The sequence below is a fragment of the Bolinopsis microptera genome, chromosome 7 (genome assembly GCF_026151205.1).
Source record: "Bolinopsis microptera isolate Bmic1 chromosome 7, MBARI_Bmic_1.0, whole genome shotgun sequence".
Lineage (NCBI taxonomy): Eukaryota > Metazoa > Ctenophora > Tentaculata > Lobata > Bolinopsidae > Bolinopsis > Bolinopsis microptera.
Window position 1 is genome coordinate 10,878,623 of NC_087078.1, and position 124,982 is coordinate 11,003,604.

The 124,982-nt window shown below is 39.2% G+C and overlaps 10 protein-coding genes and 4 long non-coding RNA genes across 16 annotated transcripts; 9 read left to right on the forward strand and 5 right to left on the reverse strand.

Annotated features, from left to right (window-relative positions):
• Positions 1 to 4,494: 4,494 nt before the first annotated feature.
• On the reverse strand, positions 4,495 to 7,419 carry LOC134818569 (uncharacterized). The gene is made up of 8 exons (XM_063828186.1): positions 7,414 to 7,419; positions 7,153 to 7,252; positions 6,882 to 6,965; positions 6,477 to 6,644; positions 6,096 to 6,179; positions 5,662 to 5,757; positions 5,011 to 5,075; positions 4,495 to 4,795 (listed from the first exon to the last, which is right to left on the reverse strand). The coding sequence occupies exons 3-8, from the start codon at positions 6,937 to 6,939 to the stop codon at positions 4,781 to 4,783; spliced, it is 486 nt and encodes a 161-aa protein (XP_063684256.1). The 5' UTR covers positions 6,940 to 6,965; positions 7,153 to 7,252; positions 7,414 to 7,419; the 3' UTR covers positions 4,495 to 4,780.
• A 379-nt stretch (positions 7,420 to 7,798) lies between these two features.
• LOC134818175 (uncharacterized) lies at positions 7,799 to 8,752 on the reverse strand. The gene is made up of 3 exons (XR_010160611.1): positions 8,687 to 8,752; positions 8,451 to 8,512; positions 7,799 to 7,889 (listed from the first exon to the last, which is right to left on the reverse strand). It is a non-coding gene; the product is annotated as an uncharacterized LOC134818175 (long non-coding RNA).
• Positions 8,753 to 15,732: 6,980 nt separating this feature from the next.
• Positions 15,733 to 20,623, forward strand: LOC134818303 (uncharacterized). Its single transcript, XM_063827804.1, has 10 exons — positions 15,733 to 15,913; positions 16,051 to 16,149; positions 17,390 to 17,521; positions 17,781 to 17,865; positions 17,987 to 18,107; positions 18,669 to 18,786; positions 19,122 to 19,269; positions 19,585 to 19,712; positions 19,938 to 20,096; positions 20,323 to 20,623. The coding sequence occupies exons 1-10, from the start codon at positions 15,801 to 15,803 to the stop codon at positions 20,474 to 20,476; spliced, it is 1,257 nt and encodes a 418-aa protein (XP_063683874.1). The 5' UTR covers positions 15,733 to 15,800; the 3' UTR covers positions 20,477 to 20,623.
• A 7,358-nt stretch (positions 20,624 to 27,981) lies between these two features.
• Positions 27,982 to 34,460, reverse strand: LOC134818119 (galactosylceramide sulfotransferase-like). 2 transcript variants are annotated; one of them, XM_063827548.1, is made up of 4 exons: positions 34,038 to 34,460; positions 30,838 to 31,024; positions 28,949 to 29,088; positions 27,982 to 28,707 (listed from the first exon to the last, which is right to left on the reverse strand). In XM_063827548.1, the coding sequence occupies exons 1-4, from the start codon at positions 34,382 to 34,384 to the stop codon at positions 28,098 to 28,100; spliced, it is 1,284 nt and encodes a 427-aa protein (XP_063683618.1). In that variant the 5' UTR covers positions 34,385 to 34,460; the 3' UTR covers positions 27,982 to 28,097. The 2 variants fall into 2 exon arrangements, with proteins under 2 accessions (XP_063683618.1, XP_063683617.1); XM_063827547.1 differs by lacking the exon at positions 34,038 to 34,460 and adding an exon at positions 32,347 to 32,944.
• Positions 34,461 to 51,065: 16,605 nt separating this feature from the next.
• LOC134818876 (uncharacterized) lies at positions 51,066 to 53,338 on the forward strand. The gene is made up of 2 exons (XM_063828574.1): positions 51,066 to 52,213; positions 52,670 to 53,338. The coding sequence occupies exons 1-2, from the start codon at positions 51,082 to 51,084 to the stop codon at positions 52,876 to 52,878; spliced, it is 1,341 nt and encodes a 446-aa protein (XP_063684644.1). The 5' UTR covers positions 51,066 to 51,081; the 3' UTR covers positions 52,879 to 53,338.
• A 1,957-nt stretch (positions 53,339 to 55,295) lies between these two features.
• LOC134818875 (galactosylceramide sulfotransferase-like) lies at positions 55,296 to 58,708 on the forward strand. Of its 2 annotated transcripts, none has more exons than XM_063828572.1 (4): positions 55,296 to 55,721; positions 57,257 to 57,443; positions 57,544 to 57,686; positions 57,895 to 58,707. In XM_063828572.1, the coding sequence occupies exons 1-4, from the start codon at positions 55,297 to 55,299 to the stop codon at positions 58,493 to 58,495; spliced, it is 1,356 nt and encodes a 451-aa protein (XP_063684642.1). In that variant the 5' UTR covers position 55,296; the 3' UTR covers positions 58,496 to 58,707. The 2 variants fall into 2 exon arrangements, with proteins under 2 accessions (XP_063684642.1, XP_063684643.1); XM_063828573.1 differs by lacking the exon at positions 55,296 to 55,721 and adding an exon at positions 56,611 to 57,095 and having other exon boundaries at positions 57,895 to 58,708.
• Positions 58,709 to 63,115: 4,407 nt separating this feature from the next.
• Positions 63,116 to 64,192, forward strand: LOC134818688 (carboxylesterase NlhH-like). Its single transcript, XM_063828328.1, has one exon. The coding sequence runs from the start codon at positions 63,116 to 63,118 to the stop codon at positions 64,190 to 64,192; it is 1,077 nt and encodes a 358-aa protein (XP_063684398.1).
• A 70-nt stretch (positions 64,193 to 64,262) lies between these two features.
• LOC134818689 (uncharacterized) lies at positions 64,263 to 65,177 on the reverse strand. Its single transcript, XM_063828329.1, has one exon. The coding sequence runs from the start codon at positions 65,175 to 65,177 to the stop codon at positions 64,263 to 64,265; it is 915 nt and encodes a 304-aa protein (XP_063684399.1).
• Positions 65,178 to 66,358: 1,181 nt separating this feature from the next.
• Positions 66,359 to 67,225, reverse strand: LOC134818690 (salivary glue protein Sgs-3-like). Its single transcript, XM_063828330.1, has one exon. It carries the CDS (start codon positions 67,223 to 67,225, stop codon positions 66,359 to 66,361), a length of 867 nt encoding a protein of 288 aa, XP_063684400.1.
• A 5,059-nt stretch (positions 67,226 to 72,284) lies between these two features.
• LOC134818873 (coronin-7-like) lies at positions 72,285 to 96,443 on the forward strand. Its single transcript, XM_063828569.1, has 16 exons — positions 72,285 to 72,551; positions 73,377 to 73,470; positions 74,036 to 74,215; positions 76,159 to 76,416; positions 76,574 to 76,708; positions 76,951 to 77,078; positions 81,576 to 81,694; positions 81,908 to 82,100; positions 92,296 to 92,480; positions 92,942 to 93,112; positions 93,245 to 93,338; positions 93,468 to 93,537; positions 94,754 to 94,953; positions 95,064 to 95,284; positions 95,465 to 95,641; positions 95,804 to 96,443. Exons 6-16 carry the CDS (start codon positions 77,033 to 77,035, stop codon positions 95,936 to 95,938), a joined length of 1,611 nt encoding a protein of 536 aa, XP_063684639.1. The 5' UTR covers positions 72,285 to 72,551; positions 73,377 to 73,470; positions 74,036 to 74,215; positions 76,159 to 76,416; positions 76,574 to 76,708; positions 76,951 to 77,032; the 3' UTR covers positions 95,939 to 96,443.
• On the forward strand, positions 72,295 to 76,714 carry LOC134818691 (coronin-B-like). The gene is made up of 4 exons (XM_063828331.1): positions 72,295 to 72,474; positions 74,036 to 74,215; positions 76,159 to 76,416; positions 76,574 to 76,714. Exons 1-4 carry the CDS (start codon positions 72,295 to 72,297, stop codon positions 76,712 to 76,714), a joined length of 759 nt encoding a protein of 252 aa, XP_063684401.1.
• A 12,789-nt stretch (positions 96,444 to 109,232) lies between the features above and the next one.
• Positions 109,233 to 110,864, forward strand: LOC134818912 (uncharacterized). Its single transcript, XR_010160702.1, has 2 exons — positions 109,233 to 109,310; positions 110,357 to 110,864. It is a non-coding gene; the product is annotated as an uncharacterized LOC134818912 (long non-coding RNA).
• Positions 110,865 to 112,800: 1,936 nt separating this feature from the next.
• Positions 112,801 to 116,141, forward strand: LOC134818048 (uncharacterized). Its single transcript, XR_010160595.1, has 4 exons — positions 112,801 to 112,892; positions 113,140 to 113,366; positions 113,545 to 113,650; positions 115,496 to 116,141. It is a non-coding gene; the product is annotated as an uncharacterized LOC134818048 (long non-coding RNA).
• A 1,542-nt stretch (positions 116,142 to 117,683) lies between these two features.
• LOC134818049 (uncharacterized) lies at positions 117,684 to 118,816 on the forward strand. The gene is made up of 3 exons (XR_010160597.1): positions 117,684 to 117,769; positions 118,014 to 118,232; positions 118,359 to 118,816. It is a non-coding gene; the product is annotated as an uncharacterized LOC134818049 (long non-coding RNA).
• The last annotated feature ends 6,166 nt before the right edge of the window (positions 118,817 to 124,982 follow it).

The window sequence follows — 124,982 nt, forward strand, 5'->3', positions numbered from 1 at the left end:
TATGAAGATGTACGCATATTCACCCAAGATGCGGAGATGCCTCAGTTTAGCGAGTTGAGATACAACAGCAAACTCACAGGAGCATGGATCAAAATCATCAGTTACCAACCTGACACCGTTTCGGGGCTTTAATCGCAATACGGTTTCCTGTCAGGCGCCCCAGCAGTCCACCCTTGAACCACCATCTGATCCGAGAGTCACTTGAGGAGACCCGTTAGAGCTCGCAATTGGCGACGAGATAACGTTTATGGTACCTCTAGATGTTATAGTGAACTCTCAAGCTCCAACCTTCCTGAACTCCCACTCCCTCTTTCTCGATAACAAGTAAATCCATCTGGAACAGTGGGCTGCCTCTTTCCCACTGTCCCGTACCAGCTTCTTCAGCTCTCTTCCCCTAAAACCAATCCTCCTCGCAGCTCTCTCCAAACTCTGCGCAACCACTCCCCTAGCTCCAACTTCGACTGCGGCATTATAACAGCACCAACCTTTCGCCTGAATCTCAGCCTGCAGACCACTGTATCGGTCGAGTTTGTACTCGTGCGATTCAGCGATCCGCTCTTCAGATGGTACTGTTAGCTCCCACCAAATAACTGTCTTTGCTGACCTTGAGAATATCACAAGGTCCGGCCTCAGCCGTGTTTCCACAATCTCACTGGGAAACTTAAGCTGCCCCTCAAGGTCTGACTGCACTATCCAATCCCGATACCGACTCAGGATCCCGAAACCACGACTCTCCTTCCGGTCGTCTTTACCTGCTTTTCTCCTCCCAGCAGGAACAAAATCAATGAACTGTCTTCCATCGCCGGCCTTGTTCTTATAAGTGTTCACTCGGCGATCACAATGGAAGACAACCTGTTCAGATATCTGCTTCAGAACCTTGTCGTGCCGCCATCTATACCTTCCTTGACTAAGGGCCACCTTACATCCAGAACAGCGTTAGCCAGGTCAAGCCATACTACACTCAGATCCTTCTTCTTGACCTTTGCCTCCTTCAGTACCTCCCACATGGCACCAAAATGCTCCGTGCACCCACGGACGCCTGGCACACCACCCTTCTGTATAGAGAGGTCTACATATCCATTCGAGACAACAAAGCTGGTCAACCTTTTCGCCAGGATCGCCAAATAGATCTTCCCTTGAATGTTACCCAGGGAAATAGGCCGTCCCGAACTTGGTGAAAAGTCGCCATCCGCCTTTGGGATGTAGACACCCTCGAAATACCTACAATTGTCAGGATATTCTTCTAACTTATATCCAGTTCTTAACAGGTCCCAGAGATTCTTGGCAATACCAGGACATCTCTTGTACACTGTGTATGGGATCCCGTTGTTACCCGGGGCACTCTTGCTCCTTGCCTTCTTTACAACCTCCTCAAACTCCTTCTTGGATACCGTTGTGAGGTCAAAGGCAACAGAGGGTTCAGGAGCACACTCAGGCAGACCCTCAAGTATACCAAGGGGCTGCTGCCGAGCTGGATCTCCGTACGTTCTGGCCAAGTGATCATCTAGCTCCTCCTTTGAACACTTAAGCTCCCCCACTGGACTTGGATTTAGCACTCCCTTGACTGTCTTGAAAGGGTCGCGTCCAAAATCCCCTCTAACTCTCCTTATCTCTTTCTGCTTCTGTCTCCTTTTCTCAGCCCTCCTCAACTTCATCAAACGAGCAGCCAACACTCAATAATGCCTCATAACCATCCTTCTCTATCTCACTCCTTGCCTTCCTTTTCTTCCTCCTCAACTGCTTCCTCTTTTCAATCAGGCTGTCAATCTCCTCCTTTCGCCTGTTCTTAAAGCTCATGGACTTCTTTCCACTACCAGCACCTACTTCAACAATACCAAACAACTTGGCACCCTCGTCGTACACTACATCACAATGACTCACCATCTTCTCTTGAAATGGTTTCCGCTTGAGAACCACTGCAAACTTCTCTACCACACTCTCATCAAACTCCGTCTACTCGAACTCCCTAGTGACTGTTTTAGTGCTTCATGAATATCCTCAGACTTCCTATCAGTCCTACAAGTTCTGCCATGTATTATTGTACAGAGCATATTCTTAAAGTTTGTACCTGTATCCCTTTCTCCTTTCTTCGACATCTTGTCCAGTGAGAGGTATCTGCTTGCCTCCCGTCTCGACCAGTAGAAATGATCCCAGCATACAAAGGACCGAGATAAAAGCTAGACCGCCAAGAGGCACTGCTTTGTGAGTGATGGGTGCCAAATTGTTGAATATAAACGGACCTATGAAGGAGCCAAGTCTAGAAATGCCACAACAACTGCTCAACACAATACCCCTATGTGTTGTTGGTGCTATTTCTCCTGTCCAAAGAAACAAACCTGAGTAGGCTCCGTTCACAAACATGACCCCGATTAAACTCATGAGGCTTTGCAGTGTCCAGCCACCTCCAAATGCAACGTTTAGTATCGCTATAAGATAACTAAGAGTGGCCCCTAGAAACATGGCTATCATGGTCCTTCTCCTTCCCAACAAGCCTATTAAAGAGACAGTCATAAAATAAGACACTATTCTTCCAACACCAGCCATAATGTACCCAGAGTATCTATCTGGTAGTATTTTTCCCCAACTAAAGCTAAAGCCAGTATAAAACATAGCAGTGGATGGCCAAAGGGTCACGAGGATAATCGTCTCAAGTCGAAGACTTGGGTACCTAATAAATTCGATCAGTTGCTGTCTGGCATCATGGTTTCTATCTTTAGTGTTTCTGACGTCCGTTATTTGGATGTTTTCTAGATCCAGGTCCATGTTGTTTAATTTCGCCAAACCCTTAAAGGCTTTTTTAGCTGCCTCCACGTCATTTTTTATCAAAAAGAATCTGGGCGATTGGAGGTTGCTAAAAACAGGGGTTTGCTAAAAACATGTTGTTCCAGCTATACATGAAGTAGCCGATTCCTACTGCAATGGGGTAACCAAATGAACTCAAACACCCTGCCCAACAATTCATGATGTTCCTATGTTTTGATGGAAGAAGTTCGGCAGTGAGAAGGTACATGCCATTGGACGTTAAAATGTTAGCAAGACCAATGAAATACCTAATTGCTAGGAGTAAGGTGTAATAATGACAAAATTTCCCCATTAAAAGTGAAGAAATCCCGATGACCATGCCAATCATTGCTGTTTTCTTTCCCCCAATTTTATCCAACAAGTAACCACCTAGAATTAATCCTGACAATCCTCCAGCATACATAATAGAAGTTAACAAGGTTTTTTGTGCCTTTCGGGATCCGACATCACAATACAAATCAAACTCTGCAGAAAATGAGGTATGTTCAAGATTCCATTCTATGTCAGAAGATCCAACGGTCAGTTCTTTTTTGCCATCTACTTCTTCGGTGATTTCGCAAGGAAATTTTTGCAGTAATGATGGATTGGCTCTTGTCAAATTAAAGCACTTTTCAGATTTGCATTTCCAAGTGTCGTCGGGAGTTGGGTCAATACCTGGATCGAAATAGGAATTAGTAATTTGCTAAAATAAATACAGATTTTTGATCCTTTTCATTAAAAGTGGTGCATATAGGTATACGCAACAAACTTTAAATTTCTTCCTGGCCGTATGTACTGACTAATGTTACACTGGTGTGCCCACCTACGAGTGAAATTGAAACGTAGCGCGCCTGAAACGTCGCGCGCCTGAAACGTCGCGCGCCTGAAAGCATGACAATGTCAGCCGCGCCGAAAGCTTTCATAAGGTTTCAGTAATCGCGTCTGCGGCAAATTAGAAAATTTTAAAAATTTGCCAGTATTTGTCACAATTTGGCGGGACTGGAATATGATGCATTGGTTCGGTTAAAAAACCACCAGATATAATGATAACAAGATTAACGGTGACTGAAATATGGCGAAAACTTGTTTAGCCCACAGCTATTGAAAATGTCGAGTTTACGAAGCTTGATGACTTAATGATAACACAATTCTTTTAGGCAGATAAAGATATTAAATCAAATACGTGAAAACATAGCACAGTATGATAAATAAATGAACATTATTCTTAGTTTATTCCTTTTGTGTGAATAAGATCACCGTAGCAGACAGCAGTTCACGCAACATTGGCCGTGTGGACTGCTTGTCACTTGCGGAGGACATTTAAAAAACACGTTCTAGAAAAGTACACGTGTTAGTCAAAACAATACATGCACGTATTACAAAAATAATTACAAGTGTTAAATTACCAATTCTTAAAAATACACGTGTTACAAATACAAATACACGTGTAACAAAATACTGAGCACATATCAGGCCATATATTTGCTTAAATTTGAAGTGAGTTAAGTTTTAGAACCCTTTAAAAGCAACTCTAAAACTCAAATTCTTACCATTCTGAAAGGATTGGATGCTAAACGATGAGTATCGTTGATCAGGAGCTCTATTTATCAGGTTTTATAAAAACGCCAATAGAAAAATGCGAAGATTTTTTATAGGGTCTCCCAGGAGATTCTATGTACTTCCAAAAGTATACATCCATTTTTTTTCCAGGTGTATTCGAGGAAATGTCTAAGCTTGTTATGTATGCAGTTTCATTGACCTAATACAAATGATGGAATTTAAGTGAATTTAATCTGGCGGGTGGTGTTTCTTTTATGCAGATAAAGAGCTGAGTTGTGGTCTAAGATGGGAAGCCATAACTTATCTCTGGATCTCAATCGGGTTGACATAATTAAAATAATAATGCAATCTTGTCCTTGTCCTCTCCCCAGAATCCACAAGATGGTTAGGAGAATCGTCGAGGGACAAGCTGCGTCCGAAGAGCTCCGAAGGAGGCTTTTCAATCAGTTCCAGCCTGAAATGAACAGTTTTCACAGACTCTGCATAATATACAATTAATAATAAAGCTGGACCTGTTCTTATGATAAAATTAATTAAAAATAAACCATGTTCCCCACTTGGAAACGATGTCACAGACAACACAGCCACACAATTTAACGGTAAAAATTTTTCATTAAATAACTGACCCAACAAATTCGAGTAATGAGGAGGAGACTGAATCTTACTTACTGTCTTCGCGTCTGCCGCGATCTTGAGTAGGATCTTTCCTGCGTGCTCCATGAGCTCCAGTTCGTCTGAAAGAGTTCTAAACATTAGTGGGGGGGGGGGTCAATTTCATTTTACCTCATTCGGGCAGCCAAAATTGGGATGAGGTAAAATGAGGTAAAGTGAGGTAAATGAATCTAGTTTTCTGAGCCTTTTTAGAGACAAATGTTTTTGCCGAAATTTACTTTATTTTACCTAATTCGGGCAGCCAAAAAAGGGAAAAATGAGGCAAAATGAGTCAAAATAGGGTTTACCCCCCCCCCCCCCCACATTAGTCGCCAAAGATTCAATGATCCTACATTTCTTGTTGTTGTACGGATAGTATTATATGGAGACAGGTTGCTTTGACCACACATCATATCAACAAAACGAATTCAGTTTTTTTCCTGTGCAAACTTATTGGATTGGAAAGCAGATTGTGGCAGATTGTTTTGTCTAGGTAGTTAAATCTCGCGGCTTTCGACCGGTGCAAGATTTTGTTGGGGAGACCCTAGTATTTGGACGTGATCAAGGATTTTTTGTTGCAAAAAAAGAGTAGCAAATATTTTGGCTGGGCCGCGCCGGTGAGCCAATTTTTTCCGGGACTGTTTGATCGAATACCTATAAATAAGTTACCTTGATATGCGACAGCCGACAGCTGGGCAATACTCTTGCCGAACACATCCCATCTATCCTCCTGGAGGATCTGTCTCGCCTGTTCGGCCACGGCTCCTGATAAAAGACTGAGGTTCAAACAGACATGAAATTTGCTAAAAGTAAAGAGATGGATTTCTGAGATAACCTGCAGAAGTGGGTTAGTTTTAACTTTAGAACTGAGTTATATACACATACCAAGTGAAACGTGACTTATAGTGACCTAAAACTGTAGTGGTTTCGATTGCATATCTACTAACCCCCATTTCGACCGTGAATGGGTATTATATCGCTTAAAATAGACTTGATGTGCGTCAAACCAGCTACCTTTGTGTGGAAACGGCGATGCAATCTTCGACTTGAAGAAAATTAATGTCCGAAAGTTTAAAAACGATATGTTGCACTTGAATTATTACCTATCACCGGATTGATCTTCAAAGCCTCCTCAACCATTGTCGCCGAAGTATCTCGGAGGCCCTTGGGGTGAAGATGTCGTCTCTCTGAAATGATAAAGGCGTGACTAAGTTATTTTCGACGTTGCACAGAGGGAAACCTTACGCCTTAAGGTTAGGGAGTTTTGTATTATGGCGAACGCGTCAGTTATCACACAAAAGTCTGATTAAATAATGCGGTTTCCAATTTTTACTCGTCACAAAGATCGTACAAAAAAATGGTCAAAGATGAAAGTATCAACTTTAATTGACCAAAGATGAATTCTTCCTGCGCCTGGTGAGTGGTGACCCATCCATATTACAGGCGATAATTCTAAATGATGTTTAGAAATAGCTGTAACTCACTCAGGCGACTCTCGGACTCTTTCTGAAGTCTGGATATGTGGTCTTTTCGGACCTTGCCGGTTGGAGGCGCAGGCCCGGCTGCTGGTGTGGTGTCCGGTTGAACGGGGGGTTTTGCGACGGGGGCCCGGGGCTCGCTCCGGATGGCCAAAGCTATTCTCTGAACAGCACCTGGAAACGTCACAGCGGATTAGTGTATGAAAACGAAGTTATTGCAGGATGTTCCTACTTGAAGAATCGTATTGTAAACCATAAAATTTCAAACTGGGAGTCCGCTCTGACGATGACACAAAACTGTTTCTACGATCAGTAGATAGTACAAAAAATGACTAAACAAATATTAGCATATTCAGCACAGGTAGCGCCTAGTGACCCATCCGGATGACTTTTAAAATAGCTATAACTCACTCTGTTCACTCTCGGGGGCTGTCAATGATCCAGGTTTCGTGACGGGAACCGGGGGCATCTTCTTTATCACTCTCTGAATAGCACCTGGGAATCGCCTACGATTAACCATAATGCAGCAATTCATTTTAAAGCCCAAGATAGGCTATACTGATACAGACGATCAGAGAAGGTAGGGCAAATTTATCGTCGGTCATGAGTTACAGCGAAATTCTCATACAGTGATATGAGTGAGCTTCACTATGGTATAATTATAATGTAACAATATGTATACCTATGTCGCATCTCTCGAAAATATTAGAGACCCTGATCGGAGCCTCGTTAACAGTTGTTGCCAATTGTTCTCCTCCATCAACACTGTCTTCTCCGGGTTGCTAAAGGTCAATGGTAGGTAAAATTAATAGCTAATGTAATATCTAATACACCACGTGAAAGCGATTCATAATCAATACCTATCAGGACTCAGGGGGGAATGATCAATTTATGTTCAATCAGTGAGAATATTAACTGTTAAGTTGAAGAACTATATTCAAACCTTGTCGTCTTTAAGCTGTAAAGAAGTTCCAAAAAACTTTCTTGATGTCTTCGTCTAACTTTGTCAGACTTCCACTCTGTCCATCACCACTCCTACCTCCCTGTTCAGGAAATGTTTATACTGTATGCCACAGCATGTTTTTGAAGCATAGGCAATTATAAACACTGCAAACATTCCACCCGACTGAACTAAGGTGATGTTGCAGTCGGTAATTATCAACTGGAACCTAGTAAAGTAAAAAACGGGAAACTTGTTTAAACTTGTACAAAGCAAAATGCCTGCTTATCATGTACAGCTCAATCTGATTACGGATGTTCTCATTGATCCCACTGCCAGGACCTTATTTCGGAAGATCTGTGACATCAAGTATAATTACTTACCCTTTATCTTTTTGAGGGCGGTGATCAGCTCACAGATTGTAGATATTAGCAACTTCCTATTTGCCGAAGTCTTGTCTTTTTTCTCATCAATGTGCACTGTAATTACAGCCGAATGAGTAAGTGGAGTAGATACCTGATCAGTGATCACATAGTACCTTACCCATACGTCGACCATACATTGGTCGATAAAAGAGTGGTCGAAAGGAAGCATAGTCATCAATAAGATGCGGATTTTCTCTCCTGGTATATTAATGACTTAAAACGTATCTACATATATCTACCACGTCTTAGAGGAGAATCATTAACTTTCAACGATCAAGTACGGTCTTTTAAATCGTCCTTTCGACCACTTTTTTAAACAATCATCACATGGAATTAAACGGGTTTTCACCCCTCGACATTTCACCTCACGATCGTTGGCCCCCTGGTTTTAATCTCAAACGTTGTCTTACACCTAAACCTGGCCTAGCTCCGAGCTATGATAGCTCGATCCCCGACTCTAACCCTTACCGTTACACAACATTAACCCAGACCACAACCCAAGCCCTTTAAACTACCGTTTTGCGCAACCACTTGTTCAAAGAATCCATGACAATGCTTCCAATTTATGAACAAATAAAAAGAAGTGTGGAGGAGAGGCTAACAGAGGATACTTACAATCTAGATCGCACTGCAGGCTTTTTACCAACTTGTCAATGTTCGTAGGTGTGAACGTCTTTCTGAAAATATGAACAGTTGAAAATCTTCTAATCATTGTAGGCTATTATTCTTATTCTGCAAGGCTGATAGTGTAGTTTCAGCTCATCATATAATTTATGTATCAGTAAAAATTGTCTTGGCAGCTGCGCTATGGTTGTTAGCTCTCAAAACGTGATCGTTACACATCTACTAACATGTGGAGAAAGTCCAGCTTATCCTTCACTTCGGTTAGCAAAAAAAATATTAAGGTACTTCAACATGTTCTCTTCTTGTCATCATTTTGAATCTTGGTAACCGACGTTTCCCTTTCGAACATGTTTCCTACAATAAGTAAGTCGAGATAACAGAATTATTGCAGTTAGCAGTAGATACATTATGCAGTACATTATACGAAAAGGAAAATCAACCAAAATATTGACCTACAATGCTATATATCTACTTGATGAAGGTTTCAAAAAAAACAATGCAAAACCCAGTATGACAACGCAGTGAAACACACCATATTACTGTGGCTGTTAGGTAATAAAAGCTGTTCTGAAATAGAAAGAAACCTTTACAGAACGGATTCCATTCCAGCATAAAATTATTAGTTTGGTGAAGAATTCCTTCGTGAAAATACAAAGTAAACCCGGCATATCAAAATCTGCACACAGAACCATATTAGTTATTACTACTATAATAAACAATTTATTAACAATTTTTATATCAATATGATGAGAAGAGTAATACCAGCAACAAAATCAGGGTTTGATACTCTTGATAATAAACTTTCCTAACAATCTCGATCAAATATGATGTAATTAAAATATCAAGGCTGAAGGCTGGGACGGAAGCAGTGGCTGTTAGGAAATAAAAGCTGTTTCTGAAATATAAAGAAACCTTTACACTTTTACAGAACGGATTCCATTCCAGCATAAAATTATTAGTTTGGTGAAGAATTCCTTCGTGAACATACAAAGTAAACCCGGCATATCAAAATCTGCACACAGAACCATATTAGACAGTTCATCTAAATTTGTATGTACAATTGATACAATTGCTTTGTAGTGGTTATTGGCTGATCAAATCTCCAGATAAAATTTAAATAAGATCATGATATTATTGCTGTACACAACAAACATGAGACCATTTTTTAAAAACCTCAGCTCTACCCTCATCAACGGAATGAAATGCAGACCGGCAGTTGAACTCATCACAGGTCAAATACTGCATCTACGAACATATGTCTGTCAATGACGCTCATCTCAGGGATGTTGGTGTATCATTAGTCCCTGAGGGATTATTATGTAAACTGCACCAAACGCTTCATTGAACCCAAACACCTGGATGACTTAGGAGTCACCTAACTCCTCCTGCTGGTGCATCATTAGTCCCTGAGGTGAGCGTCATTGACGCTCAGCTAAGGGACTCCGTCGGGTCTATGCAGCCTCCTTAGTGTATGAGAAACCACATGCAAGGGTTAAATGAGTGACCCTATTAAAGATCTAGAATCTTGTAAGGGTCCCCTTTAAAAGATAAAGAGAAAGAGAGAACTCCTGGCTTCTGTACAGTCTATTTTCCATCCCAGGGCTCAAGTCACCTCCACCCTCCTTTATTTTACCCCTTTCATCCCTTATCCCTAGGGCAACTGTCTCCTTTCATTGTCCACCCCTCCCCCATTTCCATTTCGATATCACCAGCCATATATATTCGAAATATTCATATTTACCCTTCTGTACTGACTGAAGGGGACCCTTACAAGATTCTAGATCTTTTAGCAGGGTCGCTTGCAGTGGCGTAACGTTGCCTGTTGGCGCCCCCAGCCGAAAAAAGCGCCCCCCCTATTGGCGCCCCCTCCCCTTTTGGTGCCCCTCCTTAAAATTGAACAAGGCGATTTAAGAGGATACACCGGTAAAATCTCTAAAAAAGTGTGTGTATCTAGAGCAAAACGCGCAGTTTTGCTAGTACTTAAGTTAAGTTTTCAAAATTGTCCCACATTCAAACGACGATTTGGAAAACTCAAATCCTGCCCATACACCACCAAGCCTAAAATAAGTGTGTATTTATTTCAGCATATATGTGTTTTGTCAAAAAAGGAGTGTTTAAGCATGAAAATTACTGAACCAAATGTCCCCAGGCCAATCCATTTAGCCAATGTGCAGCAGCATCACATCTGATAAAGTAAAAGTAAAGTAAAAAGTCGGTTGAGCTGAGGGCAAACCAGTTAATAACCCATCTTAAAATCTGCCCAAACAGTAGTCAGGAATGACTTGCTGGGGAAAACATTTTATAATTCTGCAAATACATGTGAAGAGAAGGACTCAGCATGTCATATTTTTTCTGGCGCTGGTAAAGTAATGTACAAAATTATGACATAACATCATCACACATATCTCCAAAATGTCAAAAACTCTATATAATAGAAAAAATAATAATACTGGTGGTTACAAGACGAACAATTTTGTACATATATAAATGACCGGAAACCCTACTAAACATAGAAACACTAGTGCATGGTTTCAGGACATAACATTGTTGTGCCTGATATAGGAGAAACACATTTTTGTTGAGTGTAGAAAGTCAGGAAACAGCGATTAATTGATATATAATATCAAAAAACATATTATATATGTTCAAAACCATACGTGCTATTTTGTAGCCAAAGGAGCTAATTTCCTTATGAGAACCGCATTCCAAGCTTGTGCAATTTCATTTAGCTACACACAATTTATAGTCTTACTTCAAAGCTGTAGCTGTTTGGCCGACGTCCGTCATCCAACCAAACATCATCCACCAATACATATGAAAGTAAGAAATTAGTCCAAATACATGCAAACGTCGCTCAAGGGGCATTGAACAACAAAGCACCACTTTTTATATTAGCAAATGGTGTTTTTTCACCATGAAGTAAAGTAATAAATCTGCTAAGTCAATTTTGAAGAAATTCGACAAATGTTGTCAAAGCGTTCGATTTTTATAGTTCGAGGTAAAACGTCTTTAAATGCGCGGCTCAATTTTTTTTCTTCCTTAATTTTGTTCAGTACCAGTTTTTGATGTAACAAATCTACATGAATTTTTGAAAGATTGAAATACATATTTAAACACATGTTTTTTGTTTTAAGTTTATGTATGTGGTGTAAACATTTTTTCCTTTATATTTTTCAATTTAAACAATTTTTAATAATGCATTTTTTACATTTTGAACATTAGATATATTTTTAAAATCTTTTATAATCAAAATTCAATATTAGATTAAAGTTCATTTTGTAGCGCGATGCACTACTGGGTCGCGCCGCGCATCAAATAATTCTTCTCGCAACCTTAGGTAGATCGGCAAACTGCACTTTTGTGCCTCACCAAGCGGCGAAGGTTTGACATCGAGATAAGAATCAAAGTTCATTTAAAGTTTTTAATTCAAGTTTTCAACCGAAGTTTTCAATTAAAGTTTTCAATTAAAGTTTCATTTAAATATAATAAACTTAACAGCCACGCTGAAAATACATAAAAGCGAAAATCAGAGGCGCGCCGCGCACATTCGCTCCATCATATATCCTAATTCAAAAATCGAGCGCTTACTCAAAATTTCTCAGATTTGCACATTAGTGAGTTAGTAGCTTACTGAAGTTACTGCATGACGACAAACGATTCTACGGTGTCGTTTTCTTGATAAATGCAAATCAAACAATATTTGCACAAATTTCAAGCATCGCTGCTCAATCTGCCATCTATTGTTGTTTCCTGAGGTTTTGATATATTTTTCATAATAGCATAAATAAAACTCAAGAAAACAACAATTTTTTCAAGAAAACAACAATTTTATTTAGTATCAGTTAAAGCAGACAAAAACATATTTTATAAATATAACTAGCGCAAACTTTAGACCATATATCTTCTAAAGGGGACTTGGAGTAGCAAGAGAGTGACCAGAAAGTATATATACTTTTACCAAAAATACGTCGAAATGAATCCAGGGTGATACAGGATCTGAGAGTGCAGACCATAAAGTTTACGCACCCACCCTTGCCTCCTGAATTCTTGGTTAGATAGACAATTATGCAAAATTGGTCGTTTATACTCCAAGTCCCTTTGTTAATAGAAGTAGTATTATTTATGTCTGGAGTTAGCTTCATTCAATAATAAAAATATCAATATAATCAATATTAATATCAATATCAGACTAAACTATCAAATAAATAAATTATCAAATATCAATTATTAATTCACTCTGATTAAAAGTTATAAATTAGGATATCTAATATTTAAGAATTTCAACTACAAGTGGTCGAAAACGCCCAAAGTCGATCTGAGATATTTTCAGCTAAAGACTCTGTTGGGTATGTGCACCCAACGGAATTTTGAAAGATTAAATTGCAGGTCTTTGGTGGTGTAGGGGCGGGAGTTAGATTTCACGATCGAAAGGCTATTGGTTCGGTTCCCCGCTGGTGCATCATTAGTCCCTGAGGTGAGCGTCATTGACGCTCAGCTAAGGACTCTATCGGGTCTATGCAGCTTCCCGGTCTGATCAGCCGAATGGAAACCATGTGTGAGGGTTAAATGAGTGTAAAAGGGTCCCCTTCAGTATACGACGGAGTCCGTAGTTTCGTATCCCCCCAGGCTGCTGACATCATGTGTGAACGATCCCTTAGGGCAGGTTTTTAGGTGAAACATTGGTAAAAACACACATGTTGCATCAGTTGTGGTGCTGCAGTGGCTAAAAAATTGGCCTGGGGATATTCGGTTCAGTCATTTTCATGCATTAACATTCCTTTGGTGTAGGGGCGGTATTCAGATTTCACTATCGAAAGATTAGTGGTTAGACTCCCCGCTGGTGCATGATTAGTCCCTGAGGTGAGCGACAGTGACACTCAGCTAAGGACTCTGTCGGGTCTATGCAGCCTCTCGGTCTGCTCAGCCGAATGTTTGGAAACCATATGCGAGGGTTAAATGAGTGACCCTGCCAAGGGTCCCCTTCAGTACAGAAGGGTAAATATGAATATTTTTGAATATTTCCTTGTAAATAATTTAGTAGTACAAATAAGTGAATTGTTGGGACTGAGTGGGCCCGAGATAACTTAAAGCATCCAAGCGTTCATTGGGAGATTGTGGATTCAAGTCAGTGGCGTAACGTCGCCTGTTGGCGCCCCCCTGCCGAAAAGGTGCCCCCCTGTTGGCGCCCCCTCTCCTTTTGGTGCCCCTCCCTAAAATTGAACAAATTAGGCAATATAAGAGGATACGCCGGTAATTCAAAATTTTTTCAAAATTGTCCCACATTCAAACGACGATTTGGCGCCCCCCCCCCCCCCCCCCCCCCATAAGACAGCGCCCCCCTGCACAGCAGGGTCAGCAGGGCCCTTCGTTACGCCACTGGTTCAAGTCCTGTTCTCAGCCCCAGGTCAATATCATTAAAAATATGTCGTATATTATTATATCTGGGTGAAATATGTCATGGTTTTTATCACCCGATGGGGCATTTTTGGGCCCCACAATGATCCAAATTGGCAGAGTCCGATCCAGGGGGACAAAGCCTGCTACAGGCGAGTCCTAGAAAAATTTATTAAAAAATTCTTAACTTTTTTGATATAATTTTTCAAACACAAGGATATTTTTTATATGATATCCCCCGTCAGATATTTAGATCCACGTCAAATATGCGCTCATCTTATCAAATATGCGGGGACGTTTTTCATGTCAAGTTTTGCCTGTAAAATACAGGTAAAAATATGCGTGAACTTTCTCAGATATTTGTAAATCATGACATGATGTCAAGATTTCGGATGTCATGATTTCGGATGTCATGAAAATATCAAAATATTTTTTTTAAAGGAATTCTGTGATCAACTATTTCTGAAATTAAATTAATTTGTAACAAAATTTAACAATAATTTTTTTATGTCGTGGTTTTCCTTCGAAATATGTCGTATATTAATATGCGAAATATGTAATGATATTGACCTGGGTCATGAATACCCTCAAAATCCTCTCCTTTGTCTCGCCAATTACTCCACTGTGTACATGTGATGATAAAACTATATATTACGAGGATCTAAGTTAGGATTTAAATAGTTACGATAATACTAAGCACTGTTCAATCGATTACCTTCCTGTTTGTAATGATAATGCTTGCAGTGTAATATCAAGCTGCACACTGTCCACACACTGTACGTCGTACAGTTATAATGTTGACCTGCTAAACTATAACTACCGTTAGTTTTACTTGCGTAATCGTTATTTCGTTAGTATTATCTTGATAACCTCTTTTGACTGTCTCTAGAGATCTCCAATATATGGACCGTAGTATTCCAACTGCTGGGGAAACACAGATAATGTGTTATCCCAGACTGCTACAGTGCACTCTCCACACAACACAATAACAACTGCTAAGTTCTCTATCACCCAGGTCAATATCATTAAAAATATGTCGTATATTATTATATCTGGGTGAAATATGTCATGGTTTTTATCACCCGATGGGGCATTTTTGGGCCCCACAATGATCCAAATTGGCAGAGTCCGATCCAGGGGGACAAAGCCTGCTACAGGCGAGTCCTAGAAAAATTTATTAAAAAATTCTTAACTTTTTTGATATAATTTTTCAAACACAAGGATATTTTTTATATGATATCCCCCGTCAGATATTTAGATCCACGTCAAATATGCGCTCATCTTATCAAATATGCGGGGACGTTTTTCATGTCAAGTTTTGCCTGTAAAATACAGGTAAAAATATGCGTGAACTTTCTCAGATATTTGTAAATCATGACATGATGTCAAGATTTCGGATGTCATGATTTCGGATGTCATGAAAATATCAAAATATTTTTTTTAAAGGAATTCTGTGATCAACTATTTCTGAAATTAAATTAATTTGTAACAAAATTTAACAATAATTTTTTTATGTCGTGGTTTTCCTTCGAAATATGTCGTATATTAATATGCGAAATATGTAATGATATTGACCTGGGTTCTCAGCAACTAACTTTTCATGGAATGTACTACGCTTACTGCTGTTAATTCAGTGCAGCTGCAGGATTCTTACTTCGAAACGACCACCTACCTTATTTTGATATTCATATCTCAGTCATAATGATTTAAAATTTAACTTGATGCTAGGCATCTTTTTACCTCAGTTTCAATTTATGTTGGAACAGCTTCGGACTACTAAAATGCTTTTTGTAGCCAGTATGTTTAAAAGATTTTCATCATAATCTAATCTAATAATTATCATGTTCTATGTATTCACATCGAAAATTTTGACTTTAGGATGTTGATGACGAAAAGGAGATTTTGACTTTAGGATGGTAATGACGAAAAGGAGATTTTGACGTTAGGATGGTGATGACGAAAAGGAGATGTGGGCTGCTGCTTGGGAAGCTGATTCATCTAGCTCGGTTAATATCAAGAAAAGCAGTTTACAGTACAATAAGTTATCGCTGTGCAAAAAGGCGAGTATTGTGATTTACAAACTTTTTATTTTGAATTGTCTGACTTTTCCATAATTTAAAGGGCCAAGGTTCGCTTGATCGTGTTTCCTTGTGACAATTTTTAAAAAAAGCTGTTGACATTCTATATTGTATTATAGAGCACCTGTAAAGTACTACTACCAAGGACGTAAGGAATTCGGAGCCTATAATACTCAGATCAACCGTCTCTTAAAATATGGGACAACAGAAATGTACAAGTAAGTAAATTCTGGCAATATATATTATATTCAATTCAATTTAATTCAATATTTTGTTTAAAGGGTTTAAATAACTAAATAATTAAATTAAGTCCAATTTTACACAGCAGACTTACACAATATTTAGGCAACATTACCGGTAACCTACATGATTAGCAACGCTCTCATGCTTAAGAAATGAGTTGTGTATTTGCGGATTAATTTACCATCTTACAATACGAAATGCCTAGTCGAAATGAGTTTATGCCACATCATGTTTTCATCGCTCAACCTAGTATGATTGGGGGTGTCCTGTCCATTTTCGAATCCATGAGCTATTGGAATATTAGTGGACATAGTTTTTGGAAAATTAGTGGCAAGGAGAAGACATGCCTTATTATATATATATCTATGATATTAGCGAGCCTTAATATTTACATAATTCTTGGAGATATCTAGAGAAATACAAATTGTGGAATAATGATTGTGCCACCACGTCATAGTTAGGGTAAAATATTATTCTTAAAAATTTTAAAATTAAGAAGATTGCTCTATGACTTAAAATTTAAAATTAAGCTAAAGATAACTAATTTTTAATAGTTGGTTACAGTTTATGACAGTACTGGCATGACCAATGTTATTGTGGCTGGTAAAAGGACCCAGGTCCCAGTTGCCTGTTACCGAACCCCTGGGGACTACAATGTGATAGGATCAGGCCAGAATAACCAGATGTTTCTATGTAGAGCAATTTATTTCTTTCGGAGCTATGGTTACGTGGTATAGCTGGTGGTCATGTTTATCCTTGTGTGCTAATAATCCATCCAGATGCTTAGTGATGTGAGTAAATCATGCCCTTCTACGATATATAACGTTTAACTATAAATTTGTTTTTACCACAGAAACTGTGGCACTAAGGTCAAGAATTAAAAATGTTTACTCTCATTGATCATAGTTAAAGCGTGTTTTTTCCCCAGCACTACTACACAACAAAAACCTGTCGGCCCACCAAGGAAACACGGTCGCAGAACAAAGAGCCCAATTGTGCTCCTCTATTCTGCGATCGTGTGTATTTACTATAAACTAGCTAAATGCAGTTAGTAAAATTTATACTATGTATAATGTAGTATAATGATATTATACAAGGATCAGTGATCTCATAACTTGATTTAATAGTAATATCCGCTAATTTCCTTGTCCATTTTTAAATCGATAAGCCAGAGATTTTGATCCATCGATAGATTTTAATGATGATGCCCGGCAGGAGTCAATTTGGTATGACGAGATCAGAGTATCATTCACTTTTCATGAAAGTTCGACCGCTTCTAGAACCAAAGAAGTTCAACCGGAAAAGTACGTCAATCTCAGCTAGAGAGCAGCTCATTTTAACCCTAAGGTTGGACAGGACAATATAGGGTAGAATCTTGGATGAATATTTATAAATGACGGAATTATCTCTGTCGTCAATCGTTATGAGAAATTTCTCAACTTTTCAGTTGTTTGAACTTTAAATTTCTGTAGAGAGATGAAAAGTCGAATTATTTCTTATCTACATTCAATACTACATTATATATATATATATATATATATATAAGAGTTATAATGTAAATGTGGAATATCACTTTTTACATCACTAATTGAAGTTAACACCACAGCTACCTGAAGTCTGGGTGTGCGCAAGGGTATCTGGCGAACCAGTTTGTACTATCCCGGTGCAGAGTGTGTAGGATAATAAAGAAGGTTGGTGCGCTTAGTTGCTTATTCTATAGATTCATTGAGCCACTGACACTTTGAGTTTACTTATCACCAGGTATACCTCAGGAACAGAAGTCTATTATATCAAGTAAAAATTGTATTTCAGGTGACAACGGCCATCTCTGTCTGCCTGGCTGAACACGCAGATTTTCGTCCACGGTCGACTGAATGTTGGAAAAAAATTGCTCAGAGATTCCATGAAAGATGGCAGCTGCCGCACTGCATTGGTAATGAAAAAGTCTGACTGAACGGTGGGGAGGCATCTTGGGATGGGGAGGGGGGAGGCGATCTATTGACGTTGATATATATATATATAATTATCTTTGATTGGACGCCGGGAGCTGAGGGTCTCGAGTTGGTGAATCATGGAAATTGATGCTATAGCGTTTCCTTAAAGAAGAGAGGAATAGAGTGAGATCAAACGATATTTGTTGCAGTTTGAAGATCATTGCTCATATTATGCAATTCTACAGTAACTATGGGAAGTTTTCAATCTTGACTTCCCGAAACGACCATTTTTCAAACTTCAAATGCTCTCCTCGTACAGTTTTTATTGGATCATTCTGAAAGCAGGCAAAAACTATACGCCACAGGGTGGCATTTCACACACAGAAATCCGAAACTTAGCCTAGTTAAGGTTCGCCACAGTTTCAAAAATTCACGAATTAAATTTCGATGTTTTTGAGTAGCATAAATTTTAGGAGTATGATTTAAACATTCAGAGCCGACCAATTTTATTATCCTCGTCTGTCCTGAGACAGAAGAGGCATTTACACATGTCATTTCAGGGGCAGTGGACGGCAAGCATTGCTTCATTACAAAATTTGGGAAAACTGGAAGTTACACGATTAATTATCACGGATGGCCGTCTGTTATTCTCCTCGCAGTGTGTGACGCTGATTATATGTAAGTGCTATTTTCACATGTCATCTTTAAAAAAATGGTTCAACTTAAATGCTAGTGTAGTGAAGAACATTGTCACTTCTCCTCTTCAACCAAGATTATGTAGCCAGATTCCTACTAACTTATTGAAATGAGATATGTAATCTTAAAACAATATCATATGTACCGCTCATGAATATCGTTTTTTGCATGCTTTCAATAAAAATTGCTGCATTCTGCAAAAAACAGGAATGGGTAGATTGGAGTTAAAACTTGCGAGGATTGCGGGCGATCTATGAGAGATGTAACTTAAATGCTAACATCATTCTCTAACTTCTTTACTACAATTACTTATTCAGAATCCGTCATTTTAACGTTGGAAGCTTTGGCGGTCGATCAGACGGAGGAATCTGGTCAGAGGACAGACTGGGACGAGGACTGGCCTCCGGAGAATTCCTAGAACGGGGTTTTATACCTGCTGCTGAGATTCTGCCGAATGATGATCAGGTAAGAACTGATGATAATATGCGAACACTCGTGAATACCAAATGCTCGAGGCTTCATTAACTCAGTAAATACTTTACCCGGAATCCCAGCCCTTGAACATGATTACCGTTTTAACAATGGAACAGGGTGTGTTCATAGAAAGATTTAATTTAACCCCGCTTTCGGACTTTGATGGGGGGCCTTGATTGGAGAGTGGTTCTGGGCGTTAAAAACAGCGCCATTGGTCTGCATCCTTTAGGACATAAAAATATGAGCTTATATGTTATCTAGGCTGTAAGATACTTAATTAATATAATGTTTACGTCTTCTTTTCAGGAGCGACTTGGTAGAGTCAATTACTACATTGTCGGTGACGATGCCTTTCCCCTTCATGCTCATTGTATGAAGCCGTACAGGGGGAAGGTGTCAAAATCTCAGCGGATGACAAACTATAGGTTATCCAGGTACTGGAACGTCACGAATTAAATAAATAAATAAATTGTAGCCTCGACAATTCAGAAAACTACATCTAATTAGATTAGACAGTCATGATTGTTTTTGTATGAATTGATCAAGAATTACCGTTTGTGCTCTTTGAGCTGTTTTCCTGTATTTTCCTGTAAAGTGATCATCGCAAAACTGAAAACTTTTGTAGAACCTTATGTAGATTGAATTGTACACTGTTTCAGAGGCAGGATGGTCATAGAGTGCGTCTTCGGACACCTATCAAGGAAATGGAAGATCCTGAGTCACCTGACCACAAATGAGGAGGTGACTAGGCTGATTCTGAAAAGCTGTGTGCATCTGCACAATTTCTTGCGGATATCACGCTTGGACGACGCAGACGAGTAAGTAAGATTCAGTCTCCTCCTCATGACTCGAATTTGTTAAAACTGGGTCAGTTATTTAGTGAAGAATGTTTACCGTTAAATTGTGGCTTTTGTCTGTGACATCGTTTCCAAGTGGGGAACATGGTTTATTTTTAATTAATTTTATCATAAGAACAGGTCCAGCTAGTCCAGCTTTATTATTAATTGTATATGATGCAGAGTCTGTGAAAACTGTTCATTTCAGGCTGGAACTGATTGAAAACCCTCCTTCGGAGCTCTTCGGACGCAGCTTGTCCCTCGACGATTCTCCTAACCATCTTGTGGATTCTGGGGAGAGGACAAGGACAAGATTGCACTATTATTTTAATTATGTCAACCCGATTGAGATCCAGAGATAAGTTATGGCTTCCCATCTTAGACCACAACTCAGCTCTTTATCTGCATAAAAGAAACACCACCCGCCAGATTAAATTCACTTAAATTCCATCATTTGTATTAGGTCAATGAAACTGCATACATAACAAGCTTAGACATTTCCTCGAATACACCTGGAAAAAAAATGGATGTATACTTTTGGAAGTACATAGAATCTCCTGGGAGACCCTATAAAAAATCTTCGCATTTTTCTATTGGCGTTTTTATAAAACCTGATAAATAGAGCTCCTGATCAACGATACTCATCGTTTTAGCATCCAATCCTCTCAGAATGGTAAGAATTTGAATTTTAGAGTTGCTTTTAAAGGGTTCTAAAACTTAACTCACTTCAAATTTAAGCAAATATATGGCCTGATATGTGCTCAGTATTTTGTTACACGTGTAATTGTATTTGTAACACGTGTATTTTTAAAGATTGGTAATTTTACACTTGTAATTATTTTTGTAATACGTGCATGTATTGTTTTGACTAACACGTGTACTTTTCTAGAACGTGTTTTTTAAATGTCCTCCGCAAGTGACAAGCAGTCCACACGGCCAATGTTGCGTGAACTGCTGTCTGCTACGGTGATCTTATTCACACAAAAGGAATAAACTAAGAATAATGTTCATTTATTTATCATACTGTGCTATGTTTTCACGTATTTGATTTAATATCTTTATCTGCCTAAAAGAATTGTGTTATCATTTAGTCATCAAGCTTCGGTAACTTGAGCTTCGTTAACTCTAGTTTCGCTAATGTCCCAAAAACCATGTCCGCTAATGTCCCAATAGCTCATGGATTCAAAAGGGGACAAGTACACTTGCGGACATGGCACTAAGACTGATGGTCAACATAATTTTCATTCGATTATCATGCCGTGCTATGTTTTCATGTATTTGATTTAATATCTTTATCTGCCTAAAAGAATTGTGTTATCATTAAGTCATCAAGCTTCGTAAACTCTACATTTTCAATAGCTGTGGGCTAAACAAGTTTCGCCATATTTCAGTCACCGTTAATCTTGTTATCATTATATCTGGTGTTTTTTTAACCGAACCAATGCATCATATTCCAGTCCCGCCAAATTGTGGCAAATACTGGCAAATTTTTAAAAATTTTCTAATTTGCCGCAGACGCGATTACTGAAACCTTATGAAAGCTTTCGGCGCGGCTGACATTGTCATGCTTTCAGGCGCGCGACGTTTCAGGCGCGCGACGTTTCAGGCGCGCTACGTTTCAATTTCACTCATAGGTGGGCACACCACTGTAATTGTTATATTATAATCCGTGATCGGACTTGCAAGTCGGTTAAAGCTAGCAATTACCTGCGAATGCAGTTATATAAATATTTGAGGTCCCTCCCATCCATACCAACATCAGTGACATTATCAAAGCTGTGTACTTCCAACTTCGATTACGAGTTAGCTCTTTTAGCAAATCATCGCTGCTGACCGGTTCTTTAACTTCTGCCATTACCTGAGGACCCCAGGCTATTATATTTATGTTCATAGATTTAGAATAGAGATTCGGCGGAATGACAGGCTGAGCGCCACGGCCCGCCCAGTAACTTCTAGTTCTACCAGTACAGGAAATTTCAATTTCATCAGGCTTCCTTCACTAAAATAATGTTTGAAACTTGAAATGTACATAACAGTCGAACACTATAAACAGCACTGTGATATACTTCTCGCCAATTTGTTGTAAAACAGGGGTTCCAGAAAACCCACTTCCCGATACTCCTGAAAGTTGAAAAATTTTGCAGTCGATTTGGTTCAATGGTTAAGGTCTAGACGCCCTGCAAAATTTTTTCCTTTTCACCCTTTTGAAAAAAAGCAATAGTGAAAGGTTACGAATGGGGGTTTTTGCAGAAAAACGTGGATTTTGGAGAACGAGATAGGTGGGTTTAAATATGTCGTGTGTCCTTCCTTCCGTTCGTTACCATGCAACGAAAAAGTTGGGCGCGCGCGAGGATTGCTTGCGGAGATGTGATGTGATGTATAGATAGCCTGTGATCAATGAATGCGCGGCGCGACTGTGTTTTAATGCATGTATATGATGCATGTAATGTATAATATTACTATTGGGTAATACGCCCAATTTGTACGTGGCACGCGTAGTGTATTGATATGTACACGAGTATAGTTAACCTTTGCTGATAATTTCTTGAATTACAGATACAAGTTAAGTTCTACGGCAATTGAACTGAATTTCAAGTGTTTCCCGTATTTGATGCATAATTTATCAATATTATTATCATGAAGATTGAAGTGAGCTGATTGGAGCTTATACTTAAATTTATAGTAAATGTGAAATGGAAATCTAGCGTCCGCAAAAACGAAACAACGGGCGCAATTCTTGTTGATCTCTAAGTCTAACTCAATTTTAACATAGTTTTCAAGGCACCTGAATATTGCAATTTTGAGGTTTTAGTTTTACCGAATTTCGTATGATAAAAGTGCTGGTACTGGTAGTGGTAGTCAGGTAGTCGGATCTCAACCGTTCTAAAAGGCCATTTCGTTAGCTTTTCGTGTTAAAAGCGATTTCTCGACGGTTATCACCTCTAGATGATGCTTAAAATATTTGGCCATTATTATATTTTTGTAATAATTAAATGCAATAGGGACGTTTTCGGCCACACCCTTTTCAGGGTTTCACGGTCATACTCGAATTGTTGTATTTCACTTTCAGCCCAGGAATATCGTAAAGACTATTCTGATACACCAAAATGTGCCTAATAGCCATACTTATATACAACTTATGAAGCAATATATATTAAAATGCTTATTTTCGGAAATATGGCCGAAAAACAGTTTTTGGCTCGATGCAGTTCATAATTTCCATGACTTTTGGCATTTCCGCCTAGGATTAGGAAGGTCGTAGAGACTATTCTGATACACCAAAATGTGCCTAATAGACATATTTAAATACAACTTATGAAGAATTGTAAACTTTAAAATGCTTATTTTCGGAAATGTGGTTGAAAACCAATTTTTGCCGAGCGAACAATGATTGAATGAAAATACCCACAAATGGGCCATTGGACTGTTAACTAGAAAGGTCACAAACTCAAAGACTGCGAGTAACATAGAATGCGAGTAACATAGCATTTGTCAGAAGATGGGCCAGGCACAAAATGAACTATCGAGGATAATATGCGATGAAATACTATAATATAATATTAATAGTGTATAACTATATATGCGTAGTGCCAGTGGGTGTTCTCCACGAACAGTTTATCATTATGGTGTATCAAAAATGACTTAAGCATTAAGTACAACTACAAATTTCAGTACACCTCTTCGTTTGTCATCCATCATCTGAGTCTTAAGTACAATTAATTTTTGCTTTAGTTGTAACACTTTAGTTGTAACACTTAGGTTGCATGATTTAAGTTCACACTTAAATATTTAAGTGCGACTTTGAGTTTGGGAGTCGAACTTAACGTGCATTTGGGCGCAACTGTCGTTTTGAGAATCTGACATGGCGAATCAGATCACGTCACTGATTGGGAACCTGTTAATGGCCTGTTAAGGTGTGGGAAACGGGCGCAACTGCCGGTATAGGCCATTTTTAGGTGTTTATGGACATAAAGTGGGTTCTTTCTATTTCGCTTGCCCACAAATTTCATGTGACTTTGGTTTTTATGGTTTTGCAGCCGTACAAAACGGTTTTAGTAAAACTTTTACATAAACTCTAATCCCAAGCCTATGACACTAACCACAACACCGAAGCTATCCATAAAACTTAGTCTTACCACAACCCTAACCCTAACAGTAACACGAGCCCTAAACAATCGAATTCATGTTTTACTAGCCTGTCACGTGACCAAAACGGTTTTTTGCCCACAACCCTCCAGGGAAGCATTTTTACCCTACGTCATTGCATGGGGGGTGATTCGGGGGGTGATTCAGCGTCCAAAAATACACTGATTTTGATCAAATTCATACCTAAAGGGCCTTTTCACAAGAATTTTCTTAAAATTTGGGCCAGCGATTTATATTAGTAGGAGCGGGCTTTTCTGTTCAAGATATGGCGGAATGGCAGGCTGAAATCCGCCCAATATTACCAATTTTAATTATCCAGCTACTTTCAATTGGTTATACCTTCACGTAGTCCTAATGCAATAATTATGAAGGAGCAAGCCTGCACACTGCATACACGTACTGACGTTCGACAAGCCCTAAGGCTAAAGATAGACTCGGAGTCGTAGTCTGTCGAACTTAAGTGTGCTATTTAATTGGACGGTATTTCGACACGCACTGAAGTTCTTTTCGTGTCGACCAAATGTTAAATTGGCCCCAGCCCGGATCGGGATATGGTTCATTATGCTGCCAAATCAGTATATTTTTCATAAAAAAGACATAATTCATAAAGATACCTACACTTCAGAAAAGAGCGCCCCCTCTGATGGCGCCCCCTCTGATGACGCCCCCTCTGATGGTGCCCCCTTCTGATGGTGCCCGGGTCCTTTGTTTATGTTACGCCACTGCCCATGAAAGTGTATTTAACATTGAGAGACAGTATAAAATGTAAATGTTTAACAGAAATGTGACTGATTAATGTTCACTAATACCACTCAATAGATGCACCTACTACCTAGCCAAGTCCAGCTACTTTCAATCAGTCATACCTTTTATGTTGTTCAACGTCGTTCAATGTTTTTATAAGTTGTTCAATGTTATTCACTGTTGTTTAATGTGGTATTTCAACTTCAAGATGATGGATGAATCCAAACTAGAGTGCAAAGTACTAATACTGGAGACAGGGGAACTACTCAACTAGTGCCGACAAGGCTCTCAAAAATAAGACCACCAGGCCAGTAATGTTAATGATGATATTATATAATTAAGTACATCATTATTCATTAAATACCATACTAACATAATTTAATCCATTCTAGGAAAATGATGTGATCTTGGAGGCTATTCGTCTACTCGACGTTGGTGGTTGCTCTACGGTGTACCAGTGCTGCTAGCCACGCCAGTTGCGGTTGTATGTTGGTGGACTTGTGTTAGGAGTTGTGTTCTTCGGTGTGAAGTGTGTACTATCGGTGAGAAGATAGATTACAGTGTACGGTCGGTGTGACCAGTGTGTACTATCGGTGAAAAGATAGATTACAGTGTACGGTCGGTGTGACCAGTGTGGACTATCGGTGAATATAAGTCAATTGGATTGTACTTAAGATAGATTCCAGTACGAAGAACTTCAGAGAAGAACTCCACAGATCTCAACAGAAGACAAGTAATAGTGTCGGTGTATTGTAGAGATCTCAACAGAAGACAAGTAATAGTGACGGTGTATTGTAGTAGAGAAGTTACATTGATTGATAGTGATTTGGATACTTTATATAATTGAAGTGATTGAGTTATTATATATTGAATTACTATTTACCTTTGTTAGTCATTGCAGTGAGAGTGCGTAGTGGAGTGTGTTATTCTGTAAAGCAATTGACTAGGAAAGTTTCACGTAGTACAATATTGTGTATTCTCTCATTATCATTGTTCAAGTAGATAGTATTGTGTATTATCTAAATTTAGTTATTCCAGTTTTATAATATCGTGTTTATCTTATTATCAAGTAATTGTATAGAACAGCAGAACTTTGTTTCATTTCTTTCCTTTGTACGAAACGAAAACGAAAACAAAACACAATACTTGTCCTCACAACAAATAATACCACTTCTGATATAATATCGTCTCTTCAAATCCTTCTTTGCCTTCTCTTTCATCTCCAAAACGAGCAGATGATGTCTGGCTTGCTCCTCAGGTGACCGATCTGGTGAAATGAACACAGTTTTGTGGTGCTCACTCAGTTTCAGGTTTTTCGATTTTGATAAAATCTGATGTACAGTATTCGAATTTGATAACAAAATTTTGACAGGTCTGGTCTTGTCAGCTGATTTCCTTCCAATCCTTACAGCTTCGAAGTGTGGTTTCACTTCAATCTGTTCAAACAGTTCGTCTACTTTGTCTGATAGTTTCTCTTCATCTGTCTCCTTTAAACCAAAAATGAGAACATTCCTGCTGCGATCCTCTTCTGACACAGCCTTCTGCACAACTTTTTTCAGGCTCTCCTCCGTTATTGTACTGTTCGGCGAGGCTTTTAACACAGCTTGACTGTATGACTTGATCTCAGCTTGAACAGTGTCCTGAACAGCAGATTTTACGGTGGTCTGAACTAATTCCAACTGATTGGCTTTGGCTTCAAGAAGTTCCCTCTGCAGTTTGATAACCGAATCTTGTGATCGGATGAGAGAACTCTTCAATTCCTCAACATCTTTCATTGCATTCAGAGTTTCTCCGACGACAGAATTCAACTGATAGTACATATTATACATCAAATTTGATAAAACCTTCTTGACTGGCTTTTCAAACTTTTCAACTGAAAACTTTGTTTTATTTTCACAGTTCGTGGCTTCTGCAATATTCGAAATTTAAGCGTCGAAATCCTCATTCGCTTCGTTGAAAAATATAGACTGTCCCGATAAACGCTGCAGTAAATCTGTGTCCTTCATCATGTACTTAACTTGTATTACAAGGCTACACGGTGGTCGCAGTGCAATTAAACGATTTTACTGATAAGAGAGCAACTGTTATCAACACACAAGCTAAAAGGTTTTGACACTAAAAATAAAAAAATCGTAAAATGGTCCCCTTCATCTAATTTTCAGAGTTTGGCATCAAACTCCATAAACAGGATTAAATATATACCGTAGATTGGGGTAAAATCGCCGTGTCGGGGAACTTCGCCACTATTTTTCAAATAATCATTTTACTGTGTTGAATTGTTAGGAGATCTAGTTTTTGTATAGTATTGTGTTGAACAAATGGTTATAAAGGTATTCCTATTCAAAAATAAACGTTTACTATGTTAATTAACCTCAGGCAACATGAAATAATGCAATAAAGTGGCTAAAACTTCCCACTTTCATATTTCCCATATTTTCCAATTATATCCTTAATAAATTCTGTGTGCCATCATTAGCATATGTCCTGTTCATTTAAGGGCGAATTTAGTTAGCCATGATACACACAACTGATATTATAAAGTTTTCAAATTTGTGTGTGGCGAAGTTTATACCCTCTTCTGATCCCATCTGTTCGGCGAAGTTTGGCGCGAAATTCGCGCGCGGCTGGTGAAGTCACGCACGTGTATTGGCGAAGTTCGACTACATTTCTACTTCATCCCGGCGATGTTACCCGCAGCATGGCGATGTTACCCCTGCGACCAAATTGCCCATTGTACCACGCAGGCTAAAGCTAGATAAGTAAAATTGGCAGGTATATCAAGGAAATATAATTGAGTTTCGAATGGTATGTTATTGCTTAGCACCGAATGTGGTATAGTTTCGGAATGGCGAAGTTACCCCATATTGCAGGGTAACTTCGCCCTGATTTCAGTGGCACCAATCTAGCTGACTATTTATGCCTGGCTGATGTGGTTCATACGAAAACATTTAATGATGTAGGCACATTTCTTTATTTTAGTTAATGACGAAACCTTAAACCACTTTATCTAGAATTATAAATTTGAGTTGCAACTAAAACATCACACTATCATAAATAAATAAAAAATATATTATATTGACAGAGAAGCCACGATCACACTGGATCCTCGTTATTATCATAGTCCCGTTGGATTTTAGAAACGATATCTCGCATCAAGAGAGGCCCTTTTTGTCCTTCGATAGGGACGGTATAGTCTTGGGAAAGCTGAAGCTGTGTAATAACATTAGTCAATGTGACATCTCGAGTCTGTAGAAATGTGCAGGCCACATTTGTGTTTCTACCGTACTCTGATATCTCCCATGAGATTGATTTATAGGGACCATTAATAGTCTTATCTTTGTTAAAACATTTGTTTTCAAAAGATTCCCTCATTTCTTCAAACTCTTTGACTTGAGATGCTACTTTTTCTCTGCCTACCCTATCGAGGTGCAGCTCGAATGTTTTGTTAAATTGATCAAATATTTGAGCATCTATAACTTGATATTGCAATATTCTGGCTTTAGTTTCCTCTGACATTGTTACTTTTGGTTTGGAGCTGACCATACGATTTAGATACACAATGTCAGTCATATTCCAGCCAAGATATTCTTTAAGAAGGATAAGACTTTCGTTCATTCTGTCGGTTATCATAACAAAGTCCATCTCTTGGTCCAGATGTTCTATAAAGGCGTTTATCTTCTCTTGAAGTGTTTGTCCTAAATTTCTGCAATACGATGAAAATATTAAATATCAATTTCACATGACCACCTTTTTCTTCAAAAATAAAGATGTTTCATAAATTCTGGATCAACTTTTACATGAATGCAAGGCCTTTTTCCAGCAATCAGTGTTTTTAATGATTGTTTACAGATTTCAGAAGTTTGGTCACCGAATGTATTGATGATTCAGTAAAAATCATTGGTTTCAGATTTCAGAAATCTGGTTAAAAAATAAAATGTATTTACCTGCGGTTAAAAGTATTCCATCCCAAGTCTACAGCCACACTGTTGAGAATCCTGCCAGCACTAGCCTTGTTTTCTGTTGGTTCGGGATATTCGTCCAAGTAGTGTCCAATCAATGCGTCTATTGAGAGGTGACCGTATTTCTAAAGGAGAGTTAGCAGTGAACATCTCTTTCTACATATTTGGACATCTTCATTTTTGTACATGAATGACCTTTGAGTATTTCGGTAATCGTACTGTAATGCGACACGTACTCTAGTGCGACACGTACTCTAGTGCGAAGTCTGACAAAAACACCCTCTGTCGCACTACAGTACGTGTCGCACTACGATCCAGGTAGCGTACTCTAGTGCGACAAAATATCCTGACTTATTTCCAAGTTCAGGTCACATCCTATCCTTCTTTTTGACCATTAAGTGATTCGTCGGGTCGGTTCACGTCACTTATTTCGAAGTGATCTTGCGAATACGATTCGTCGGTTCACATCAAGTGTTTCGAAGTTATCCAATATCCACTGATCATAATTCCTTCGGGTCAGTTCAAGCCACGTATGCAGTGTGTGATCCACTGGGTAACTCTTAAGCAGCATATGATCCTCATTCCTATCACACGCATCGTATGAAGGTATATCTCCGATTGGGATAACAAGTTCATATGCATGGGCCATAAATAAGGTCATGATGATTCTACCGAAGCATCGAACAACATCAACATGTCTTCTTCAATCGCCTTCATTCCTGGACGCACTACTGGTTCAAGAAACGTTATCCACGACGGATACCGCTACTGCCTAGATAAGAACCGCGACGACAAGACCTACTGGCGATGCACTGAGAAGACCTGCTCCGGACGTCTCAGTCTGACGAACAACACTACTGTGACCTGGACGCAGCTGAAAGCAACCCTTCCCTCGGAGATGGATTCCTTTGCTGCCTAGTGACTACTACGAACGTACCTGGGTCGGAACACAAACCTCCTATCCCCCTTGATGGGCTGCACCAACCCCACTATCTGGCGATTTATCGACGTCCTGAAGAAGGAGCAGGATCTAACCCGATGGAAGATCAACCAGAAGAATGAAGATGCTCAGACAACTACCTCCTCGCCGACTGAAGAAGTGGACTGATTACGACCGTCGCTTGAACGCTGTGATTGATAGCTACGATGATTATGACAGAATGGATTAGTTGAAGTGTGTTGGAACAATGATTTTGAATTGAATATTGTGATTGCAATCTTTGATTTTATATTTAACCCCATTACTCATACACGACTACAATCTTGTCATTAAAAATGGAAAGTAAAATTTTCATTGAATGTGTAAAGTGTTTTGTCGCACTTTAGTTCGTGTCGCACTACAGTCCAGGTAGCGCACTGTAGTGCGACAGTGTCGGCCTTGAAAATTCTCTGTCGCACTAGGGTACGTGTCGCACTACGATCCAGGTAGCGTACTCTACTGCGACAGTATCGATCTTGGAGGTTTCGCACTAGGGTACGTGTCGCACTAGAGTACGTGTCGCACTACAGTACGTGAACCGAGTATTTCAGGAATAGAAATGACAAAAAGTCAGAAAAATTAAGTAATCTCTAGTTTTTTGCCATGGGGATTGGGGAAGAAGCATTGGCGACATTATAGATAATGACCACTGACCAGTCTTTTTGGCCCATTTAAGTTCCGATTAAACGAATTGTTCTGAGACAAATGGAGTCGTCCAACCCCCTTGTGGCTTGTTCATGAATATATTTACTCGTTTGTTTTGTTAGGGCAAATCTATATCAGCCATTCGATTACTTATATTCTCTAACCTAACTTGGTGCGAATAGATAATTTGGATGAACGGGACTAAACATCTGGACTGAAAAAAAAGAAGCTTTTACATTCGATGACATACCTTTTGCATTTTGCCCTCAGCCCCAAAAAAGCTAAAAGCAGACTTAAACTGGGATACTGGAGATCTGACAATAGTGGAGTAAAGAGATGTTTCTTTGGGCATTATCGTGTGTTCAGCATCTGGTTGGAAAGTGCCGTGTTGACACTGCATGTTGTACACTGATCCAGGTCTTGGAGGTAGCAGGTGCCTGAAAAAAGGAATTATAAAATATAAGGTATTATCGTTTATGTCATGACCAAAATTATTCCAACTTAATTTTAACCTTTTGTCGAGTACGACGTAGTAAATCAAACTTTTTTGATTGTTTAACGTCTTCAAATTGAGGGTACGTAAAGATCGTGTTAGCGTTGATCTCGTGAACTAGAAGACGGTAGAAGACGAGTATCGTTATTTTACCATTAGCTGAACAACAAAGTCCAGTAAGCGCCGAACTCTCAACAGTGTTGGTGCTATACAGTATACAACTCTCAGTAAATTATGGGAAATGTGGACTTAGACTCTTCAACGTGGTCTAGTGAATATATATATGTGTGCTAATTTTTGGTTTAAAGGAGAAAATTTAAGACAGGCGTAAAGATTCTTTTTTTAAATCGCAAGTCATTTGTTGTGTCAACGGAATAGTTTATGCTGATAAGAAACCAATATAAGGAAATATAATAAATTAGCTCTAAACTAGTCGTAACAAAGGAAAACTGAAACTAACAACTTGCCAACAAAATGAACATGAAAAGTCAAACTATATATCTATCAACGATGTAAAACTAAGAACTATCCCAAAAAAAGGTTTAAGTATGGCTATTTGAATTCGTCAACTCAATTCTAACCTAACATCAATTTGTGGTTTCAAAACTCTATAGTTTGAAAATTCCACTAGTTTCTTTTAAATCCTATCCAAGATGAATCCCGAAGTTAATTAGCATTTTATTAAGCTGAATTCAACGAACTGTTACACTAATGAACATTGTGTGAGACTATGAGGAGACAATTTGAGACTGGTATTTTATCTAACGCTCATCTTACTTCGAACATTCCAACAGCTACATTGTTACACAAGTGTAACCAGCCAATGACAGGAAGCCGAAGGATTCAATTATACATTAGGCCAGTGACGGTTAAGGTAGTGTGTACCATACTTTCTTCGCCCGAGACTTTGCTGCAATGGGCAGCTCCTCTATTTTACCCTCACACCCGATTTTCTCGAGTATTCGGCTGAGTAGACCGGGGGCTACATAGATCACTCGGAGTCCTTAGCAGAGCGTCAACGACGCTCGCCCATGGCTGGTAGCTCAGCTGGGAATCGAACCTGGTACCTCGCGATTAACAAGCAGGAAGATTTACCAACTGAGTCACACAGCCAGTTACCAACTGCAGCCAAATAATTCTTAAAATTCTTAAACATTGTTAAAGACTTTTTTTAAATCGCGAGTGACCAGATAATCACAAAAAATACGATATTACCATTGTAATTCAGGTGAATCTTAAATTATTTACTCATAAGTATTAACTTGCCTTGTGAGAGAATGCAGTTGGTGAGTATATGGGATCATTACAAAGTTGAGCTTTTTTCTAACTCCTCGGAGATAAAAAACATCAACTAAGGTGGAAGTTCCACACTTGTGGGTCTTTATAAACATTAAGTTCTTTTTAATTAATATCTGTTCTGAATGACTTGAACTTGGCTTATCTTTAGACTCGAACTGTTGGTCTGGATTTGTTAAAGTCGACATCTCATTCTCTGATGTATCTGAAACTACATCATCACTGACAGAGATATTCATTATCGGCGAACTGACCAGATAGGAGCCTGTGTCAGAAATCCCCACCCTTTTTCCTTTGTCGTTTGCTAGTTGAAACATCAAGAAAACCAAACATGTAACCAATATGATGTACACGACATAGCCGCGTTTTGAACCAGAGTTCAGTTGAGGTACCATTTCTGAACGTTGTTGAGGATAGTTATTTTATAAAAATTAATTTATAAAGGTCGGTACTCGGTATATATATTATATAGTAGTATTTATTCTCCTTAAAGTGCTCAAACAATAAATTAGGTCTAAACCATTCCTTACAAAGTGAGACTGTAATTAACAACTTGCCAACAAAATGACAATTAAAAGTAAAACTATATTAGTTTTAGAATTATCTGACAAAGAGGTCAACTCAAGTCTAACCTAACATTAATTTGGAGTTTCAATTTGTTGTATTCTATAGTTTGAGGACAATTTGAGACTGCTATACGGTACAAATTCTTAAAGATTTTAAAAATATCGCGTGTCATATCACCGGATAATCACTAAAAATTACGATGATACTTTTCAGGGGCAATGGAAGCAGCTCATGAGTGTATGGTTCCACAAGAAAGTAAAGCCTTCTTCTGGCTTCTTTCAGATAAAAGGTATTGAGGATAGTGGAGGTCCCAAACTTGTGGGTCTTTATAAACATGAAATTCCTTTCAATTAAGATATGCTCTGAATGACTTGAACTTGGCCTATCTATAACTGTCAACAAATGAAGTAAGAAGCTGTCTCAGCAGCTATTGTGAAAATGCAAACAAGTTGCTCTGTCTAATGGATGAAAACGTTCCAGTAAAGTGTCTAAAGTCTGACCACAAGAGTGTTTACTATATTTACAGTGGTACACACTACACCCCGGCCCCATTTACTATCTGAACTCCATGTGGTAGCGTAAACTGGGCAAAAAGGTACAATGCCGATCAGGTACAATGCCGATCGGCTGTTAAAGTATTAACCGGCTGTTACGGTAACAGCACTCTTACAGCCGGCTAACTGTCATAGCAAAACACAAGTAAGTACTATACTTTACTATCAATAATATCCAGCGTGATGAGTGATCTATTTACACAAGTAAGTACTATACTTTACTATTAATAATATCCAGTGTGATGGGTGATCTATTTTGTGTGAAGGAACACATTACCAGCGACCCTAGATAAAATTACTATTTATTTTATTGTAAATAATCCGGGTATTTCTCTTCTCTCACTATCTCTCAGTTTTCAGTATCCTCTCAAGTCTCGATACCTCGAAACTTTAATAGATGACAAGAAACTGTATTCGGTGGTGTATCATAGATAAATTTGTAAAGTAATTCTATGTGATAATGTATCACTATTCACTGTTGAATACTGAACAATAAGTTCTCCTTTACATGCCTGCATGTGTTAAACTTTATAAACTCACCCATCTAAATTCTTTAGATTATGCTGATAAGGATTCATGACAAAGTTGAGCCTTCTTCTGACTCCACGAAGATAAAAAACATCAACTATGGTGGAAGTTCCACACTTGTGGGTCTTTATAAACATCAAGTTCTTTTTAATTAATATCTGTTCTGAATGACTTGAATTTGGCCTGACTTTTGACTTGAACAGTTGGTCTGAATCTGTTAATGTTGAAATCACATTCTCTGATGTGTCTGAAACTACATCATCACTGACAGAAATTTTTACTATCGGCGAACTGACCAGATAGGAGCCTGTGTCAGAAATCCCCACCCTTTTTCCTTTCTCGTTTGCTAGTTGAAACATCAAGAAAACCAAACATGTAAACAATATGATGTACACGACATAGCCAAGTTTTGAACCAGAGTTCAGTGAAGGTACCATTTCTGATCGTTGTTGGGGATTATTATTTTATAAATTAATTCGATAAGGTTGGTACTCGGTAGTATTTATTCTCCTCAAAGTGCTCAAATAAATATAATAAATTAGCTCTAAACTAGTCGTAACAAAGGAAGATCAATTTTGTATAATGTGGTGTCTGCTGCTGTTGCCTGATGTCAGCTCTTATTTCGATTTACACAATTTGAAAATGTATTATGTACAGGAATATAACTAGTAAAAATAAGAAACTTTCCCCGTATTAAAAACAGACACACTACATGGCGACCTGAAAGATGAAGCCGAGCAATGAATGAATGTAATGAACAGGAGGTAACAAACCTAGCTATTACAAAAATAAACTTTCAGTCTTAAATAAATAATATAGAGGATAGGGCCAAGTCAAACATACTCATAGAGTCGGGCAAACTAGACTCTATTCCAGGTTAGTCAGGCAGTGGCTCACACTCTGTTGATATCTCTTCAGGGAGATTTGAGGTCTCAACCTTACTTAGTTGAGTGTGTCCCACAACCAAGCACCATGCCTAGAAGTCCGGCGTTATGTTTTATAATGATCCTGGACCTAAGTGGCAAGTAACTCTATATTAACAAAAAAAAGTCAAACATTAAGTTAAATGTCGTCTTTAAATAAGTTTAAACGGTAAATTATAAATTATTCGATGAGGGCTCACTGTTGCTGTATAACTAGTCATAAGTCTGTGTGTATAGTGTTTAGAGTTATGCTACATCTAACAGGAATATGCAGTTATACCGAACAGAGCGTAGTGTTTAGAGTATTATAAAAACTACTTTTCTCCGTGTTTCAAGCGATCCTAATCATTTTGAGCCAATAAAAAATTTAATGATTTTTGGTAATTAGCTTATTAGTAATTATCCAATTATATGATTGTCCGCTGTGAAAATTGTCTGCACAAAAGTTTTTTGTTTATAAACACCCTCGATTAATCTGCAACCTTCTACGATGTTCGCAATTAAAGATATTCGACAAACAAGAAAGGCATGATAAAAAGTGGCAAAAGACACGTGGAAAAGTTTGGAAAAGTTGGACAGCCGTTTAGGGTATCGAAAGGAACTCAAAACCGTCAAAAATCCTTAGAAAGCGTCGTGTGTCGGTAAATCAATTTTCAGACGGATATATCTGTATAACTGCAACTAAACGTTAAAAATCAAGGTAAAAACAAGTAGCATAATAGCGCACCTATTATATATATATGCCCCTATTATGCAGCTAATTGTTTTTAGTATGTGGTGTGCAAGTCACCCACGAAACTTCATTACTGATTTGTAGGCTATATAACCCTATCGATTACAAAGTATTTTTAGACCGATATCACCCTTCATACTGATACAATACACAGTTCAAATGTTGATATCATATTACTGTTTTTGCGAGAAGATTATAAACAAAACTGCGAAGTGATAACAAGCAGTAATTGCATGCAAAACATGTAACTGTAGGTATAAAAGTGTAATGCCGAGCAACTTCAAGAAGTAAGATTGTTCCAAGAGCTCACAAAAGAAAGGTAAAAGGAGAGGGGCTGATTCACTGCCGGCTGCTCCGTAATCTAGGCTACCTTAGTCGGTAATATTATGGAGGGGGGGGGGGGGGGGGGGGGGATTATGGGTGTTAAAAATATGGACTGTTATAAATATGGTTCTTTGGCCCGCAAAGAATCAAATTTGACCCCCACACTTTTAACTGCGAATTTCCTTTCGTGAAAAAATCGAAAATATTAATCAAATTTTTTTCGGAATTATAACCACATTGCCGCTTTCAGTTTCAAACCAAATTTAACATTTTTCATATTTCACCAGAACTAGCTTCAATTCAGCAAACAATAACGTAAGCATACTTCTGGACGTGAAGGAAAGAAACGTTAAGCATATTATGACTGATATATATATATATATTATATCAAAGTAACAGTGAGCTGGATTTAAGAAACTTGTGATAATATAAAGTGTGGTATGTACTATGTGGTAGATATTTATATAGCGTACTCTACAATCTAGATCTATAAAACGGGGTACGAGTTACCTCTGATAAGTCTACAATTAACTAACAATTGAGTCTGAGGTCATTGGTCAATTAAATGTTCATAGATAATAGATATGGATTATAGATACTATATTCACACATAGTTGAACAGCATGAGACAAGTGGAAAACAAACAAACGAATGGATTTCAAGCTCGTTAAGGATCGTTGCTTAGGGTTTGTCGAACTACGGTATACGTGTCGAAATTGAGAACGTGTAGCACTCTAGCAGAATGTTTATAAACATTCTGGTATAAATATATATATTATATATATAAAGCTGGCATAAATACCAGTTTATAATGCTTGAAGATATACGTATGTATAAACAAAAACGATATCAACTTAAGGATGGGGGCGGCTGAAGTAAAGTAGGTATAAATAAATGACAGTATACACTATACACGATACCACTGCAGTAGTAGCCTAAATGAGTATAAGCAAACATTAACAAAGGTATGCGTTATATATAATATGCGTATTGTATAAAATACACTGCAGTACAATCTACGTGGCCTACATAATATACTCACACAACAATTGTATTCGACTAGTAACTATATGTCTTTATAAATTGCGTGTACATGCTCTGATCTGTTACTCTGCACGCTTTGTGTTCCCAGAGAGATAATCAACTCAGAGCAGACCTAATTAACCGGTTGAAATTAACTCGGTTAAAATGAGCGTAAAAACGAGTGGATTATGCATAATTTTAACATTGCAAAATTTCAACAGTCCAACATTTTAACCGATAACAGATGGTAAGGTAACCCTAAATTTAAAACTCGTAACCGACAGTGGTTTGTGACTTCTGCAGCCCACTGCCACTCGAAACACATTCAATTTCACTACATAGAGTATACTTGTAAAAGAGTAGCTTTAGCTGTGTGCAGACTGCAAAGTGAAAGCTGTTTATTAACGACTGATCCTCTGCAGTCTGCACACAGCTAAAGCTACTCTTTTACAATAACTCTATGTGGTGAAATTGAATGTGTTTCGTGTGGCAGTGGGCCAGAAGTCACAAACCACTGTCGTGGCACGTAGTGTCAACTTTCAATCATGTTCGTTGAAAAGCATGAGACAATCATTATACCTTCATTATTATCTTTTCACAAAGTCACAATAACCACGGTGTCATAAAAGCAATAGTCAATACCCTTTATTAACTAGCCTTTATTTACCAATGTATGTGTCTGCAGGACACACTTGCAGCACACTTTTGGACAGCTTTACGAACATGATTGAAAGTTGGCACTATGCCGCCAGAGTGCCGCCATAGTGCCACGACAGTGCCGCTGGGATCCGGGATTCCGGATGTATGATTGAAATTTTGCACTATGCCGCAAGAGTGCCGCGAGAGTGCTTTGAGGGTGCCACGACAGTGCCATCGGTATCCGGATGTATGGCCTAGAATGTGACACGTCACCAGATCAGGATTGTAAATCACAAGGCCTCGACAAGGTTAGTAAATAAATACTTTTATAACACCGTGATTATTGAGAAAAGATAATAATGAAGGTATAATGATTGACTTGTGCTTTTGAACGAACATAATTGAAAGTTGGCACTATGCCTCTAGATTGCCGCGATAGTTCCTCCATAATTCCACCATAGTGCCACGACAGTGCCACAACAGTGCCACAAGAGTACCTCAAGAGTGCCGCGACAGTGCCATCGGGATCCGGATGTATGAAAACATTCTATCAGCTTATGCTGCGACAGTGCCGTGACAGTGCCACCATAGTACTGTCACGACAGTGCCACGAAAGTGCCACGAGAGTACCACGAGAGTGCCGCAACAGTGCCACGAGAGTGCCACGAGAGTGCCGCAACAGTGCCATCGGGATCCGGATGTATGATCCAATTTAAACAAAGACTATTGCTCCTCGAAGAGTACATTGGTGCTGGGTTGATAACTCTGAATGATATAGCTTACAACGTGGCAAATTGTAGATTGTTTAGAAATAGCTAAATAGCTTGTACAATTAGGCACGGAGGTAACGGACCAACAAAATAACAAAGGATTGACGGAAAAGTAAATAATTTTAGGTTTAAATATAAAGAGATGGAACATCAGCACAATAGAAATATGAATTGATTGAAGATATCCAAAATTATCTTTAGCCAACTATATAATAAATCTCAATGCCGCATAAAAAACTCATTAAAGTGATAAGACAAAGGACAAGATAACTACTATCTCAGTAATAGACCTACAATATAAATGTTACAGACTGTAGGGAAGGAATGAGTGCTTGTCTGACTATCATCAGTCCGCACGGAGTGGTGTGCAGATTTGGAGGTATACATGGTGGGAGAAAGCGTAAACTTGACACTTAGCTGACACACCTAGATTATCGTGTATTTTACTGGCATTTATAAAACACTTATAAACACGCCTTTTATGTCAAGGCGGAAAAGGTGCAGAAGACCACGTACTCCGCGATGGCAACTGATACAATACAATACAATATAAACACATAATGTAAGATACATTTATAAAAGCCATCGACTTCATCATGGTAGAGTGTTCCTCGACGGATTGTTACAATATCTTGTTTTTGTATATTAGAGCTTTAGCCACAGGTAGATTTGTCTCCACGGAGCCCCACAGTTTCAATTCCTTGTTTAACTAGCCGTACAGCAAGGATATCCACTCTGTTCGCCAGGTTAGGCACATAACCAACACTATACCCTGCCAAAGTCAGCTATATACCATGGTTTTCTCAAATTCTACAAGTCCCACGACAAAATGAGCTCCGAAGACAGCTTTGACATTCCACAAGAGTACCTGAACACTTTGTCACCAAGTGGAATGCCACCCCATCAGTTAAAAGTGAAAGTCGGCTGCCCTGTTATGCTTCTACGGAACCTGCAGCCTCAACAAGGTCATTGCAACGGCACCAAATACATCGTTACTGTATTGCATGACAACATCATAGAAGCCGTGGTTGCCGGATGATCTTATAAGGGCAACAAACTTTTCATCCCACGCATCCCTATAAAGCCCACCGATGGAACGTTTCCCTTTGACATGTCTCGCCGGCAATTCCCTTTAAGACCCTGCTTTGCGATCACGTCCAACTTAAGGCCCAAGGACAAACGTTGAAAAAGGTTGGAATCTTCTTGGGCCGGCCATTCTTCTCCCATGGTCAATACTATGTGGCGCAAAGCAGGGTCGGGGAGAAGGACGCCCTCCGAGTTTTGTCGTTGGACATTGGAATAACGGACAATGCTGTATACCCAGAAGTTTTGGACAGATGATATGTTAACAGCGATTTTGTTTTTTTATGAATTTGACTTGGAATTAGATTGATATTTGTTATTTAAACTCGATTAAAAGAAGTAGAGAACTGTATGCCTCTCTTACTTTTAACACTACCATGACCAACCTGTTGTCCTTTTACTCTTAAATGGTTCTATACTCCTCAAAAATTTGTATCCTGTAAATAATTGTACATAATTGTAATGAAATGCCAAAGTGGGTATCTATGTAATTTTCGTAATAGTTCAATGGTTACCTTCATGCCCACAGCTCGATGTTTTAACCAACCAGCAGATCGAAGAATCTTTAAATTATTGACTTTTTATATCGTATTGCTGTGTAAATTTGATTCTTATGCTAATTCTAATATTTGAAAATGCTGTTGGTTTACGTGTAGGTAGTACTAGTAGATGGTTCACAAATTACATAAACCAAATTTTAATTATTTTATACCTGCTCCCCCCGCAACGGTGGGTACACTTAAATTATGGTTGCAGTTACCTGGGGACCTCAGGCTATCAGTATCATGTTCAATGTTTATAAACATGAATAGAGATTAGGCGGAATGACAGGCTGAGCGCCGCCCAGTAAGTAGGTTGCAGACATGGCTACATGTTGCAGACATGGCTACATGTTGGCGAAAGTTATTCACAACTATCGTGTTTCATTATATTCATCGCAGGAGTACCAAAACCATGGTATATAGATGGTTTTATCTAATAGATGGTTTTATCTAATACGGTAGATGGTTTTATAGATACAAAACTTTAAAACATACAAAATGTCTCATGAGTTAAGGGTGGCCCTAACTTAGGGCAGCAGGTGAAGGGTGTGGTTCTGCACCTGCCGCACTTGAATGTTGCATCTGGTTGAAGCCGATGGTAAGTGGTTATTATATCACTCAATTTAAATTTAATTAAATAATTCTAAGTTGATATATAGGAGCCATTGTCTATTCGCGAGATATCGTCTTTAATAGTGTTACGATATGTAGTGGATAGAACACGACTATTAGTATAAATTAAACAGGAATTAGACAGGAATAAAACAGGAATGAAACAAGAATGAAACAAGAATGAAACAAGAATGAAACAAGAATGAAACAAGAATAAAACAAGAATGAAACAAGAATGAAACAGGAATAAAACAAGAATGAAACAAGAATGAAACAGGAATGAAACAGGAATAAAACAAGAAGAAACCAAGAATGAAACAAGAATGGAACAAGAATTAAACAAGAATGAAACAGGAATGAAACAAGAATGAAACAGGAATAAAACAGGAATGAAACAAGAATGAAACAAGAATAAAATAAGAATAAAACAAGAATTAAACAAGAATAAAACAGGAATGAAACAAGAATGAAACAGGAATAAAACAAGCATGAAACAAGAATGAAACAAGAATGAAACAAGAATGAAACAAGAATGAAACAAGAATGAAACAAGAATGAAACAGGAATAAAACAGGAATGAAACTAAAATGAAACAAGAATGAAACAGGGATGAAACAAGAATAAAACAGGGATTAAACAACAATTAAACAACAATTAAACAAGAATTAATAAGTAAGGTTGTACGACTACACGGAGTACAGGAACAATGTGCAAACCTTAAATACCAGCATTACGTTCATCAACTGCAGTACTTGGGGGAGATTACCCTCACCGAATTACTGTTATTGGAAACGTGTTACTGCACTACTTGTTCTTTTATTAATTACTAGTGCGTATTAATGTTTTTAGCTCTTTACAGTTATATGTATCTCCTTCGATAATGACCATCAGCATTAGCAGGGGATGAAAACCGTTGACCACATACGACTGAACTCATTAAATAGAAATACATCCTTACAAAGTCAGAATAAGCAATTCATGAAGCATCCACTCTAATTATAATTGTAGATTATAGATAATACAGTATTTCACTGCCTCCAGAATCTAACCCACCACGACAGGCTAGTAATAGTATTACAATAACACTAATGATACACAAAACCATCAATTAAACCATCTTCCGAATATACATTTCATAAAAACTTTAATCATTTGCTTTTGTCAGAGTTTTCTCGGCACTATACCGAAAAAAAAACCATGCCTATAACTCCAACCGTTTTCTTGATTTTGCCGTTCGAAAATTACCCACAGACAGACAGACAAACAGACATACAGTCAGTTTGGGATTATTAGTATAGATACTATCCAACAATTTAAACATTATCACAATATCACAATACACAATATCACAATATCATACACATTAAACATAATCTTATGATCTGATCAGTGTAGCACATCTTGAAGTTCTCCAGTTTTCCCAATGACCATGGTCCACGACTGCCGGGTAAACTATCCTATACCGTATGGCGTATAGGACTCTAGGGAGGAAGACACATGGACGGTATATTGTCCTAACCCGACATGCAGACAAGGTGCGAGTTCGTACAGTAAAACCCCCGATTGATTAACCCGCGGCCATATCCTCTCCCCGAATAGGACTTATATTAACATGCGTAATGTGAACAAACGAAACCCCAATTTACCGCGGAGCATGACTTACCGTGGATTTTCCTTTCCCCCAACTCCACGGTAAATCGGGGTCTCATCGTACTTGGTCAATGGTGCTGGAGCTGAGTATTAGGAGGTAAGAATAAGCTGAGTATTAGGAGGTAAGAATAAGCTGAGTATTAGGAGGTAAGAATAAGCTGAGTATTAGGAGGTAAGAATAAGCTGAGTATTAGGAGGTAAGAATAAGCTGAGTATTAGGAGGTAAGAATAAGCTGAGTATTAGGAGGGGAGAATAAGCTGAGTATTAGGAGGGGAGAATAAGCTGAGTATTAGGAGGTAAGAATAAGCTGAGTATTAGGAGGGGAGAATAAGCTGAGTATTAGGAGGGGAGAATAAGCTGAGTATTAGGAGGTAAGAATAAGCTGAGTATTAGGAGGTAAGAATAAGCTGAGTATTAGGAGGTAAGAATAAGCTGAGTATTAGGAGGGGAGAATAAGCTGAGTATTAGGAGGGGAGAATAAGCTGAGTATTAGGAGGTAAGAATAAGCTGAGTATTAGGAGGGGAGAATAAGCTGAGTATTAGGAGGGGAGAATAAGCTGAGTATTAGGAGGGGAGAATAAGCTGAGTATTAGGAGGTAAGAATAAGCTGAGTATTAGGAGGGGAGAATAAGCTGAGTATTAGGAGGGGAGAATAAGCTGAGTATTAGGAGGGGAGAATAAGCTGAGTATTAGGAGGGGAGAATAAGCTGAGTATTAGGAGGTAAGAATAAGCTGAGTATTAGGAGGGGAGAATAAGCTGAGTATTATGTATTAGGAGGGGAGAATAAGCTGAGTATTAGGAGGGGAGAATAAGCTGAGTATTAGGAGGGGAGAATAAGCTGAGTATTAGGAGGGGAGAATAAGCTGAGTATTAGGAGGGGAGAATAAGCTGAGTATTAGGAGGGGAGAATAAGCTGAGTATTAGGAGGGGAGAATAAGCTGAGTATTAGGAGGGGAGAATAAGCTGAGTATTAGGAGGTAAGAATAAGCTGAGTATTAGGAGGGGAGAATAAGCTGAGTATTATGTATTAGGAGGGGAGAATAAGCTGAGTATTAGGAGGGGAGAATAAGCTGAGTATTAGGAGGGGAGAATAAGCTGAGTATTAGGAGGGGAGAATAAGCTGAGTATTAGGAGGGGAGAATAAGCTGAGTATTAGGAGGTAAGAATAAGCTGAGTATTAGGAGGGGAGAATAAGCTGAGTATTAGGAGGGGAGAATAAGCTGAGTATTAGGAGGGGAGAATAAGCTGAGTATTAGGAGGGGAGAATAAGCTGAGTATTAGGAGGTAAGAATAAGCTGAGTATTAGGAGGTAAGAATAAGCTGAGTATTAGGAGGTAAGAATAAGCTGAGTATTAGGAGGGGAGAATAAGCTGAGTATTAGGAGGGGAGAATAAAATGCTAAGACGTTAATGGACAGCTATAACCATTAGCTTGAAACCATGTCTCAATATAGAGGGTATAATTGTCAAGTGGGTCTAACTTAAGAGTGGGTGTAACTGTGTGCTACAAAAAATATCCTATGTGGCAAGAAAGCTCTATATAATCTGATAGCCTAATGTAGATCCTACCTTGATCTTTGTAATGATGATGTAATGAAACACTACACGCAGCCCCCCCGGCCCTGAGATGAGTCCTCAAGTACAAACAGTTTTCAAATTTAATAAGAAATTATAAGTTGATTTCAAGCTTCAGGCAGACTTTTATACGACTAATTTGTGGCTTGAATTTAGTTCCGTTATAACATTGCTGTTGTCATTGTTGTTACACTCATTGCTATAGCCACCGGGATTGTAAGTGCTCCATGTTTTATTGTTATTTGTGGCTCTCCCTTTGTCCTCCCCCTATGAAAATTCTTTGATACTTGTGTACGTGATAACTTTGTTCGTTATTTTACAGATTCTCAGTATGCTATTTTTGGCAGGCAAACAAGAATGCAACCTTTAATTTCATGGATTACTCTCTAAAATCTACGCTTCGTCTCTATAATATATAAAGTATAAAATATAAATCCTTACTAATATTTCTCTGGAAGATTTCCAACTTGCCTCCTGAAAAGATTTTATCATTTATTAACCTATTTACTTACTATTTACTTACCCCCACGATTAATTATGATATCCGATCCTTCCTCTAATATTCTAAAACCTATTATCACATTCGTGATACTGAATATTCTAGAATGACACAACATCAGTGTTGTCACTTTGATCTGCTCGTTACTCTAACAAAATAACATGATAATGTCAAATGTGGTGCTTAAAATTTGAATAAACGCCAGGTTTAAAACCCAGCACTGTATTCTATGTGGAAAGAAAGCTCTATATAATATAACTAGTGTAACCCGGCCTACGGCCGGGATTTCACTGCCGCAGTTAAAAAGGGTAGGAGTAATTACCCGCTGAGTCAAAACCCGCATTAGGTGACCCAATAGTTTCTTAAACAATAATCTCATAATCAGTTATTTCTTGTGGATAATTAAGTCATTATTAGCCATGAGGCACCACACTCCATGATCATAAGGTCTGAACACCGAGTATTACACCTCATCACTCCCGTCTTGAACCGCTTTCTATTTTTATTTAAATCGTTATAGAAATTAACCCTTGTTAACTCCGCACCACACCCGCATATTATATTTGAAAACACGCATAACATTGTCGTATGAACTCTCTCTCTCTCTCTCTCTCTCTCTGCAGTCCAAACAGACCCCAAACACTAACAGTCCCCCCTCCCCTAATAAGCTTAAGGTATAACATTACAGCGGATCTTCCGGGCTAATCCAATTATGACGCAGCTATAACATATTACACAGTAATGAGAGAGAGAGAGAGCAAGCCCCGTAACTCTTGCCGTTCTGCTCACGCAATTTTATGTAACATTTGTGGTACAAAACCATCAATTAAACCACTTACCATCGGCCGATTTTTAAAAAAATTTCCTATGGGCTTCATCAGAGTTTTGTCGACACTATACCGAAAAAATCAGTCCCGTAACTCTTACCGTTTTTTTTGTATAACCGACCGGAAATTACACACGGACAGACAGACAGACAGACACACACACACACACACATTCTGGTGTTATTAAGGTGATAGCCAAATGTAGATCCCACCTTGATCTTTGTAATAATGAAGTAATGAGACACTACACGCAGCAACCCCCCCCCTCCTGAGATGGGTCCTCAACTACAAACAGTTTTCAAATTTAATAAGAAATTATAAGTTGATTTCAAGCTTCAGGCGGTCTTTTATGCGACTAATTTGTGGCTTGAATTTAGTTCCGTGATAACATTGCTGTCGTCATCAGTGGCGTAACTTTGCCTGTTGGCGCCCCCCCCGCTCAGTGACAAAAAGCGCCCCCCTAAAATTTTTTGTGTCCCTAAAAAAAAAAAAAAAAAAAAAAAAGGTCGGGTACTTTTTTTCTCGCCCCCCCTAAGGCTTTTTGCGCCCCCTGAAGCAAAAAAGGGTACCCCAAATATTTTTTCGCGTCGACCGAACGCTAAATTGGACAGGGAAATACACAAACAAGGCGTTTTTCAGTGAAAGGGCCTAAAATTCAGGAAAATTGCACCCCCCTTATACGGCGCCCCCCCGCACAGCGGGGTCTGCGGGGCCCTAAGTTACGCCACTGGTCGTCATTGTTGTTAGTTGTTACACTCATTGCTATAGCCACCGGGACTGTAAGCATGCTCCATGTTATTGTAATTTGTGACTCTCCCTTTGTCCTCCCCCGCCCCCTATGAAAATTCTTTGATACTTGTGTACCGTTGTTCGTTATTTTACAGATTCTCAGTATGCTATTTTTGGCAGGCAAACAAGAATGCTACCTTTACTTTCATGGATTACTCTCTAAAATCTACGCTTCGTCTCTATTTAACCCATTAGGGACGACGAGTTTTAAAGTTTGCCGATTTTGATGCCGTTTAAAACACTAGGTCACTTTACAGCAAAAATGAGATATCCAAAAAAGCTAATCTGTATCTCGTTTACTTTAAAAGATACAGCTATGGTCGCATACGACCCACTCGTCCGGGTCGCAAACGACCCATCACGGTTTTTCGGCTTTAACTTCTGAAACAAAGACGTTAGGATAAAATAAAATAAAAAGCATAAGTTAAAAACATATGGTCAATACTGTGTAACTCTAACCTTTTAAAAATAAAGAATTTTGGTCATTAACGACCCACTCGGCTCACTTGCTTATTACTACATATGTCCATGTAACTTCTTGAATTCAGCCTAAAGCATGACATCATAAGTTCAAAATCGCCTCTCAGCAAGTGATAATCATCATAAACTGCGAAAAATCGGTTAAATGGGTCATTAGCGACCCACTAGGACCACAAAATTGATTAATTAAATATAATGTTGTCAAACTTTTACAAATATTAGTATAAAAACATGTTATATCTTGGTCATTACTCCTGTACGTTGATTTAAATTTTAAAATCGATCAACTGGGTCAATAACGACCCACTCAGAAGTTGAACCACGACATTAATTATCAGTATCATGTTGTTCTACCATCAAGAAAGACACTCGTAGGTCTTAATTCCACGCAAACCACGGGTGGCTGACTACTAGCCCTTCTGAGATCTGGAGTCTCGCGGTAATCTGCAGATCACGTCACCCAATGACTGACGAATAATGGGCAGAATTGGATTGATAGGTAGGTGAGTTTATCAGCTGTTAGTACACGACCGTAATGTCGTGAGACAGCAAACAACATGCCTATCTTTTCCCGGTTCCTAGAACGTCCAAGAAGAACTATACAACTGCTGGATTCAGATTTCAGATGGCTGCATCTACTCTCTTCGCAGCTCCCTTTCTTTACTTCTTAGGGGCCGTTCATATATTACGTAATCACTTATTGGACAATTTTTACGCCCCCCCCCCCCACCACATAGCTATTATGTCAAAATTACACAAGCTTAATCATTTGGAAACTCCCCTCCCTCTCGGCCGATTACGTAATACTTGTTTTCGTTTTGAAAGCTGCCTCGTTGTTGCGGGGTTTGTTACCCAAAACGAGGTAGTTGTCTGAGAGATTGCAGGTTGCAGCACCGCCAGCCAAATGGGGGGGGGGGGGGGGGGGGGGGGGCTTTTTCCTTGTCCTTCTTCACAGAGCTGTAGATGTAGCCATCTGAATGCAGCAGTTGTTTAGTTATTCTCGTACTTTCTAGGAATGAAAAAAACATATTGGCATGTTGGATTAGAATATGCAATTTGACCACTCGTCTTTCAGTATTTACCCAAGGTTACATGATATCTCGTATACTTCGTTCAGGGGATTTTTCTTGAGTGACATGATCTGATCACCGTGGGACCCTGGGTCTCAAGCGGTGGGTTGTAGCAGGTCGTTTACCAAGATTCGAAATTGACGAAAAAGGTAACAGAATCTAATAAGCAACAACAACAGCATGGCTATTACCTAGCAAGTTAGGAACGAGGGCCGATTCCTTTTCTTTTGCGGCACGGCCACGGTCCTCTCGGTACAGATTTCCACGCACCATAGTATTATAGTCAGGACGTAACTCCAGGCATATGCAGTAGGGTTATTCTCGCAGCTCTTTGATGAGTGATGACGGCCCTTCAGTTGGCCCTGGATCTCAGAAGGGCTAGTAGTCAGCCACCTGTGGTTTGCGTGGAATTAAGACCTACGAGTGTCTTTCTTGATGGTGGAACAGCATGATACTGATAATAATTGATGAGGTGGTTCAACTTCCGAGTGGGTCGTTATTGACCCAGTTGATCGATTTTAAAAGTTAAATCAACGTACAGGAGTAATGACCAAGATATAACATGTTTTTATACTAATATTTGTAAAAGTTTGACAACATTATATTTAATTAATCAATTTTGTGGTCCTAGTGGGTCGCTAATGACCCATTTAACCGATTTTTCGCAGTTTATGATGATTATCACTTGCTGAGAGGCGATTTTGAACTTATGATGTCATGCTTTAGGCTGAATTCAAGAAGTTACATGGACATATGTAGTAATAAGCAAGTGAGCCGAGTGGGTCGTTAATGACCCAAATTCTTTATTTTTAAAAGGTTAGAGTTACACAGTATTGACCATATGTTTTTAACTTATGCTACAGTTTTTATTTTATCCTAACGTCTTTGTTTCAGAAGTTAAAGCCGAAAAACCGTGATGGGTCGTTTGCGACCCGGACGAGTGGGTCGTATGCGACCGCAGTTAGTAAACAGCGTCTAGCTCTGTTTGTGAACATCTGATTATCACGGGCTTTTCATATGTCTCAAGGAAATCGTTGCCCGCAACTATTTTGTCCTCAACAAAATAAGCCTACATAAAGTTTTAATGTCCCAATCAAGGCAAGAAGTAAAGTGAAATATTTTCTAATTATGACGACTAATTAGCCTAATTATTTAGTTGTTAGTAATTAATTGGGTCTCGACTGGAAAGTCAATAATGAAGCCCAATAAATTTTGAGCATATGTGCGAAAGATTCGTTGCGTTTAGTATTATGGTTTGTCCTCTATAGCCTCTAGAAAAGGTGGGTCGTAAACGACCCTATCGTCCCTAATGGGTTAAAGTAAAAATCCTTATAAATATTTTTCTGGAAGATTTCCGACTTGCCTCGTGAAAAGATTTTATTATTTATTACCCTTTTTACTTACAATAACCCCCACGATTAATTATGATATCCGATCTGTCCTCTAATATTCTAAAACCTATAATCGCATTCGTGATACTGAATATTCTAGAATGACACAACATCAGTGGTGTCACTTTGATCTGCTCGTTTCTCTAACATGATAACATAATAATTATGTGACATAATAATGTTATAATTATGTGACAGTATTATGTTATAATGTGACATAATAATGTTATAACTTGACCTGATTATGTCTCTAATATGTCACGTAGAGTTAGGGTCTGCCCACACTACGCCTCTATTCCCCGAATGTCTGCCCACACTACGCCATGTTTTGACGGGCCACATGGCGTGGGTCAAAAAAACGGATTCACACAACGATTCACACACGCCATGTGGCCCGTCAAAACATGGCGTAGTGTGGGTAGACATTCGGGGAATAGAGGCGTAGTGTGGGCAGAACCTTATACCTAATCGGACCCACAGTTAGAGTCCGGGTCACTCGTTGTGCTCTAATTTGGATGTTTTAAGTTGTGTAACTGAAATATCTTTAATATTTATAATTTGTGGATATTATTTTTATCTATTGAATTGGTTTATTCATTTTTCGAGGGTGTCTAATAAATGTCTATCCTTATAGATAGACAATTACCATTGCTGAAATTATCTGTATACTGTTCGAAACTTCTGCAACATGCAACTTAATATTTATAATTTCTTATGTTCTATCCAGTCTAACTTGTCTCACCCAGACGAGACTTTGTAACATGATATATCACTATTGAACCTTCTATATTATCATTTAAGAAAGTTTCACGAACCATATAATTGTAGTTTGCACACGACTTTTAGTTGTTTATACTTTGAAACCAGGTTACTGGGTTACAATAATTTGGCGTCAAACGTCATAGTCTAAAGTTGTAAGCATTGTTTACATTTCCGTAGTCATTTTTATGTCCATTTCATCCATTAATTACCAGATTAGATCATTTTCTCTAACCCTAATGATAAATAAAATTCTTCCCTGATATTCTAGCCTGATCGAATTCCGATATTATCCAGCATAAACCGATATTTGGAATTTCACTTATTACATTGACATTATGCTCAGTTTCCTAGAATAGCAATTCATTAGTTACACTTGTACATGACATGAAGTTATAAAGGGCTCACAGTCTTAGTTTATATAGTTATATGTACATTGTTCAAAATATCTTGCTACATTCTACCAGAACAATGACCTCTCCAGTCTCCAGCCCCAGTATAAGTATTCTCACAATGTTAGAATGTTCGTACGTGTATTAGCAAAAGGAGAATCACGAACATTGGCGCAAAGCCAAAAAGATTTATATGACCTCAGAGATTTTATCAACTATCATTTGTTATTTTTAGTCCATTATCCTCTGGTTTTTGAAGGAACTCACTTTAAATTTTATCGCTATTTCTCGATTTTATTTCTTGTTAGTTTTACGCATTTCTAATCTTATCTATGAGTTTAGAATTTCAGACGAATTCTGTGAAATCCTTTGTACCTGGCAAAGTTTCATGGACCAAATGTATCTGAATAAAACATGAAAAAAATTATGGTAATTTTATCTCTCTGCCATTTGAGAAGTTTGGATAGATTTTTGTTATTGTGCAAAGTTTGGAGTCTCAAATTACAGCTGCACTAAGCTAGCTGCTAGATAGTCATGCTAGATGGGGTCATGTGCAGTGATTGAGTGATTGGGTTACCTGACCGAATAACACTCCTGTAGATTTGTCCTCAGAAAATCATGATTGAATTTCGTGCCCACTTTTAAGGACATTTCCATGGCTCATATTCTAGAACATTCTGGATAATCAGTGCGAGCTTTCAACCGGTGTTTTATTCAAAATGTTTAAAATTATTTACTGCATGAACTTTTTTGTTTAAATTATTTTCTCCAGGCCTTCTCTTTGTATGTTATATTTTCTCCAGGCCCTAAAAATGTTAGTCAGTTCACTTTGCATCGTATCTAAATGTACCCGTTTAGTGGTCCAATATCGATTTGAGTCCAACTCACCGGTGAATCTAACGTAAAAATCATTTTTTATTAATCGAAACAACATGAATTTTGCTTTCTGGTGACTAAAATCTAAACATATCAGCATGGACATGGACGAGTCCATCAGTTCCCTGTTCGAAGAGGTCTCACACGGTTACAACGAACGAATGAACGAATGCAGGGCACTCCTAGCAAAAGAATCAGTACAAATTTCCAAATTTCTCAGAGAAGACCTTGAAATACTCCTTGAATTCACCGAAGCTGCCTGGGCAAAGTTTCAAGAGGAATTCCAGCCTACAATGAGTGATGATTCGTCACTCTCTGGGATCATGGTTATTGACAAGTGGCAAGAATCACGTTTCTCCCCGCACGCCTTGCTACACCACCTGACGGTCATCAAGGAGAACGTGAAGCGAGTTGAGTGGTATATGGACGATGCTAAAACTGAGGGGTTGGGAGTGTACCTAGGTGATGATATAGAACATTGTGCTGACTCCCCTCAAGATGTTATTGTGTCCTTTACTTTCAACACCTCCGCTTTTAAAAGCAAGGATTTGAAGGATGCCTTTGATTGTCTCTGTAGACGTGATTTCGATTCAGCTTCATCGCTTGCTTCTGGTGAACAAGATGAGAAGATAAACGATCTGGTTAGCATACTGATTGTGTTTGATTCGTTCGTTCTTTACTCCAAAGAAAACAGCAAAGAGTCCAACAAGAAATTTGCCATCTCCAATGGTTCCGAGTGTCATGATGGAAGCCTTGCTTACACCAGCATCTTCACAGTGGATGGTGAGAAATATTTCGAGCTACCAGGAAAACCCAACAGGCCAGTCTACGTAGATAATTCTAAAACATCCCATTCCCTGAAAATCAGTCTGAGCTCAACAGGTAACGGTGAACAGAATGTTACCGGGTACAAACTAATGGTTTACGAGGTTGGAGTGCTGATCAGATCAGTGCACCTTCCCAAAACTAGCTCCGCTTCACTACAGTTTCTTGTGGAAGACTTACAGCAGGGAATGGAATACTCGTTCAAAGTGCAGAGTGTTTCTCAAGCAGGATGCTCACCTAAAAGTATCATGAGTGAGAAGATACTGCTGGACGCTGCTGTCCCAGCTGGACAATTTCACCAGGAGGAGGAAGAGGAGGGTTTTGTTAGTGATTCAGGTTCAGAGCTGTCTCTAGATGAGATTGATACAGATGGTCCCCAGTTGGTTTCCTTCGCACGCACTCCAGGTTAGAATCTAATACAGTAAAACCCGGTAAGCCCCGATTTAACACGCCCCGATTTACCGCAAACCCCGATTTACCGCGGCCATTTTCTTCCCCCAAATAGGGCTTAACATACATATTACATAATGTGAGTTATTGAGATAACTGCAACTGATGTCCACACTTTAGGTTTAGAATTATAAATATATGACACTTACCAAACGTTGTGGTTTCACGCATATCATACGGGATACAAGGGCATTGGTTAATGGTTATGCAGCCATAATTTAGTTGACATATAGGCGTACGTGTCAATCTGAGTTTTAATGCAAACTATTGAAGTAAACATATTTATGAACATATTTATCCTCACTGGGTAAAACATTAAGCATTTCTATTCTTTCATTTTCACTCTTATCATAATCAATAACACTATCTTTTACTCTTATCATAATAAATAACACGGTGTTTTTAACTCAGGTTTCGGTAAACCAACCTTAAACCTTGGTTTCGGCAGCAGCAGTTCCAGAGAATATTCCAGCGGAAACAAAGGAGGAAGAAATAACTTGTCCAAGAAGGGGTTAGAGAGGGATATTAAGAAAGAGTACGGGAACAAGAGAGACAATATGAGTCGGTCAGAAAGATATGAGATTGAGAAGAAAATGGGAAAGTCTCTAAACTTGCGTTAAAAGCAGAGATTGAATTATGAGATGCGTGTTATATCGAAAAAAGCTTGAGGGGCCTACCGAGAGGATCTTTCTGAGGGGAGACTCATACAAATCAGTGACAGTGAACTCTTCAAGGCTCAAGCCCCAAATTTTGTTATGATAAAATGTCAATCAAGTCGGCGCATGCGTTAGTTTTTAATTTCCCACAAGTGTAGTTGTACCTCATCAGAGCAGTTATAGAGTTATAGGGTTAATATTTTATTGTTTGAATTAACTTTTCTACCTTATTTTTATCATAGATTTGTACCTACTTTTTTTATTTCGTGATGATTTTTTGCATGAGTTGGAAAATTTCAAAGATTATTGTTGGAGCGTACTGCAGATATTGCACACTTTTTATTTCATGAAAACCGTCTATTAATCAGCTCGTTAAAAATCGTTTGTTCGAATTTTATCTTTTGCTGTATTTTTGGATCGATTATTCGTTCGTATTTTTTGTTTATAAATGGTTTTAACATATTCATGACATAATGATAAAGGCTTCAAATAAATAAATACACCAATAAAATAAACCCTAAACATTTATCCCTCACAAAAAAGTTACACTGACCAATATCTATAAGGTTTATTCATTTGTTCATGTTCTAATAAAGCCTTCGACTACTATAACGGGTTTCAAGTAAATTATAATCACTAGCAGGAACCCGTATAACCCTAAAATGGTGTCAAGACTCAAGAGACTAAAATAATAATTATCTATTTAATTCGCGTTTTTGACACTACTTGGGGGTCCAAATTTTGGGCTCTAAAACTCTTATTGCTTGGCCAATTTTTTATTTTTTCATGCTGACTTGGAGGCCATTAAAGCATTTGACCCAGTCAAAAAAAATTCAATTGTATATCTTTTGCGGTTTTGCGGAAATTCGCCTTAAACTTGATGCCTTGGTGTCAGTAAAATGGTACGGATAAACACATCCATATACCTTATCGGACCTTATTTGGAGGGACATTACTTGAACGCTGGAGGCCCTAGCGTTCATCTTAATGTCCGTTCAAATAAAGTCCGTTCAATTAATGTCCGTCCAAGTTAAAGTCCGTTAAAATTTTTTCAAAAATTTTTCCATTTCGAACATTTTGTCCAGAATATGACAACTTTGAAAACTTTATTGTGCCGTAAGTTAACGACGGAAAGGTTCTCCTTGGTCTGCCGGAGGCACAGAAAACTCTACTAGTATATGATGCAGATGTTTTCAAGGGTCACTTGGCGGAAAAAAGTCAACGAAATTATGGCACTCAACAACATAGTTCATGAACTAGTCCCCGCCAACATGACAAACTTGTTCCAGCCTCTAGAAATTACGGTAAATCGTGCTGCCAAGGACATTGTCCGACGTTGTTATAGCTCATATTACTCAGGGGCGGTAATGAAACAGTGCTAGGAAAGCTCCACGTGATGTTAAGGTTAACCTTTAGTTGTCTAAGATAAAGCCACTTCACGCCGAATGGCTTGTAAAAGTGTACTGCTTAATGACTGCTTTTCTTACTTACTGTATAAAAATGGATTTAAGAATCATTTGCTGAAATTAAAAAAACGTCAAAACAATTGAAAAAAATTCGGATTTTTGATGGTTTTGAATGCCTTCGAGGCTCGAGCGTTCATATTAATGTCCGTTCATAATTATGTCCGTTCATGTAATGTCCGTCCAAATAAGGTCCGATAAGGTATATCGTCTCGCTTTATATATAGTAAGATGACACAGTCCCATGTGAATGTGATAGTTACACGTTGAATTACACATAACAGTTACACAACTCATACGTCATCTTATTCTTCAGCAGATGTTATGTTAGGTTAGAATTGAGTTGACGAATTCAAATAGCCATACATACAACCTTTTTTTGAGTTAGTTCTTAGTTTGACTTATAGTTTGACTTTTCATGGTCATTTTGTTGGCAAGTTGTTAGTTTCAGTTTTCCTTTGTCATTTGTTACGACTATAGTTTAGAGCTAATTTATTATTTGAGCACTTTGAGGACAATAAATACTACCGAATACCAACCTTATCGAATTATTATTCATTATTATAATTAAAAGAATTATTCTGTCTGTCTGTCTGTCTGTACGACCGCCCACGTGCAAATTAGACGAGAAATTTAAATAAGAAGTTAGGTAAAAGCCAAAAGGTTGCATAGCGCAACGGTGTTGTAATGCACACGTGCACGTGCGAAGATTGTTGGAACGGCATTTTGATCGGTTTTGTGGTAATTTCGTTGTGTTCAGTGCAAGCTACATTTTAATCGGCTGTATCTTTGGTTGTGATGGATATTTTATGATGGGATAAAAACTTACTATGGAAGAGTACAATTACCTTCCTCCCTGTGACAACGGTCTTTCTAGTTAATTTATAAAATAATAATCCTCAACAAGCAACGATCAGAAATGGTACCTTCACTGAACTCTGGTTCAAAACTTGGCTATGTCGTGTTCATATTGGTTACATGTTTGGTTTTCTTGATGTTTGAACTAGCAAACGACAAAGGAAAAAGGGTGGGGATTTCTGACACAGGCTCCTATCTGGTCAGTTCGCCGATAATGAATATCTCTGGCAGTGATGATGTAGTTTCAGACACATCAGGGAATGTGATGTCGACATTAACAAATTCAGACCAACAGTTCGAGTCAAAAGATAAGCCAAGTTCAAGTCATCCAGAACAGACATTAATTAAAAAGAACTTAATGTTTATAAAGACCCACAAGTGTGGAACTTCCACCATAGTTGATGTTTTTTATCTCAGAGGAGTTAGAAGAAGGCTCAACTTTGTCATGTATCCTTATCAGCATCAACTAGATCTGCTTTTAGATGGGTGAGTTTATTAATATTATGTTTAATAATATTAATATTATGTTTAATATATGCAGGCATGTAAAGGAGAACTAATTGTTCAGTGTTCAACAGTGAATAGTGATACATTGTCACATAGAATTACAGACATAACCTTACAAATTTATCTATGATACACTACCGAATACAGTTTCTTGTAATCTGGTAAAGTTTCGAGACTTAAAATGATACTGAAAATTAAGAGATAGCGAGAGAAGAGAAATACCCGGATTATTTACAATCGTAATTCAATCTTATACTTCTAGCAATAGGCATGTGATGAGGGTCGCACGTAATGAAGGAGCAGTGCCCCTTCACAAAAGTAGACCACACCGGACAGTAGTAAAGTATAATAATAATAATTGTAGTAGAAGAGAGAGAGAGAGAGAGAGAGAGAGAGAGAGAGAGAGAGAGAGAGAGAGAGAGAGAGAGAGAGAGAGAGAGAGAGAGAGAGAGAGAGAGAGAGAGAGAGAGAAGAGAGAGAGAGAGAGAGAGAGAGAGAGAGAGAGAGAGAGAGAGAGAGAGAGAGAGAGAGAGAGAGAGAGAGAGAGAGAGAGAGAGAGAGAGAGAGAGAGAGAGAGAGAAGAATAGTTGTAGTATGGATTGTACCACGCTACCACATGGAGTTCAAATAGTAAATTTATATGGGGTGTACCACTGTAAATGTAGTAAACACTCAGTGCTATAGGTAGGAGTTTAGGTACTTCACTGGAAGGGTTCTGCCAACGTTGTTGTGACTTGTTATCCATGTGACGGGACAATTTGTGTGATAGCTGATTAGTTAGCTTTTTACTTAATTTCTTAACAATTGAGCATCATTTTAGATGAGGCCGTGGCACAAATAATTCAATAAAACAGCCCGAAATCCTTACAGCTTACGTCCGTTTGAAAATTAGAACTGCAGAAGAGAGAACGGTTCATAACTTTATTTCGAAGAAATGATGGCGCCATTCAAAGAGAGTTCAAGTTCAACATTGAGACGTTGGCGTATTACTCGATTTAAAAACCTTGTGTTGGTTGCTCTTGTTTGCATTTTGATAGTCTGTTTGTGTCGGTCTCAGTTGCCATGGAATCATAAATTCGAGATCACACTATTCCCGGGATGCGAAGACAAGGAGCTAGGAGAATGCCAAGTGCGATCTGTTCTCGAAACAATCAGATACTATCAAAATTCAACTCCAAGACAGACAACCACCAATAAACGAAACCTGATGTTCATTAAAACTCACAAATGTGGCACATCCTCTTTAGTGAACACGTTCTATTTGATGGGAGTGAGAAGTAGACTGAACTTTGTTGTTCAGCAGAGTGACCATCCGCATACACTAGCACTGAATATTGATCCAGCTAAAATGAGGTCGTTAGAAATTATGTTTCAAGTGTTCTTTACTATTTCTAAACTTTAACTCAATCTTATCCCAAAAACTTAATAAGTAAATTTATTATGTTGCCATCTTTGATTTTAACGTTTCAACGATTGGCTTAAATAAGAATTAGTAACTAAAGTCAACCTTTCAGACCACTGCTACCTCCGAGGCCGGGAACAGTTTACAACATACAGTGTCAACATGGCACTTTCCAACCAGATGCTGAACACACGATAATGCCCAAAGAAACCTCTTTTTACTCTACTATTGTCAGATCTCCAGTGTCCCAGTTTAAGTCTGCTTTTAGCTTTTTTGGTGGTGAGCGCAAAATGCGAAAGGTTTGTAATCGTAGTAAAACTAATTATTTTCAGCCTACAATTTTTTTACTTGGGCAAACATCTGTTCTCCTTTGTATTTTTTCAGTTTATTTTTCCTCAGAGGTACGGCAAAGTCTCAATGGACGAACTGATTGGACATTATTTGGATCAACAGCCGGCTCCCACCGAGTATGATGCCCCACACTCTGTTTATTCAATCAACGGTATAGCTGCAGATTTGGGATGGTATGCTTTTTCTGAAAGGTTTGAGATTCATACTTTGATTTTACTTTCGACCATGGCCCGGCCTCTGTCGAATTTTTAAGTGGATTTCAAATATTCTACATACATACCTGTGTAATAACTTAAGGGTAGAAATTTTGAGAAGAACCGGTTTTTATAAAAACAACAACAAGATTTTCTAGGTCTTAAACGAGTACGATAAAAACTTATTATTGTCACATATCTTCAGTATGGCGGGGTCAACACTTCAAGAGAAGATTAACGCCTTTATAGAACATCTGGACCAAGAGATGGACTTTGTTATGATAACCGACAGAATGAACGAAAGTCTTATCCTTCTTAAAGAATATCTTGGCTGGAATATGACTGACATTGTGTATCTAAATCGTATGGTCAGCTCCAAACCAAAAGTAACAATGTCAGAGGAAACTAAAGCCAGAATATTGAAATATCAAGTTATAGATGTTCAAATATTTGATCATTTTAATAAAACATTCGAGCTGCACCTCGATAGGGTAGGCAGAGAAAAAGTAGCATCACAAGTCAAAAAGTTTGAAGAAATGAGGGAATCTTTTGAAAACAAATGTTTTAATAAAAACATGACCGTGAAAGGTCCCTATGGTTCGGTATCATGGGAGATCACAGACTACGGTAGAAATACAAATTTAGCCTGCACATTTCTGCAGACCCGAGATATAAAATTAACAAATGTCGTTACACAGCTTCAGCTTACCCAAGATTATACCGTCCCTATCGACCAGCCTCTCGTGATGCGAGATATGGTTTCTAAAATCCAACGGGACTATGATAATAATGAGGATCCAGTGTGACACACAGTGTGATCAACAAGTAATCCTTTCGCATTTGATTGCGATGGTTTCATGTAAATTTGTTGAGAAAAGGGAAAATATTTTTGGTATTAAGATTGTCAAACGTGATTATTTATTTTATAATGTATTTCACATTATCATTGTTATTTGTTATGTTGTTTTAAATTGAATGTCATGTTTCAACAAAAATTGGTAACTTTCGACGATATTGATAGCTCAAGTTTCATTGTTTCGTACAATCTAAACAAAAATGAAATGTCCTGTAAGTGTAAAGAACTATATCAGGGCCGCCGAAAGCTTAAAAGCTCGAAATTGTAAAAGAATTAAACTCAAGCCTCGTATCGGAATCTAGAGGCCAACGTTCAACGTCAGTGCTATTCATTTATAACATTCATAATTTCACAGTCCTTGAAATTCAAGAAACTGATAACAAGTTTTACCGTTGAAATATAAACCATCTGCTTGTTTTGAAGTCCTTATCTCAAGCAAAGGAGGAAGATAGATAAGGATTATAGGTGTATAACATGGTGTATTATTACAGTGTTATACAACAAATCTGTCAGCAAGCACATTATATACTCTGCATTAAACTTAGCCGAGCTTATTTTGTCACGTTCTATTTTTTGTAGCACGTATAACCTTTGTTCTTTTATTTTTAAGCTACTCAGTTGTAGTAGTCGGTGACATATTTACTTAGCTATTTTCTTATAGTTTCGTTTTTTTGTGTTTTTATGCCGTTGCCGGGGAGTTTCGACCTCTTTTACATCGATTTTAAAAATGATTCATGGAATGGAACTAGTAGAGCTTGATAAATAGAATATCATATTTCTAGTCCGAAAGGGGTGCCTTTTAAATTATAACATCAACGAAAGCGCGGCCAACATTATGCGCTTATAAACTTTGTAAAAAGGGCAGCATAGACGGTAGACCTCAACGTTAATACAATCCCATCTATTTCTAATTACAGTCAAAAATATGAAATAATAAATCACCGATTGCTGTCAGCTACAGATAAGATTGAAATTAAACAGTGAAAATATAAAATTTAATTACCATGACACCAGATCTTACGTTAAGATCTATCCAGAAGCAACATGTAACTGTAAGTGAGATGAGCGCGGAATCGTATAACTATATTATAGAGAACAAAAGTGGGTTAATCTTAGCAAATGAATAACTCATCAAGCTGGAACGTAATCCATGACCATGCTCCATAATGAAAATTTTAAAATCTAGTCACTTTAGTCACGATTAGATGTATTAGAGTTTTATGTATGTGTAGTTATACTTATACAGTCACTTATACTTATATAGTTAGATGATATGATAGTTTGCAGGGATTTGAGCTTCTACACACAATGTGTTGGAATCTGATGTTATAAAGTTACAGTATTGAATACTCTGCCTCCAATATACTCACGCCCACTGCCCACTGCCCAACTAGCCCAACTCATCTGCAATCTGTGATCTATCATCTTGACGATCTAAATCTAATCGCACAAATTTCTATGAGGGTTATAATGTTATTCAAGATTTATACATCTTGTATTGTCAGGAAACTCAGTGTTAACTCAGACATTAACCTTGTAAGTTATTTATTGTGTTAAACTCCTGTATGAGTATGACTATGAAGGAATACAAGAAAGTGCAAAAATTCAACAAAACTTAATGTACACATTGCACAATTATGACAATGTGTAATGTAACATTATGCATGAAAACAGAAGTGTATGATTGCTTACATTTAGTGTGTACACAATTTTTAATAGTGATAGTGATACACCAACGCGTGTATTTCTCACGCGATAGCGCGCTAGCTGCTATGTTGAATGTACATATGTAGGTACATTTTGACTCTTGAGCCAATACACGTACACGTGCGTGCGCGCGCTGTCCCTTACATTGAGATATTTCAGTGATCGCATGAACTGTTCAGCTTTGGTTTGTGGTTTTTCCTTAAATTTATATTACAGTCTGGCGTTTCTACTTCCTTCACTATTACATCCTTTTTACTGCTCCCTGTTTCTGCCCTGCTTTGTAAATTGTGATGGTTTTCCGTTTCCCGTTATCAGTTAAACAACCTGTAGATTTTTCATTTTACAATTACATACGGTTAAATGTCGAATTTCAGACCTGCAAACTCCGGACCAAATAAAAGTTGAACCAGAAAAGTTTCGGGTTTTTCCGAAAAGTGCCGAAGCTTTGATGGTAAAATTACTGGGGTGCCATTATAAAATGCAATTTTTCGAAAATCATGCCGCATGTCCAGACTCCAGATCTTTGATGTTAGTGTAACGCTATTAAAGTGGACAAGTGGTATGCATTATTTAACTTCGTTACACTGGCTGCTGAAAAGTCAACCTCTCTGAGCAGTGGACGAGAAACAACCTGAACCAATTTAAGTTACATTCTCGAATTTTAATTCTGAAATCTGAATGTTAAACGTCCAAATCGATGATCAATTCCGACATAATTACAGTCCTGCCTAACACATTAAATATTATCGTACACAATTTAAGCGTTTTATTGACTTTGTGGGCAATTTGCGCACAATATCACGTGATTTGTTGTTTCCTAGATTATTCATCTCATACCACCTATACTAGCTCCTTACATTACCAGACCTTTTTAATACCGGACTTTTTGAACTTGGTAAAATGTTATTTTTAACGGATCCTATCTTATCTGATCCGCCGAGGTGTTCACCAAATCTGGAAGTTTGGTGAGAATATCGCGAGATCTTGGTAAGCACCTCACATCTGCTGCTGTTCTAGGGTATTTATCATTCGGTCAGTTTGTTCTAATACTTAACTGTGTCACCTATGTATCAAATTGGCAATTTCAGATCGGGACATTGATAGCAACTTATACATTAGACGTACACAGTCTATATGAGTATATGCTTGCATAATATGAAATCTGAATGGTAATTGTTGGGGTGGGTCATCTCAGTGTATCATGTACATTTTGTAGCAGTTTCATTAGAGTTTCAGTGAACTGACGATCATTTTCTCATCAAACGTTCCTTTGAGACGTTTTACTTCCGATTGGTAGTTGATATAATCGAGAATTGGTAACCTATGATCCTGATCATACATTTTGTTGTATAAATCTCGCTGAAGATGCACAATACCAGCTGTTCCCTGGCCCTCATCTCAAATCACAATTTTCCAATTTGTCAGTAATAAAGCTCACCTCTCACATTGTGCATGGGCTCCCTAATTACCGTATACTCCACTGAATAATGTATGTGTATCTACACTGAGTACATATATAGCTGAATGAATGTACAGGAAGTGCGGAGGTCAGTGTTGCTTGCGGAGGTCTGCCCCGTGTCATGAGTATTGCTTGCGGAGGTCTGAGTACTGCTTGTAGCTACCGAGCTGCTGCCCCAGAGAGAGATTAGCCATTATCCCAAACGGAGGGAGCTGCTTACAAATACATCACCTCACTCCTTTTATTAATTGCCCCGCTGTCGTGATAGAGCCGATTGCCTTTTTTGGTTTCTTCGTCGCCATATTTTGCGACTGACAGTTATACTTGATCTTCCTGTGTCGATGTACCTACCTATTTCAGTCTTTTAAGTGTATTGAGAATTCGTGTAGTCTTGTATTCTTGTATTCTTGTTGCAGTGTTCTTGTTGCAGTATTCTTGTTCAAGTATTTATTCCTGTTGTTGTTCTTTGAATGTCGTTAAGGATATTATGTTAATTTTGTGTTAAACTAAAGAGACCAGACAACGGTGGTATCTCGTATTTCTCATATTTTAATTATCAAGCGAATCAAACATATCGCACACTGTGTATCGGTACCAAACTGTAGCCAAATATAACTCATTCCGAATAAAATATAACCTCTTGACCATGATAAGACCATAAGCTGAGTGATGAAATTTTTGCTGAGATTAACCACCGCACCGGTGACATGGTGGCTGGTGTCTCCACTGCACCGGAGACCTGGTGTCTCCACTGCACCGGTGACCTGGTGTCTCCACCGCACCGGTGACCTGGTGTCTCCACCGCACCGGTGACCTGGTGTCTCCACCGCACCGGTGACCTGGTGTCTCCACCGCACCGGTGACCTGGTGTCTCAACCGCACCGGTGACCTGGTGTCTCCACCGCACCGGTGACCTGGTGTCTCCACCGCACCGGTGACCTGGTGTCTCCACCGCACCGGTGACCTGGTGTCTCCACCGCACCGGTGACCTGGTGTCTCCACTGACTTACTGACTTGTGGTGACCACAGAAAGTAAGCGAAATAGTAATTAATAGTAATTCTCGTGAAGTTCCGCAGTATGTGCCATGATTGGTAAAGTAATCAATTTTCTAAATTTTACCAGATAACAGACCCCTCTAAAGATAATGGATAGTAATAAATAATTACTTATCAACCAATGAACTCTGCATTATCAGTATACTGCAACCTAAGTCAGGTAAAGTACCTAATCTTAATTACATTTAATTAGATTGATATTCTAGATATCCAATTAAAATTAATGTCGTCCTGCTCAATACTATTTAAAACTTGGTGAATTTGATAAACCGTTAGTGTCTTTGACCTTAACGTTTCTTGTTGTTGCTCTTGCTTTTTGTGGTGTGATTGAGGGATTGTACAGCTATCATGGAACGAGTTGTATCTAAGAACTTGTTTAACTTCCCTCTCAAAGGGATCGCAGAGGGCCAAGTCGCTGAAATCGACGCTCAAATCAAGCAAATACAGAGCTCTGGACCCCCAGCTGAAATAGGACGGAAGATACAGGAGCTCTCCCTTAAAGATGACGATGAGTCTCTGAATCAACTCCTTGCAATGATCAGGGCAAACAACGCAGGAATGTCAATGATGGTAAAGATGGTTCCACCATTCCAGGAGGCAGCCAAGCAGATTTCCGTAACTCAATTTAAAGTTCCAACCTCTCACGATGGAAATTTTGACGTTCTGGTCGAAGTGTACACCCCTCAAACCTTGGTAGGAAAAACAAACAATGCTGCCTACATCTTTGCGCATGGGGGAGGATGTGTGTCAGGTACAGCAAACAGCAGCAAACCCTTCCTGGACTTCATAGCATTATCCTCCAATGTGGTGGTGTTTAACGTGGACTACAGGCTAGCTCCGGAGACAAAATGTCCCAACAACGTCAAGGACTTCTACGAAGCTGTAAAATATGTCTGTCACAACGCACAGCAAGTGAATGTGGACCCCAAGAAGATCTGTATTGGTGGAGAGAGCGGCGGAGGGTATGTGTGTCTGGGGGCGTGTGTCCTGCTGGCTCAAAACAACGAGTCTCACCTTATTAAGCTGGCCCTACCAAGTATAGCCATGGTGGATGACTACTGCTTTTCTGATCCCGCAGCAATGATGCTGGAAGAGAGAAACAACCACATGGTAATGCGACGAGTCTGGCAGATGATCGCTGCTGACATCACCCAACAAGCTGAAGATCCTCTTCTTTACCCAGGCAAAGCTAGCGATGAGGTGCTTGCTAAGTTCCCTCCGACTATCATTATCGAGGGAGAGTTTGACATGTTCTTCACGTCCTCCGCCAGGCTAGCCACACGGTTGAGAAGAGCTGGGCGGCTCTTGGAGTTTGTGGTACTTCCTGGAGTCACTCACGCTGTTTGTCTGTTTCCTGTTTTCAGGATGAGCGAGATGTTTAATGGAACTATCAAGCAAGCTCTACAGGAATATTTACACGAGTAAGACTGCGGTATCTGGATAGATAATGATTCTGTATTTTTGGTCCAGTTCTCTTTACGTATTATAGAACGTTTTATTTTGAGGCTTTAAAGGTAGATTTGAAAAGTGAACATTTCAGTTTTAAAGGTATCTTGACACACAGGTGCAGACTGCAGTCTGGCTTTTGTTGGGGTACAGGTCGGGTACATAGTCGGATACAGGTCGGATACAGGTCGGGTACAGGTCGGGTACATGGTCGGATACAGGTCGGGTACAGGTCGGGTACAGGTCGGATACATGTCGGATACAGGTCGGGTACCCGGTACAGGTCGGGTACAGGTCGGGTACAGGTCGGGTACATGTCGGGTACATGGTCGGGTACGTGGTCGGGTACAGGTCGGGTACAGGTCGGGTACAGGTCGGGTACATGGTCGGGTACAGGTCGGGTACAGGTCGGGTACAGGTCGGGTACATGGTCGGATACATGGTCGGGTACAGGTCGGGTACAGGTCGGGTACACCGGTACAGGTTGGGTACAGGTTGGGTACATGGTCGGGTACATGGTCGAATAGAGGTCGGGTACAGGTCGGGTACAGGTCGGATACAGGTCGGGTACAGGTCGGGAACAGGTCGGATACAGGTCGGGTACAGGTCGGGTACTGGTCGGGTACAGGTCGGGTACAGGTCGGGTACAGGTCGGGTACAGGTCGGGTACAGGTCGGGTACAGGTCGGGTACAGGTCGGGTACAGGTCGGGTACAGGTCGGATACAGGTCGGGTACATAGTCGGGTACAGGTCGAATACAGGTCGGGTACAGGTCGGATAGAGGTCGGATACAGGTTGGGTACAGGTCGGGTACAGGTCGGATAGAGGTCGGGTACAGGTCGGGTACAGGTCGGATACAGGTCGGGTTCAGGTCGGGTACAGGTCGGGTACAGGTCGGGTACAGGTCGGATACAGGTCGGGTACTATACTGGTCGGGTACAGGTCGGATACAGGTCGGATACATGGTCGGGTACAGGTCGGGTAAAGGTCGGGTATATGGTCGGGTACAGGTCGGGTACAGGTCGGATACAGGTCGGGTACAGGTCGGGTTCAGGTCGGGTACAGGTCGGGTACAGGTCGGATACAGGTCGGGTACAGGTCGGTTACAGGTTGGGTACAGGTCGGGTACAGGTCGGGTACAGGTCGGGTACAGGTCGGGTACAGGTCGGGTACAGGTCGGATACAGGTCGGGTACATAGTTGGGTACAGGTCGAATACAGGTCGGGTACAGGTCGGATAGAGGTCGGGTACAGGTCGGGTACAGGTCGGATACAGGTTGGGTACAGGTCGGGTACAGGTCGGATAGAGGTCGGGTACAGGTCGGGTGCAGGTCGGATACAGGTCGGGTTCAGGTTAGGTACAGGTCGGGTACAGGTCGGGTACAGGTCGGATACAGGTCGGGTACAGGTCGGGTACAGGTCGGATACAGGTCGGATACATGGTCGGGTACAGGTCGGGTACAGGTCGGGTACATGGTCGGGTACAGGTCGGGTACAGGTCGGATACAGGTCGGGTACAGGTCGGGTTCAGGTCGGGTACATGTACAGGTCGGATACAGGTCGGGTACAGGTCGGTTACAGGTTGGGTACAGGTTGGGTACATGGTTGGATAGAGGTCGGGTACAGGTCGGGTACAGGTCGGGTACAGGTCGGGTTCAGGTCGGGTACAGGTCGGGTACAGGTCGGGTACAGGTCGGGTACAGGTCGGATACAGGTCGGGTACAGGTCGGGTACAGGTCGGATACAGGTCGGATACAGGTCGGGTACAGGTCGGGTACAGGTCGGGTACATGGTCGGGTACAGGTCGGGTACAGGTCGGATACAGGTCGGGTACAGGTCGGGTTCAGGTCGGGTACAGGTCGGGTACAGGTCGGATACAGGTCGGGTACAGGTCGGTTACAGGTTGGGTACAGGTCGGGTACAGGTCGGGTACAGGTCGGGTACAGGTCGGATACAGGTCGGGTACAGGTCGGATACAGGTCGGGTACATAGTCGGGTACAGGTCGAATACAGGTCGGGTACAGGTCGGATAGAGGTCGGGTACAGGTCGGGTACAGGTCGGATACAGGTTGGGTACAGGTCGGGTACAGGTCGGATAGAGGTCGGGTACAGGTCGGGTGCAGGTCGGATACAGGTCGGGTTCAGGTTAGGTACAGGTCGGGTACAGGTCGGGTACAGGTCGGATACAGGTCGGGTACAGGTCGGGTACAGGTCGGATACAGGTCGGATACATGGTCGGGTACAGGTCGGGTACAGGTCGGGTACATGGTCGGGTACAGGTCGGGTACAGGTCGGATACAGGTCGGGTACAGGTCGGGTTCAGGTCGGGTACAGGTCGGATACAGGTCGGGTACAGGTCGGTTACAGGTTGGGTACAGGTTGGGTACATGGTTGGATAGAGGTCGGGTACAGGTCGGGTACAGGTCGGGTACAGGTCGGGTACATGGTCGGGTACAGGTCGGGTACAGCTCGGATACAGGTCGGGTACAGGTCGGGTACAGGTCGGGTACATGGTCGGGTACATGGTCGGATACATGGTCGGGTACAGGTCGGGTACAGGTCGGATACAGGTCGGGTTCAGGTCGGGTACAGGTCGGATACATGGTCGGGTACAGGTCGGGTACAGGTCGGATACAGGTCGGGTACATGGTCGGGTACAGGTCGGATAGAGGTTGGGTACAGGTCGGGTACAGGTCGGGTACAGGTCGGATACAGGTCGGGTACAGGTCGGGTACATGGTCGGATACATTTTGGGTACAGGTCGGGTACAGGTCGGGTACAGGTCGGGTACAGGTCGGGTACAGGTCGGATACAGGTCGGGTACATGGTCGGGTACAGGTCGGGTACATGGTCGGGTACAGGTCGGGTACAGGTCGGTTACAGGTCGGGTACAGGTCGGGTACAGGTTGGGTACATGGTCGGGTACATGGTCGGATACATGTCGGGTACAGATCGGGTACAGGTCGGGTACAGGTCGGATACAGGTCGGGTACCCGGTACATGTCGGGTACATGTCGGGTACAGGTCGGGTACAGGTCGGGATGTGTCCCGTGTGTTAGGATATCTTGTTAAATATTTGGTGTGCAATTAACGGTTAACATATCCATTTGTTCCTTAATTTCCGAGCGTTTTGTTTCAGTAAAAATTGAATTGATATATATATAAATATAAATATAATTAATATAAATTATGAAATTATTTTCTAACCTACTGCTTTTTGTCGTAGGAATAAACAATTGTTTTACTGAATTAACTTCTAAATAAATTCACGCCAAAATAAAAATCTCCTCATCACGAGTAATTGATACAATACCAAATTATCATGACAATACTGTGTCTAAACATCTCTAAACAATGAAGACAGTAATGTACGATTAAATTTCATTAATTATTGTTCGTTACTACAGTGAGACAGTCCGTGAGTCCGCGTCAGTCTTCATCCCCTTGATTCTCTCCTTACTGGAATTATTTACATTTTTGCCGGATTGTCATCTGTTCCCTCTGTTGTCGGGATCTCAAAATAAACCAGGTGTTTAAAATTGAAATAAATGTATACTCAGGCCCTTCACACTTTGTTTAGTTCTAATGTACCGTCACAATAGTGACATTAATATATAACTAGAACTTGCTTCAACGTTAAAAATAAATCTACCTTAGTATCGTTAATTTAGTGTTATCTTTAAAAGCATAGCTTCCAGGTTCCCATTATCTGGTTCCCATTATCAGTCCTTTTTGGTAGACAGGAGATCAGTCTCTATTAGACTCGGTAATTGACCGGAAATGAAGTGGGAATAATGTTGGTAATAACGTTGGTAATGTAATGTAATGTAATGCTACCTGCCACAAACTTCCACTAATTTACACCCTACAAGTGTAAGAGGGGTGTGGACTGGACACGCAGAGGTGTAATGTGATACCCTGGTAGTGTAGCAAATGTGTAGAGTGCAGCAGTTCAACTACTCTCCCTTTACTTGCCTCCTGTTTTAAGCGATGTCACTGTGTTTATAGTGTAACATTTGACAGATGTAATGTGATACCGGGTATCATGATGGTAGCTTGTAGCCTGATCATGTAGAGATGCAGATGACTACTGACTACTCTCCGTTTACTTCTGTTTTGTGTGTTTAGTTCTGCATTATAAGTAGTAAGGTGTGTCAAGTAGTATGATGTAATGCGTGTGTTTAGTAGTGTACTTAGTAGTATGTTTACTAATAACTTGTTCCGCTTAGAACCCAGATCCATTCCGTATTTCGCTCAGTCACATTGTTCGTTTTATTTAAAGCTAGTGATATTTATACGAGAGGAATCATTTAGAGCTATTCAGTGTTGAACTATCTAACTGACTAACTTATACAATCTACTGTTATAAATCTAGAACTACTTAATTTTTAATGATTCCCTGTGTTTTCGTCTCTCAGTCCTCACTCCTCAGCTTCTTCATTACTTGACATTGGATTAGTTTTTGATTTTTAGTTTTTGAGTTCATATATTAGCGCTAAACTTAACATTTGCTGTGAAAACCCTACAGATTTCTAAATTGGCGTACTTTTCCGTGTCCACTGTCCCATGAATATTGAAAATTACAAGTACTCATTTTAAGATTATATACACAGCAGAAGAATTATAAGAATTGTTAAAATTAGTATAAATCATAGTCTCCTATGTAGTATGTACAATGCACAATGCAGGCTTTAATCGCTTTACACTTGTACAGTTTACAGCTGGTATACGTTCCATATTGAATTCTATTTCTTACTATACCAGAGAACTTTAAGAACCGGTGCATACTGCAGTTTCTACGTTGCACTTTTAGAAACTATGTCATTGCAACGTTTTCAACACACGTTAAAGATTCCGTACAATGTCTCTGGTACGTGACTGGTCATTACTCATAGTCACTACTCACTACCGGCTTGTGTGAGAACTAGAGAAATTGTTAAATATACATTTCGTTACTTTTACTGCCCCTGCAGTGCCCCAGTGTAATGTGTAGCTCTTTTTTTCTTCTTAACTGTTGACCGAGTTCTGCAGCCGGTTCCCCAGAAAGAAACTTACGCTAGCGCTCCACTCCAGCACTACCAGAATTACATTTAAATACCAACTGCTCCTTCATAATATTTTGTATCATTTCTCAAAAAAGTCACACTTTCTGTGGTACACCCTGTATATGTGTGGTACTACTCAAAGTTACAGTAAAAGAAAGGTGGCAGGAATAACAGGATCATTGCAGCTCCCTCTTCCTCCACTCCAGATATGACAAGCATGAAATTATATTACATAAATGCCAACACGTTTAATTGGCATGGTAAATTGGTAATTTTCTGGACTTCAGTACCATACATTTTTTGAACAGTTTTGTTGTTCGTGATGTGTACGCTGTTAGGCTTGATCCATGTTTCTCCTTTTACAAAATAGCTATATTTGCCAGGCATATTTCCTTCACTCAAATTCTCAATTAATTAGTAAATTCTGTTTAATCTACCGCTGTTTACCATGCACCGCCATTTGCAAGGCAGTGGCGTGGTAACTTGTTCCATTTCATTTAACTGCTCTTCAATCCGAGGTTAATTGTTAGGAAGAATATATATCTTATATCTGGCTTGATCTATAGGGATTGTGTAAATATATTTAAACGATATAAAAAATACGAACTTTAAAAGGCACACGAGTTCTGTATACACAGCATTGGATTGCTGCTTTCAGTTTACAGAGATTCCTTGAAATTTAGGGATATAAATAGTCACAAGTTTACACTATTGACCTTGTATGCGACCAAGGGAAACTGCTCTTTTCAAGTTTTCAAGCAAAGGAAACTGTTCAAAGTTTCAATGTAACTGCAATCTACATCATATTCATGTTATAAAAAGATTTTAATCAAAAATTCAAAATGTAAATCTGAGGCAATACAAAATTAGTGCTTATATCCCTTATATTATTAACTTTTAATTATGAAATAGCTAAACAAAATTAGTTCATAATCACAATAATAAAAATGAACATACGACGGAAAACTATTCTAGAAAACTATTCTAGAAAACTATTCTAGAAAACTATACAACCCTAAAAATACAATACTAAAATAGTAATACTGTACACGAATCCATAAAATGAACGTGACATTGTGCAATGTAAATTGTGCACTGTGCATTGTGCATTGTGTATTGTGCATTGTGCATTGTGCATTGTGCATTGTGCATTGTGCATTGTGCAGCAGTGAACAAGGATTGTGATTTCAAGAAGTGTAGTGTGTTGTCGTGTCTGTGGTGTTAAGCGAAAATAGCGGGAGTTCTAATTTGTATTGACCAACGAGGAGTGAGAAACGTGGGAGCTAAATATGGTTTGATTGAGGTGGATACTGTGCAGTATAGTTAATTTCGCTTAGAAGTTTCGAGAATGCTTTTAGGTAACTTCATGGACAGAATATTTTGAATCCATGATCTTTGCAAACCAAGATTATCAAATATCAACTTATGAAGATCAAGATGTGCGGAAGTTAAACAAATCGGTATATTAAATATTTAAAGTATTTAGATTCGATAAAAGCCATAACGTCAGTGCAACCCCTCTCTTGAAAATAATGACTGTATTTGGTTACGAAAATGCGTGGGTAACGGTTTTAAAACCGTCTGCTTGTCAAACAAAACGACTATACAAAATTCTCGAAATACTAAAAATCCGTCGTGGCTGTATTTGGTAAAAAACCGTTCCTAGACTCAAAAAATTCGTTGAAGTTAACGTCGTGTGGTATCTTAAACATTTTCATCGAAGAATGGCATAGTTCAATGACGTAACACTTTCAGTATAAATATTTCGAAATTTCCATTTTTACTCGCAGTTCCGAAATTAAACACAGGATAATGCATGCCATAAGCAGCTCTCGTTTGAAAATTCCTCAAATACTAGTCATGTGCTCACGTTGCAGCCTGCAGGTCTTGTGTGATGTAATTACACTTGGTGGGGCTGATATCATCACGTACTGACATTCCTCCTGCTGGATATTATGTTATCAGTTTTATATCGTTATATGTTATGTGTATATATTACGTACATGTGTGGAATAAGAGAAAACATTACACACTGATAGCTCTTCAAACACACACACACACACACACACACACACACACACACACACACACACACACACACACACACACAGACACACACACACACACACACACACACACACACACATTCTCACACGCTGTCCACACTGTGTTTGTGCCTTGAGGAGCTCTGCCCTAGTTCTTTGCATTGTTTAGATTTATGATTTAGCATATTTTTTGTTTGCATACTGGTTTCCAAGGTATTAGAGGATGGAGTTAAAAATATGCTATTTTTAAATTTTACCATGTTTATTTGCTGACATTACTTACATAGTAGTAACAGTGGATATTTGTTTACATTGTGCCGCTCTCCTATTATATGGAAAATGTATTTAAAATTTCGTATATATTAGATTTGCCCTTTTATTCCTTGTCTAAGTTTTGTCGACCATCTGAACTTTTTCTTGCTACCTAGTTTGAAGGTTTTTGCCGCCACTTTTTGTCGGATAGGCACTTATACTTCCGACAGCAAAAACCCACTTTCACTTAAAACATTTATTGGATTTCGTCAAAACTTAACATTTGCACCTATTAGTTGTCACTCCCTTTATAGTAGACAAAAGAAACGCGAACAGGAATAGGAACAGGAAATTAATAATTCCGAGCTACATTAATATACACCTTAAGAATGTAAATCCTTGATAAGTTGTTTTTATATGTATAGTTGTGAAATCAGTGTAAAACTCGGCCGGATGTGGGCAGAGGTGGGCAGTACAGATCGGTGGGCAGTACAGAGTTGGTACTGGTTACAGACTGCAGTCGTTACCCTACTGTTCATACCTCTGTAGCCCGTTGATATCAGGGACAAAATGAAATCGCGGCATGTGCGGGATCGCGATTTTTCCCATTCTTTGCGACAAATTTTATATGTCGTCTGTTTGGCTTGTCGCGATTTTCTTTTGTCCCTGGTTGATATATAATAATTTGATTTAATCGAGTTTTGAGTTAGATATTCACTGATCATATTCCATCTAGGCCTATGGGCAGATTCACGGCCTCCAAATACAAAAATGGCTCACCAAAGAAGCTAAACAAAGAGGAAACAGCCTTTGGGATACGAATAAGCGAGCTATGTCAAAACGACCCAATTGCCTGCGGAGTGGACAAGGTAGTGTTCACAGGAGAGGCTGCAAGTTTGGGAGTGCTTGATGTCGGGGAGGTGGGTAACGTGCAGGCCAGATCCCTCAGGGGGCACAGTGAGTTTGTGCGCTCCCTCCAGTTCAACCCCTTTAACAAGTCAGTACTTTCTGTTGTCTTTTTATTTATTATTTAGACTTTTATTGAGCCTAGCGCATTTATTCTACGTGAAAGGACATAAATGTTAATCTTCCGTGGTTATAGAATTGTTTACAAGTCTATAAGCTTGAGTTACAAGTTACCATAGTTACACTGCTAGTTACCATGGTTACAAGTTTATAAGCTTGAGTTACAAGTTACCATAGTTACACTGCTAGTTACCATGGTTACAAGTCTTTAAGCTTGAGTTACAAGTTACCATAGTTACACTGCTAGTTACCATGGTTACAAGTCTATAAGCTTGAGTTACAAGTTACCATAGTTACACTGCTAGTTACCATGGTTACAAGTCTATAAGCATGAGTTACAAGTTACCATAGTTACACTGCTAGTTACCATGGTTACAAGTCTGTAAGCATGAGTTACAAGTTACCATAGTTACACTGCTAGTTACCATGGTTACAAGTCTATAAGCATGAGTTACAAGTTACCATAGTTACACTGCTAGTTACCATGGTTACAAGTCTATAAGCTTGAGTTACATCAATTTACTAGCACCATTGTGTCAACATGCGTATTATGGGAGAAGTATTTTGGAAAATAACAGCAAACATTCCATCATTATATGCATAATACAGTACTGTAGTGTTATTATTGTATTTGTATAGGATAGTTTTAAGTGAAGTTAATAGCTACATGATGATTGGTCACTGAATAGAATAAATAACCGCTCCAATACAATGAAGATGGGTGCCCATTAGTAAAACTAAATTAAGTGATAATGACGTTATAATTGGGTGTTGAGAAGTTAACGTCCTGTTTCAGAGACTGTTTGTGCACGTGCGCAGGAGATGGAATGGTAAAGCTGTGGAACACAGACTCTTTAACCTGTTCAGCTACTATCAATGTCTCTGAACAAGTAAGTTTACATGTCAGGTGATTTAGTGGACAAGATGTTTGTCTGATTCGACAACCATTTCGTCCCCTTTTGTAAAATCTATCAATATAAATTATATGGCAAGACCTACAAAGTTATTTCTAAGAACGTACCCATTTGGAGCCCAGCTGGTTCTGATGGCACACTTCGTGAGGCCAGGTAATAAAATCACACCTAGAACTCCTCCTCCAACCCGCACCAAGTTCATTTTTATTTTGTAATACATTGAATTTCTGTCATCTAGGACCGAAATCAAACTTCCAGTACCTCAATCGTGTCATACGCCATCTATAGTTGACTTACTAATTGATTGCGAGTGATAAATTCAGTCAAAACTGTAAAATTTCGGTCCTGGAAATTTCATCTTCAAAAACTGAAAATGGTACAATACGATTTTGCAATTTTTTTGGGGATTTTAACTTCCAGTAGCTCAATCTGGTTTGAGCCAAAATCCCAGACTCTACAGCCCTTTTACTTATAATTTCCTCAAATTGTAGTTTTTAAAGTACTGGTAAGGTAAAACTTCCACCTAAAATGTCTCTGGCAGGTGCACATGACAAGATTCCACCCGGTAGCAGCTAACCTGGTACTGATAGCTGACCACACCCACCTCCGTCTCTACGATATCAGCACCCAGAAGCAGCTTTACTCTGAGGAGAGGAGTTGTAGTACTGTCAGCTGGAGCTATGATGGCAGTCTGGCTTGTGCTGCTAGTAAGAGTGGCGAGGTTAGTGTTGGGGGGGGGGGGGTGTTAGTCTGGCTTGTGCTGCTAGTAAGAGTGGCGAGGTTAGTGTGTGGGGGGGGGGGGGGGGGGTGTTAGTCTGGCGTGTGCTGCTAGTAAGAGTGGCGAGGTTAGTGTTGGGGGGAGAGTGTTAGTCTGGCTTGTGCTGCTAATAAGAGTGGCGAGGTTAGTGGGGCCGGGGGGGGTGTTAGTCTGGCTTGTGCTGCTAATAAGAGTGGCGAGGTTAGTGTGTGGGGGGGGGGGGGGGGTGTTAGTCTGGCGTGTGCTGCTAGTAAGAGTGGCGAGGTTAGTGTTGGGGGGGGGGGTGTTAGTCTGGCGTGTGCTGCTAGTAAGAGTGGCGAGGTTAGTGTTGGGGGGGGGGGGTGTTAGTCTGGCGTGTGCTGCTAGTAAGAGTGGCGAGGTTAGTGTTGGGGGGGGGGGGGTGTTAGTCTGGCGTGTGCTGCTAGTAAGAGTGGCGAGGTTAGTGTTGGGGGGAGAGTGTTAGTCTGGCTTGTGCTGCTAATAAGAGTGGCGAGGTTAGTGGGGGGGGGGGGGGGGGTGTTAGTCTGGCTTGTGCTGCTAATAAGAGTGGCGAGGTTAGTGGGGGGGGGGGGGGGCTGTTATTCTGGCTTGTGCTGCTAGTAAGAGTGGCGAGGTTAGTGTGTGGGGGGGGGGGGGTGTTAGTCTGGCGTGTGCTGCTAGTAAGAGTGGCGAGGTTAGTGTTGGGGGGGGGGGGGGTGTTAGTCTGGCCTGTGCTGCTAATAAGAGTGGCGAGGTTAGTGGGGGGGGGGGGGGGGTGTTAGTCTGGCTTGTGCTGCTAATAAGAGTGGCGAGGTTAGTGTGGGGGGGTGTTATTCTGGCTTGTGCTGCTAGTAAGAGTGGCGAGGTTAGTGTGTGGGGGAGAGGGAGAGTGTTAGTCTGGCTTGTGCTGCTAATAAGAGTGGCGAGGTTAGTGGGGGGGGGGGGGGGTGTTAGTCTGGCTTGTGCTGCTAATAAGAGTGGCGAGGTTAGTGGGGGGGGGGGGGGGCTGTTATTCTGGCTTGTGCTGCTAGTAAGAGTGGCGAGGTTAGTGTGTGGGGGGGGGGGGGGGGGGGTGTTAGTCTGGCGTGTGCTGCTAGTAAGAGTGGCGAGGTTAGTGTTGGGGGGAGAGTGTTAGTCTGGCCTGTGCTGCTAATAAGAGTGGCGAGGTTAGTGGGGGGGGGGGGGGTGTTAGTCTGGCTTGTGCTGCTAATAAGAGTGGCGAGGTTAGTGGGGGGGGGGCTGTTATTCTGGCTTGTGCTGCTAGTAAGAGTGGCGAGGTTAGTGTGTGGGGGAGGGGGGGGTGTTAGTCTGGCGTGTGCTGCTAGTAAGAGTGGCGAGGTTAGTGTTGGGGGGGGGGGGTGTTAGTCTGGCGTGTGCTGCTAGTAAGAGTGGCGAGGTTAGTGAGGGGGGGAGAGTGTTAGTCTGGCTTGTGCTGCCAATAAGAGTGGCGAGGTTAGTGGGGGGGGGGTGTTAGTCTGGCTTGTGCTGCTAATAAGAGTGGCGAGGTTAGTGGGGGGGGGGGGCTGTTATTCTGGCTTGTGCTGCTAATAGGAGTGGCGAGGTTAGTGTGGGGGGGGGTGTTGTTTTTATAATATACAGTAAAACCCTGATTAATATAGGTAGGTTTTATATCGACATCATTATATAGCTGATATACCCTGTCAAACCCTGATTTACCGTACAGTTTGGGGAAAGAATAAAATAGTTTATTAGGTTAATCAGGATGTACGGAATTCGGAGTTTTATAGAGGGGGGCCCTGTATATTGCGGCCCCCCCCCCCCCCCTGTATATTGACTCAGAGATCCTGCACATAGAATTCTTCACCGTCCTTCATGATCTTAATAACTAAAACTTCATAACAATATTTACCCAGTAGTGGAATTATAATTCAATTCCTTGAGCAACTTTTCTATCTACCATCCCCCAGGTATCCATACTGGACATCAGGAAACGGAACGCCATTGCCACAGCAACACTGTTCGACTCCGGAAAAGACGTTAACCACGAGTGGCTGGGTGTTGATAAACTTGTACTTGCTGGTTACAAGAACCGAGACAGAGTATTTCAGTCGGTGGATATGTCAAACTTGTCGAGCGTTATTAGCACCCTCCGGTTGGGAGCCGGCTCAGGAGTTCCTCACGTTAAGTATGATCATGACACGCGGATGCTGTTTTTGTACGCTAAGGTTAGTTCTTATAAAATAATAATTTTATTTAAGAATTATAGAAGATGTAGTATCATCCCCATAGGCTCTGACTCAACATTGCACTTTAGCACCTGCTGCTACTCGGGTTACATATTCTTAACAAAGATAATAAACCTAAAACCAATACATTTGACAGGGGGACCACGGTTTCACGTATTGCGAAGTTGGAAATGAGGGAACAATAAAGGAGAACAGCAAGGAGCACTGTAATGATGTCATCAAGGGAATCACACTTGCTCCAAAGTCAACTCTTAACGTTATGGCAGGAGAGGTATAGGGTTATCCTATCTAATTTCTGGATTTGTCATATTTATGTGTGTTTTTTATCTATATTTATACAGCATAAACACGAAAGCTATCTGCTGCGTGAGTCACTTACTTGTATAGTAAGAACTTTAACGTTATCCCCATATAATGACACTGTGTACCTCCAATTAGAAGCTCCTGTCAGTGGTGGAGATTATCATTATTATAATATCATAATTATCAGAAACTAAGCCCACCCCTCTTCAGGTTAACCGGCTAATGATCCTGCACCAGACGGGAATCAGCCCCACACCCTTCATAGTCCCCAGAAGAAGTTACATTGACTTCCATGCTGATCTCTTCCCCTGAAACCAGAGGACCTGTTCCTGGAGTAGGTTGGTGCTATTTGTTATTACTTGTAGTCAGGACGACAGCGATATTACTTGCAGAATACCCGTCGTCAGGACGACAGCTATATTACTTGCAGAATACCCGTCGTCAGGACGACAGCGATATTTTTACTTTGTTTCATCCTTTTGGCTGAACGATATCCCTGACCCTGACCCTGACCCTGACCCTGACCCTGACCCTGACCCTGACCCTGACCCTGACCCTGACCCTGACCCTGACCCTGACCCTGACCCTGACCCTGACCCTGACCCTGACCCTGACCCTGACCCTGACCCCAATCAAAAATGTTAGTTAATTACTGTTTTGTCATTGTGAAAATTTCTTAGGTTATGGTATTGAAGGTAGCTGTGTGATCATTCCAGTCATTCCTTCTACATTGAATGTAGAAAAAATAACTTACAATATTCCGTACAATATCTTGGTGAGACACGTGCAGAGCCAAAAAGTAAACATGCAGCTCTAACAATGGTTACTATAGTTACCGCCTGATACAATGGAGACAGAATGCTCTATTGTATCGGTTTGTTTACATCCAAATAAGGAGATAACATTGCCGGTAGGTTGAAACATGTCTGTGAGTAGATACTTGCCCGTAGTTGCATCACATAAATACGAAACTCGAAATACAGTCACCTGATGCTAAGTTAACCTGTTTACCGTGCTTTTTTTTTTTTTTTTTTTTTTTTTGTCGAGGGCGCTCACTCTACCTCCCCGGATAAGCAAGGAGGCTACGTCCGCCTTGTGGCTAACGTCTGATGGAGCTCCTTTGGACTGCAGGCTTTGTACCTTTTGCTCTGCTTGGCATGGGGTTCGCAGAGCCCGGTACGTCCAAAAGACATAACATAGTTATGACCCGGTGGATCGGCGATGACCCTAAGGTTATCTGCCATAATGATCCGTCATCGGGAGACTCCATAGAACCCGTCTGGAGTCAGGTGTCGAAACACCCTCCCGGAAAAGGTAGTGCGTTACTTCGAGGAACTACCACCGCATTTTGCTAGCGGGCCTGCCCTGGTGATCCTCGAGGTTGTGTCGTGCTTTTAGTATTTAGGAGGATCGAGTTGAGATGATATTAAACTCGAACCCTGGTGTGATGTTCCTTTGGTTTATCTTTGGTTTCACGTATTGGCTATCTTTTGACGTCATGTGATGCCGTTTGTGAAGTAGTCTATAGTTGCTCGTGAAAATATGTTCGTGCGCGGTATTTCTATGCTAGTTTGACTTGGCGCTTTCCAGACTCTTCCTGTTGTAGAGCGCTCACTTTGGAGTTTTAGTGATATTCCGTGGTTTATATGGTTTTGTGGCTGGTTCAATAATGTCATTTTTCCATGACTGGATGGGTTATTTAGTCCACTTTCCGTGGCGGAGTAGAGAGTGCCAGTCTCTGTGTTTGAACTGCTGATGTGATTGAGTGAGTGAGATGCTACATTGCTACTGGCTGACTCGCCAGCAGCAATGCAAGTCCAAGAAGAAAGAAGGAGAGACACTGTCCGTTCTCTGGGTGATCCACCACCGACAGTGCTCCCACTTCTGTGGGGCTGAGGGTGTTGGCTCCAAGAACCAGCCGTGAGCGAACAGCGCCTGACCCCCTCTGTGGTTAACTTGAGAATAATAGGACTATGCCATTCTCCAGGCCAATCCGTTCAGTAACCAGCTGACCCAGCACCACCTCTGATGGAAGATGTGGTTCGGATTGGACTTCGCTAGGATTTGTCAGTTTTTCTGTAGACACTAATGCTCCCTCGAGGAGAGACATGAGCCCCGGCGAAACTGACCAAAAAACGTGACAAGGATTCTCACCCTGATGTTCACCGTGCTTGCAAATGGCAAGGATGTTCAGAGGAAGGCATTATTTTCGTAGCAATAATTACTTCCAGAGCCTTTCCTAAGTTCGAGCACTCAGTTGATTTGACTTTTTAGGTTTTAGAGACGCTTCATCAAATGTTTATGAACAGATATTTTTGCTGACGTTAGCAATGCCCAACCGCCCCCCCCCCTCCCCTAAATCCCAGACAAAGGTGAATAGTGAATACTGAGTAGATTAGTAGTAATTAGTGGTAGTTAGTAGATAAGAAGGAAACAAAATACAGCAAGAAACCCAGGACCAAATACAGCTTGAGAACACGGAAGCGGAACTACTATTACCGCTCTTCTGATTTATCATATTTCTTACTGTAGCTCTGAAATAGCTCTTCATTGAGACCATGACTGATGTTATAGCCCCACCGATATATTCGAACCAGACTATGTTTGGTTGGCAGAGCACTTCAAGATATGCCTGGACCGGATAAAACATGTTTCTGCTCTTCTCGTCCCTAGTAGGTGATAGTATCATCCCTGTAGCTTCCATTAAGTACAATGCTTTCAAGCTACACAAAATGATTGTAGCGATGATTCAGCACATGGCTGTTTGTGACTTGGTGCTGGCGATGACTCTGATCCTTCCAACCATCGTTTCGTTAATCTCAAACGACTGGGTTTTTGGAAGCACCATGTGCTGTCTTCAACCTTACTTCTTCCGTTTGGGCTACACCGGAAGTATCTATTTCACCCTAGCGATGACAACGAGCAAACTGATCATTCTCAAAAACCCATTTCTAGCACGGGACTGGTCCAGGAAAAGGGCTCACCTAATTTGTGCTCTGATTTGGATATTCTCTCTTGCTGTTAACATAATGATCTTCATCACTAACCGGAAAGGAGCATATTTTGATTACAGAGTGTATTCTTGCACATATGTTTTCATTGCTTCTATTTGGAGTACTGTTCTCCGACCTCTACTCGCATTATTAGTTGGCATCCTGCCCATCGTCTTGGTTATCTTCACTACCCTGATGTTACTTTGGGAAGCTTGGAAAGTTGCCAGAACAGGAGGACAGAACCTGAGGCTGACAGGAATCCTGACTGTGGTGCTCACTGCAACTGTGTTCACCATCTCCTTCCTTCCCTACACAGTCTATCACATTGGAGCAAACTACGCTGCAAAAGACCCACTGAACGACTATCATACCCTCTTGTTCACTTTGTCGTTAAACATAATGTCGATCAATATCATGTGTAATTTCTATAAATACAGCCTGACCGTACCTAGCCTCAGGCAGTTCCTTGTGACCAGACTCGGTCTTGCAAATTGGAAAAACCGCGTTATCTCTGGAGGCACTGCTCTGTCTTTAGGAAAAAAAGACAAAGACAAAGAAGGACAGGACATCGAGTTGAAAGAGCAGTCTGAAGACAACAAAGAAGGACAGGACATCGAGTTGAAAGAGCAGCCTGAAGACAACAAAGAAGGACAGGACATCGAGTTGAAAGAGCAGCCTGAAGACAACAAAGAAGGACAGGACATCGAGTTGAAAGAGCAGCCTAAAGACAACAAAGAAGGACAGGACATCGAGTTGAAAGAGCAGCCTGAAGACAACAAAGAAGGACAGGACATCGAGTTGAAAGAGCAGCCTGAAGACAACAAAGAAGGACAGGACATCGAGTTGAAAGAGCAGCCTGAAGACAACAAAGAAGGACAGGACATCGAGTTGAAAGAGCAGCCTGAAGACAACAAAGAAGGACAGGACATCGAGTTGAAAGAGCAGCCTGAAGACAACAAAGAAGGACAGGACATCGAGTTGAAAGAGCAGCCTAAAGACAACAAAGAAGGACAGGACATCGAGTTGAAAGAGCAGCCTGAAGACAACAACGAAGGGGAAAATATCGATTCGAATGATCAGATTACAAAAGGTCAAGTTGGGATCCATTTGGACGAGTAACCATATTATACAGCTACGATTTGACAGACAAATAAAATGGAAGGAAAACACCTCATGATATTTGTAAACTTATACGTGGCGACGAAAAGAGCATTGACATTAACTTTGGACTATATTATAGACATTTTCGGTGGATAATCTGTGTCTGCATTGAATTTTGAAATTTTACGGCTACTTTTTTATGCTATTGAATCAAAAGAAATAGTTTGATTTTTTAGGTCGATGAGGTAAGCGATTTTATTGTGTTATTTTCACATTTTGCTTTCTTTGCATTTTAAAATGTTTTTCATTGATTCAAGTTTTCGTTTTTTAAAGGCAAACTAAGTCCCGTTTTATCATTGTTTTCGGTTGTGTAGCTAAGAGTAAGGAAAGTTCCAACGTATCGATAAATTGTTCAAATGATCATATTATTTTGAATGGCATTTTCTAATTATCATGGCTGATTTTGTCGTTTCAATTTGGAATATTTTTCATTTTGTATAATTCCGTGATAAGATCCGAATGGATTATTTGTGTATTCCTTTACCATATTAAAGATATTCATGACTTTTTATTGATTTTGTATCACAATGCAATTGTATCAATCATGAGGAAGGAATATCACTTGTCATACTTTTTATCAATTCTTTCAAAGAAAAAAGAATCTCAAAATTCCCCCATCTTATTCGCCAATTTTCTTATCCCAATGTAAATTTCCAGTGAAACTATAAATAAGTTTGGCAGGCGCGGAGGGTTGGTGGAACGGTAAAGATGGTTACCGGGAGTTGATCAGCCTGGATCCTTCCGCTAAGTCGCACCAGAGTAAGGACTCCAATGGTACTGAGACTGCCAAGAAAATTGAGGTGCGTGAAATGCAAATCTTTTATTTGTTTGGCACGATCAGCCATTGTTCAACCTTGCGATAAGCTAACAAAAGTGATGTTACATGATACCTCTCCGACATTTAAATAAGTAAACCCGGCCTATCTTGGAACTTTTCCAGCTTAATCAAAAATTCAACTTGATAATAAAAAGAAGCGAGGTAAACTTCCAACACACAATATATAACGTTTCAGGAAGCGGCTCCGGTAGTCCCCGCTGCTGTTGTCGAAGAGAACGAGAAACACAAAGCCGTTATCTCCAACCTTACCACCGGCCAGTCTGTTCTCCGTAACATTGAGGGACTGTTAGCTCACAGAGATCTTCACTATCACGGTCTGAAGAACGTGCAGACTGTCTTCCCTCAGGAGTCTAATGGCTTTCAGATCGGTCAGTCGGTTTTATCTCTCTATAATCTAGATTCATTATTTACATACTCTAGTAGCAGAGAGGAGTTGAGTGTGCACTTCAATGTACACAATTTTTGACCACACAGGGTCTTTCATTAGGTCATTCCAAACCAAAATCATCTAGGTAGCAATTTTGTATCGCTAGTCCCAGTCCTACAGGGCGAAATTTCTAAATTGCCCTCAGGCGCCAATTTGGGATTTTTGTATCTCGGCTTCTAAAAACTTAGAGACTTGAATGTTGGCTTAAAATAACGGCAATACCCTTATTTATATACAAGTTATGAAGCAATATAAGGTCTCAAGTGCCTAGTTTTAAAGATATTTACGAAAAACTGTTTTTTGGCTCATCGCAGCCGGAATTATCGGATTATTTTTATATCTCGAGCTAGAAAGGTCGTAGAAACTTCTCCGATATTGAAAAATATTCGCAATGAGCACATTTATATAAGACTTATGAATCATTGTATGCTCTAAAATGCTTATTTGTAGAGATATTAGCAAAAATCGGTAATTTTGGCTACACCAATACAAATTTGGTGATTCGTTTTGTCTTTTTTTTGCAAATTTTCACGTTGCAATTTTCAAGATGCGGTTTGTGGCTATCGATAGGGCTTTATATGCTATTGTATGGTTTTGATACAATCCTTCAGCACCTAGGACATAGGCAATAGGGGTCACAAACCCTGAAATGTCAGGAACTGGGCAGTGGCTGAGATAAATATTTGATAATTACTTGGACTCTTTACTCACATTCATCTTTTCAACGGTTAGTTAGACATCTTAAACCAGTATTGAACGTTGAGTAAAACTTCTAATCCATTTGTAGCTCAGGTCATGTGCCCCAGAAAAACACGCCTGAGTGACAGTGGGCCTTATCGATCATGAGCCGCAAATCACAAGGGCATTCGTACTCTTGGCTTAAATTGGCTCTTCGTTAGTATCATCAATTAGGTTTCTAACTTCTATTATATCATCTGCCTGTCCAGTGTCCATCCGTCTCTTTGAGATTCATTATTAATTCAAGTTCAGTCATTTCGTTTCTGTTCAACTGTAGGCGTAATGAGGGACTTCAGTCCAGCAATAAAGTCAATATCTCTAGATTTAGCAATATTTGGTTTCGCTACTTTTAAGGTAATTGTGTTCAGCGAGCAAGGTTGTAAGTTTCCAGCCCTACGCCCCTACTGCCCCAAAATATTGCCCCCCCCCACCCCCGGGGCACTAGTAATACTGGAGCACTGGTAATGCACATGGTATAATGCTGATTTTTTGCTTAACATAGCTCATTTTAAAGTTCCTTTTTCAGCAGTCTTCCCTATCATAATTCATACTGACATAAAAACAGATTCACCTCCTTTATCTCTAGATATAATCTAATAATCTTGAACCTGGGCTCTACAGATTATCGAATATCCACCAACCTCTTGCCCCAATTGTCAGCCTAAGGACCTCTGGCACCTGCAACTTTGGGTCCCAGAACTTCGGGCCCAACGATACCTGTCCCTCAGTGACTTTGTGCCCCACATAATTCTAATTTATGACTCAATGTAAATTGTAAATGCTGAGATGGACATTAGATAACCTGTATCTATCGCTAAATTATTTACTATTATTATTGTATTGCTGTGTAAATTTGATTCTAATTCTAATTCTTATTCTGTAGAGCCCAGGTTCAAGATTACATTTAGAGATAAAGGAGGTGAATCTGTTTTTATGCCAGTATGATATGGTACACTGCTGAAAAAGGAACTTAAAAATGAGCTATGTTGAGCAAAAAATCAGCATTATACCATGTGCATTACCAGTGCTCCAGTATTACTAGTGCCCCGGGGGTGGGGGGGGGGCAATATTTTGGGGCAGTAGGGGCGTAGGGCTGGAAACTTACAACCTTGCTTGCTGAACACAATTACCTTAAAAGTAGCGAAACCAAATATTGCTAAATCTAGAGATATTGACTTTATTGCTGGACTGAAGTCCCTCATTACGCCTACAGTTGAACAGAAACGAAATGACTGAACTTGAATTAATAATGAATCTCAAAGAGACGGATGGACACTGGACAGGCAGATGATATAATAGAAGTTAGAAACCTAATTGATGATACTAACGAAGAGCCAATTTAAGCCAAGAGTACGAATGCCCTTGTGATTTGCGGCTCATGATCGATAAGGCCCACTGTCACTCAGGCGTGTTTTTCTGGGGCACATGACCTGAGCTACAAATGGATTAGAAGTTTTACTCAACGTTCAATACTGGTTTAAGATGTCTAACTAACCGTTGAAAAGATGAATGTGAGTAAAGAGTCCAAGTAATTATCAAATATTTATCTCAGCCACTGCCCAGTTCCTGACATTTCAGGGTTTGTGACCCCTATTGCCTATGTCCTAGGTGCTGAAGGATTGTATCAAAACCATACAATAGCATATAAAGCCCTATCGATAGCCACAAACCGCATCTTGAAAATTGCAACGTGAAAATTTGCAAAAAAAAGACAAAACGAATTACCAAATTTGTATTGGTGTAGCCAAAATTACCGATTTTTGCTAATATCTCTACAAATAAGCATTTTAGAGCATACAATGATTCATAAGTCTTATATAAATGTGCTCATTGCGAATATTTTTCAATATCGGAGAAGTTTCTACGACCTTTCTAGCTCGAGATATAAAAATAATCCGATAATTCCGGCTGCGATGAGCCAAAAAACAGTTTTTCGTAAATATCTTTAAAACTAGGCACTTGAGACCTTATATTGCCAACATTCAAGTCTCTAAGTCTTTTAGAAGCCGAGATACAAAAATCCCAAATTGGCGCCTGAGGGCAATTTAGAAATTTCGCCCTGTAGGACTGGGACTAGCGATACAAAATTGCTACCTAGATGATTTTGGTTTGGAATGACCTAATGAAAGACCCTGTGTGGTCAAAAATTGTGTACATTGAAGTGCACACTCAACTCCTCTCTGCTACTAGATTGTGCATCGTATAATTTGAAACTATGATATTATGTGTGTTTGTTTATAGAACCCGTTCAATCATTCTTAACCCATTATCGGCTGCGTCCGCTCTAATGCATTTTTATATCGCTCGTAGTTTTACCTTTTTTTATCTAGACACTTATTTTACTTCGGTGTATTCCAACAGCCACAATGTTACACAAGTGCAACCAGCCAATTACAGGAAGCCGAAGGATCTTTTTGGCCAGTGACGGTTAAGGTAGTGTGTACCATACTTTCTTCGTCCGAGACTTTGCTGCAATGTGCAGCTCCTCATTTAACCCTCACACCCGATTTCTCGAGTATTCGGCTGAGTAGACCGGGGGGCTGCATAGACCACTCATGATCCTTAGCTGAACGTCGACGACGCTCACCCCACGACCAGGCAGTCAGTGGGTTTCGAACTCGCAACCTAACGATTGTAAGACAGGCGTTCTAACCAACTGCGCTACCTGGCCGCTAAATGTATTGCACTATTATACCTACATGTTTATCTCTAGTAATTTCACCTTCATTTCACCTTATATGTATGTCTAAACTCTAAGGGTTTTGTCTGTACCTGTTTTCATGAAGAGAATGAATTTTTTTGATTTTTAATTTCTCAATTAATGGTTAAGTTTATAACTGCTAACTCAGGTACCGATCCCAAGTTATGACGAAATTTGCCTTAATCTTGGACGGAAAAAAATTCAAACACAGAACTTGTGAAATTTCAAATGCTATCTACTTATCTACTAGTACTACAATTATTGTGAATGATACATTTTCCAAAAAGATGTCTTCTACCCGAAGTTTTCTTGTTACACCGTTTTCTTAGAAGTACCATTTCGTGCGGATCTTGTTAAGGTTTAAACTGAGTTTAGCGCCACCGAACTCCAACTCCAGTCCTTGTTCTCCCGTCCCCTCTTCTTCCGTCCCCTCTTCTTCCGTCCCCTCTTCTTCCGTCCCCTCTTCTTCCGTCCCCTCTTCTTCCGTCCCCTCTTCTTCCGTCCCCTCTTCTTCCGTTCCCCCTTCTTCCGTCCCCTCTTCTTCCACGCATTCCAAGAAAACAAATAATCCACTTAACCAATCACAACTGTAAACACCGTCCTCGAATAATTGGAACTGCGAGAACTGGTTCACCACATCATCTGGGAAGTATCTACTTGCATAGTGAACTTTATACTCAGAGTTACAGATCTCATTGTAGATAGGGTTTATTTCGCTCTCGGTTATATACCCTACTCCATACATCCTATCCCCAACTTCTGTCAGTAATAGATACTCCGCCCTTCAGATTCCGAGGAGTTAGGGCTCAACAAATGCCATTGCTTAGGTTGAATCTCCCACCTTGTGCAGTCATCATGATAATCAGCATGAGCAAAGCTCAACACAACCAATACCACCGCTAGTACGTTTCTCATTGTTACCTAATAATTACACATGTTGATTATTTTATAAAAGCCAACTTTTTTGCCAGAAAGGAAAGATATCAGAGCAGAGCGTTTAAGTATCTAACCTTCAAATTAAAAGGAAGTGTGAGCTCATGTTATCAGTGGCGATGCACGCGCTGATCAGTTGACAAGTACGAGCTCACATTATTTGTTAAGAAAACTACGGTAAAAACGCCTCTGGAAATTTTCAGTGTCCTTTCTAAAAAGATAATCGGCGTTAAAAAGTGATCTCAGAGAGTAGAGCTAAATGATGAAGATGTCGTGGTTCTTCCACATCTGCTTTTTATAAGTAAGTTATCTTGCACAAGAGCTAGCGCAGAGCACATTGCACAATGGCAAGGTGCAACAGCACGTGTTTACAATGAGTAATGAGTAGAGTGCAGCACCTGGGTACAGCAAGAAGAGCACTGCTCCTGGACTTCTATAGAATCTCCAGCTGACTAAGCAACCTCTCTCCAGAAAAGAGTGAAACTACGCAATACAGCACGTGTTCCTTTTTTGTTCAACGAGCAGCTTTTAATTATTATTTAGAAGCTTCACCGTTCTGGTCCTTTCATTTTCTCACTAGAGTTTATTTCAGTTGCCCCCAGTTCCTTTGTAAACTTCATGTGCTTTCTCAATTAAATTTGAATAAAAACCAGTCTTATAATCACGCAATAGAGCCAAACAGGCAGCCAGCTGCTTACTCAGGCGTTTGTTCATTTCAATATATCGACGGAAAGCTGCTCAAAATGATAATTTAATCTGGTCAAATTATTAACTAGTGGTAAGGAAAAGACCCAGGCGATATAAAATATGAAGTTTAACACAAACTATGATATAAGAGCTTTTTATTTAGAAGTAAACATTATTATTTAAAATAAACAAATTCTTCGTATTATGTAGCTAGGGTATGGACTAGCTATACTTGGTTAAAATGTTTCCATCCTAACTTAATTATTAATTCTATGACATCTTTTATTATATCTGCAATTGTTGCTACAAGGTTCAAATAAACTTACACCTGCGATTAACAAATGCAAGCTGGGGCCCCTCCTTCAGTTCTGTGGTTGCCCCTCCAGATACTGCTTTAATATCGGCACACTCATGATCAACTATCAAGTGTACTAAAGTAGACACGAGCCATTCCTCTTCAATAATACCACGTGATATCTTCAATAACACCACGTGATATCTCCAATAATACCACGTCATATCTCCAATAATAACACGTGATATCTCCAATAATACCACGTCATTGAGGGACTGTTAGCTCACAGAGATCTTCACTATCATGGTCTGAAGAACGTGCAGACTGTTTTCCCTCAAGAGTCTAATGGCTTTCAGATCGGTCAGTCGGTTTTATCTCTCTTTATCAGTCGGGGTATCAAATTTTGGGCTCTAATACTCCTATTTCTTGGCCTATTTTTTATTTTTTCATGCTGATTTGGAGGCCATTAAAGCATTTGACCCAGTCAAAAAAGTTTCAGTTGTATATCTTTTACAGTTTTGCAGAAATTCGCGTTTAACTTGATGCCGTGGTGTCAGTAAAATGGCACGGATAAATATATATATATCGTCTCGCTTTATATCTAGTAAGATGATATGTGTGTTTGTTTATAGAACCCGTTCAATCATTCTTAACCCATTATCGGCTGGCAAACTAACTGCCTCCGCTCTAATGCATTTTTATATCGCTCGTAGTTTTACCTATATTGCACTATTATACCTACATGTTTATCTCACTAATAATTTCACCTACATTTCACCTTATATGTATGTCTAAGGGTTTTGTCTGTACTTGTTTTCATGAAGAGAATGAATTTTTCTGATTTTTAATTTCTCAATTAATGGTTAAGTTTATTACTGCTTCTAGAACTGCTACTAATTCAGGTACTGATCCCAAGTTATGACGAAATATGCTTTAATCTTGGACGGAAACAAAATTCAAACACAGAAATTGTGAAATTTCAAATGCTATCTACTTATTTACTACAATTGTGAATGATACATTTTTCAAAAAGATGTTTTCTACCCGAAGTTTTCTATTTACCTCCGTTTTCTTAGAAGTTCCATTTTGTGCGGATCTTGTTAAGGTTTAAACTGAGTTTAGCTCCACCGAACTCCAACTCCAGTCCTTCTTCTTCCGTCCCCTCTTCTTCCGTCCCCTCTTCTTCCGTCCCCTCTTCTTCCGTCCCCTCTTCATCATCCTCAATACTGCATTTCAACCAAATATTCTCCGATTTGCTGCAGTCATGTTCTAAAATGCGGAACTCACACTCTGAAATATGAGTTGTCCACTCATCACACTGCACATCGTCTAGCACTATGGGAAGGTTTCCATAAGCTTCTTCTGGAAAGTAGTAGGCGTTATCCGGGCTGCTTCCCCAGGCCTCCGCGTATTTGAATCCCATTGACTGGCAGGACAGATCAGCAGCATGGTCGTTAAAATCGTCATCACAGACAGTGCCATATAACTTATCTGATTCCGGGTGGTTCATGTCTTCGAAAAGTACGAAGAGGAGTCCGTCAGGTCCGGGAGAGATATGCCCCTCATTGTACTCAAGCGTGTGGACAGAGTCGAATTTCCATTCTGGTTCCTCGCTGTTGGAAGCACACTTCAACCACAGGTTTTCGGAACTGCTACAGTCGTGTCCTTCCAATACTCTAGCTTCACACTCCGTTATGTTGGTATCGCTTTCACCACAATTAATGTCATCCACCAATGTTTGTATCTTGTACTCCTCCAGGATACTAGCAGGGACATATTGTCTGCCGCTGCCCCACTCCTCAGCGGATTCGTATCCAAGGTACTGGCAAGATAGATCTGCTGCGTGGTCAGTAAATCTGTCATCACAGACAGTACCAGATAGCCAGCTCCCTTCCTCAGCTTCTTCTCTTTGATCTGCAAAGTGTACAAGTAGCAGACCTTCTCTTCCCTTCTCTATCTCTTCTGTTTCGTCATCCAGGAAGTAAAGACCTGCTCCCACCAGTTCCCACTCCGGATCTGTGTTGTTCACGCATTCCAAGAAAACATATTCTTCACTTCCCCAATCACAACTGTAAACACCGTCCTCTAATAATTGCAACTGCGAGAACTGGTCCAACACCTCATCTGGGTAGTATCTGTGTGAAGAGTGAACTTTGTATGAAGAGTTACAGATCTCATGGTAGATAGGGTTTATTTTGCTCTCGGCATTAGCATACCCTACTGCAAACATCCTACCCCACATTTCTGTCAGTAATAGACCACTCCGCCCTTCAGATTCCGATGAGTTAGAGCTCAACAAATGCCATTGCTTAGGTTGAATCCCCCACCTTCTACAGTCATCATCAGCATGAGCAAAGCTCAACACAACCAATACCACCGCTAGTACGTTTCTCATTGTTACCTAATAATTACACATGTTGATTATTTTATAAAAGCCCACTTTTTTGCCAGAAAGGAAATATATCAGAACAGAGCGTCTAAGTATCTAACCTCCACATTAAAAGGAAGTGTGTGCTCATATTATCAGTGGTGGTTAGTTGACAAGTACGAGCTCGCATTATTTGTTAAGAAAACTACGGTAAAAACGCCTCTGGAAATTTTCAGTGTCTTTTCTAAAAAGATAATCGGCGTTAAAAAGTGAGAGATCTCAGAGAGCAGAGCTAAATGATGAAGATGTCGTGGTTCTTCCACATCTGCTTTTTATAAGTAAGTTATCTTGCACAAGAGCTAGCGCAGTGCACAATGGCAAGTTGTAACAGCACGTGTTTACAATGAGTAATGAGTAGAGTGCAGCACCTGGGTACAGCAAGAAGAGCACTGCTCCTGGACTTCTATAGAATCTCCAGCTGACTAAGCAACCTCTCTCCAGAAAAGAGTGAAACTACGCAATACAGCACGTGTTCCTTTTTTGTTCAACGAGCAGCTTTTAATTATTATTTAGAAGCTTCACCTTTCTGGTCCTTTTATTTTTCCACCAGAGTTTATTTCAGTTGCCCCCAGTTCCTTTGTAAACTTCACGTGCTTTCTCAATTAAACTTAAATACAGATTTGTATGGTTCTCAGTTATGAAGCTTCACCGTTCTGGTCCTTTCATTTTCTCACTAGAGTTTATTTCAGTCGCTCTCAGTTCCTTTGTAAACTTAATAAAAACCAGTCTTATAATCACGCAATAGAGCCAAACAGGCAGCCAGCTGCTTACTCAGGCGTTTGTTCATTTCAATATATCGACGGAAAGCGGCTCAAAATGATAATTTAATCTGGTCAAATTATTAACTAGTGGTAAGGAAAAAACCTAGGCGATATAAAATGTGAAGTTTAGCACAAACTATGATATAAGAGCTTTTTATTTAGAAGTGGACATTATCATTTAAAGTAAACAAATTCTTCGTATTATATAGCTAGGGGGGGGGGGGGGGGGGGTACCAATGGCATAAATGGCATAATGGAGAATTGGCCAATAAAAATTTCCATTTGTGCCATAAAACGTATGCCATTTATGCCATTTTTGATATAATACATTTCTATTTTCTTTATTTGTCATATGAATCTTTAACGATCATTCCAAGCGGTATAAAGCATAAAACATGTCTCTTATTCAAGTACTAATAATAATTTGCGAATTTAAAGTCAAATATGAAGACCTAAATTCATGGCATAAATGGAGAATTGGCCAATAACAATTTCCATTTATGCCAAAAAACGTATGCCATTTATGCCATTTTATGCCATTGGTACCCCCCCAGCTAGGGTATGGACTAGCTATACTTGGTTAAAATCTTTCCATCCTAACTTAATTATTAATTCTATGACATGTTTTATTATATCTGCAATTGTTGCTACAAAGTTGAAATAAACTTACACCTGCGATTAACAAATGCAAGCTGGGGCCCCTCCTTCAGTTCTGTGGTTGCCCCTCCAGATACTGCTTTAATATCGGCACACTCATGATCAACTATCAAGTGTACTAAAGTAGACACGAGCCATTCCTCTTCAATAATACCACGTGATATCTTCAATAACACCACGTGATATCTCCAATAACACCACGTGATATCTCCAATATTACCACGTCATATCTCCAATAACACCACGTGATATCTCCAATAACACCACGTGATATCTCCAATAACACCACGTCATATCTTCAATAACACCACGTGATATCTCCAATATTACCACGTCATATCTCCAATAATACCACGTGATATCTCCAATATTACCACGTGATATCTCCAATAATACCACGTGATATCTCCAATATTACCACGTCACATCTCCAATAACACCACGTGATATCTCCAATGATACCACGTGATATCTCCAATAATACCATGTGATATCTCCAATATTACCACGTGATATCTCCAATAATACCACGTGATATCTCCAATAACACCACGTGATATCTCCAATATTACCACGTGATATCTCCAATAATAACACGTGATATCTCCAATATTACCACGTCATATCTCCAATAATACCACGTCATATCTCCAATAACACCACGTGATATCTCCAATATTACCACGTGATATCTCCAATAATACCACGTGATATCTCCAATATTACCACGTGATATCTCCAATAATACCACGTGATATCTCCAATATTATCACGTCATATCTCCAATAATACCACATGATATCTCCAATAATACCACGTGATATCTCCAATAATACCACGTGATATCTCCAATATTACCACGTCATATCTCCAATAATACCACGTGATATCTTCAATAACACCACGTGATATCTCCAATAACACCACGTGTTTCAGGCAGGAAATACGGAGTACACCACATGGTAGGAAGTGGGGGTAGGTTAGGAGTGATAGATCTAGCTGACCCTGGACAAAACAACACTCCCCAACTGGAGATTGTAAACGTGGGCAGTCCTACCGTGTTCGAGTGGGACCCTTTCTGTGGGGATGAAGTGCTCGCTGTGGGAGGCGACTGTGCTACGGTCAGTTAAAACTAATTTATCTTTAATCTAAAGTTAAGTTTTCATTAATGGAATGGCTGTAGAGTGCAGCATCTTTTGGCGTTTTCATTAATTCAATAAAATAATTCCGCTGTTATACATATAATCAAAAAACTTAACACTCTAGACCGAATCACTTCCTACCACTTATACTGCGCGCACCGCAGTTTGTGCTCATTTAATAAATCCGATTCTTCTGTTAAACTTTTCCTAATCATTAGCCGTAATCACAGTAAGCTCAAACAACCAACGGAAAATAATCTTATTTGAATCTACCCAACAAATTCAGAAGATGTGTAGCTCTCTATACTTGATATCTCCAATATTACCACGTGATATCTCCAATATTACCACGTGATATCTCCAATAATACCACGTGAATCTACCCAACAATTTCAGAAGATGTGTAGCTCTCTATACTTCTCTAACTAGTCACACCCCAGATAAACCTGTGGAAAATAAACGACATGAACTCAACCACGCTTCTAGGAAACTTAAAGGGACACAACAGCAAACTTAGTATGCTGTGTTACCATCCCGGGGTGGCCGGACTACTTGCTGCTTGTGATACTACCGGCACTCTCATCTTGTGGGACTCTCACAAACAAACCAAGGTTAGGCTGGATTGTGTTTAAACAACAACTTAGAATTAGGGGTACACCCCGACGGAAATTAACTTTATAGACCCCAAATGTTGATGATATTTGATTAACGAGAAATTATTGTTTTAAAAACCTCTTCTACAGCTAAAAACGTACGATATGGGCGGTGAAAGCGGGTGTAATGCAATGTGCTGGGATTCGTTAGACGGATATGTCATTTACCTGGCTCAGAAATCTGGTGAGTTGTTTAGTGAAATCTATCAAACTATGGTTATTATTCATAACATTTTGAAATATCATTTCGAATTAACAATCAGGCCTCAAGGTAAAATTGTATACAAAATTATCAAGAATTATTGTTTCTCAGGTAAGATCATTGCGTTGAACTGCAGAACCGATTCCAAAAAGGTTGTCGACATAAAGAGTGAAATTAAGAAGTAAGTTACATTTATAAAATTCCCCGAAAATGTATTTTTTGGCTCAGATCCAACTTAATAGTCATAGCCATCATCTTCTCGGAGGGAAGGATGTACCTTTTTCATTGCTATTCCAGCTATCAGAGCTACCGAGACGATTACTATGCCAAGTATTAACCACACCCAAGCTGTACCTTTTCGGCGAATTGTCCCGGTACTTGCCATGGTTGTGTTTTGGCTGGTTGAGTCCGTAATATTGTCACCGGAGGCCTGTGTCGTTGTGTCGTTGTTTTCAATCACGAGCAAATTTGATACATTTTTATTGCTGTGGTCTGATACAAGCTGATTCTCTCGCATTTTATCCTGGACCAGTGGCTCAGAGTAGTGATCTTTAGACTGTATGGCTGCATGCTCTATGAATAGTGCAACACATATAAATCCTTTGAATACGGACGAGATCCGCATGGTTTCAATGCTAAAACGTTCAAAAAGTCAACAAAGAAAATAGTCTGCACAAAAACCGTGTCGCCAGAGTGGTTGGGGCGTTCTGATGTTCTTTAAGTTGATGTGAGACATATGCAAAATGAAGGCATATTACAATAGCGTTGCCACGTTAGATAACACCATAATTGAAACCTTTTATGAACGTAAGTGTAACCTGTGCCTGGACATTATGTAGCGGACAGTAGCGGACATGGACTGATTAGCAGTGGGCGACCGACAATTAACTGCACGTTAATAAAAATGACATGTGAAAGGCGAACATTTTAATTTGTATCATTATTACAAGTTGAAAGTCATAATTGCTTGCCTTTGGTCTCTGCGACTCAGTATAATAGAATGTTATCAGTCCGGCGACTATCCGGCGACCGGACCCCAGCTTGTATCTGAAAACGTCAATTTTGAAGACGCGCAAAAGAACTGCAATGAGAAAATTTATGTATGACTCAATGAGATACATGATACAGTAAAACCCCGATTTACCGCATCCAGATTTACCGCAAACCCTGATTTACCGCGACCAATTTCCTTCCCCCCAAATAGAGCTTAACATGCATGATGTGAACTAAAAACCCCGATTTACCGCAAACCCCGATTTACCGCGGTTGTTTCCTTTCCCCAAACTCTGCGGTAAATCGGGGTTTTACTGTACAAACTTATCGCTTAAAAGTTAAAACCATATATAAAGGGACTTTTAACTGTGTTTCCTGACTATAATTCCCTTTCACACTATCAGTGCTCGGATGGGAGCGACACGAGACGTCCTTGTAGTCACCGTACACGGACATGGGAACTCCCGGACACTCTACAGTCTGAGACTGTGTAGGGAAGAGGAGGAGTTTACCTTGCTGGCAAGTCACAGTTTGGGAATTGGAACTTCCTTGTATACCCCACTTCTGGATTTGGATCTTAACATGGCTTGCTGTGTCGCAAGAGGTATACTCCATTCATTTTTCCATCGATATGAATCATCTTTCAGTGCTCGATTATCCTAAGTGTTATCTCAAAAACGGGTAGATTCTATTTTCTGAAATCTATATCTCCAGGAGAAGCATCAGTTATGCCGTTTGAGCTCCGGAAAGAGCCCCCATACATCTTACCCCTCGCCGTACACAACGGTATCGGAACTCAGTATGCTTGTACACAGGCCAACAAATCCTCCTGCGATGTGATGTCTGTAGAAGTGATGAAGTTGTATAAACTTTGCAAGGATAGTGTGCAGTTTATCACCATGTTGGTTCCCAGACTTCGCAAGGAGTATTTCCAGGTGTGTTTTTTGAAGTGATAAACCTAATTTCCAGGTGTGTTTTTTGAAGTGATAAACCTAATTTGATTTAGTTTTCATTTATTTTTTTAAGCTGTGAGCTTGACAATCACGGCATTTTTCGCCTCCTTCTTTGAAAGTTATAACAAGACAACAAACCACTAACTAGCTCTAAAATCTCAGGACGATATTTTCACGACAAAGATGGACTTCTCATCTGCGATAATGACAGCAGGTGACTGGAGCTCAGGTAGCCAGTACCATGTAAAGAGTGTAGATCCTTGTCCCGAGGGTGTTAAGAGAATGTCTGAAGTAGAGGTCGTCAAGAAGGGCAATCAGCAGTCAAAGATACAACAAGAGGTTGGTTTGACCGGTATTGTGGGCATTATTTCAAAATTTCACATAGCATTTATAATAGTTTATTCATACGATTCGTTAATTAGTTTTTCATTGCCAACAACATTTAATCATATGTAAAACTGAAAAAATCTAAAATGAAACTGCAACCATTGTCCCGAACAGCACCTGAAGTTCAAGTCACACGAAGCTCAAAGAGACGAGCTGTTCAACTCGTTTGCCGAGCAGATACAGAAAGAAGCGGGCCCACTCGAACAGGACATGATGGAGGGTTGCGAAGATGACGAGTGGAGCGACTAGGGCCAACTTACTCCCTGTTCTTTTCAAGCATTGAGATAATTATCTTTATTGTGTATTAGGCCGATATTAGCTATTTGACAAAGGGGCTCAAAAACTGTTGGGGAGCTTTAATAACTGCAGAATCTTAGTGGGTATTCTTCATTTCAAATTTGTATTATCATCTGGTCGTGTTCTTATACTGCTAACTGCTGTGACTGTGAGTGTGATACTGATATTTTTAAAAGATTTAAATGTTAACTTAAGCCAACAATTAAACCCGTGTTGATTAACCCAATCGCTTTTCTGTTTTTACGTATATTCACAAGAAAATTTTGTATTTAAATTCAAGGCAGCAGGGATTTATTTTGGTTTAAGTACCAAGGCAAAATGTATTGCTATCGCACGGTGTGTATAGTATGTATTTCAATCTTTTAAATTATTTACGTTTTCTGTCACGTTTGTTTTGCTATTAAATGATTTTGTAAGTGACTGTCGCCCAAGTTGTGTATCGCTGCAACTTTTTGTTATTAATACTAATTTTAATCGTTTCTTTTGTGTTTTGTATAATTCTCGTCGGTGTTTCAAGTTTCGCCGATTTAACTGTTGGCGATGGTCTGGTCGATAAAGTACATAAACAGTTGTATTATACAATTTATTCGCTATTTATCCGCTAATTTTCTATAAGTAACTGGTTATTAAACGTAAAGGGCTATTAGTATTACCTTATCGGACATTATTTGGACGGACATTAAATGAACGGACATAATTATGAACGGACATTAATATGAACGCTAGAAGGCATTCAAAACCATCAAAAATCCGAATTTTTTATTCATTTTTTTAAATTTCAGCAACAAGCAAATGATTTTTAGATCCATTTTTACAGTAAGTAAGAAAGCAGTCGTTAAGCAGTAAAAATGTTGAAATATGTGTACATGATGATGATCAGCGTCTAACATCACATATCATCTTCGTCAAATGGGTTTTCGTGCGTGGAAATGGAATAGTCCATGCTTAAAGCATCAGTGATTTCTAGCTTTATGGAAACCTTTTTTTATCCAACTACCCCGGTCCTGCATTTCAGTGTTAACTTTTACAAGCCGTTCGGCGTGAAGCGGTTTTATCTTGGACAACTTTAGGTTAACCAGAACCTTAACATCACGTGGAGCTTACCTAGCACTGTATCATTAATAGTAATACCTCCCCTGAGTAATATGAACTATAAGGAATTAAACGGAATTAAACGGAATTAAACGTGAAGTTGTCGGAGATGGCACTAACACCATCGTCTCGACTATACATGAATGAATAACATACCTAGAGTAAGTAAAATTCGAATTTCAAGAATCATGAAAATTTAAAAACAAAATCACTTAAAATTTAACTCCCGTACAAACAACCGAAATAGAAATAATTGCTGAAATAATAATTTAACATAAGAGGAAGTAGTAAATAACAACGTCGGACAATGTCCTTGGCAACACGATTTACCGTATTATCTAGAGGCTGGAACAAGTTAGTCATGTTGGCGGGGACTAGCTCATGAACTATGTTGTTGAGTGCCATAATTTTGTTGACTTTCTCCGCAAAGTGACCCTTGAAAACATCATATACTAGTAAAGTTTTCTGTGCCTTCGGCAGACCAAGTAAAGAAGAACATTCCCGTCGCGTCGTTAACTTACGGCACATCAAAGTTCTCATAATTGTCATATTTGATATTCTGGACAAAAAGTTCTAATTTTTGAGAAAGTTCAACGGACTTTAACTTGGACGGACTTTAAATGAACGGACATTAAGAATAAAATGAAAGTTAGGGCCTCCAGCGTTCAATTAATGTCCGTCCAAATAAGGTCCGATAAGGTGTTAACCCTTTTTACGCTAACCATGTGCTTCATGCTTTCGCGCCACAGCTGTAGACGGCGGGCTTACCTGACACATCAGTCCCTGTGCGCGACGCTCGATCAAACTTCCTATAGATATACAAAACGAGTATAAGCTAGGAGTAGGTAAATAAAACGGCGGGCGCACGCCACTCAGGCGTAAGGGGTCGTTCTCATATTACGTAATCAGCCGAGGGGGGGGTTCAAATGCTTACGGTTAATTACGGGGGGGGGGGGGGGTTGGTCGTTGATTACGTAATCAAAATTCTAATTTTTTTACCGATTTTCGAAATACCATTACCAATTGGACAATTTTCGTTGATTATCATTATGTAATTGTAATCAAAATTTTCGTTTTTTAAACCAATTTTCTAGTGCTTTGCGATTATTTCATTCATTAATCCGTTGTGATAGTTTTGAATGGGGGGGGGGGGTGTCAAACCTTGATTACGTAATATAGGGGTGGGGGGTTCGGTCTTGATTACGGTTGATTACGGAGGGGGTAGAAATTGCCAAAATATTGATTACGTAATATGTTTGTAGCGCGATGCACTACTGGGTCGCGCCACGCATCAAATAATTCTTCTCGCAACCACAGATCGGCGAGATGCGAAGGATTGACATCGTGAATCAAGTAATATGTGAACGACCCCTAACATGCAAGGGCTCTGATTAGAGGCTGGACCTAGGGCTAAACCGTGACCCGTGTAGGACTGTAGGTTAAAACATATTATCAAGACACAGGCTGAGTTGAGGGTTGACATCGTCAATCAAGGAATACATATGTTTTGACCAATACCATTGTTAATGGTCTGGCCCGGCGCGCGCTACTTCATAGCACTTGTCATCGGGCCATTTCGAGAAAAAAGCGGCGCTCGCTTGTCGCTACTTCAAAAAAATTTAGACGAGCAACATCCGTCAATTTTATCGGGATCATATTATCACTCAGCCCGGCCCGCTGTTAGATAAACATCTCAAAGTGATATCATCCCGCCCCGGAAATTTGTATAAACCCGGCCCGCTTTTTAGTCGTAACTGATGTTTATCATTCAATTCTCCGACTTACAATAATCAATGATACTGCTGATTAGAACTCGATAATAGTAGAACAGTTAGACGCGCGATCACGTGGGCGCGTCACGTGCGTACCACGTGCCACCAATAGCATACGCCGAGTCTATACCACGTGACACGAAAGCGCACCACGTGATATGAAACATCGTAACCGTCCACTTCTTTTACACGCAAATTCCTGGGAAAGTTGCCAAAGCAGCTAATTCTTGGAATTTCTCCAACGCGTGGCGTGAGGAGTTGGCGACTAGCCAGCTACCCTTGTCCGTGCCCTAAAAATAGTATTGTTTTGCTTGCTCTCCTTCCAGCTCTTGTTCCTGCTAACGTTCAAGCTATTGCTCCACTATGACAGATCGGTTTGACATTCAGATTGATGAACTGCTTTCCAATCGTGTTCCGGACAGTACAGTTAGAGTCAACAACTGGGCTCTAAACAAATTTAATTCTTGGCTTCAGTCATCCAGATTTGCTAAAACCTATTGACTACTACTTAATACATTGTTTGGGATTGTTTTGATTGATATTTTTTATCTGGACACTTATTTTACTTCGGTGTATTCCAACAGCCACAATGTTACACAAGTGCAACCAGCCAATTACAGGAAGCCGAAGGATCTTTTTGGCCAGTGACGGTTAAGGTAGTGTGTACAGTGTACCATACTTTCTTCGTCCGAGACTTTGCTGCAATGTGCAGCTCCTCATTTAACCCTCACACCCGATTTCTCGAGTATTCGGCTGAGTAGACCGGGGGGCTGCACAGACCACTCATGATCCTTAGCTGAACGTCGACGACGCTCACCCCACAACCAGGCAGTCAGTGGGTTTCGAACTCGCAACCTAACGATTGTAAGACAGGCGTTCTAACCAACTGCGCTACCTGACTCAGCTGTTAATTAGAAATGAGAAAGCTGCGATGGAGGTGTTATTTTGAAATTCGATTAAACTGTTTTCACCTGCTCTGACTATCACTTAACGGGTGATACTCGTAAAATATTTGTTCCGTCGACGAGTCCAACTCGGCGCGCGTCCTGGTAGGTTGTAAACCTACAAACTATCACTAACAGTATCAATACAATTTTACATTTTGATATAGCTTGCTTTTCATCGTAAATATATTTTCTATTGCTTGTTTAACCGGTATAACTTCAATTGTGCTACTAAATCTTAATTTACTACTGTTAGTACGTTATCGTATCACTTGTTATCACCATCACAAATAGAAATGAAAATATTACTAAAATCAGACCCGTATTCCGAAATAAAAACTATTTTATCACTCCCTTCTAAAGTATAAATCCCTTGTCGAAATCGCCGGAGATAATTATAATCCATAAACACTTCACGCTCAGGGCTAAATAAATGTAATCCCTCAGCTGGCGCTTCGGGATTACATATTAACACAAAACTCGTGCGCTGCGCGCACTCGTATGTGTTTATCAGATCATCCCGCTAGCGCGGGATGATCTGTTATATAAACCCTTTGCGTGGCGGGTTTATTGTTTATGTTATTATAAATTTTATTTAATTAATTTGATACGGAAGCGTCTTCGATTTAAAAACCTTAAAACAACAGTGATTTCTCTCCGAGGAGACAAAAGGGCGAAAAAAATTGTGTACTAGATATCTAAAAGAGTCTCGATTTAATAAACTTGAAGCCACTTGTACATTGTGGGTTTACAACCTACCAGGACGCGCGCCGAATTGGACTTGTCGACGGTTCCAATATATGGAACAGATATTTTACGAGTATCACCCGTTAAGTGTATATTTGCTAGCTCTAACCAGCGCCCTCTCGCTTGCAGTAGCGATTGTAGGTTTACAACCTACCAGGACGCGCGCCGAGTTGGACTCGTCGACGGTCCTGTATATATGGAACAGATATTTTACGAGTATCACCCATTAAAGTAGCGAGCGACCACCGAAGCGGCGTGGTACGCGTAGACTCATGGCTATAGGCTAGGTAAATGTGCAATTATCAAATCATTCACCTTGATCTGATAATGAATAAGTTAAATAATTAATAATTAATCACTCATTACTCATGCAAATCATTTGTCAGATTAAATGTTAAATGGTTTACGATAGGAAAATTTAAATTCGTAACTCCAACCTCATCTCTAACCTCATACATTGTACATATATGTCTGTGCAGTGATTTTGGTTTCAGGTACTTGATCGCATTGTTCACCCATTTTCATTGGTATTCTTACTATAACTCTAATTGTTATCGCAGAACAGTTTCGTCATAATACCTGACACTGCCGTTACAAGCAATGAAAGAATGCTATTTCCACATTGCCTGTAGCAGCTTATAATTGTTAGATAGATATTACTGAAAATCAAATGATTTCTAGTGTTAATTAAATTATTTACACTCGGTCTTTACTCTCAAATAGCTGGCAAAGAAATGTTCCCTATACATGTCAATTAAGTCAGTAGATGTACAATCTACTGCCTGATACATTGCCAGTATTTGAGAGTAAAATGGCCATAACATACTATAATCTAAGGTGGAAATAAATTAAAGGTAGAAAATGTATAATTCCATCGAAGTAAATTATAGTTTAGTTGTAAAATGAGCTCCAGCAGTGGCGTAACGAAAAGACCCCCCGACCCCGCTGTGATAGGGCGCCATCTTAGGGGGCGCCAAATCGTCGTTTGAATGTGGGACAATTTTGAAAAACTAAAACTTCGGTACCAGCAAAACTGAGCGTTTTGCTGTAGAAACACACTTTTTAAAAAATTTTACTGGCCTATCCTCTAAAATCATTTAATTTCTTCAATTTTGGGGAGGGGCTCCGAAAGGGAAGGGGGCGTCAACAGGCAACGTTACGCCACTGGTATCTGTAAAAAGAAAATTCTCTGACAGCTTGAACTGGAGGAATCCTGTGTCTGAAATACAATAAAATAACTTACTGAAGCACTTTTCAGAACCAGACTTATGGCCCATTGAACATTTTTCACAACTATTACTGCTTGAGGCATGATGCGTCTTTGGTGGACAGATCTGGCAGAATTCCATGTCTGTTAAAAGTTTGTCCATATCTGTACACTTAATTTTTCCACCTTCACACTAGGGAATGTACATTCAAACAACAAAGATCTAGTATAATAACATTAACATCATGATCATATATGCTATGCCCCCGATTAAGGTTAAGTCAATATGTTATTGCTTTAACTGCCCTCTATTTATATAGTATTCTGATATAAAGTTGTGATTGAATGAAACATTACATTTCTAAATGGTTGAGCCAACAAATAGACATAATTCATAGATTCGATGAGCTAAAAACAACATTTTTTGTAACTAGATTACTAACCTTCCATTCTGCACATTGCAATTGAGCTGCTTCTGTCTTGATGGAACCTATTTTACATGTATAGCTGGTGATGTCACCAGTTTCTCCATCAGACCACACATCTAGGATGATTAAATTTGTTATGCACAGCATTGATTTTATATCTGTTTATTGTGAATTTTCTAAAAAGAAATCATGTTTTTTGTTTTATTGTTTTTACCCTGTGCTAGTGTAATTTCCAGGTTGAGTGGGAGTTGTTCTTTAACTTTACAACCTGTAGGAACATACATTAGTTTGCTACCATTCTATTTTTCTTATAAGTCATCTTACTATCGTTCAGCACCAAGGAAGAAAATTAATTTTATTTTGAGAATTTTAGTCATTGCGAAAGACGTACGCTTAGACTGGGATTTCATTCTTATTTAAATAATATTTATACTGTATACAGTGCGACTAAATAAAGACATTATAGCTAGGCCCGGCCCTGTTTATGCAGAATCTGATAAAACTCCTCCACATTTCGATGGTACTAGAGATTTCCAAGAGGTCGCCCCAGAGGAATAAGTAATAGTACTAATAATATAGTTAATAGTTCTCTTTTACAGTATGCACAGAAGGGGTCTTAGGACGTTTCTTGAACTTTTAACAGGTACTCCTCCTCAATTAAGTTTCCTATCATTCCGCTGAGTCGACCAAGGAGATCGCATAGATCCAATGGATCCTTAGCTACTCCCTAGACTAGGTGACACTGGGATTCGAACCCTGAACCTTCTGCGCAGAAGGCGAATGCTCTATGTATGTATGCTCTAACCACTAGGCCACCTAGCCAATATTCCAGAGGAATAGGAGAAGTGTTTGATTCTCTTACTTTTAACATTACCACCACCAACCTGTTGTCCTTTTACTCTAAAATGGTTGTATACTTCTCAAAAAATTGTATCATGTAAATAATTGTACATAATTCTGACGAAATGTCAAAGTGGGTATCTATGCAATTTTCGTATAATAATTAAACGATTTAATGGTTACCTTCATGCCCACAGTTCAATGTTTTTACCCACCATACCAATATACCATACTTTATTTATACTCATTAACTTATTATTTAAATATACTATATGTTTTGATTCTTAGTCCTTAGAATGGCACTCTATTAACAGTTTTTGACGGAGTTTAATGTCCTGTACAGCAGATCGAAGCATCTTTAAATTATTTACTATTTTTATCGTATTACTGTCAGTTGGTTACAATGGTCTTTTACAAATGATACACACTGATTCCAGATACAGATAACATCCTGTATAAGTTAATTGTTAGAATGTATTATCAATGATATCATTAGATCAATCAATCACAATATTATCAAATATATCATTAGATCAATCAATCACAATATATATGTCCTTGACATTACTCCCCCTTAAAAAAAAATATTTAGCGATAAAGTCGCGTGATAAAATGCGCGTTTTTGATGCGCGGCTTTAAATGCTAAAAAAATGTACTTTTCTTATGCGTAAGATCTAAAATCTAGCTGTAGAAAAACCGTTATTTCTATGCCACGTAAGTTTTACAAAACATCACGTAATTCTGAAAGCTCAATATAAATTTAAAATCAGGTTAAAAATGTATCAAAGTTGTCATTAAATGCATCTAATAAAAATTAGTTAAAAGTTGATACAACTTTAAATTTATCTCTCATCATAGAAATCAGTTTGTTTTTGTTCATCAACTCCATAAAAAGTTGGTTTACACACAATTCTACCTGACGAGCGAACTGTACTTTCTGAAGTAGGTGGTGGAGTAGTTGGAGAAGCAGCGTGTTGAATAGTCGGAGAAGCAGAGTGTTGAGTAGTTGGAGAAGTAGGGTGTTGAATAGTCGGAGAAGCAGGGTGTTGAATAATCGGAGAAGCAGAGTGTTGAATAGTCGGAGAAGTAGGGTGCGAGATGTTTTCACTAAAAGCTGCCATATCTTCTTGTGGAATATTCATAACCTTGTTTCTAAATGCAGTCATATCCACTTGCACTTTGTTGAAAGGCAATTTCAGAGCTCTAGTTAAAGGTGATACTTCACTGGGATCTGCTCGAGATGCTAAATCTTCGTCTAAGTTCTGCTCAGAGTTAATTTGAGGCATAGTAGGAGTAGATTCAATCAATTCTTCTTGGGGCTCCGTTGTCATATTATAGCTTGCGGTTTTAGATGCTTCGTGTTGTTCATGTATTGGCATTACATTGTTGTGATGATAGACTTTTATACCACCTTTAGGTCCTTTAATAGCATAGGTTGAAGGTCCCATCTTTTTGTCAATTGTGTACGGTCCTCTTTTCCAGTTGGCAGCTATTTTAGGATTGGCTCCGTAGTTACGTTTCATCATCACCTCTTGATTAATTGAGTATGTGTTTATAACAGCTTTTTTGTCATGCTGCTCTTTATACTGGATTTTTGCTTCCTGTAAGTTGATGCCAGCATTCTGCATGATGATCTTCCCACTCAACTTCTGTTTGTCATGTTCTTTTAAACCCATGTAATTATCAACAGGTAATTGAGCATGGTCAGCAAACATACAAAGGAATGGTGAATATTTCAAAGATTTATTCACTGTATTGTTGTGGGCCAATACTGCTTCGTAGATGATAAGATCCCAATCATGTACGGATATCTTCCTGCTTTCGCATATTACACTAACTAAGGATTTAACAGATCCGATTGATCTTTCAGCTAGACCATTTCCCTCTGGGTGATATGGGGAAGATTTCTCTTTGGCAATTCCCAAGTAATCGCATAAATTATTGATCACATTGCCGTTGACGTTTGCTCCTTGATCTGATCTCAGCTTTATTGGGATGCTAAATATAGACAGCCACTTGTCCCACAATGCCTGTTTCAGAGTTTCAGCTTTCTGATTACTGAGTGCTGCTACTGAGATGAATCTTGTAGCTAAGTCTACAATTAAAAGGAAACAGCACTTTCCTCGTGGGGATATTGGCATACTTGCCACGTCTATGCTGATCGATTCTCTTGGATTTGGAACTGCAGGTGTAATTATTAGTTCCGCTTTAGGAGTTTTTTGTCTTTTACAGGCAGCACAGGATTGGCAGTCACGTACCCAGTTTTCGATTTGGCTCGTCATCCGTCTCCACCAAAATCTTGACTTCACCATAATCACTGTGTTTTCTGCTCCTGAGTGATATTGTCCATGCAGTTCATCTACAACTTCTCTTTGTAGCTTTTCTGGGATGACAATTCTTTCTCCTCTTTTCAGTACATCATCTTCAATGTGGAGAAACCTGATGTTCCTGAACGGACCTTTATTTACTTTCTTTTGTTCTTCAAGCTTTTTCACTACAAATCGCAGTGCTTTATCCTCCTTTTGAAACTTTTTAATCTTTTCAATATCACAGTATTTTGAGTCAGTTTTATCATCAGTATGATAGATATACTCGTCTCCATCCGCTTCTGTGCTTACAGGATTTTCTCTGATTTCTACTCTACTTAGGGCATCAGCAATCTCGTTATCTTCTCCTTTGATGTACTCAATAGTGTAATCAATTGATTCAAGCTCTAACAACCATCTAACAATCTTTCCTCTGTTGTCTTGGTGATTACGGATGAATTTCAACGGCTCGTGGTCAGTAATAAATATTACTTTGCCTGAGCAATACACATCCCACTTTCTTGAGCACTCTTTGATAGCAAATAGCTCCAATTCTGTTACCTTCCAGTTTCTCTGACATTTCTGTAGGGTTTTGGAATGATATCCTAGCGTGATATTCCGGCCTTTATCATCTTTCTGAAACAAGACTCCTCCCACTGAGATTTCTGATGCATCTGATTGAATGTAGAAACATTTTGAGAAATCTGGTAACCCTAGTGCTGGTGCTTTGGTGAGACTGTCTATCAATTGATCTAGAGCTTGTTGCTGCTTATTACCCCAGACAAACTTCTCTTTATCTGATAGAATCATGGTTAAAGGTTTTGTTATCTCTGCATATTTGGGGACAAAACGTCTGTTGAAGTTACCAATACCTAAAAGTCTTTGAACCTGCTTTTTAGTTTGAGGGATCGGGAAGTCAATCAACTTTTGAACATTGTCTTTTCTGGGTAACACTTCATTGTGTCTGATATGAAATCCTAGGAAGTCTATTTCTTTGAATCCAAATTCACACTTCTCGGGTTTCAATGACAGGTTGTACCTCTCTACCTCTTCTAACACTGCAGTTAGTGCATAGAGGTGTTCTTCGAATGTTTCTGAAAATATGAAAACATTATCACTAAATGCTCCAACTCCATCAATATCTCTCTCTTTAAGATCATTGATCATTTTATCCATATTCCTTTGGAAAGTTGCTTGGCTATTTTTAAGTCCAAAAGGCATACGATTGAATTCATATTTACCATTAGGCACGCTGAATGAAGTTTTCTTTTTATCATCTTCATGTACCTCCAAACACCAGTAACCTGAAGCGAGGTCTAGTTGGGTAAAGTAGTTACAGTTCAAACAAGCATCAATCATATCATTCACGTCAGGCAGGGGATAAGAATCTTGGATCGTATTCTTATTCAAATTACGGAAATCTATGACAAATCGTTTAGTATTGTCCTGTTTAGTGACGAGAAGAGGGTTACTATTGTATGGAGATTTAGAAGGGCGGATAATTCCATTATTTAACATCTCAATCACTTGTTGATTAACTTCATTTTTCCATTTGTCAGGAATTCTACGTACCTTGTCTTTACTAACACGGTCGTCTCTACTAAAGATACGATGAAGTTCAGTGGTGCACAACTTTGGAGCTTTGCTGTTTTTGACAAAAACTTGGCAAAAATCTTCTAACAACAATTTGATGCTTTCTTTCTGATTTTCAGCCAGGTCTTGACCAATCTTACATCTGTTGATGATACTGGTGATATCTTTGGTATGATCTTCGGAGACCATGAAAACCCAGTCTTCTCCAATTCTCACTCTCTGATTTGTCCAGTCAAATTCAGTGGTTCCAAAATGTTGCAAAAAGTCTCTACCCAAAATCAACAAATTCTCCCTGTCAGGAATTGGCAGAGGTTTGACCAGATGCTTTGTCTCCCAAGTTGAACTGATAAGAATCCTGCATTCAACTGGTTCTCCAGCATATTCAACACCTCCAATCCCATAAACCTTATGGGACTTGGTGGATACTAATTCAGGAAACAGTTCCTTACTCATCACTGATATCCCTGCTCCGCTGTCAAATAGTATGTCCACGTCCTTCTCAACATTGTTCACTGAGATGATGCCATATAGTCATAAATTGTTCTTCTTTGGCAACTTGAAGTAGTTGGGGCTACTAGAACTTCTGGAACTTGAGCTATTCGACCTTCTCAAGCTGGGGCTGGGGCTATTATATCCTCTGGAGCTGGAGCTAGAGCTATTGGAGCTATTGTTTTCGGTCAATTTAACATAGCATTTTTTCTCATGATGTCCTTCTTTGCCACAACGAACACATTTTCTTTTGCTGCATCGGTTGGCATAGTGACCGTTTTCTAGGCATATCCAACATTTTCTGTCTTTGCCATTATATCCATCAGCTTGTGAGTTGGGTTTGTTGTACATAACAATCTGTTCGTCCTCACCATCATTGTTTTGGTCGTCCTCTTCTTGAAACATTCCCAGCATCCCTTGAACATTGTGCAAACCCTCTCTCAGTTCTTCTGCCCATCTTGGCATTTCATCTGCAACAAATACATCAAAATCTTCTTTCTCTTTCTTGATGATTTGAGGTGTACTTGTGCTTTTCTTTAGGGTAGTCAATTTATCTTTCGCAATCTTAAAAATTTCCACCACTGCTGCTGCGTCCATGTCCGGTTTGAATTTGTCAGCATTGTCATCATAGATTTGCTCTCCATCTGGTATGACTTTCAAGTACTTCAGCAGTAGCATGTCAGGTGTTATTTTGGCTATATCTGCTTCGCTTTGCAGTAAGAAGAAATAACTGACTATGTCTGTATATGATCTTGATGCCGGCTTCAGGTCCCAAAACTCATTCACACTTGACACTCTTCCCACTGTCCCATCTATCAATTCTTCTAAAAGACTAAGTGCTTTTTCTAGGGTATCTTCTTTGATCGCAGTTTCGGCTAAGAGAACATAGCTGCTGAATACATAAGCCGGTATCATGCTCTTCTTCTGAGCCTCTGCCAGCGTCGCTGTAGCAGCCAGGTATCTCCTCCTCCATTCTCTCACCGACTGTCCCACTGTTAGGTGTGGTATTGGAGTTTGTGCCATCTTTACTTTATAACGAGAGGATGTTAATGTCAGTTGGTTACAATGGTCTTTTACAAATGATACACACTGATTCCAGATACAGATAACATCCTGTATAAGTTAATTGTTAGAATGTATTATCAATGATATCATTAGATCAATCAATCACAATATTATCAAATATATCATTAGATCAATCAATCACAATATATATGTCCTTGACATTACTATTGCTGTGTAAATTTGATTTTAATTCTAATTCCAATATTTGAAAATGCTGTCTTTTAGCCAAAAAATTTAGAAAGCAAAAACGTGGTGTCAGTGAAAGTAAAGAATTATTGTCGTCCGGAGGACAGGTACCCTGCTATTTGTTTTTGGCTCGATCTGACTATCTAAACTATCAAATAAATGCGAAAATGAACCTTCATTTGAAAGAAATGAACACGAATATTTTTTGGCCCATCCTGTATCCACATCTATCTCTACTATAATTCAGAGAATTATTTCTGATGTAGAATGTATGTACGACCGCCCACGTGCAAATTAGATGAAAAATATGAACTTGCATAGTAACCATGGTAACGAGGGTTGTTACACGCACGTGCACGTGCAAGGATTGTTAAAATGGCATTTTTTATCGTTTTTGTTGATATTACGTTGTGTTTAGTGCGAGCAACATTTTAATTGGCTGTATCTTCGGTTGTGTAGGATATTTTTTGACGCGATTTTAACTTACTAACAAAAAATACTATTAATTTCCTCCCTGTGACCACGGGTTTTCTAGTTAATTAATAATGTGATGTGTTATATTCATCTATAAAACTGCAGGATGAAAGGATGGGTATGGAAAGAATGGAAATTATCACACTACTATTGTTGCTCTTCTATACTGCTAGAACCGAAGGTTAAAAATGATTTTTAGAAACCTAAATTAAAAAGTTGGCCCTTTTAGGCCCTTTGCCCAGATTTTATGGGGGGGGGGGGGGGGGGGGGGGGGAGGGGGGCCTCCCCCTGCTCCCCGTTTCCTACACCCTCTGTTAGTATGCCCATGACTCGGCTTCCAGAGGATCAGTTTGTTCAGTGTCAGCTCCAGATGTCGATGAGCACTGACCTACCAGTCTGAGCCTTCATTGGGTTATCTTAGAGCTGACTTTGGGAAGTTCACCGTACAGGCTGTGGTTGCTGACATGGTCTCGATATTGATTGATGTTAAGGGCCATTCTTAACATTTGCGTATTGCAACCATCAACCATCTTCTCTAGCTTTTTTGTCATAGTCCAAGTCTCGCAACCGTACAAAAGCAATGACTCGACTAGTGCTATAAACAATTTGATCTTGATAGACTTCCTAAGCTTGGAATTCCAAAGTTTTTTCAGTTGGTGGCATGCTCCCCATGCTCATCTTTTCCTAACTCTGATATTTCTCTCACTGTCTCTGTTCTAAAACCCGGGTAAGTGAAGTCTTCCACATGCTCATGCTCTATTGTGCTGTTACCCAGGGACTTGGTGGTACCAGGATTCTCGATGTTCTGAGTAATGAATTTGGTTTTCCATTCATTCATTCTAAGTCCCACTGTAGCAGCAACCCTTTCTACCTCTTGCATCAGCGTGTCTGCCTCCTTTACAGTATCCGCTATCAGAGCAAAGTCAACCGCTAAACCAGTGTCCGATATCTTCTCCACCTTGACTCTCCTACTCCTGTAAGGCTTTATGGTAAATCCTATTTCAGGGTGCTTGCTGAAGGCTTGTCTCATGCAATAGTCTAGGGCTATAATGAACAAGTATGGTTCTAACGTATCCTCTTGTAGAACCCCTGCCAAGATATCAAAGATGTGAACAACCCCTTACGGAAATATGGGTATTTGCCATATCATCGTGCATTCCTGTTTTTTACGAGCAGGCACTACAAGTAGGCACAAACAGACACTCTAACACATCCCTATCACTTCAGACAAGTTTGACGATCCAGAGCAAAAGTGGTATCCAAATAGACGCCGGGGTAACGATGCTGCCAGTTTCTATGGAGGAAGTATTTGGTACTGGCTCCAATTAATGTTTATACCACCTTTCTTTGCACTTTTGATAATAATTTTTTCCTTTGTTGCCTGTGCACGTGGAAGAGTATGTGCCTGTTGCAACAGAGGTAAAAGGAGCACTATCACCGTGCAAGTGGCCTAATTGCTCTGATTTCTTAGTCTGAAAACCGGTAACTATTAACTGGTAACTGGTAACTGGTAACTGGTAACTGGTAACTGGTAACTGGTAACTGGTAACTGGTAACTGTAACTGGTAACTGGTAATTGGTAACGGGTTACCATATCAGAGACCTCTGAATAGCTGCAAAATAATCACAATGAAGTCCTTTGAACTATAAAACCATTTACAACCCTTACTTTTCAACCAATATACCCTTTGAGGCTTTCATGCATGGTGCATGGTCATGATATCATTATTATTTATCATTGTGCATTCTTTTTACACAGGATAACACAGGTTTTTTTCACAGAATTAAAATTAAAATTATTGGCCCACCATCGTGGACTGTAGTAATTATACACAATTACATAAAAATTGTTAATTGATCATGTTAATATCTTGTTTGTAATCAGAGCCAGTGTTGGCCCTATGTAAAATGCATAATATTATAAAATGCATGATATTATAAAATGCATAATATTATAAAATGCACAATATTATAAAATGCATAATATTATAAAATGCATTGCACAATTATTATTATATTAATCTATACCGTTTTTAGGTATGTAATTATGATTTTTCTTCAATTTTTTAATCTAGTTAACTTTAAAAATTCTCTGTTTTTTAATAAAAGTTGACCTATTTTATGTCATTATTTTTTATCTACATAATATAATTTTTCTAATCTAAATTAGCAATTATTTCTTATTAGAAAACTTAAATTATGAGAGCGACATCACTCTAATGTCGTCAGTTATTTCTAATTCTAAATTAAATTCTGATTATGTTGTTCGACTATGAAAAAGACAAAAATACCTTTTTTTATACGATATCTTTAAATTAATATTATATTTGAATTGTCATATATTTGGTTTTGTTCTACCACTTCAAAAATTGTAATATTTACATATTATTAATTTGATAGACAATAATCTTTGATTCTTGAAAGCTAAAATTACCTTTGATCTGAACTACCTTACTCGGGAATATTATAGCGGGTTAATTTATGACTGGGAAAATTAATGACCGGGAAAAATATGGCGGAATGTTCCAAAACCCACCAAGCATCAAAATGTATTACTATTAGTTTACCTTACTCGGGAACATTATAGCAGGTTAATTTATGACTGGGAAAATTAATGACCGGGAAAAATATGGCGGAATTTTCCAAAACCCACCACTTTATCCCAGTCATAATATTCCCGAGTAAGGTAATAAAAATTCCAAAAAATAGCAAAAAATGTAAATTATGGTCGGAATTATTTCGAAAAGAGAGTTATCTGATATAATAATAAGAGAGATAAGAAAGAATATTTGAGGACCTATTTTGATGAGAGAGGACACTTTCCTTGTAGATTTTATTATTTTAAAAATTGATCGGAGGAATAGTACCAAAAATGTAGCTAAAATGATCAAGTTCATTTATAAAAAAAGTATGAAGTTATTTCCCAGCCAATCATTTTTGATTGTTTATTTTCTCTGTTTATACCGATAAGTTATTTTTTTTTCAAAAATTTTTTTCCGTTATGATATGAAAAAATAATAATCTAAGTCCAAACTTTTTACCTATCATAAAGATATTCTGTTTGATTGAATTATTGATAATTTTATTGTGTGTTTAAGTAAAAAATCTCATTTATATGCAAAATCGATGGAAATAGGTGGAATTTAGAGAATTTCTCACTGTGTAACAAACTCCATGAAATATGTTATTTAACTTAGCTTCAGTATTACATCTTGATGGTATCTTGTATTTTGGGCCTTAAAAGCGAAATTAGTAACCTCCTCATTAATAGTCAGCTGAACAATTATTCAACACTTATTCGTCGATCTGCCGTACATAGCATAACTTTGAGCAAAGCTAGCCACTTAGTCGAGTAAAACCTTAAGACATTATTGTTATATGTATAGTGATAAGCTATCTTTTACACGATTCTACCGTAGCATAGAAACAGTAATCTTAACTGCTTTATTTAAAAAAAACGAAATTCATAAGGCAAGATATTTCGGTAGCTATGACGACCAGCTCCCTATATTTACAATTTCATAACATGAAAAAGGCATGGGCCGAAACGTCGACAACTATTTGTTTGAAAAACTGAGTGGAGACTCTCACTTTGTCCCAAAACATCAATTATAATATCTAGATCTATTAATCAATAATGTGATGTGTTATATTTATCTATAAAACTAATCAGAGAATGAAAGGATGGGAATGGAAAGAATGAAAATTATCACACTACAACTGTTGCTCTTCTATACTGCTTGGACCGAAGGTTCTACTACTGGTAAGTTCATAAAATTTCAGTCGAGAGGCATTCTCCCACATCCACAAACACTATCATTCAGACAGTCTGACTGAGAGGAAAATGTAACCACAATAAAACCTCACTATACCGTGCCTCTCTATACTGGATACTTCCGTTGTTGTTTAAAATGAAATTTAAAGCCTAAATCAAAATTCGAAAAATGCTATATGATCTGCATATCCTTTTTCTTCAACCTTGTTGAAAATCACACGTTTTTAACTTTCAGAATACAAGATAAGTTTCTGGATGAGATCCGCTGAAGAAAAAGTTTATCCACTGGTTATTGTCACTGGAACTAATGGAAAAACAGTGGAACAACAGTGTGAAGCAAACTTGTCAGCACCTAAGAAGATTTCAGCATGTACCATAAAGACTGAAACTGATATTGGAACATTTGAATGTCTGATTGTAAGAATCATTCATTGTCAATTCTGTCGCTTGACATACCAAATGGTAAACAGAACAATTAAAATGAGAGTAATATTTATGTGTACATGAAGGTATAATTTGTAGGTATTTGGAGGTTTTTGCTGGTATCGTTAAGTATCAACAGAATCCTTTCGACCCATCTCTTGACTATTCGTATGAAATGTTTTTAAATCTGACCATATTTAACTTTTCGAAATTTCAGGCGACAGTTGAGATATCCGGCATAAATGAGACCCAATACTATTTCCCGCGTTTTGGGATTGACTCTTTGTCTCGTACCGATGGAAATCAAACAGTGTGTTTTACAGGTTTTACTTTTTATCTGTTAATTCTTATATAATATACCAATCTATTAGATAGGACTTAGGGGTCACATAATACTACGTAATCAGCCGAGGGGCAGGGGGGTTTTGTAATGATTACACTAATGTAATTTGTATACATACAATAGCTATATGTAAAACTGATTACAGAGGGGGAGGTGGGGGGGTAAAAATTGTCCAAAAAGTGATTACGTAATATTATGTGAACGACTTGACTTAAGGCGGTAGTAGGCGGTACTAGTGTTCCCGAGATCCATTTATAACAGTTCTCCACAGCTTTCTGTCCTCCATCAGTCTAGCTATCTCATCTACTGACTTCAGCCCAGTATCTGATTTTAGGTTATCTAGTAATGTTAAGTAAGGTCGCCCCCGAGGGGTGTAGGAATGATTTTTTTCATGTAATCGCGATTTTTTTCAGATCTTGGCCTCGCGACAAATCCCGATTTTTTCAGTTCTCCGCATCAAATTTGCAATTGCCTATTTTCCTTTATTAAATCTAGGAACCAAATTTGCGTATTTTCCTTCAAATCTGTGGGCCAAATATCACGTTTTCTATAATTAGCATATGAAACCAATCACATCCACAACCTTCCGAATGTAGACCTACAGTCACAGACTTCAGAAAACTGAAAAATATTTTCGGCTCATAATGATCAGGGTAGTATAGAGGCCTGCCTTCCGAGATCGCATTACAAAGGGGAACCCTCGAGTCCAAAATCGTATATCGAACCTGGGTAGGTGCGAACTTCGAAAACCGAAAAAAAATATTTCGACTCATAATGATCAGGGTAGCATTAAACATAAACAAAAGTAGTTTCCAAGAAAACCAAAAATTTTTAGAAACCTTAATTAAAAAGTTGGCCCTTTTTGGCCCCAAAATGATGGCCTCCCCCTGCCCCCGCTTCCTACACCCCCTGTTAGTATGCCCATAACTCGGCTTCCAGAGGATCAGTTTGTTCAGTGTCAGCTCCGGATGTCGATGAGCATGACCTGCAAGTCTGAGCCTTCGTTGGGTTATCTTAGAGCTGACTTTGGGAAGTTCACTGTATAGGCTGTGGTTGCTGACATGGTCTCGATATTGATTGATGTTAAGGGCCATTCTTAACATTTGCGTATAGCAACCATCAACCATCTTCTCTAGCCTTTTTGTCATAGTCCAAGTCTCCGAACCGTACAAAAGCAGCGACTCGACTAGTGCTATAAACACTCTGATCTTTATAGACTTCCTAAGCTTAGAATTCCAAAATTAGTTCAGTTGGTGGCATGCTCCCCATGCTCATCTTTTCTTAACCCCGATATCACTCTCACTGTCTCTGATTCTAGAACCCATGTTAGTGAAGTCTTCCACATACTCTATTGTGCTGTTACCCAGGGACTTGATGGTATCAGGATTCTCGATGTTCTGAGTAATGAATTTGGTTTTCCCTTCATTCATTCTAAGTCCCACTGTAGCAGCATCCCTTTCTACCTCTTGCATCAGTATCTCTGCCTCCTTTACAGTATCCGCTATCAGAGCAAAGTCATCCGCTAAACCAGTGTCCTATATCTTCTCCACCTTGACTCTCCTACTCCTGTAAGGCTTTATGATAAATCCTATTTCAGGGTGCTTGCTGAAGGCTTGTCTCATGCAATAGTCTAGGGCTATAATGAACAAGTATGGTGCTAACGTATCCCCTAGCCCTTGTAGAACCCCTGCCAAGAAATCAAAGATGTGAACGACCCCTTACGGAAATATTGGTATTCACCATATCATCGTGAATTCCTGTTTTTTACAAGCAGGCACTACAAGTAGGCACAAACAGGCACTCTAACACATCCCTATCACTTCAGACAAGTTTGACGATCCAGAGCAAAAGTGGTATCCAAATAGACGCCGGGGGTCTGATTATGGTGGTTTTGATGGAAGTTTTTGGTACTGGCTCCAATTGATGTTTATACCACCTTTCTTTGCACTTTTGATAATGATTTTTTCCTTTGTTGCCTGTGCACGGGGAAGAGTATGTGGCTGTTGCAACAGAGGTAAAAGGAGCACTATCACCGTGCAAGTGGCCTAATTGCTCTGATTTCTTAGTCTGAAAACCGTTTATCGGTAACTATTAACTGGTAACTGGTAACTGGTAACTGGTAACTGGTAACTGGTAACTGGTAACTGGTAACTGGTAACTGGTAACTGGTAACTGTAACTGGTAACTGGTAACTGTAACTGGTAACTGGTAACTGTAACTGGTTACCATATCAAAGACCTCTGAATAGCTGAAAAGTAATCACAATGAGGTCATTTGAACTATAAAACCACTTACAACCCTTACTTTTCAACCAATATACCCTTTGAGGCTTTCATGCATGATGCTTGGTCATGATATATCATTGTTATTAATCATTGTAAATTCTTTTTACACAGGATAGCACAGGTTTTTTTCACAGAATAAAAATAAAAATAATTGGCCCACCATCGTGGACTGTAGTAATTATACACAATTAAATAAAAAATGTTAATTGATCATGTTGATATATCTTGTTTGTAATTAGAGCCAGGGTTGGCACTTGGCATGACCCTATCTAAAATGGATAATATTATAAAATGCATTGCAAAATTAATATATAATACCGTTTTTAGGTATGTAGTTATGATTTTTCTTCAATTTTTAATCTAGTTAACTTTAAAAATTCTCTGTTTTTTGATAAAAGTTGAACTATTTTATGTCATTATTTTTTATCTACATAATATAATTTTTATAATCTAAATTATCAATTATTTCTTATTAGAAAACTTAAGTTATGAGAGCGACATTACTCTGATATCGTCAGTTAATCCTAATTCTAAATTAAATTCTGATTATGTTGTTCATAAAATGAGCAAGATAAAAATACATTCAATATTTTATACCTTATCTTTCAATTAATATAATATTTTAATATATATTTGGTTTTGTTCTACCACTTCAGTTCAAAAATTGTAATATTTACATAAATTATTAATTTGATAGACGATAATCTTTGATTTTTAAAAGCTAAAATTACCTTTGATCTGAACTAATAAAAGACTAGTAATAAAAGGAAGAAAAAAATGTAAAAATTCCAAAAAATAGCAAAAAATGTAAATTATGGTCGGAATTATTTCGAAAAGAGAGTTATCTGATATAATAATAAGAGAGATAAGAAAGAATATTTGAGGACCTATTTTGATGAGAGAGGAAACTTTCCTTGTAGATTTTATTATTTTTAAAAATTGATTGGCGGAATAGTACCAAAAATGTAGCTAAAACGATCAAGTTCATTTATAAGATGTCATACAAAAAGTATGAAGTAATTTCGCAGCCAACCATTTTTGAATGTTTATTTTCTCTGTTTATACCAATAAGTTATTTTTTTATTTAAACATTTTTTTCCGTTTTGTCCAAACTTTTTACTTATCATAAAGATATTCTGTTTGATTCAATTATTGATAATTTTATTGTGTGTTTAGGTAAAAAATCTCATTTATAAGCAAAATCAATGGAAATAGGTGGAATTTAGAGAATTTCTCACTGTGTAACAAACTCCATGAAATATGTTATAACTTAGCTTCAGTATTACACCTTGATGGTATCTTGTATTTTGGGCCTTAAAAGCGAAATTAGTAACCTCCTCATTAATAGTCAGCTGAACAATTATTCAACGAACACTTATTCGTCGATCTGCCGTACAAAGCGTAACTTTGAGCAAAGCTAGCCACTTAGTTGAATAAACAACCTTAAGACATTATTATAATATGTATAAGCTATCTTTTACACGATTCTAGCATAGAAACAGGGAGTAATCTCAACTGCTTTATTTAAAGAAAAACGAAATTCATCAGGCAAGATATTTCGGTAGCTATGACCAGCTCCCTATATTTACAATTTCATAACATGAAAAAGGCATGGGCCGAAACGTCGACAACTATTTGTTTGAAAAACTGATTGGAGACATTCACTTTGTCTAACTTTGTCCCAAAACATGTGAAGTGTTATAATTATCTATAAAATTAATCAGAGAATGAAAGGATGGAAATGGAAAGAATGAAAATTATCACACTACAACTGTTGCTCTTCTATACTGCTTGGACCGAAGGTTCTACGACTGGTAAGTTCATCAAATTTCAGCCAGAGGCATTCTCCCACATCCACAAACACATCATTCAGACAGTCTGACTGGGAGGAAAATGTAACCACAATAAAACCTCACTATACCGTGCCTCTCTATACTGGATACTTCCGTTGTTGTTTAAAATTAATTTAAAGCCTAAATCAAAATTCGAAAAATGTTATCTTATCTGCATAATATCCTTTTTCTTCATCCTTGAAAATCACACGTTTTTAACTTCCAGAATACAAGATAAGTTTCTGGATGAGATCTGCTGAAGAAAAAGTTTATCCACTGGTTATTGTCACTGGAACTAATGGAAAAACGGTGGAACAACAGTGTGAAGCAAACTTGTCAGCACCTCAGAAGATTTCAGCATGTACCATAAAGACTGAAACTGATATTGGAACAGTCTGATTGTAAGACTCAGCGACTGTCAACGCACGAGTGAGAGTACATAAAGGTATTTGGAGGTTTTTGCTGGTATCATTAAGTATCAATAGAATCCTTTCGATCCATCTCTTGACTATTCGTTAATATTCGTATGAAATGAAAAAATCTGACCATATTTAACTTTGATAAATTTCAGGCGACAGTTGAGATATCGGGTATAAATGAGACCCAATGTTGTATCCCGCGTTTTGGGACTGACTCTTTTAGATTTCTTTTCGACGGAAAGAAGTGTGTTTAGAAGTTTTTACCTTTTATCTGTTAAGACTTATTATATACCTATGCCAATCTATTAGATATGACGTAGGGGTCGTTCACATATTACGTAATCAGCCGATCCGAGGGGGAGGGGGTTTTGAGATGATCTCGCTACTATATATGATAGGAAGCATAACGAGTTTATTCATTACGTGTGATCAGGTGATTGGTTTACCTAATCACGTGATAAGGTGACCCCGTTAACTACCCCGTTAAACATTATGGGAATCGTTAAAGGTGCCCAATTAAGGTGTCGTGTCACGGTGTCACATAATCACCCAGTCAATTTTGTTAACGAGATACAGAAAATGCTTGATAACTTCGTCATTTCTAATTCGTTTTGCCTCATGTTTTCAGATCATATGCAACATTTGATAATCTACCGTCTCTGAAAAAATTAGGCGTTGAGCATGTTCAGAGAAAACAATATATAGGTGTTTAAATATTGAATGGGCGTGGTCTAAAATATTCGAATTTTCAAATTTTGACGACGGAATCCTCGAACCAGTAAGTACAGTATGCCATCTGCAAAGCAACAGCTCTCAAATATAAAACACGGCGGAGCTATTAAGGCCAACGTATGGGTACTGACTTTTGGCCCACCCTGTATAAAGGGAGACGATATATATATATATATATATCCATATATATGGATGGCGGTTAGATGAGTACACTACTCTCACAAGCATCTCGAGTCTCTCGGTGATCCTGCCTCCACACCACACTCAGTCTGGACTCCCTTCCGGCCGACCGAACTATTTTCCTAATATCTCCTAATATAACTTTGATCGAACAAGCCTAAATTCATGATGCACTATAAACTTGATTTGAGACAGAAATTTTAGACAATTTATCTGCTTACGTGTAATTTCAAACTCTTATCAGATACCATGTCTTTTATCTAATTTTTATCAGCAGATTTATAAATCTGCTGTTCATTTGTAGCTATTACCTTGCTAGTTATGAGTAAATTTTTGCCTTCCATCAATTGAGTGCAGCTTTCAGTTTCAAAATTTTCAGTTTATTCAGATTTTTCGTTTTCGATATTGCAAATTTTTAATAAATCATGTTCAGATTATGGTGATAATGGATGTAAAGGTACTTCAACCGAATTAACAATCCAACCGTGTGTATGACGTGTCCCAGTAGCCAATCATAATATATGTATTTCTACCGGTGGCACATACTGGATGGCGGTTAGATGAGTACACTACTCTCACAAGCATCTCGAGTCTCTCGGTGATCCTGCCTCCACACCACACTCAGTCTGGACTCCCTTCCGGCCGACCGAACTATTTTCCTAATATCTCCTAATATAACTTTGATCGAACAAGCCTAAATTCATGATGCACTATAAACTTGATTTGAGACAGAAATTTTAGACAATTTATCTGCTTACGTGTAATTTCAAACTCTTATCAGATACCATGTCTTTTATCTAATTTTTATCAGCAGATTTATAAATCTGCTGTTCATTTGTAGCTATTACCTTGCTAGTTATGAGTAAATTTTTGCCTTCCATCAATTGAGTGCAGCTTTCAGTTTCAAAATTTTCAGTTTATTCAGATTTTTCGTTTTCGATATTGCAAATTTTTAATAAATCATGTTCAGATTATGGTGATAATGGATGTAAAGGTACTTCAACCGAATTAACAATCCAACCGTGTGTATGACGTGTCCCAGTAGCCAATCATAATATACAGGGTGGGCCAAAAGTCAGTACCCATACGTTGGCCTTTATAGCTCAGTCACTGAGTGCCCAATTTAAATACTTCTTTCTGGTATGACTTAGTACCACCACTGGTTCGAGGAATTTGTCAACTCGAAAAATATTCGCGTTCATTTTTTTCAAATGGAGGTTCATTTTCACATTTATTTGATAGTTTGGATAGTCGGATCAAGCTAAATGTTATTGAATTGTGTTTGGCCATTCGAATTACGTTTGTCCTGAAAGAATTAGAACTGTAGCTTCTCAGATGACCGAGATATGAAGCATAACGAGTTTATTCATTACGTGTGATCAGGTGATTGGTTTACCTAATCACGTGATAAGGTGCCCACGGTAACTACCCCGTTAAACATTATGGGAATTGTTAAGGGTGCCCAATTAAGGTGTCGTGTCACGGTGTCACATAATCACCCAGTCAATTTTGTTAACGAGATACAGAAAATGCTTGATAACTTCGTCATTTCTAATCCGTTTTGCCTTATGTTTTCAGATCATATGCAACATTTGATAATCTACCGTCTCTGAAAAAATTAGGCGTTCAGCATGTTCAGAGAAAACAATATAGGTGTTTTAATATTGAATGGGCGTGGTCTAAAATATTCGAATTTTCAAATTTTGACGACGGAATCCTCGAACCAGTAAGTACAGTATGCCATCTGCAAAGCAACAGCTCTCAAATATAAAACACGGCGGAGCTATTAAGGCCAACGTATGGGTACTGACTTTTGGCCCACCCTGTATATATATATTATATATATATCATATCCGTACCATTTTACTGATACCAAAACATCAAATTTAACACGACTTTCCGCGAGAACCGTGAGAGATATATCATTGAAACTTTTTTGGCTGGGTCGAATGCTTTTATGTTTTTATGGCCTCTTGACCAGTATGAAGAAATTAAAAATTGGCCAAGGAATAAGAATTTTAGTGCCCAAAATTTGGACTCCCAAGTGGTGTCAAAAACGCGAATTAAATAGGTAATAATTATTTTAGCCTCTTGAGTCTTGACGCCACTTCAGGGTTAGACGGATTCCTGCTAGTGTTATAATACTACTCACTTCTGTAGTCAATGCAGGTATCACACAAGCAGTGTCCTGGTGTCTTCCCGCACCACCCCCCTGGAGAACAGCAACTGTAACCGGCTGGATCGTCAGGATTACACTGAGCTGGTGTTCCATCAGAGAGAGGGTTATTAGGTCCACATCTCAGGTCATCTCTCCACTTCTTTACTCCTGTTATCAAAGTTTTAGACAAAGCATGAAATTGGGTTACACAATGCACCATTAAATCTTTCTGAATCCTTTAAGGCATGGTTTGTTGCCATGCTGTGTGCTTAAATATTGACGTTTCTACTGAAGAGGTCGATGACTGGCTATCAATAATCGGTGTTGTTATTTCGAAACTCTTTATAGTTTATTGCGATATTGTCTGCAAATTTTTCTAATAAACGGCATTAAGGTTCACCATCGACCCGTCGACCTGCTATAAGCTGGCTTTAACTGGCTAGGTATTATTCATTTACTCGTTCATTCAGGTTTCATGGCAGATTTGGAAGCAAGCATTAACATGATTCCCTAAACATCATAGGAAAATGAGATAAAATTATCAATTAACCTGTTAATTACAAATGTGATCATTTACCTGGTACAGCGTGTGTCAATTCAAAGCACGTCAACAAAAGAAGAAATCCAAATACTTCGTTAATTATCATAGCCTGTGAAATTTTTTTTACTGACACCACGGCATCAACTTTCACACAACTTTCCGCAAAAACCGTAAAAGATATACAACTTAAACTTTTTTGACTGGTTCAAATGCTTTAATGGCCTTTCAATCAGCATTAGAAAATAAAAAATTAGCCAGGGAATAAGATTTTTAATGCCCAAAATTTGGACCCCCGAGTGGTGTCAAAAACGCGAATTAAATAGGTAACAATTATTTCAGTTTCTTGACTCTTGACACCACTTTAGGGCTAGACGGGTTCCTGCTAGTAATAAATAACAAATCTAAGAAGTAACAGTGTAATTTGCATCGCTGTGAGATTAGTACAAAGAATCTAACATCCCTTGCAACAAATCGATGCAAATGGTAGTACTTCACTATTCGAGCTACAAGAAATGTTTTAAACAAATAACGTGCACTCTGCCTCTATATTGAGAATACAGAGGCAGAGTGTAGGCTCTCCCTGCTTTTCTTATGTCACGTGGACAAGTTAGAGGATTTCTATTGGCTGCTGTATCAGGAAACTGATAGCTTAACCAGCAATGATATTGTAAATCTTGTCTGGCTGGCCTCAGAACGTATTGTCTTCCACTGAATAATCAACGATTAACCCTATTGTGCCCTGGATTCCATTGTTCTAATGTTAAACTAAAGGAGAGTTACATCATACAGTTTCCCGATAAGTCGGCTACGACGACGATCCAATAGAGAGTATATTTAAGACAAAACTTTGAACATAACACGAGAAATATGGATAGAACTGAGCAGTGAACAAGAACAAAAACCACATTCTAAGTTTGAAAAATCAGGAGGACTGTGCAGTGTGCAACCCAGGAATAAACTACAAGGCTATACTGTACTGTTAGTCTATACAGTGGTGAGTGCATTAGCTCAACTCCAGCTTTAATCGCTTTAGCTTTCTGAAGGTATTCTAATGTTTAACTATGATCTAAGCAACGATTATTTAGAATATCATTACCTTTGCTCCCATACCGACACGTTCCTGTTAACATGGTCTACATTCCTGCTGTACAATGTACGCATTGTTGTAAATCAGTATCACTTTGGTACTAGGACTAAATTACTGTTCTCTAATTAACAGCATCTCCACTGGTCCCAATACAACGGAAACAAATCATATCAAACGGAACAAATACAACTAAGCATTAAGCAACCATAAAAATCCTCGGAGACAGGTAGCTTCAGTTTATATGTACCCTAGCGGTGATCCCACACGACCACACCGAACCGTCAGATAAACCCACGACCTTGTTACCGAACAGCTTTTCCGTACCTCCTCCTGACTGACAGCACAGGTGTATATCAATGGTTGTGATAAGTTCAGCCAATTTCAATAATATCCCTAAAAGGATGCGGTCTTCTTCTCAAATTTTGAGAAATTGAATTTTTCGAATGATTTAGAATCCGCTTGAGCACTATTGAAAGAAAAAACACAATAGAAGAGTAAAAAATAATTCGTCTAAGAAAAGATCAAAATGTAAGTCAATAATATTATCATTATGAAAAGTCCCGCGTATGCATTTTCAGTAGATTTGTTCACAATATAAGACGTATTCTTTGAGTATGAAGGCTCCGGCTCAGCTGGTCAGAAGAACACTGTCAGCTTCTGCAGGAAACAGCTGGTGTTGAATTTTATTTTACAACACCGTCTATCGTCCTTTAAATTCGCTTCTTCAGCTCAACTGATAGGACAGTTAAAACATAATGAGTTATTGTATTGGTCACAAATCACAAATACACTTAATAGATACATACATCTGTATATAATGTGTTATTTTCTGCTGTAGACTGGATGAAACTTCTAACTAAAATTAAACTTGGAGGATGACCTCTTAACTCAACCAGTTGCAGTTAACTTAGTTGCCATAGAAACTACCTCCACCGACATTTTGTTGTTCTATCTCTTGTCCTTGTCTCTTCCAACCAGATATTATCCTTGAACTATCAGTATTTCAATCATGAGACTAATAAACAGCGAACTACTCCATTATTTGATTTAGTTACCCTGAACAGTGAACACATGACCTTGATATTCCGTCTAAATCGGTTGGGGCAGAGAATATTGACGAATGAACATGCACAATGCTGGTAGAAGCGGGAACAAGTGGTGAAGTTCAGGATCAAGCTATCAAGAAGCCTTGAACTTGACAAGGTAACGTGATCATGATCTGTATCTATTTGTTTGACTCCAATTTCAATTCCCTGAAATTGTTGTGCTATTCTGACCCGAATATTGAGACTTATTCAAGAGTTTTGTGTGAGCACTGAATTCTGTAACTAGTGAAAAGAGGTAGTGACAAGCCAAACCGACTGTAATCTAAAAATTCCACGACATTTCTGGAAATCTAAGTCCATATCTCTAGCCCTTGACATTTTTTGCAATTCTGTCTAGAATTTCATGAATTATTGAAGGGTTGCATGTCAGGCCACTCTGTAGTTAAAAACAGATAAACTGAGCTCTTGGTTATCTTACAAATTATACACATTTGATCTTCACAGTCTAGAAGTAAATGATACTGGATTTCGTGTGATGTCACCGAAAATAACAGACACATTGAAGTCTATGGAATTCAAGTATCTACCTACCAAATACTGAGACACATTCAGAGTTAAAACATAAAGTCTGACCTTAAGCAGCTGTACAGGCTACTTCTTAATCTAATACTCTTATCTAATGAAGTTACCTACCCCAATAAATTGGAGTGCCATGTTGCAGACGTCATGAATTGAGCCTTATCTCCTTTCAGATTTGCTTCTAGCTGCAGCTGTCTTAAAGTGCCGAGCTAGAAGGTTTCTTAAAATTGTGAGAAATGAAACAAGGTGCAGCTAAGTAGGGGACTAGGGACCCCTTTACTCTCCAGCCAGCTGCAAGCTTGCTAGATTGCGAGCTCAAACAATCTGTTATATAATAATAGTGATGTAAGTACTATCCTGTAATGGAATTGTAATCTGAGATAAGGTGCAGGTTATCTAAAACATGCAGAACATGACGTGATGAAGGCTCTTAAAATGTGGTGTTAAATTATC

Excerpts from the sequence above, each read along its gene's own strand:
- LOC134818569 (XM_063828186.1), bottom strand. The coding sequence starts at position 6,939 with ATGCCCCCGGTTCCCGTCACGAAACCTGGATCATTGACAGCCCCCGAG. Across the intron at positions 6,645-6,881 it reads AGCCCCCGAGAGTGAACAGA|GTGCTGTTCAGAGAATAGCT; the intron begins GTGAGTTATAGC and ends TGACGTTTCCAG. Across the intron at positions 6,180-6,476 it reads AGAGTCCGAGAGTCGCCTGA|AGAGACGACATCTTCACCCC; the intron begins GTGAGTTACAGC and ends TTATCATTTCAG.
- LOC134818875 (XM_063828572.1), top strand. The coding sequence starts at position 55,297 with ATGGTACCTTCACTGAACTCTGGTTCAAAACTTGGCTATGTCGTGTTC. Across the intron at positions 55,722-57,256 it reads CTAGATCTGCTTTTAGATGG|ACCACTGCTACCTCCGAGGC; the intron begins GTGAGTTTATTA and ends TCAACCTTTCAG. Across the intron at positions 57,687-57,894 it reads TGGTATGCTTTTTCTGAAAG|TATGGCGGGGTCAACACTTC; the intron begins GTTTGAGATTCA and ends ACATATCTTCAG.
- LOC134818876 (XM_063828574.1), top strand. The coding sequence starts at position 51,082 with ATGGACATGGACGAGTCCATCAGTTCCCTGTTCGAAGAGGTCTCACAC. Across the intron at positions 52,214-52,669 it reads TTCCTTCGCACGCACTCCAG|GTTTCGGTAAACCAACCTTA; the intron begins GTTAGAATCTAA and ends TTTTTAACTCAG.
- LOC134818689 (XM_063828329.1), bottom strand. The coding sequence starts at position 65,177 with ATGTATCCGACCTGTATCCGACCTGTACCCGACCAGTATAGTACCCGA.
- LOC134818691 (XM_063828331.1), top strand. The coding sequence starts at position 72,295 with ATGGGCAGATTCACGGCCTCCAAATACAAAAATGGCTCACCAAAGAAG. Across the intron at positions 74,216-76,158 it reads CTGCTAGTAAGAGTGGCGAG|GTATCCATACTGGACATCAG; the intron begins GTTAGTGTTGGG and ends ACCATCCCCCAG. Across the intron at positions 76,417-76,573 it reads TGCTGTTTTTGTACGCTAAG|GGGGACCACGGTTTCACGTA; the intron begins GTTAGTTCTTAT and ends TACATTTGACAG.
- LOC134818119 (XM_063827547.1), bottom strand. The coding sequence starts at position 32,771 with ATGGTACCTCAACTGAACTCTGGTTCAAAACGCGGCTATGTCGTGTAC. Across the intron at positions 31,025-32,346 it reads CAACTGCATTCTCTCACAAG|GCACCTGCTACCTCCAAGAC; the intron begins GCAAGTTAATAC and ends TCCTTTTTTCAG. Across the intron at positions 28,708-28,948 it reads TGGAATACTTTTAACCGCAG|AAATTTAGGACAAACACTTC; the intron begins GTAAATACATTT and ends ATCGTATTGCAG.
- LOC134818873 (XM_063828569.1), top strand. The coding sequence starts at position 77,033 with ATGCTGATCTCTTCCCCTGAAACCAGAGGACCTGTTCCTGGAGTAG. Across the intron at positions 77,079-81,575 it reads AGGACCTGTTCCTGGAGTAG|GCGCGGAGGGTTGGTGGAAC; the intron begins GTTGGTGCTATT and ends TAAGTTTGGCAG. Across the intron at positions 81,695-81,907 it reads AGACTGCCAAGAAAATTGAG|GAAGCGGCTCCGGTAGTCCC; the intron begins GTGCGTGAAATG and ends ATAACGTTTCAG.
- LOC134818688 (XM_063828328.1), top strand. The coding sequence starts at position 63,116 with ATGGAACGAGTTGTATCTAAGAACTTGTTTAACTTCCCTCTCAAAGGG.
- LOC134818303 (XM_063827804.1), top strand. The coding sequence starts at position 15,801 with ATGGTGATGACGAAAAGGAGATGTGGGCTGCTGCTTGGGAAGCTGATT. Across the intron at positions 17,866-17,986 it reads TGTGTAGGATAATAAAGAAG|GTGACAACGGCCATCTCTGT; the intron begins GTTGGTGCGCTT and ends ATTGTATTTCAG. Across the intron at positions 18,108-18,668 it reads GCAGCTGCCGCACTGCATTG|GGGCAGTGGACGGCAAGCAT; the intron begins GTAATGAAAAAG and ends ATGTCATTTCAG.
- LOC134818690 (XM_063828330.1), bottom strand. The coding sequence starts at position 67,225 with ATGTACCCGACATGTACCGGGTACCCGACCTGTATCCGACCTGTACCC.